General features: G+C 40.6%; 2 protein-coding genes across 2 annotated transcripts; both read left to right on the top strand.

The window, feature by feature from the left end:
• Nucleotides 1-28,658: 28,658 nt before the first annotated feature.
• Nucleotides 28,659-100,652, top strand: atp2b2 (ATPase plasma membrane Ca2+ transporting 2). The gene is given in 26 exon segments (XM_034218903.1): nucleotides 28,659-28,857; nucleotides 58,373-58,573; nucleotides 61,399-61,656; nucleotides 62,659-62,784; nucleotides 64,168-64,293; nucleotides 64,661-64,693; nucleotides 66,492-66,502; nucleotides 66,504-66,585; nucleotides 68,798-68,839; nucleotides 71,496-71,660; nucleotides 73,334-73,548; nucleotides 73,670-73,912; nucleotides 82,293-82,534; nucleotides 83,659-83,893; nucleotides 87,217-87,396; nucleotides 88,373-88,460; nucleotides 88,660-88,766; nucleotides 89,648-89,839; nucleotides 92,606-92,819; nucleotides 92,941-93,152; nucleotides 93,255-93,362; nucleotides 94,077-94,229; nucleotides 94,231-94,260; nucleotides 100,197-100,226; nucleotides 100,228-100,405; nucleotides 100,408-100,652. Coding segments are annotated over 26 exon segments (3,771 nt in total). The 3' UTR covers nucleotides 100,509-100,652.
• A 20,703-nt stretch (nucleotides 100,653-121,355) lies between these two features.
• slc6a11b (solute carrier family 6 member 11b) lies at nucleotides 121,356-142,548 on the top strand. The gene is made up of 15 exons (XM_034218902.1): nucleotides 121,356-121,663; nucleotides 122,464-122,691; nucleotides 123,234-123,368; nucleotides 123,653-123,793; nucleotides 123,967-124,048; nucleotides 125,634-125,766; nucleotides 129,484-129,618; nucleotides 134,885-134,988; nucleotides 135,273-135,397; nucleotides 136,390-136,502; nucleotides 136,908-137,045; nucleotides 137,628-137,730; nucleotides 138,429-138,529; nucleotides 138,952-139,122; nucleotides 140,262-142,548. Exons 2-15 carry the CDS (start codon nucleotides 122,481-122,483, stop codon nucleotides 140,403-140,405), a joined length of 1,836 nt encoding a protein of 611 aa, XP_034074793.1. The 5' UTR covers nucleotides 121,356-121,663; nucleotides 122,464-122,480; the 3' UTR covers nucleotides 140,406-142,548.
• Nucleotides 142,549-144,179: the final 1,631 nt, after the last annotated feature.

Below are 144,179 nucleotides of genomic sequence, written 5' to 3'. Positions count from 1 at the left end.
AAAATGCAGCCCAGACAGTGTGTCCTCTAAAGCTCAGCATTCCCAAAGCAGCCTAATTTCTCCTCTTTACTCCATCGCTCTTCATCACACGCTTCCTGATCACCTAATCTGACTCTCTTCTCCTCCCTTGACGGGAGTTAGGAGCTAATCTTGCTTTTTACTGTTTTGTTGACTCTGTATTCTGTTGCTCACCAACAAAGCTTGGCCTTATTGAGTCTTTTTAGACTTTAATTTGAAGTAATCGAGAATCAAATTGGCAGAATGCAGATAGATAAGGGATTTTTAAAAAAAAAGGGTGAAAATAGATTGTATATTACATTATATTGCATTTAGCTGACGCTTTTATCCAAAGCGACTTACAATAAGTACATTCGACCAGCAAGACACAACCTTGAAGAAAACAGAATCATATAAGTACATCAGGTTTCATAGAGCCAAACATTTCAAGTGCTACTCCACTGGCTTTAGGTAAGCCAGTCCTTTATTAGTATAAAAGTGCTTCGTTAATAGTTCTAACGCTCGAAGTGGAGTCGAAAGAGATGAGTTTTCAGTTTGCACCGGAAGATGTGCAAGCTATCTGCCGTCCTGATGTCAATGGGGAGCTCATTCCACCATCTTGGAGCCAGGACAGCAAACCCACGTGTTTTCGCCGATGGGAACTTGGGTCCCCCTCGCAGCGAGGGCGCAACGAGTCGTTTGGCTGATGCAGAGCGTAGTGCACGCGCTGGGGTGTACGGTTTAACCATGTCCTGGATGTAGGAAGGGCCAGATCCATTCGCAGCATGGTAAGCAAGAACCAGTGTCTTGAAGTGGATTCTAGCAGTTACCGGAAGCCAGTGAAGGGAGCGGAGGAGCGGAGTGGTGTGGGAGAATTTAGGAAGGTTGAAGACCAGACGAGCCGCTGCATTCTGGATGAGCTGCAGAGGTCGGATGGCACATGCAGGTAGACCAGCCAGGAGGGAGTTGCAGTAGTCCAGGCATGAGATGACGAGAGCCTGTACCAGAACCTGAGTCGCTTTCTGAGTCAGCTGGGGACGTATCTTCCTGATGTTGTAAAGCGTGTATCTGCAGCAACGGGTTGTAGCAGCGATGTTTGCAGTGAAGGACAGGTTGTTATCTAGGGTCACACCCAGATTCCTTGCAGTCTGAGTCGGGGAAACAACTGAGGTGCCGATGTTGATTGTTAGGTCAAGAGAGGGACAATCTTTTCCCGGGAGGAAGAGCAGCTCAGTCTTGTCAAGGTTGAGCTTGAGGTGGTGAGCAGACATCCACTGAGAGATGTCAGCTAGACAAGCAGAGATGCGTGCGACGACCTGGGTCTCTGAGCGGGGAAAGGACAGAATTAATTGGGTGTCATCAGCGTAGCAGTGGTAAGAAAAACCATGCGGGCTAATGACTGATCCGAGCGAGTTTGTGTACAGGGAGAAGAGGAGGGGACCAAGAACAGCGCCCTGAGGGACCCCCGTAGTTAATTGACAAGGGTCGGACTCAGACCCTCTCCAAGTCACCCTGTAGGTACGGTCTTTCAGGTATGAGGTGAGGAGGGAAAGTGCAGAGCCTGAAACTCCAAGTTTTTGGAGAGTGCGAAGGAGGATCTGATGATTCACCGTGTGTGAAGACGCTATATTAGGACACCGTCTTAAACTGCAGCCTTAAACCAGGAGTAAAGTATGCAAGACTCATCCTGAGAACCGCCATCTGAATAGAAATGGCTTAAAACTGAGTGATACATGTTATGACTTCAAAGGATTTGGTCTCTATCTGATTACTTCCTTGAGGGTGTCATTCAATATTAGTATCTCTCTCTTGATTTCGATTAGCATGTTACATTTGTTAGTGTTTGATTCAACAAAATACACCTCTTTTTAAGAGAAAACATATCATGTGGTTCATTGCAAACTGTAAAGTGATTCTTGCCAGCGATAACTTTTTGTGAAACTAAATCGATGTTTTTATTATTTCTAGCTTCACTGTTGTGTCCTCTTATGGATATCAAAGTATATTCACAACAAAATAGCAGAAATCAGCTGAAAATATTTTGGAAATATAACTTTTTTTAAATAAAAGCATGCTGATACTCACAGGCATGTTGAAATGTTTTTGATAATCCACCATAACAGCACCTTTCTCCATTGCTCATATGAATACATGTGACAGTATAAATGGCTTTTTAATCGTTTTGCCTTTTTTGAGGAAAAATGAAAATCACTCTAATGCAAGAGACTTATTCAGTAAAATACAATACAGATTGAAGATGTTTTGTTGGTAGTAACTTAATAGTCCAATTTATTTATTTTTACAAGCACAGGTTGTAGGCTAAAAGTGGTGTGTGTGTGTGTGTGTGTGTGTGTGTGTGTGTGTGTGTGTGTGTGTGTGTGTGTGTGTGTGTGTGGTGTGTGTGTGTGTGTGTGTGTGTGTGGTGTGTGTGTGTGTGTGTGTGTGGTGTGTGTGTGTGTGTGTGTGTGTGTGTGTGTGTGTGTGTGTGTGTGTGTGTGTGTGTGTGTGGTGTGTGTGTGTGTGTGTGTGTGTGTGTGTGTGTGTGTGTGTGTGTGTTAGCATTATTCTCAGTGCCAGACAGATCAGTTGCATAGCAACAAGAACTTTTTTAGGGCAGGAATTCTATCACCAGAGGAATGTGTCGATGCAAAAATGGAAAGTGAGAGATGCATAGGCTTACTGAACAGATCCCTATATCCAAGTTATAAGAGAGATGGAATATTGTTGATATAACTAAAATCATAAAATTCCTGCACTACAAGTAGTTGAGGTAATATTAAGCAGTTGAACACTGTTGCATAAAGCTATTGCAGTAACTCATTGACATTTATAAAGGATTATATGTAAATATAGTCTCATTATTTAACTCTAATACCGCCCTCTATTATTTTTCTTACATATCCACAGTGCTCGCTGGAACATATGTTTAGTTTGAATGTTAACAACAGTCGGTAGAAGACAGAGACACTTTCAAACTTTGAGAGAGCACGGAGAGGTTAGCTGAAGCGTACTACAACAGAAGTAACATCAAGTCTTTCAGTGGTAATTACTAGAGAACATTTGACCATGGGATCACAGCCGTGAAGCCAAATCCAGCCAGAGGCTTTAAAGGCTAATGTATTTCCAAGAACTCAAGGCTATAGGAAGAGGTCCTTTCACACTAAATGGTTTAAAATAAATGTTGAATTAGTTATTTAGTTTGTTCTCTTTATTGGATTGATTGGTTGTGATTCAACCACAAGATAGCACTATAATGTGTTAGCAGACACAGTGCAGGGTGCCGGAATGATGTCATTATTATATTTGATGCCTGTCAATGTTTTAATATGAATAACCCATTTTCTGTTTTAATAATGCAATAATTGAATTGTATGATAAGTAATTTCATTTGAATTAATGTTCTTATATAATTGCATCCATTTTTGCAATGATTTCCCCCCCCCAAAAAAGATTGACAATTCAACATAGTATACCTTGGTGGAGGGCCCAAATACATACTGTAGCTTGGTCGACAGACATATATTTTTTCAATGTTTGTTATAAGAAGAGAGTGCATGCTTTTCTATGCGGCCGCTTCGGTGAAAAGCACTGGTTTTCAACACTGTAGAAATTTGAGGAGAAGCTCTGAAGTGATGTTGCCACTTCACATGACACATTGTCAAGAAATCTCTCTCGTCAGTGGGGGTGCTGCACAGAAGCCTTCATTGAAATGTCTACTTTTTACATTGTTACCTCTACACCAGAGCTGTAGTCAAAGGCTATGAGTCATACAATTTATATTTGAAATAAATCAATGTTTATGGATATGATGGCAAATGTGCATATCTTGGTAGAATTTAAAAGGCAGAATATTGACTTTGTATTGGCAGACAGGATGCATTAGTGGGCTCTTAAAACAAACTATGAAAACATTTTTGACTTGTTTCTTATTCCGTACTCATTCAAAATTGCCCATTGCTTTTAGTTGAACATAAATTAGTCCTATTAAGTATGTCTGGCCAAAATGAAATTTAACTTAAACTGCACAAGCCATTTTCATTGAAGCATGCCAATGATGAAGATAGCAAGAGAAACTAGAGAATGCAATTCCTGAAGAAATTGCTAGTGGGAATGCTTTATGCTGAAAAGCTGATGCTGAATTGCTATGCTGAAATGTAATGTGTAAGAAGAAAGTGAAGAATTTAGATTGAAATTATACATGAACACTGGGGGCTTGAATGTGTGATGAGAGAAGAAAATAAAGTAAAATGGCTAGGAAAAGCAGCAGAATATTTGAGCTGCAAACTTTTGAACTAACTTGATGGCGAATGATCTGTCGCCATGCCAACGGCATTTTATGACATCCCATAATACGCTTAGGTGCGTTGATGGCTGCATCGTTACCAAATCTGTGAAGTTTTGGTCCGTTTGGAGCATTTTCACTGAAGTTATGAGAAAACCGTGTTTCATGGTGAGCCTTGTGTTACCATGGCAACGGCATTTGAAGAAATCTCAAAACTCTCACGTAGATGTCTTCACGGCTGGACTGTTGGCACATGTGAAGTTTGAGCACTTTTTGAACAGTTTCATAGGAGTTATAGCGACATCGTGTTTTACGGCGAGGGATGCGTTTCCATGGAAACGGCATATGGTGAGATCTCAGATTTGGCGTAGAGCTGTTGAGGCATCGACCGGTGATATACAATTGAAGATTGGGGGACGATTGGACCGTGTCCATTGGACTAACAGCGACATCATGTTTCATGGCGAGTGGTCTGTCGCCATGGCAACGACATTTGATGACACCCCATAATACGCTTAGATGCGTTGATGGCTGCATCGTTACCAAACCTGTGAAGTTTGGGCCGTTTGGAGCATTTTCACTGAAGTTATGAGAAAACCTTGTTTCATGGCGAGCATTGTGTTGCCATGGCAACGGCATTTGAATAAATCTCAACTGTCCCGTAGATGTCTTCACGGCTAGACTGTTAGCACACATGTGAAATTTGAGCACTTTTTGAACATTTTCATAGGAGTTAATGTATAGCGACATCGTCTTTTATGGCGATCCATGGAAACGGCATATGATGACACCCCATAATTGACGTAGAGCTGTTGAGGGCAGGACCATTATCTGAAGTCTGCTGCTCTGAGCATGTCAGTTGGAGTTATGATATCATCGTGTTCCATGACACAGGTGTTTATATTTGAGCTAACGAGGTGTCCAGAGATCAAAGGTTTCCATTGTTCTGAATGAGAGATAAACCTCTTACATGTGAACGTTTTGTTGAAGAACCGTAACAGATATCGGTGAAATTTCAAAGGGTGAAGCATCTCAAGGACCTTGAGTATCTGAAGTGTGCTTTTTGTGTACTTTCGGGTCAATAATGTGGCCTTTTTGGCAGATTAACTAAAGGTGTGCAGGCTTTAATGGAGACATGTTGAAAGTTGTTGTCACTTCATGCCCTCAAGAGGCATTTTGTTTAATTATTTTCCTTAATTATTTGTCATTTTTCAAGCTACGAGATGTTTTCCTACGTTTGTCATGAAAAATTATGTCTCAGGAATGTAGGGTTTGGGAATTATGGTAATTAAAAAGAAATATGAAGGCACATTTCAAGATTTCTTACACTCTAGCTGTGACATCACGCACTCTAGTTAATGTTAAAATCTGAAGAAGGCCTCTGTACCAAGGTCTGAACAATGTTTAATATCTCTAAAAGTAAGAATCAGATTTAAAAGTTGTGTTACACGAATAATGTCAGAAAGATGTGTTAACAGCATTCCGACTAAAAAACTGTGTGCATTGCTGGCAGCAGAGTTCCATACTGAGGGTCATTTGGCATTATCTTCACCGGCCATCAGTCATTTGAAGAGTGGCACTATATCATTTTGATATATTGAACACTGTTATGTGACTGCAAAATTGATGAATCATAAGTTTCAAAGTTTTTAAAAACTTGTGTACAGCTTTAGGTACCATTATTTCACTATTACACAGGCTCACCACATTACTGATACAGCAGTAGAATCTAGTTGACCCCACTTTACAATTGGTGGAGGGACTATAGATTAGCTTGTCTTGTCAGTCAAACACGGAGCTGACAAACTTTAAGAAACCTCTGGGAATAATGCATGTCATTTCTGACATTCTCTAAGTTACACGGATTGGCTTTAGGGGGCACTGCAATATTTGTTAAATTGTCTTTGTCGGGCTCAGTATATCCCTTGCTGCTGATCAGATTACAATTACTATTCTTTTTAATAATAAATAATCACAATAATTATCTGTCATTAATCATGATTGATCTATTGACATTTGATTATATGTGACCTGCTCTATCGAAATCAGTCGCATTGACCCGAAGACACATTTTGAGTTGTATACACTGTTGGAAAGAGGATATTCCTAGCTTTCTAATGATATCAGGATTGTTTTTGTACTCCAAATATTAAGCGAAATATGTCACATTATATAATGACTGTCACCGAGTCATCATTTTGAGAAAAAGGCCTTTAAAGTTTCCTCTTCTCTGGAATCCATCGATCTGATTGATTATTATATATTTTTTATATTATTTTCGTTTGGATTACTGGTCTGGGGGAAGCTCGCGAGTATGTGTGTATACTGTATACGTGTGTGTGTGTAATTTTGCGTTTGTGTCTATTGTATTTTTTCCCCAGGGAAAACACTCACGAGAAACACCGGCTGTGACGTTAAGTTACTCCGTTCTCCGCTTGTAATTATGCCGAAGCTTCAAAGTTGTATTTATCATCTGAATTTGCCGAAACAAGTTTAATATTCTGAAAGCCAAGACTTTGTTTATTTAAAATCAGATGAAAACAAACTGTAACGGACCCTGCCGTGTTATCTATGATTACTATACGCTTACATTCATAATTTCAGCCGGAGGGAGGGGGGCGGCGCTGCGGAAGAGCAGATTGTGAGTGAGAGGTGCCTCTTCTTCCCTTTACAAGCTTCAAAAATGTATTTATCGTGTGATTTTAGAAATACAATTATTGACAAACCAGAAGGCTGATGTTTGGCAGACTATTTGACTAAGATGCAGACATTTTTGACTGTAAGGTTATATTGGCATAGGCACAAAATGGACAACAAGCAAAAGACAATAGACAGCACTATTGGACAGGCATCGATGGAGGTGTGGAACTTGTCTTTTCCATGCGCTCGCATCATCTGTCTCCAGCTTTTTTCCCACTCAAGGTCAGAGACAGTCTGCGTTGCCTCTGTCAGCACTCTTTTCTTCTCTTCTCTTATTTCCCTCTGCCTCCCTGTCTATGCGGTCCTGTCCTGCGGTGAAGGGAGCTGGCAATCGTTCAATGTAAATCATTGGCTCTCATTAATTGGCTGTTTTAACAAAAGAACATGGTCCTTGAAAAGTTTCCTCCACTTTAAAACAAATACTTTTAGATGAGTTTGAAGTGTGAAGGTAAAGTGAGCACAGTGAGTTTTCCTGTTTATTATATTGAACTGTGATGTTGAGGCATTTGTTGCACTCCGTCTGTACAGAACACTCATTCAAACCTCCTCATTGTCACACTGGGTATCATTTGGACACTGTAGAGATGAATTAAAACATGCTCTTCCCTATTTAAACAAACTGGTGTCAGGTAAATAATGGCTTCTGACTTTGATGCATTGGTGATTCAACATTGACCTGGTTCTAAACTCACTGAAGATAAGGCTGTCTTTTTTTACAGTTATCAAAGTGAAGCCAAAATGTATCTCAGTAGTTGAAACTAACAATTGGACCCAGGTCTAGGTCTATGGATGCTCAAAATGACAACGCTAACCTGTAGCTATAATGTTTACCATGTCCACTAAATGAGTTGAGCATGACTTACTTAAACTCAAATATTGGACTAATATTGCGGGTGGTTAGACATTTTTCACGGTAGGCATATATGCCTATCTAACTACCTAACTATAGTTTTTAGAATTTCCTTGTGTTTGCTTGAATTGACTTGGCTTTGGGTTTATCTTGCCTTCAATGAAGTGACTTTACCGGCTCATATTTGCTTTATTGATCTTTCTTACCTCCAGCAAAGCTGACATTCCTTTAAAGCAATATTGACTGATAATAATGTGTGGTGTCCACTGCCCTTCCTCCCACTTTAGTCAAACGCATCCTTACTTGGCAACTATTCTTGTGAGAGAAATCTTTATCTGACAATGTGTTTCAACAAGAAAATGATGCAATAACTCCTTATATGGAAAATAATGTATAAAAGCTTTGCAACAAAAGGTTTGTACCATTGCCTTCCGTCTTGCTCGGAAGACTATTGTGTTCAATTGTGAATGAACTATTCCATTACAATTGTCTGTATCCATTCAATTGCATGTTCCAGTCTTTCTATAAACTATGTGGAATTGTCCAGTTTTAAGACATGCAAGACTGATTAATCCTCTGGCACAGCTTAATCTGCACACCTCACCCCAACAAGGCATTCAGGGGGGAAATAACTGGATATTTGGCTATTTAGCATAGAGTGTATGTGGGGTAAAAAAGGAAAATAGATAAATGAAAAGGGAAAAAAATGAGGAAGCTTGGGGAGATGAATGGCTTTGGACACCAGGCTTTTCTCATCTTTACCTCACTGAATGCACTACAAGCTGAACAGATTTTACAAGCAGGCAGCTTTGTTAGATTATCAGTACAACAATGTGTGTGTCTTTTTAAAAGAATTATCTCTGCTCCCAGGGGTCAGCCAATCAGGAACAAAGACCCCTTCAGCAAGGTGATGGGTTTTCCATGCAGGATTGGGGGGACTGTAACTAGACTTCCATCTACTGTTGGTGAAGGGATGGTTTGGAAAAATAGAATAGAAATCTTGCAGATCTCCACAGTATTAGCATCGTAAGAGCTCTATCTGGCCATAGTTATGAGAAAAACATTTGTATTGTTATTATTATTATTAATTCATTATCTTAGCAAAAACATGTGACCAATGAAAACATGTATTATGTATATTTGAATAAGGGATGGAAAATTAAAGAAAAGGAATATGTTTTAAAGTGGACCTATTATGCTATGCAGTATATTGGAAAAATATATTGTAGGGCCATACCTATACAAAACATGTTATTTTAAAAGTTATTTGCTTAAAATACCAAACAGTTCACCCATTGTAGCCATGCCTCATACTGCTCATACCCCTCTTTTGCAGCCTTGTTAGAGAAACGACGGAGCTAATGCCTAATCAGAATTCTACCGGAGATAAAGTAAAATTCTGCTGTGATTAAACGCCATCCTGTTCTAAACCACTTCAAATATTATTCCTGAAACAGTATGGAGCTCAAATGCTTTTTCTCTTGCGGGTTTATCACAAGGTGAGTTCCTTTTTTTATTTCCTGCTTTTTTAACACATGTGCTCTCCAGTACAGACAGGTTAGCTCTGAGTGTTAGCGAGGCTTGCTAATGTAAACAAAGACGAGATTACGTCCAAAACACGTCAGGCATTGTTTCTGATAGCAATTTTCTGTGGGTCCGCTGACGATTTGACGTCAGATCGGCAGCTAATCTGTATCCGCTCGTTGTACACCCGTTTTTAAAAGATTTTAAGAGGGTACGGAGGAAAAGAGAGAGGGTTTTATTTTTTGACGCTGCGTGAGTTCCACGACATCACAAAGTGCATTTTGCATGATAGGTCCCCTTTAAGTTAATGCCAGGTATACATAGAGAGACAGTTATTTGTTCCCACCTTCTATGTAAAACCTTAAGTGTGCTATTGGTGGAAAGTAAATTATGAACATGAGGAGTAGGAAAAGAAGCTGTGTTAGACCTTCATGTCTCACCGGAGTCGTAGTCCTCCACCCACACAAACAATTACCTCTCACCAGACTCTTTACAACTTTCTAAAACCCCTGTGTTTGCACTTGTGTTTAGATGTTAAAAACAGACCATGTGGTCATTCATTAATATTCCACCACCCTCACAACTGCTGAGCCACTGCAGCCCTCTGCAGTTTCTGCACTGCCATTCAGCCTGAACCTTTTATTCACATTTAACCCAGAAGGAACATAATACAATGTGCTCTCACTAAATTCAGCAAAGTAAGGACTATTGCATTTATGCAGCATTCCATTAGCATGTTGATGGTGGAGTAATGGCTGCCAGAGAATCTGAGAACTCTATCTATTCATGCTGCTAGAGTGGCCCAAGCAAATATTTGAAACATTTTATTTCAAGTAAATTCACTGAGCTCGTACTAATAGTTGACCAGGACTCCGGAGCATGTTGCCGTCATCATCTGAAAACTAATGTCTAAGGACAACTGTGAATACATTTTGCCTCATCAATACTGTTTGTTTTTGTCCCAACTAGTTGTGTTATTAATACACATGTAAACAAAACTATCTTTTCATATCTTATTCATGCGTTTTTAAGCTTAATCATTGGAGTCAATACAAGGCATTTTGCTGCTGTTGAAACCAGTTTGAGGAGATGAATTAACAGTAAAGCACAGCAAGAAACATGGTGAACAAAGTGAAAGAAGAACCAGGGCTACATTAAGTGGCTGAACAGTCAAATTCTAAATTCATCTTTCTCTCAAAACTTTTTATTATACAGGAGGGGTACAGAATCTGTGAATTGGGATGGAGTGAGTTTGCTGCAGTTTTTTGTACTCGTCATTTTCTGTAATGTCCTCTGCCTTGCCTTGCCTCTGAGTTTTGGTATGCAGTCATTTTAGCTGAAGAGAATTTGACGGCGTTCACCTAAAATGTCGGACAATTTTATCTCTGTGTGCCGGCTGTGTGTGTGGGAGTGTGTATGTGGATGTAGGTGTCTGAGATCAGGTTTGTGTGTGTGTTTCCATTAGTCGTACGGCTTATGGCTGGCCTTGGAGAGTTAAATGAAGCTCTCCATCACTCTTGGAACAAGAACTGAGAGAAGGGGAAGGGACACAGCAGGATAGAGAGAGGTATCTGAGAGGAGAACATGGGATGGGATGATCAGGCTCTCCTAGTAATGTATTACCCGCCATGCTGGTTGTGATTGTATGAGTCACAGAATGATCACCCAGATATTAAATACGCAGATTTTGTTTTGAGGTGTTCTCTCTTCTTGTGTTAAACAGTGGGAAGATTGAGGAGACTTCCATACTTGTGTGGGATGATAGTATGAATATTTACTTATAATATTGTATTATTTATGTTCTATCAGCGTCATGATCTGGAGTAGTGTTGAAATAATTAGTCAAATTGTTCATTTTTCTAGAAAAAAAAATCTGCCCCTTCCTTCAGACTTCCTTACAGAGCCCCTCCTCCAACACACACAAACGTGCACATGACCAATGAGGGCACGAGATAAGTTTGTGCACGAGATTGAAGGCTGACAGGCAGACAGGCCATCCAGTTATTTTAGCCAGGCCGGCTCAGATGATTGGTCGTGCTTCCTCAGATGACATTTTTGTATGTATTTATTGTCAAAGCATTTCATGTATTCATTGCTATCGGGATGTTAAGAGCATTCCATGGAATATAACAAAAAGCAGTGGTGAACCGTGTCTATCACAACTGGACCTTCTGTAGACACACACACCCCCCGCCGAAATCAAATCAACGTAATACTGTAATATTACAGATCAACAACACAGATACGATTCTCATTTATTCATTTTATATACATTTTATTTCATTTTATTTATATAATTAAATTGATATTTTGTTTGTTTTATCTGAGTGTTCCAGGGTATTCTCTGAATACCTTGAAGGCCCTGACGGTTCGCCACTGACAAAAAGTGTTTCTGAAGTGAATTACCTACCCTACCTTTAATTGATTGTATACATTTTTCTGCATGTCGACCTTCTCAAATATACAGATGTGTTTTGTAATGTGTTGTTTTTTCAGATATTTAGTTTACCAAGCAGTTTGAAGACATCACATCAATTTCGTGATGACATTTTTAAAATTATTATTTAAGCAACTAATTGATGAATCAGTATGATACATGTTGACTTAATCAACAATAATATTGATCATTATCTCTTACCTGGAATTTGACTGGTGGTACTTAAGTAGGGTATGATAGTGTAGCACCTAAACAGAAGCTGGTTGTGGAACACAAATCAGACTTACTGTACGTCACTATGCAGGTTGGAGAACGGCAGCAAAGAAACAAATATGATTGGATTTGTGATTTACATATTGAAGATGCAATAAATCATATGCAGAATACGTAGCTTGCATCCGGATTTTAGGTAGGGGAGTTTCTTGGTGATGAAGATAGTATTTATTAGCTTTATGGTTTGAGGGAAAAATGCATATCATTTCTCATTTACATGAAGCGAATTACAAGCATGTTTACAGTATGTATGCTGTCAGTTAAAGTTCTCAGAAATAAATTGGTACGGGCAGATCAGTTCTGAGATGCGTACTGTTATCTCACTGATGTCCCTGTTTGCTGAGTTTGATCTTATTCGGGATATCCTTGTACTGTATAGATGATTCATTTCCCTGGTCTTTGATCTGTGAGAAGTTTTTACTTGTTTTCTCACCATCTGTCAGCCACTATGTTCTGTTGAATAACACATATTTAGATCCAGGATAAAACCAGGATACATCTAGTACTTATGGTACTATAAACACCTTTCTTGGGTTTAACACCAGCATAAGATGTTTACACGTGAAACCAGTACTTTCCAAATAACAGATTTAAACCAGGATATCACAATTGTCCTACACATTGTCGTGTTTTTTTAAATTTTTTTTAAAATTTGCCGATTATTTGTTCTGCAAGATTCTCTATTGTTCATTCATGGGTCACCATTGATTCGTCTTCATTTGTGAAACAAGGCTCCAGACTCTTGACACACAGTTGTCAAATTGGCAATGGGCGTAAGTTCAATCTTCATAACTGTCAGATATAATTGCTTCAAGAAAGTACAGACTTGCATGCATGCCAGTAATATATTAGATAAGAAGGAGTGTGTGAGATGGTGACCTCTCATAGAGAAAGGTTATAGACCTTTGGGAGTCATCTCATTAACCACATGCTTGTAGGCGTTCCCGCCTACAGTCTATGGTTCCCGCACACAGACACACTGCATGGTTTTATTTTACTGCAGCACTCAGGAGATGGTCTAAGGCTTCTGCAATTAATAAGGCTAATGGTTATTGGCTGGTGGCTAGTAACCAGGATATGAGATGCCTGATTGACCCGGGGTAAACATGGCACTTACTGGGTTAACAGATCCCTTCAGGAAGGAAAGTGTGTGTGTGTGTGTGTGTGTGTGTGTGTGTGTGTGTGTGTGTGTGTGTGTGTGTGTGTGTGTGTGTGTGTGTGTGTGTGTGTGTGTGTGTGTGTGTGTGTGTGTGTGTGTGTGTGTGTGTGTGTGTGTGTGTGTGTGTGTGTGTGTGTGTGTGTGTGTGTGTGTGTGTGTGTGTGTGTGTGTGTGTGTGTGTGTGTGTGTGTGTGTGTGTGTGTGAAGCTGAATTGTGTATTATTGAGATATCTAAAAACAATGAGAAATCTTTGGCCATGTACTTTTTGTAGCAAGGCTGTGCAGCAGTATCTACCTGAGTGACATATTTAACAAACTATCTTTTAACAATTCCAAGAATACTTTTACATTTGACCTCAAATAGGAACTCCACAAGGGGAATGTCATGATGTGATATGATGCGTGTGGGTGGAGCAGGATGCTGATATTGGCTGGGTGGTCCTGGCGGTGCCGGACAGGTACCCCCGGCTCCCTGTCATGGTGTTGTCCTCTCATGCTCTTTCTCCCAGGTTTTGGTGCACTGCAGCCCTGAATTCTCTCAGACGTGCTGCATTGATATGCAGGGCCCGTTTCTGATCCCCATCTCCCCCTCTCTTTCTCTCTCTCCCTCTCTCTCTTTCTTTCTTTCTTTCCCTGCCCCGTCAAAGATAAATGGTCTCAACAGTTGTTCTTTAAATATGTTATGGTCCACATCCCACCATATGAACTAATATACTCAAAGTTAGTACAACGTTATCCAGTCACCTACAAACACCTGTACTTCTATTCTATACTATTATTTACTATTGCACCTGCATTCACCTGCTTTGCTGCAGCGACTATGCTGGATTCAAGGTGTTGATTTGATGATTCATCTCCTCTCACAGTTTGACTACAATACAAAATGTGCGCAGTGTCCTTAATAAGACCAGTTTACAATCAATTACAAAATGTAAATACCACAATGCAAGCATCCAAAAAACGACATCAACAGCAGACAATCTTTGAATACAACATTCTAGAAAGCTGCTTGGTCTCAGAATAATCTTAGCCAGAATGCGATGTTTGCAGTACCTTGTTGAGCAAGCATTCCCGTTAGCTTGACATTAACCATGACAGCATCCAGTCTTTCTTCAACCATCCCCGTAGCTTCTCTTTGTTGCAAACTTTTTTGCCTCAAAACTTGACAGATAAACAGGATGTACTCCTTCTCAATGGAACAACTGTCAGCAGCAGCAGTGCTCCTGTACAACGTGCACAAAATAAGACCTGTACAATACTGTAGGTATGTCAGCACATGCTGTGTATTGTATCAGCTGTCCCAGCCCTGCCTGAATGTGCAAAGCTCTCTTTAGCCTGTATTCATTCCTGGTGGGAATAACCTAGTGGTGGGGGGGGAATGCTGTTAGTAATGCTGGTGCTGTCTAACATCTGATATTTACATGATACACCTGTGACACACAAAGATTGAACACAGTGACGTAAAAAATAGCAGAACAGAGAAAAAACAGGAAACAAATAAGAGAGAGGGGGGGGCAGTTTATCACTGTAATGCTCTCGCTCCCCCCCCCCCCTCTCCCAGCAAGCTTTGACAGGATGAGATGTGGTATAGTGACGTGACGGCAACATGACACAAAGCTGTTATCCTCTCCTGTTGAGCCTGGCTTGCTGGATAGCCAGATGACTGACTGGGGCAGCAGGTGTGTTTCTACGAGTGTGTGTTTGTGTGTGTGCGTGGATGAGCCAGACACACATGCACAGTCACACGGAAGCATTATGTCCTGCAGCCATCATGTCCACTGTGGTGAGCTGTGTGCAAGTTTGCATGTGTTGAAGGGGTATCCCGAACTGCAGAAGACAAGAATGAGCCTGACAATGATCCATGTCCTTGAAAGTTACCTTCCCCTCCTCTTCCCTCTTTTGTATCTAAGCTTTTTACTCTCATGCACTTTCTCCTTCTTTACCTCAACATCTGTCACTCTTGTTTCTTTCATCTTGTTTTGCTCTATTGGGTTTTCTTCTACATCATATATATATGATGTAGAAGAAAGGGGACAAAGGGGGAAATATATATATATATTTCCATTTTGTCTCTCTTTTTCCTCCAGTCATTTCTGAAATGAGGTTGCGTGCATGTCTACAGAGGACCTCCTGCTCTGCTTCTAAGAGCAAAATGTCACTAAGAGAGAGCCACAGAAAAAGGAGATGTGGAGAATATTTGTCCTCTAGATTCACTGCTAGCCTTCCATCTTTGTCTATCCTTCCAATAATTCATCTCCATCTATACATCTCAATCCCTCCATCATGTTAACAACATCTACCCACACACACACACACACACACACACACACACACACACACACACACACACACACACACACACACACACACACACACACACACACACACACACACACACACACACACACACACACACACACACACACACACACACACACACACACATACACCACACACACACACACATACACACACATACACCACACACACACACACACACACACACACACACACACACACACACACACATACACCACACACACACACACACACACACACATACACACATACACACCACACACACACACATACACACACACACACACACACACACACACACACACCCCTGCTGCCTGCCGACATGGTACAGGCTGTGCATTGAGACAGCCCCAGCTGAGGCAGTAGCAGTGAGTGTGCAGCTTAGAGAGTCTCCACACACACACGCTCACCTACACTGACTCACACACATACACACACACACATACTGCACACAGCTGTGTTGGTTCGTCCACTGCTACATGTGCCATTGCAATATCAGTCTTAAGTGGGAGGATTTTCCCGTTACGGTGATGGTGGTTATAAGCTTGCTGCTATGTAAGTATACAGTATTCCTTGTTGTCAGAAAATGTGAATGAATGAACATCTTATCTGCATTTTTTGTTAGCTTTTGATTTTGTTTTCGTCAATCACCTGCCTGTGATGTGTGAATATTGTGGGTATGCAGAACATGGATACTATTGAAGCCCTGTATCGGAAGGCAAGGTATTTAGGCAGCAGGTGATGTGTAAGAGAGGGAGAGGAGGGACGAGGATGGCAAAAACTGTCTCCTGCAGAACTGATTCATGTTCAGAGGTCTGTTCGATCTGTGTTCCTCTATATTTTCCTATGAAATAAACAGAGCTCTATGTTCTCATATCTTTATGCACACACAGTAGTTTGTATATCATGCATGTTGCGTTGGTCCATTCTGTCATCCTCTTGCCTTGTAGTTTCTCTAGATGAAGATATTTTATTACACACCTCTTCACTCACTCGGGCATCTGTTGGCTGCATGCAGTCTGCAGTCTCTCTTCTCTGTCACACTTACTGACTGGTTCTGTCATAGCAGCAGGCTTTGCTGCCGTAACTGATCATGTGTGCTTGCTGGCTAGCTGTCTTCACTGCATTAGCTAACTGACTATTTGGCATGGTGACTGAATTAATGGGGAACATTATCACCTCTCCTCCTTGATCTGTTGGCTGTCTATGTTTCTGGATGTGTGGCTCTGGGGCAGATCACTGTCGGTGGTCTTTCTCTGGCTGTTCAGTTGACTGTTTTCTTGCTTGTTTAAACAACTGACTGATCATCACACCTACTGACAGACAGGGTCACTGGGAGGTTGTCTGGTTGGCTGACTTGTCAGTCAGCTCAGTACACAGCTAGTTCACCAACAAAAAAAAAGACTCAGAGGAATGTCAGTACAGCTGGGCAGTCAGTCAAACAACCAGTCAACCATTTGCGCAGCTATCAAGTTGTTCAGTCATTTATGCATCTTTCAGTCAGCAAGTCAGTCAAGCACACTGTTTGACAGGCTGTCATAGGAAATGGATTTCACCTCTATTGGTGCTGGGATGACTGTGTGACCTCAAACATCAACTCACTGCACCAAGACAGCCAGGCAGCTCAGTCCTCTTTCTGTCCCGTTCTCCTTCAGTCTTTCTCTCAGTCTTTCTCTTTATGTCCCGTTGGACACACAACACATACAGGAGAGACGTTCATGAAGAACAAGTATAAACCAGCTGTCTCATTGTAAATATAAAGCTACACATTTGAGACCATTATACAGTAGGATAGCAGTAGCTACGGCTGGGCGATTAAAAGTCCAGAGAATTATTACATTATAGAGGGAAAAAAGCTGTAGATATAAAGCATATATATTAATGCAGAGTTATCAGATTCAAAAAATAGTTTTTGATATTTCCTCTTATAAATTCACATCAGATTTAAATATTTGATTGATTGATCACAACCTTTCAGTGTAAGATTTGATCACAATATGATTCCATTGAAACACAATCATATTGTAGCCCAACCATAGTAGTAACACAGCAAGCATGCTGTGACATATAACACTTCTTTTAACTCACGAGTAGATCATATAGTTTGGAAATGCCAAGGTTCCTTTTTCAATGGAAAGGCACGGATACAAACATTTCTTAATTCTACTGAATTTCATCGTGATGCTTCAAATGTGTCATTTGTTAAAGAGAGCAACAGATGTGTACACGAAAATCAAACAGCCTTCAGACAAAATCCATACCTCGCTCTGCTCTGTCATATCTCATCTGGACGAGAGCGCCGCAGTGCCTTACATTCTGCTGTGTCATCATCCTCTCTGTGTAGCATAGCGACAAACACAAGCAGACTTGACAGGAGCTTTTTCACATAATGTCATATACTTGAGTTAAGGACAAATACATTATAATGCTTTAATATAAAGATGGCTAATTTCGGTAATGTTAGCTTGTCTACCAGTAAAATCATTCTTAGAAAACTGAGGGAAGAAAAGAAAAGAGGGGAGTATAGGTAGCAACAGAGAGGATGTCATGCTATTTGAGGAAGTTTAAATTCAATTATTTCTCCTTATTTAATTGTGTTGAGGTTGGCTTACATTGTTCATTACAAGTACAGACTATAAAGCAGAAATGTTTGGCTTTACATTTACTACACTATAAATATAGTCATCTAAATGTTTAGTTTGTGCATTTTTCTAATTTATCTTCTTGCTTGCTTTTCAAAGTTTTATCTCCAGTCTTAAAACTAGATTTATTGTAGAATTCCTCATAAAAAGATATTCCATTAAGGCAGCGTCCAACCTGTCAATCATTGTGTTCTTGTGTGTTCCCTGGCAAATGCTCGAGGATGTGTTTAAGAAAGAAACACTTTCTCTCTCTTGTTTTCACGTTAGAAAATGAAATTGAATGATCAAATCAAGAGAAAGGAGCAATAGTTGGGCGTTAAATGGAAAAAAACGTTATATCAGCTTGTTGCATGTCATCACCAGCTCACACTGATGATGTGTGACATGACATTTTAAAGCCAATCTGGTACTTCCGTGATAACGTAGGTGTGGTACACTCTGCCCTAGTTAGTACTCAAAATAAAATGGCAGTATAAAAACATACATTTCTAGCAGGTGTTCGTAGGTTCTTCTTGAACTATGTGTGCTGCTCCAACATATGCTAATAGTGTTATCATGTGTAGAATATAAAACACATTTGTATCATTAAGATTAAGCCTGTTTTCACGTTTCCTCTTGATATCATGGGCATAAAGACTCAAAAGACTTTTGTTACACATACATTTTTTCTCTGCTTTTCCCTCTCCTCCTATTTCTGTCTTAAGTCCCCTTCTAGCACACTTAGCCTGCATGTGTTGAATTTAATTAGACCAATAACTCCCTCATGAGTTCTACAGGTTCATCTGGAGCAAGGAGAGGGCCACCGCAGTCTCTCTTTTTTCTTTCTATCTTTCAGTGACCTTGCAGCAAGTTACAGAGAGAGAGTGTGTATGTGTGTGTGTTGCATGTGTATTTGTAAAGCAGGAGGTGAGTGAACTTGCAAAGTGAATACATGAATATAATGTATGTATACATGAATGCACATTTTGGATTTCACTTATAATACAGTCAAAATGGGATAGATCTTTTCTGCTGGTCTTATGATGTTTTGTAAACCTTCTATTTGTTGTCTTCTACTGCCTGCATATTGCATCCAATATCACACCATTGAAGTCCTTTCTTATCTCCCTGTAGACAGCTGAATTCCCAGCAAGAATGACAATATGAACACACACACTCTTCATATTTCTGGTCTATCTTTCTGGGCCTTATGCCTGTTGGCCATTTTATAGTGAACACCAATACCAGTCCTTTTTCTCCCTGTGCCTGAACCAATGGTTGTTTTCCCAAAACAAAAGCCCAAATGCATCAGACAGCAGCAATATGTTTTATTTGAGGATTTAAAGCTGTATTCACTTGCTTTCTAGTTCCTCTGAGTCCATCAAACATTTGACTTTTACAATTTGATGGCAAGTCCTGAAGTCTAGTTGTAATAACATTAAATGTATCAAATCCAAATGGAGACCAGCTGGCAGTATTCAAGGAGTCAGAAATGTGTGTTGGTGTTTATATGTTGTAGCTGCACGCTTATTTAGATGAGTTTTGCGACTCAAGTATTAGTATTCCCCATATTCAGTTTGTCATCACATTTATGATCTGCTATACCTCAAGTTTCTGTGTTTTCATTGTTTGCTTGTGTGTGACAACAAGGCAACGTGTATCATCTAGTCTATTCAGTCACTATTATTTGGGTGTTCTGTACCCGTTTTAGCCTCATAGTAACAGTGCATAACTCTTCCATGTAAAAATGTATATACTTTATTTCATTGTTTTTGAAATGACAAAGCAATTGAGTGCCTTTCTCTTTACCCCATATGTCATTTGACCATGCATGCCCACTTAGTTGCACCGGATGGACCCCTGTAAGAAGCTGTATCATGCCTTTTGATCCCCGGGTGTGTCCAGACACAGATTAAGCAGCTTGTCATGCTGAAGAGCAACAGAGTGCTTTCATGAGAAAAGGCTAGGAACAGATGAGTAATCTGAGGTCATCATCCTGACCCACATGGCAACAAATGGAAAAACACAAGGCTGAGACTAATTTAGTTTATAAAAACTGGGTTTAATTTTTGTTGACACAGACATTTTCTCTAACAGTTTATTAATATACATCGAAACAATCTTGATAAATATGACCTATTTGTCTAAATAAATCCTCTCCACACGACAAACACTATCATTATCGTTACAATGAATAATCCTAAGCCTCTTGACCTCAGGATGTGGCCTGAAAACACATGTATAATGTACTGTATGTCAAATATGCCGGCTGGTGCATGCCAGTAGTCTTGTGTACTGTATGATTGTGCCGATGTCTTTTTCTGCGACATTCACCAAAGTGAGATTATTGCTGAATTTCTCCCCTCTTCTTTCATCAATATCTATGTGGATAATGTTGGATGAATAACATTTTCACAGCTGCCCAACACACCATGAAAAAAAACACTTTTCATTTAATACATTCATGCGTAGTCCAACATTTAGTGGCATTAGTGATACAGAAAGTATGTCCGGACTGCACATGTGTCTGCAAAGCCTTAGGTATAGCGTCACTGAAATGTACAAGGTTAAATGAATAGTCTCTGCCTCATTCAAACTTAAAGCATTTAACCTCGAAAGTGATGATGAGTAAGTGTATTTTGCTGCCCCTTAGTTAGTTAGTTCTCTACAGAGGCAAAACCTCCGCCTGCAGAAGCACCAGAGCATCCTATATTAACAAACTCTAAATCACTATTTATTATTAGATCATTATATTCAAACAACAATTGAGTTAACTAGTTTTTCGTTAATAACGACTTTCATGCTACATGTATTTGTTACATTTCAATATGCCTGGCAATAAAATGCCAGTATGTATTTGGTTAGAGTTGTTAATGTGCATCCACACAGCTGCTCCAGGCAGGATTTCACTCTCCATCTCCATATCTCCCTGCACAGCCTGACAGTGCTGCTTAGGCTGTATAATGCCGTGTGCTCACTAGGAACACCCGGGGCGAGGTATGCAGGTGGCCATGGCATGAATACAGCAGAATTCCTAACAACAGTAACAAGGAAAGTTGTTGAAAGACTGAAGCAATGTTAATAAAAAGATAGTCCATTGGAGAGACAGTGTTTCTGTACACTGCAGACAATCTAAAGAAGCAGGTGGAACTGACGAGAGAGAGATGGAGTCATCCACTGTAGCACACCTTGACATATTTTTGTGGCAATGTGTGTCCTCCCCTTTTCCGGGGAATTGTTCATAGATATGAAATGCTGGGTCCGTTATGGCTCCTTTATTTGCACCAAAGGCTCGTATCTCTCTGTGCCTCCTCCTCTAACCCAGTCATCTCAGAACCATAGTATATAATTACCTGTTCTCACTTTCTTGCCTCTCAATCTCACTGTGCAGTGACACACAGTAACCCTGCGGCTGTCGGGGTTGCCTGGCCAACTGCTTCTCCTCAAAACCCCCTCACAATCTATAAGCCGACATAGCACACACATGTAAACGGACGTATGTATTTGTACGTATCTCTTCCCATTTTCCCTTCTCTCTGACTCATCCATCTCTCTCCCTTTTTGCTCTCCACTTTTTCTTCTCCTACGCCTGATATGTGTCAGAGCTGCAGTCCTTTTTTCCCGAGCTCCTTTATTGGTTTCCAAAATAACCTTTTTCTTCGATAGACTCTGTCTGCTGCCCTTAGTTAGCGTGACAGCTGCTTTCAACTCAATTAAACAGCACTGATGGGGGCTGAAAGAAGGCTCTCCGTGTGGTTGTTATACAGTAACCATGCACCTCAGAGACAATTTCAGTTAACGCGGCTTTCTCTTCTCGTGCGTGTGCTTTTGGGTAATGCAATGCAGCTGCTGTCCAACGCTTGCTTGCGCGTGTTTGGGGATTCCCAAATCATTGTGTAACAGCTTCTGCTGCTAAGCTGACGCACTGAGTTCATTTCAGATCCCAAGCAGCACTGAAACGTATACAGTTTGTATGTACCCTAACACACTGTTATTACATCGAGTAGACTTTAACTTTAGTGATCTCTGCCTTAGCATTAGTACACCAAAAAAACAATCAACTATGTAACAGACACAGAATCAGCAAGTCCCTTCTTTTGTATATGTTGTAGCCTACAAAGAGTAAAAGCACTATAAGGAAATCAGAATGTAATACAGCCCCATCCCAAAGCATTGCTCTAAATCCCACCTATGTGGAGATTTGTTGTCAATGAGCTGCTAATTTGCCATAAATAAATTAAATTAAGCTGGTCGTGTATCGATTGACATCGTGTTCATGTCATTTGTTCCCTCCAATATAGAAACCTTCATATCAAGATACAAACACATCCTTTAATATTTACAGACATGCAGGTGTGCAGAGCAGGTCAGTGAATTCTCCTGCACATCTTCTTATTGCAGGCAGGGGGCGCTGTGTGCCAGCGCTGCTGCTGCGGCTGCTGCTGCAGTGGGCACAGCTCCTACCTCAGCTCTGCTCACTGTGCTCAAGGACATTTTGACACAGGCAGAATGCGCATGGCTTCTCTGTGGAGGACAGCAAACTATCCACTGCTTGTCAGACCAGGAACTTCGCCTCAAAGGGAATGCAGCAATTACTGTAGAGCATGATTCATCATTAAGACTTGTTCTTTATAATTACATCGGAACAGAACAGAGAGCCAGCAGACAGCTCACTGGGCAATACATGGAGAGATGAACATGAACGGGTGATGCTAAAATAGAATACCCAATATTATGTTGCACATACTGTGTGAAGTTGAACAAGCCTTAGTTGAAGATCAATTATGAAGAAGAGACTGTGATGATGATGATGAGACAATTACATTTTTTTACATAACATTTTAAAATACAATATAGCGTCAAAAGTGAACCTTAAGCTGAATGCCCTAAAATAAAATCTTCAATCTTGACAAACCTCAAATAGCATTTGGAAATGTAAACTAAAAGCAGGTAGTTGTAGCTGCCATCGATGATGCACTTAAGGAAATACAGTGCCCACGCAACAACACCTTCAAGTACAGAAAGGTTGCTAAGTAACATTCTAGCACATTTTCCTTTAGTTTAATATGAAGTAACTTAGAATTGACCATTTAAATTAAAAAAGCAATCATTTGAATGCTTGATAAATAGTTTCATTTATTGTTGAATAACAACGTTGCTCAAAACAAAAATGCAATGTAATAAAAACAAAAAGATAACTTGTAACCACAAAAACACTACAACTAGTTCTACTCAATCATATGCCATAAGTCATTGTGTGTGTAACTGCATTAACTGTAGCCCTTTCTGTGTCCCAGCTTGACTAGATCCCTGTTCTTTCAGCAGTTTGGTTCATAAGGAAGACCCTGTACAGTTTGTGGTCAGATGGTCTTAGCATCTGGCTGTGGAGCTTCACAATTTAATGTGGTTCCCATCTGGTGTTCAAGTTCATAAAGCGCAATTAAGTGTTCTTGCACTTAAGATAAAAAGCTGTTAATTATTGCAAAATCTACACTTTATCCTTGAGTCTTTGATCATATGTTACTCATTACTCACTGTCAAGCCATGGGGAGCAGGCCAGCAATTATGCAGGCAGACTGGCACGTAGGCAGGGAGGTAGACAGAAGAATATCACAGCAGGGAGGTGTTTCAGTCAGCTTCAGATAGACGGGTAAGCAGCGTACAGATTGATGGGACAATGTACAGACAGACGATACAAAGAAGATTGGGAGTGGTGGTGGTAATGGAAATATTCGAGACAGAATGTTTTTGCAAGATGCGAACAAAATCACAAAACACTCCATATCCGCAACACTTGAAGAGAAAGTTGCTCACCCTTTGATGTTTGCATTATTCAACAGTGAGGAAGAACCATTTTGACACACTGCCTTCATCATGGTTTTAACCATGAATGCATATGAAACGCCAACAAAAGCTCTACTTACAGCTGACCTCCTTTTTTCAAAGAAAATAGAAAATCAATTATTTGTGGAAATACCTTATATGCATGTAAGTGTGTCTGTGTGCTTACATTATATAACATACATTATATAAAACGGAGAACATTGTTTTCCTCGAAGTTACTCAGCTCAGGCTTCAGCAGTGAAGCCTCTGTCTTACCTTTCCCTTTGCTATCCTTTCCCTCCTCTCTTCTTCCCATTATTCTGTGTATAACCCTTCCTCCATCTCTCAACATTCTCCCTCCCTTTAAAAATGATCTCCTCATTTCCCTCCCTCCCACATCTAGGTCTTCACACTCTTGCGCATGTCATTGTAAATCAAAGATAGGCAGCTGCACACCAGCAGAATATAACACCACCACCAGTCACTTCCATCACCAACATGCTAACATGAAGCTGGAAACACACTGCCTTACAGAACAGAACAGTTGTTGCAGCTTGGACATTCTGCAGTCAAATAATCATGTAATACTGCATTCCTACACACAATTTAAACGTCTTTCACACAAGACACATATTGTAACAGATGGAAGAATGACATGCAGTAAAGGTGGTCAGCTTGACATAAACAGTATGCATCACACTGTGTCGCTGGTTGACGTTGCTTCAGTTTGAAGCCTTTTTGATATTGGACAGTACATGGGACAGGATTGACGTTTTTGGAATAATGGTAATTTTGTCTTTTGTGATCATCAGCATTATTGGTTGTCTGGGCTTATGTGCCATGCCAGCTCAAACATTTAACAGCCATAACCGTCAAGGCGGTAGGTTTTTAATCTACAGCGCCCCGTGCCCTGCTGGTTTCCATTTTGCCCAGTATCTGACTAATTAATGGAGAAACTGCGGGAGACAATTTAGTAGGAAAGAAATAACTGCATTACTCTTTTTCCGTAGATATAGATAGTAGAGGTATTTAAGCAGTATGACTGGTGATGGATTACCTGTGTGATAGTTTCCCCCCTCAGCCATTTGATATAACAATACATACACACCGATACACACACATCATTTTCCCGTATAGCATTTGTTTTCTTTTATTTGACTGCTTGAGAGGATCTAGCCAGCACAGATGTCTGCATTGGCATAAATAGAGTAGCGACAATATGGATTGAACCTTTTTTGTCAGGTGATTGAGGGGGCAACATAAATGTTGGCGAAAAATCTCGATCAGAGAAAGATGCAGTCGGGCCACCTGCAGTTCTTTTATGTTTAATGAAATAAAGACTATTCAATACCCAACATTTCTAGAAAGAGTAAGGTCCTTTTGCCTTGGTTGGAAACGCTTTACAGAAATGTTTAACAGGTTTATTAGGACGCACCTGTCCAGGTGACATTGCCAATGCTGTGTAACTTTGTCACTTCAGCGAGGGCAGGAGCTCATTAACACACTGGACTGGTTCCTGTGGAGTTACAGATGTGTACTCACGTGTTGGCAGGATGTCACGCCAACCTGCTGTGACAAGGTCGGCGCCCCACTGTTCCGAGCGCTCTATTGTGTCGGATACTAGTCCCATCTTTGTCATTGTACTTGATATGTGCGTCTGGACACCTTGCTGACTGTGTCAGTCGGGCCACATCAAGCAGCGTGCCAACAGGACCAATAACCTGAGAGCGCTCACCGCCTCAGTGTTGCTGAGATTTATGTGCTGCTAAGTTGATTCCTATTGCTACTTCCAAGAAGGCATCAAAGGGCGAAGACAGCGTAATGTGCTACCCTGTCTTGTATTTCATTGTGCCTACCAATCCAGTATCAACCTGTATTCTAGCTTCTAGGAATTTGTATACAAGGAAAGCTCTCCTAGCGGTGGCGGACATACATAATATATGTGTTACCTGACAATTGTACTACAGGCAAACAACAAGGTAACATCTTTTTAAAAACACAACACTGACTGGGTAGCTCCATTATCTTTGCTGTAGTGAAAAGAATACAAAAGATTTCCCAGAGTGCACTGGCGGTAACAAGGAACATGTTTAAGCTTAACAATAGGAAATCACAACAATGCAGCGTCTTGCTTCTGCTGGTTACACTTTAACTGAAACTGTACATACACATAGTATTTTTAAGATTCAGATTCTGTTTCATAAAGCAGGCATTTCACATAGTGAACACTGTTGTGTGATGAGAAGCAGAGCATGAGCAGATTGTACAATAAAACATTAATGACCAAATCCCTCATTATACGATCAACTGTTTTTTAAATTAGTGCAGCGACCTGCCGTGTTTTAAGTGCTGTTATTTTGACGCATTTTAAGAATATACCTATAGTCCTTAGATGACCCTCACTGTACTAATGCATTATTACTCTTTGGAGAACAAAAAGAAGAATTAGTTGCAGCATTAATACTGTACATTACAGATTATGAAAAGACGGCATCGCCAGACAGTTTGTGTGCTTTATTGATTTACTGTAGCCTTCAGCATAATGCAATACAGTGGTGACTTGATTCCAGGTCTCCTCTGAGTGACTGGGAATTGATGTAGATCAGTCAGAGGTTTACTGGTCACTGGTGTCATTGACTGAAGATGGAGGCCCACATACTGGTGATAATCAATTGTGTATTGATGGTGTGGGTCTAAGGACATTGTGAGACACTGATGACTTAAAGGAAAAGGGTGGTATTATACTATATTTCCATATTAGCAACCAATCTGATAGAAACAGTCACTTTTACTAGAACACGTCGCATATTTATGCCAGAACCTCAGACAATTGGCTGAAGCATCAGGTTTGAATTCTTATATGCTGCACAATCAGGACCAATTGTTGTCTTTATTTGTATCCTCATTAAAAACAACTTGGCACACCATGTCAAACAGGACAAACTGCACCTTAAAGACCATCATTTGTGAAGATTTGTCTGAACCAATCCCTTAACATGAATACATATTGCTTGTACTGCTGATTCCTCTGTGCCATAGACTTCTTACATATAAAAAACACAACAATGATGGTCAGCATTACACACTGTATAGTGACATGTCGCTTAATGTATTACCATGAACAGTGGCACTGTTATTTATTGTCCTGGTGCTGAAAACTCACTACAGCACCAATTGTTTCTTCAACCATGGCTGCTTAAGTAACTTTCTCTTAACTTTAGTGTAGTTCATAATGCATGATCTGTTTTAAATATGTACATCTTCAGTAAGAATAAATGATGGGGTGCCACAGACAGGGTAAGGAAGAAAAATAGTTTAGGATGATGGATCAATTGACTGTTTGTATTGGTCATTTCAAGTGTTAGCCAGCCTCTTTCTATGAATGTATTCCACAATAGTGCTATGCTTGCAGGTGATGTCAAATGCTCACAGACTTTGACTTATCTTAATCCATTAAATTACAGTGTAGCACCTTAACACAGTAAAAGTCTCTTCTCTGAGCCGAGTGCTGTTCTGAGCCAGAGGGCAGGAGACATGGAGTGAAATCATTAATGTAAGGTATTAAAAGACAACTGGCAGAGAGAAAGGGATCACTGAGATTGAGGGACTGCATAGGAGAGGTCACTCGCTCTGAGAGAATGAGGAAAACTTGAGGTGAGATAGCAGCAACAGCTCAGCCCATCCTCCCTGTGACAGCGCAGCGTTACGTGCTGCCTCTCCGCTTTGTCGTCAGAGCAGCCCCAGCCTCCCGCAAGCGCACAACTCCTCTCCGCTCTGCACCAGAACGGAGCATCCTCCTCTCTCCGCCCTCCTCTCTCTCTCCCTCTCTCTCTCTCTCTGTCTCTCCTTCTCTCTTTCTCTCTAGCAGTCGGTGTGTCCTCACAATGAGTTTAGCATCACCAGTAGCAGCAGTAGATAGAGACATCAGAGCCACAGTCACTGCAGCAGCCAGGAGAGGCTGTCCTTCAGCCGTGCACCATCTACTGCTGCAGACACCCCTGCTCTGAGAACGCACCGCTCATTCTTGTGCTCTCTTTCTGTTTCTCTCCCTCCTCCTTCTCCTCCCTCACCTTCTGTCCTCTTTGAATTCATCTCTCGAATTCACCCCTCTCTCTCTTCTTCTCTCTCTCTGTAGCAGTGATGGGGAAGACCACCATGTAGAGACAGAGAGGCAGTGGAGGTAACAGCAGAAAAGCAAGAATGGGAAGCCACACATGGAGCGGGTCTGGACTGCAGCCGTGGTGAGCCTGAGACCGACAGGACTTGCAACCGGCAACGTTTCCCTTCTCAGGACCTGACCACTGGGGCTGTCCAACACTCACCTGGATGCTCCTCACTTGTGTTCCGTCATCCCCTCCTCTCCTCGTTCTCTGCTGCTCTTTCTCCTCTTCAGTTTCTTCTCTTTGATGGTTTTTGGTGGGAAGATATCTGACAGTCTCTCTGAAAAAGAGAAGCTGCTTATCGATTGATCCCCTCGGATTCCCCCTCCTTTTTTAATCTCTCTACCTGCCTCCTTTACCTTAGTGACATTCTAATTTCCCTTTTTTTTGTTTTTGATGCCTGCCTCATACCTATTTTGGATTTTGTTTGGATGAGACTGAGCTCATCTCTCTTTTTAATTGACCTATAAGCAATAACAAACACTTATCTAACTGACTTGATTAGCTGTCATCATGGGGGACATGTCGAACAGCGATTTTTATGCCAAGAACCAAATAAATGAGGGCAACCATGAGGCGGGCTTCGGTTGCTCGGTCATGGAGCTGCGCTCCTTGATGGAAATGCGGGGCCCTGAGGCGGTGGTCAAGCTCCAGGACGACTACACCGGCACAGAGGGGCTGTGCAAACGACTGAAAACCTCACCCACAGAAGGTAAGACCCATTGCTTGTCTCTGTATGTGCTTTGGTGTGCATGTGAACGTGTGTGCACTGGTGTGTATCATATGACGGATCTCATATGGATGTGTTCTGCTGTATGTTGAGCCAGTCTCAAGATTGGTGTTAGATATTAACTGTTGGTTTGTGTGGGGATCCTTATCTATTCGGTGCACCTTCTTCATAGGATCAATGGTATAAGCTGAGAAACATTGTAAGGCATCTTAAGAAATGTACAGTGTGACAGTATTATGCATCAAAATCTCTCTGGACAGTTAAGCACCCCTCTTAAGTCTTCTGCCTCCATACAAGTCCCCCCTCCCTGCCACCCACTACATCCTCCCTTGTCATTCTTCCATCCCATCAGCCAATCAGCCAGAGCCTTATTAAGGAGCAGGTTTCTGGGTCTACATGTTAGAGGTTTTGGCCACGTGGGATGTGCTTTGGCGTCTGAAATGATGCACTTAGTGTGAAAGCAGTAATACATATATAGGAAACATGTAAAGCACCTGTCTCCTATTATTTCACCTTCATATTTAACCCTTTAGTTATATTTTAACACACTTGATTAATCCCTTAACATGTATTTTCTGACTTACCCACCTGACCCAGGTAATGATATACTTATTGTTATTGCAATGCATATATACTGTTAAATGACCTGACCTTTACTTGATTTACATATTGCATAAATTAATTTTCTGTTGCTTAGTACAGCAAGCATACACAAACCAGACCTCTCTAATGGATTCATCTGCATATTAAATATTTAGATCCCTGTTATATTCATCCACTCACCGTCCCTGTTGTAGGGATCAATGATTAATATTCATGTAGTGTTCACCTGTGTGACATCAGAGGTAACCTGTAACATAATAGGTTGATAGCCGGAGAGGATTGTGTTCTCTGGTCTTCTCATCCAATAGAACCACTTCTGGGTCAGTCGGTTGTAATGCCTACAGCAAGACCACGGCAGAGTACATTTACAAAATGTTCGTGTCACAAGAGTTGAATAAAGATCGATCGAATTGGGCTGAAAAGAAAAATGATGATGAACATTGTCTCAGATGCCGTGCCTATTGCTAGTCACCATTTGCAACACCATTGTGAAAGAATGCCTGCAGTGATATAGCAATAGAGAAAGGAAACTGAATTTGAAGTAGCAATGAAAATGATCATAACAGACACAATTATAATTTCATTATCCCATTCACATGTGCATCCTGATTAGATACACAAACATTAAGTTGTATTAGTGCGCTTAAAACTAATTCAGGATCACAGCCTGTAGACTTGCAATAAAACTAAAATGAAAGTAATTAAACTTGTATAGAAACATGAATTATTCAAAACACTGCAATTGCAAATGTGTGTTAGATAATAATTTGATGTTGGAATATAGTGGATTCGCAAGAATTCATTGTGTTTCTGTTGCAGTCCTCCGTGTCGACCAATGAGGAGCTTCCATTGAATAGTTTGACACGATGTTGCTACTGCAAACAAGCACAATGCTCCTCTTGTCTCCTCCATGATTATAATTATTTATTGTTAAGATAAATACTATTATCGTTCATTGAAACGTTCACTTAGTTGAAACCGAGTAATGGTATCTGGTGTTGCTATTTGCATTCGCGACCCCAGGTGTTCATGCTGAGTGGATCCCCTTGTGGGTGAATGGTTGCTCCACAGAACATATGTTACCTTCGAAATACGATCGTGGTAATTTTCCTTGAAGGTATTCTGTATTGCTTGCTGTCATCATGTGTGTTGTGTGAGTGGGTATGTGTCCCAGCGAGATGAGGTTGATGGTATGAGGCCCTGTACATGGTTGATCGAATAGCCCTTATAGTGTAGCCTATGCAAGCCCTCTCTCATGATACTAACATGAAAATCTATAGTCCAATATGCAGCATATATATGTGTAATGACTCTGGAAGTACAACTATGCACCCAGTTAAGAGGTTTCACTCTCAATCACATGCATTTAGATCGAATGGGCACCAGGCTACTGCTACACTCGGGCACAGTCAATGAATGGAAATACAATGAATTATAAACTGCTATAAAGCTCACACGGCACACATTATGCAAAGAACATAACGCATGCAATGCAATAGCTATATTTGGGAAAACATATTAACGTTTTTAACAATCTATACGTTTTTAACAATCTATATGTGTGGACGTTAAAGAAGCTTCCTTTAAGACATTTCTTTGAGCATTATTTTGTCAATCAATCATTTTTAAAGGTTTAATGACCCCTTTGGATACATCATTTTCCAAACCCATAGTTTTGCACATGAATTGAGGTTGAACACAAACATCCCCTTGTTCTTTATATCGGCACCCAGCGTGTAGTTACCTATGTGTTGCCTTGTAGGTGACTGCGGGGTGAAGAAGCTAGGGTTTTCCTCAGGCATCAAGCGGGTGAACATCACTCAGAGGCCAGATGGGATGTAAGGCAATTGCTTAGTTTACGAGAAAAGGCCTGCTTCTCCCGAGAAAGAAGAAAAAGTACTCCCCCTTGAACTATTTTCTTTACTGTAGACATTCCAGAGCTGCAGTACAACGAAGCTGTCCTCCAGGGTTGGGAGGATGGAGAGGTGCTTCGGGCATCGATAGTCTTTGATGTGGTGAGAAAGGGAGGGCAGGGGTTCTGAGCGAAACCCGTACAGGGTCTGAGCTATGGGTCTGAGAAGAAAATACGTGTGGAGCCACATTATATACAAGCAGTCTGTATATCTCACTGTAAAACTGTGTAACGCCTTTAAAATAGCTATATCACATTTGGGTAATCCGTAATTGAAAAAAAATGCATCACCAATAATTTGCTCTAAGCTTAATATGATACAACTCAGATATTAATTCCTTACATTTATTATAGCGCTTTTCCAGATGCTCAAAGCGCTTTACAAATACACATTACACACATGTAACGGTCATGTACTGTCGACAGTACCCACAGGAGCGAATTCGGGTGAAGTGTCTTGCCCAAGGACTCAACGGCCTGACGCAGTAGCGGGTTTCGAACTGGAGTTCACCAACGCCACCCTTGATCTGATTATCAACACACAGCCCACTGCGCCACTCTGTCCCATATTGTATTTTGTGGCTATATAAAGTAGGCTACACTAAGCCTAATAGTATTATAACTTAAGCCTAATAGTATTGTAATCTAAAGCAGAACACCCACCAGCATGCCTACACATTCGGCCTGATATCACCTTTTTTATAATTTCAAGTTTGCTATAAACATTCCATTAGTTTGACTTTAAACAAAGTCACATGTTCAGCTCATCTTCCCTTTGGAGGATGATTTGCCTCCCACCACACACACTTCACCTCCATCACCTACAAATCTTACTCGACATCACATCCCACCCAACCTACAGATATCCTATCAGCAGCTTTTTGGTTAGGTTCTTACAAATATCACAAGTGCAGCAAAACGATATGGAGCATGTCATGATCTTCAACCTAATATAAGAATGTTTACCTTATGTTTACATGTAATCTGTATCAAGATTTCAATATGAATTGTTGTCCATGCCAGGTTAATAATATAGACACCAACACCTTATGTCTCCCATTCACCTTTGTTATCTTCTTCCACACCCTCCAACAGGCTCCTAAAATAGAAGTCCCTTATTTGTGTCTGTAGACAATAGCAGGTTTGTCTGGCTTTTCGATGTGCATGAGACTCCAACCGTTTCATAATTACAGAAGAAGAAACAACGACTGTAAGAAATATCTAGACAATACAATGTTTAAACAACTGAAACTTTCATGGTGCTTTTTTGGACTCTCATGTGGCTAATGGCACAAAGGATGGAAATGTTAAACTTCGTAGAAACCAATACTGGCTGTACCCTTCTCCATAGCAACAGCATTTGGGGATAATGGGTATTATTGTATTTAGAAAGTAGAGAAAAAAGATTAAGCAACAATGTCAAAATGATTCAAACTCTCTCTCTCTCTCTCTCTCTCCTCTCTCTCCTCTCTCTCTCTCTCTATCTCTCTCTCTCTTCTCTCTCTCTCTCTCTCTCTCTCTCTTCTCTCATCTCTCTCTCTCTCTCTCTCTCTCTCTCTCTCTCTCTCTCTCTCTCTCTCTCTCTCTCTCTCTCTCTCTCTCTCTCTCTCTCTCTCACCCACCCACCACACCAAATCTCTCTCTCCTCTGCTCCCATTTCTATTTCAGTGTGCTGGTCGGTCACTGGTTTCCCAGTGGGCCGGTGTACAGCGTAGCCGAAATAGTCCTGCTCTACATCTATAACCTTCATCATCTCTCTCACTTCTTTTGTTTAGTTTGTAACAATGTAGTAGTGCTGGCAAAGTAGCACACCAGTTCTAAATAATGTTGTCCTTAAAATATGAACTCAATAAAACACCAGAAAGGCAGCAGATTTATTTTTGACAGTTATTCATATTTATCTTTGAAAACGTACTTAAGGGACAATTATTTTGCCATTGAGCATTGCCAAGTGTGCTTGCAGAAATGTCGGAGTCTCTTTATTGGAGACAGTTGTGTTCATCGCAGGTCCCTGAGGGGAATACACCGGCTGTGTGTGGCAGTATTGATGATGATACACGCTGTGGGTATTTCCCATGGGAGAGAATGTTGGTGGTTCTTTTGATAACATTTAGCTCACTGAGGTTGACCACTTGTTTATCCGAATGAGACTCGATACCACACGCACGAACGTACACAAGGACACCAATGTAAAGATGTTTTGTGTGTGGTAGGCAACAATGAAAAGACGAAAATTGGAGGTGAAGCAAGACAAAGATATAAGATGGGACAAATGAAGGATAGTCAAAAAGAATAAAATGTACACCTACGTAGTATCTTTCTTTTGTTCTATTCTGCTGTTACCTCCTCTTGCTGATACAGCTGTCCATCTCTTTAATACACAGCACTGTTATGTCCCTCTTTAATATGAAGACAGTGTTGTGCCTTCTCCACTTTCTTTCCTCCTCCCACATATCTCACCCGCTATGTGCTGTACCGCTCCCATGATGAAGCCTTTATGAATTCTATACATAACTCAGGAAACAGTTAGCCCCCCTCATCTGTCATCCACCTCTTCTAACCTTCTCCCTCTCCCTCTCTGTGACTGCAGTTTGGTTTAAACACCTCTCTCATTTCATCGCCTTTCTTTCTCATTTCTCTTCATTCACACCCACCTCCTCCCTGTGTTCCGTCTATTCTTTTTATATCCCTCCCTTGAAATAAAGTCCACATTTCAGTCTGTGTGCTGTGCTGCCACATTTCTGCACCTTCTCCTCTTCTTATCTCAGCCCGGTCGTCGGGCCCGGTCTCATTCCCAGGGCGCCAAATACAGGCGCTTCGTCATGTGACTGATACCCACTTATGATGCACCAGGCTTAAAAGGAACTTCAATATAAATACATCTGTGGTAATACTAGATGCTCAACATCAACAACAATTGCTCCAGAAGTAAAACCCCTGTTTCTTTCCCTTATTACAAAAACAAAACTCTATGTTAAGATACCTTAGGTAAACAAAACAATTATTTTATTCCAAACCACAACCTTTTATTAAATCTTAGCCAGTGGATCTAATATACCCAAGTATAACATTCAAATTCACAGCTTGTCTGAGGCGATTGTAGTGGAGTGTCATATATTTCCGCGCAGGGCTGCCCAGCGTGTTAAGAAGTGTCGCCTAAGGGTCCTGACCAAGTGTCTCGATGTGACAGGTCGGAAATGAGACCAGCTTGGCTGTTCCTTCTCTTCCTCTTCTTCATTCTTCTTATCTATTGGTCCATGATCGCTTTTTTCTCCTTACTCCCTTTCTCCTCCTCCCTCCTCCCTCCGTCCATCCCTCACTGCCTGATGATCATCCTTATCACGTCCTCCACGAGCGTGTTCCCCTCTGATGCAGTCTATTTAATCTCTGTCCCACAAGGGATCTCTCTCATGGAGTCTCTTTAATAAGGACCATTTCTCCGGCTCTGCAGCTCCTGCTCCTCCTCTGTTTCTCTACTCTCTGCCCTGCCCCATCCTCCCCTCCCCTAATGACTCTGTAAAAGGAATGGAAGAGGTAGAAAGAGAGAGGATAGAATAGGAGGAAGTAAAGACAAGAGAGAGCTGGCTCTCAGAGGACAGATTATAAGTGATATACAGCCATTTTGCTCAGCGAGGGAGCAACACTTCACCGTAGGCAGACGCACACACAAACACACAATAAAATACATGCCACTACTCACGCAGGTGTTCTGCAGTGTAGTGGCGGTGACCTTGAGGCACTGCTCAAACAGTATTGTGGCACAGTGGTTAATCACGCTGTAATTGCACTCTAAATGCAATACTAAGAAGATTCACCGCGGGAAAGACGATGTTCTTTAGCTTCTACATTTTATTGATTGTTGCAACAATTGTATTGATACTTCTAGATCAGTTATTAGCACTAAAATGAGAGGCACTTGCATTTTGTGTGGCCAGGAGGTACACACAAATGTCAGATTGGGATCTCTGGTTAACTTGATCTCTAAACCTGCAATCTATAGGACGGATCTATGACGTAGCATCTAGCCGTTTTTACCTGTATTTATGCCACCCCCTGTTTTTATGGTTTGCAGTGAATACCCAACAACGTGTGGTAAATCTTTTAAAGTTAAACAAACAACTCTTTTTTAGTCTATGTCACAGAAATAGTAAGCTATGTTGAGAAAAAAATGATTCAGTGTTTTCTACGTCACTAAGTTTGTTACATAACGACGTCAACGTTTCTGCACAGCGGCCTCCTGGGTGAAATGATTTGGTTTAATGACCAATTTATCCAACCCAACCTCCCATCTAAGCAGACCTGTTGGCTCTCTGCCATCTGACTTCCTCATTTGTTGCAAAATGACTACTGTCAACTCCGGATACTGTGAAAAATATCAGTTTACAGATGTTTTACTGCACTCACATTTGAACCTGAAAGCTTGATCAGTTATTGTAAAGCAAAACAACTAGTTTTTTGAAATTATTGCTGCAGATGTTATGTATTTCTAAAATAAATGACAGTTTCGCCAACCTTAGAACCCAAAAACATATTTTGTGCATGCACAAACTAAGAAAGATGCAAGGCCATCTGATAAAGCTTTTGTATGCCGCATTTGAAATGCAACATAATACGAAAAGGAGAGCAGATAAAGGTAGAACAAAATAATAACGTGAACAATTTCGCTGCGAGGTGTTTTAAAGTGCAATCACTTTTCAAATGCTTGGGCTTTTATATAAGGGTATGCTTACTGTCTATAGACACACACGCTGTGGGCTGGTTTCCCATACAGGGATTAAACAAGGTCTTGCATGAAACTAAATATATTTCCATGAGATGTCACCTGAAAAACATCCCTTCTGTAAAGCAAGCATCATTTCTGTTGTGTACATTATAATCTGAAAGCTTTCCCTCTTTTTATCAACAGTGGTTCAATTCAAGTTCCCTTAAGATTCATTTACAATAGATGAGAACAAGCCGAGCTAAAGTTGAGTTTTAGGTGCTGAAATGGTTTCCAATGCAAAAAAAAATGTTGTTAATATTGTCGCTAACATGGACGTTATATGCCATTATATGAGGGTGGGACAAGTCCCCCCCACTTTTTGAAATGATTAGTTTAAATCCCCCCACGTCTAACATGTGGAAAGTCCGTGAATCGGTCTATCAACTCGCCGCACTTTGTAGAGCGCTGTGTCAGTGCTTCACTATCAAATCCATTCCACTTGCTTATTGAGAGAATGCCCAAATCAATGAAACTCTGTACCATGTTTTCACTGCTACTTTGTACCAAGGCAGATTCTCACATAGCGCGCGCATGTTCAAGGAGTGTTGTCATAGTTGGACAGCTCAGATCTGTTGTATGAAGCGATGCCGGTAGCGGAGGTAAGGCACACACACACAAGTGTTCAGGACATTGTTAATACAGCGAAAATCAAAGCTGACGATCTCTTGGTTTGATATCTTTTCTCCTTTTTCCTTTCTTTACTACTGGATGAAATTACAAAATGTACCCATCATTTTCCTCATGCTAGTATAGCCACATAAAAGTATCAAACCACCTGTTAAAATGCACCAGAATACAGGAAATCTATTTTTTTTCGTGGGGGAGGACCACCACACCCCCCATTAAAAATGTCCCCCCCACATTCAGGATGCCCATGGTTGCTAATATTCTGTGCAGCACATAAAGTATATTTATTTATGTTTCTATCTTGTTTTCGAACACATTGGTCTAAACAAATCAAGCAGCAATAATTGGCTGGACATGGCCGGCAGTGAAGTCAGCTGTCCCAAGAGATGCCTGACTGAATTAAGATGACAGATGCCAAAAACCAGACCATGTTGGCCTGCTCCCAAGGAGCCTGGCTCTGACTCAGAACAGTATACACTACGTCTGCCTGTGTACAGATAGAAACTCAGGTGGCATGACTGGAAATGTAAAAAATATGTGTGGTAGTTAGTCTCAAAACGGACTGTAAAGCAATCCGTGGCTGAATAAAACATGTGCTCAATCAACTTTAATGTGTTTATGTAAAATAAGCATCCACCTACAGCAAGAAAACATTTCAACTGTTAATTGTAAAAATCCTTAAGCTACAATTTCAATCATATCCGAACAAATATCAAGCTATCGCTTAAAGCTACCCTACTGGAAGGGATTTCCAATGGATGTGAACGTTTTGTTATTTTATTATGATCTAATATTGTATCAATGGCATTTTTTAAGAATAAAGGCACACTGTTGAATGCTGCAGTTTAGTAATTGAAACACTTGGTGATGTAAAGCTAATGCATCCTTATCAGGGACGTCAAATAATCTCCCTTCATATAAGTTAAGTAAACATTTATTTCCCTATTTAAATTGTAATCGACACCACTTCCTTTGGTTTTTCTGTCTACATTAACTATGCGTGTAAAGGTAGGGTAGGAGAGGTGCTGTTGAACCTGTGACCCCCCCTCATTCTACCACCAGGCAATCACAGCAAACAATTAACTGAGCTCCTGCTCCCCTGGAAAGTCCATCCTAAGCAAAGCTAATTGCTCTAAAATACAGTGCCGAAAGCTGCCAATGTCTCAGCTCGCTGTCATATATCTACATTCGGCTGAACTGGCTGCTGCAAGCCAAGAGTATGGATAGCTCGTTGACAGGCGTGTTGATGCTTTCAGCTGAATATGCAGAGTCCCGAGCTACAACCGGCTTGTTTCTCTCCATGTCAGCTCTTTTTCCTGAGTTGACCTCTCTGTTCTCTCTTCTCCCGCTGTGGGGCAGAACGAGGGTGGAACCACTGCTGCCAAAACAGACTGACAGCTTTTCCCTCTCAAGGGCACATAAACAGATACAGTCTTGGACCAGATCCAGCCTTGCCTTGCTCAAGGGCATGGAGCAGATATCCTTTAACTTTGTTGGCCCATTATGTGGAGAATAATCCATTCCATCCAAGCAGCAATATGAATACTGTTGCTCTCAGTATTTTACCTTTTCTTTTTAAATACCCGCCTTGCTCATGAGCATAAATGAATGAGAAAATAAAGCTGTTTTGCCAGGGGGAATATGGGTACTGCCACATATATAGTCACTCTCACCCAAGGGATCAAGATCAAACACCAACACTGCCGAATGTGCAAACACATCATTTCAGCTTCTACAGTTCCCCTTTTGTTAACTTGCAATTCTATCCAGTGAAAACTTATAGTCCAACACCTTTTGGATTGAACAGAACCTTCATTTAGAAACTGCTTACATAACCTATGATCAAACTTTAAAAGGTTTTTTCATCCTGTACTTAAGGACACTTAAGTGTTGATTGAAATTACATTTATTATGAGGAAAATACATGCATTCAAAGTTTTATTTTAGTCTTTACGGGACGGAAATATTACCCTGCCAATTCTAACCTTACATTAGTGGCATGTGGAAAAATCAATTGTGTTGAATACCGTGAGTACATCTGTTCCATGTCAGGAATATTAAAGGAGATGCATCCATTTGTGCAGCAGATGGAACTTTTTGGATGCGGTTTCATTGGCTCAGTCACATTACAGTTTAATCAAAGTGCTACTGCATAAGCCAGCAGAGATCAATACTTCAGTTCTTCAGTGTTAGTGTTTTTAAACTCCTATTGCAAGAATGTATTGGATTATTAAATATATTTCATATAAATTATAATATTGGATCATGCCAAATTTGAATTACAATTATTGTGTATTATTAGTAGTTTATATTCAAATGAATCACGAGTATCATTCCTATTATCTATTATTTCCTCTCAACACTGTATTCGCCCTGCAGTTCCAAGAAGATGGTTAATGAGGGGCACATGCGAGTGTGTAGATCTTACCGGTCATGACTATTTCATGACTCTCTCTGGTAGTTTGAATTTTAATAGCTGTCCCTATTGTGTCCAGAGCTTATCTGAGCCTCTGGGCGAAACCAGAGACTGACACCCAGATGGGAGACAGCAGATAGAGCGCAGTCACTCCACCTTTCAGCTTCTTGACCCTGAACACTCTCCCTTTTCAATGCCACAGGGAAAGGGCTGCTGAGCTGTGTGTGTGACTGTGCGTCCACTGTGTGTGTGTGCGCTTTGTAGCCGTCTGTGGGCATGAGAGGATAATACTACACAGGGGCGTCGCCTGGACCTGAAAACATTCGGGGCTTAGCCCACAGTGGCGGCGGCCGCGGTGCTACAGTGGAATTTTCTACTGCAACACTCCCCACACACAGTACATCTGCGACTGTTACAATGAAGGATCGATAATCAGCTCATGGCATATAGGCAGGGGTAAAGTGCTATATTTTATGAGTAGGGGGGTCCGGGGGGATGCTCCCCCGGGAAGATTTTTTTTTTTTAAATATTGAAGATAAAACCATCAATCTGGTGCACTTTGAGAGCAACATTAAGAGATCTATGGATACATCTCTCAACACCCAGATGAAACAGAACTGTAAACAGATTTTCTTTTTCTTTATGGATATTTTACAAATCACTCCCCTTTTAAACTCTATTCTTGTTTTACTGCCATATAGACTATAATGATCATATGAAGGTGTGCTGCGGAAATAATCTTTTGAATAATTTGTGACCAAACCATTTGAGACCCACTGAGATAACGGCGCATTGACACCAGCCTTTTATAGTCCTGTTGAATCTAACCCTGGTGCGTTTAGCCGCTTGGTGCGGTTCATTTGGGTCGGTGTGAACGCAGTCCGAGACCTCTGAAGTGAACTAAACAACCGGACTCTGGTCCGCTAAAATAGGTGGTCTCGGAGCGCTTGCTTGCGAACTCTGGAGCGGTTCATTGCTGGTGTGAACGCAGGCCAGGCGACGCCACTGATACTACAGCTTCAAATTTGCAATGTTGATCAAAGCCACAGAGCCAAAATGACTTGCAGGGTTATTTGAGATAGCATTATTCAAATCTTAGTAGGTTTTCCTTAAAAGCCATTACCGTCAACCATGTGGAATTATTTTCAGATTTAGTAAATGAGAATATAGAGTAATGTTTAGCTCGCTCTTATGGAAGCTCTCAACATTGTTGTGCAGTTAAAAATGCAACAGTTCCTATATAAATATGCTTACTGCAGACTTACACATCAAAGGAATAGGGACCAGTTATGTTTCCTTAATATATGCAGGAAAGCGAGAACGTAAAAAAAGGACAAGACGGCTGTTTAAAAGGCTACTGGATAGCAACAGCTCTTATTCTTTCATCACAGTGTCTACAAGTTTAATAATTGTAAGATTTCATAACAAATATCATCAACAGATACATTAAGCCTTAAGCCTATAAAGAATTAAATGTAGGTGTTGCAACGGCACACACACAGAAATAAATACAACTACATAGAGAGAAGTAAAACAATTGGAATTGACTGATATTTTGTTTACTCGACAATTATCTGAACATAGATTGATAAAAGATACCAGTGATCATTACCGGGTTGATGCAATAATGATTGATTGAATAAATGGTTGATCTCTCTTGAATTACAAGATGAAAGACACTGACCCTGTTGCTCTTTGTCCTTTTATCATCAAGCAGTTGTGTAAACATGCTGGCATACTCTTACTATTGCTTTCTCTGCCACACACACACAGATCTATAATTACAATGTTGCTCAGATGGTCCAACCGATACAATACAGGACTTATACAATCGTTTTTTTTAGATAAACGCACCAGGTATGACACAAAACCATTGATGCCTAATGTGACCTGAATCTCACATGCATAGCTTTTTAGGATTAGGACCATATGCACTGAAGCTTTCATCCTACATGTGTGACTGTCAGCTAAAACATTTTATCAAAGAAGTGTAAATGAATCCTTTGGGTATTTACATTCTGTGATAAGAGCAGCATACACCAACCCACATCTAAGGTTTCTTTTTGTTTCTTTGTCTGGTGTAACATTACATAATCAGCCTTTTTTCACAACATTATAAAATAAAAGTGCAAGAATTATCGTCATAGAAACTAAAAAGCATGTGTACTTGGTTCAGAAGGAAATAGCTTGTACAAATGAATGTGGGATGCATTATTTAGTCTTTTATGCAAAAGCTGTGCAAGACTCCCCCGCAACATCTATGGACATATATACTGTAAAGTAGGAATAATAAGTAATAATCAGTTTGTGTGTGTGGTGTGTGTGTGTGTGTGTGTGTGTGTGTGTGTGTGTGTGTGTGTGTGTGTGTGTGTGTGTGTGTGTGTGTGTGTGTGTGTGTGGTGTGTGTGTGTGTGTGTGTGTGTGTGTGTGTGTGTGTGTGTGTGTGTGTGTGTGTGTGTGTGTGTGTGTGTGTGTGTGTGTGTGTGTGTGTGTGTGTGTGTGTGAAAAAGAGAGCTGTGAGCTGTGTTCTCTCACTCCACTCTGCCATTTCTCGCATGAGTCAGACTCATAGAGCACAGTGCGTGACAGCAAAAATCACCCACTTGTACAGCTGCCCCCACAGACTCACATAAATACATGCACACACACACGCACACACACACACACATCTGCATTCTTTTTTTTCGGCAATGCAACATACATTTCATTTTGGTTGTCGGCAGACCGTTTGAAAACTGTGTCGGCCTTTAAAAGGAAAACACACAAAAAACAAAATATATGTTCAGTGGTTTCTTTGTCTTCATAAAGAAATACCTATAACACTGTTTTTCATGTATTAAGTATTCAGCTGAAAACAAGCATGATAATCTTTGAAGATGAATGCCCCATTCAAAGGTTTGGCTACCAGCTCCTTTAAAGCTCACTAATTAAAGGCACAATAAGTGTCCTTGTCAATCATCAAGAAGTGTGTGGTGGTGTCCTTATCTCTTCTTTTCAGTTTTTGAGCTATTGATGTGGTACCGTTACCATGTTGAGCCCAAAGAAAGGGGGAACTCTGATTGTTGTTTATACAAATTGCAACAGACAAATCAAACTCATTGGGCACTTTCACACCAAGTACTTTTCCCAGGAATAGTTCCCGGAACTTTTCCCCAGAACTTTTATTTCCTGGAACTATCTAGTAAATCGCGTTCACACCGGAATAAGTCCCAGAGGGAGCCGCTGATGTCACCTCTTCTTCTTCTGCTTTGGGTTTACTGGCAGGCCGCAAAGAACTTCACGGCGTATACTGCCACCCGAAGTCCCCGGCCGGAAGCCCCCGGAGTTGGGGACTGGCTTCCGAGTAAATCGCCAAAACGCCGACACCTCCTCATCACTTCACCGTTCCCATGTTTTCTTTTGTGTTGCCATAAGTTAGTCTCTCTCCGTTGGTGCGCTGGGCTAAAGCTAATAATGCTAATGCGAGCAAATAAAATGGCGTTTTGCCTGAGTAAAATAAGGAAATCTGCGGATAGATTATCTTGTAGCACAGTTCATCTACAACAGGGGTGGGCAAACTTTTGGCTAGGGGGCCACTATGAGTTTTATTATTTTTATTATAATTATTATTATTTGACAGACGGGCCGGGCCAGTAGCAGAACGGTGAAAAAATATTTAGCTGTCCACTTCTCATTATACACTCGGCACTCAATGTTGACTTTTCTTTTCTTTGGTCCACTCATTGTTACAGATGCAGGTTCAAAGGTGAATTATTGCGTCATTGCGTCATCGTTTGCGTCATGATGTAACCGTTTACATGCCTTCTTATGACCCACACAGCGTTTTACGTCGCTGATTTTCTCCACAACACCGCTCACAACAACATCAATAGAGGATTGCGTCGGGTAGTTTTTAATTATACGAAGCCAGATTAAATTAAAGAACTACTTCTCCAACCTTATACCTTTCTCCAGAGTGCCGTGGTGCATTGTTTATTAATGTGGTTCAGCTGCATTACCGCCCGCTGCAGTGCTGCTCGTCTACCGGAGTTTATTCTCCCGTTAACTCCCGGCAGCGGCCGCTGTAAAGTTTTCATTGTCTGACTGTCACACAAGCAGCTGATAAATATCCCCCATCCCCATAAGTGAATGTGTTTTAGTCTGAAAGCTGTTTGGCATCACAACGATGTTATGAAAGTTTCTCTGGCATTCTACAGGTGATGTTAGCTAATCTGACTATCTTGACTTGTTGCTATCATATTGTGGCATAAGCCGTTTTCTACACGCATATTTTACCGGCGTAGTTTTCGTTATGATTTTACTTGTCCACATGATGTAGCCCATGTATTGATTCCATCCGATAGTTGCAATAATACAAAACAAAAGGAAAACGTCTGCCTCTTCACAATGGTCAATAACAGTGAACGGATGGTTATTAAAGTAAGGTAAAATAAACAGAATCACACAAAGCCTGTTAGTGTTGCCTGACTTTATATAAGTGTTTTTATAAGTGTGTGGTCGCGTTCTAGTCACTTTGCTCAGCGCTACTGCTTGTTACAACTTGTATTCGCCGGGTTGCCGGGCCAGCTGAGAGAATAGACCAGACTCCAGCAAAGGTAAATTGTGTCTAGAGTGCGCCATCTAGTGGGATAAACTGAAATGCCGGTTATTGCAGGAAAAAGGCAAAATGAATGCGGTCTTTACTATAATTTGGACAATTTTTTTACCAATATTCGCGGGCCGGATTCAAAAGCCCAACGGGCCGTATATGGCCCGCGGGCCTTAGTTTGCCCATGCCTGATCTACAATATGATACTGGGCTGCAAAAACCCACCATAATAGGTTGTAGTATGGTGTCACACGCATATGAACATACACACATAGAGTACACTATAAGGGAAAGACATGGTGTCAGAAATTACTCAGTGTCACTTTCCAGTCCATTACCTTTCAGATGGGGCTCTCTGTAGGGGAATGAACAATAGATCTATTTGTTTTCGTGTGACCCTGCATCTCCACATGAAAAGAGAAAATGTATTTTCTCATCTGTTTACATACAGTGCAGTATTATCTGCTCGCCTGTTTTGCTTCACTGAAGACATGTCAAATCAACTCGTCCTCTCAGAGAGATCCTGCCTCCTGACATGCCCTTGTGCGCTCTCAATCCTCGTGGTTGTGAAGTGTCAGAGAATCAGAGCGTGCAAAACCACATAGTGATCTGAGCAAAGAGACTGATCATTTGATAAATAAAGAAAACACCAAATAAGAAAGTGCTAAAACAAAACTTAAAGAAACCCTCCCTAAACACAAGACACCTCTTGACGGCTGTTTCAAACTCTGCACTCACATCAGTCCCCTGATGTTTCCCCCCCAAGACATCAAGCCCAATTGCATTTAAGTGTGAAAAAGGACTTGTTTCTCTAATTAGGTCTTCATTCAGCATTGGGTGGAACTGCTGGGTGTGGCCCCCTTCCGAGGAATCGGTTGTTCAAATGTCATATTTCCGACTATTGTCTTACAATGAAGATTAGATGAAATAATAATAATAATGCATTTTATTTATATAGCGCTTTTCACAACTCAAAGACGCTTTACAGTATGAGGGAGGGTAGACAAACAAGGACAGGCAAACAAGTAAGTATAGTAAAATAAAAAGGCAGTCAAGAGGAAGTTGATTGAGAGGAGGGGGGGCTTATGGGTAGACAGAGTTGAAAAGATGTGTTTTGAGGCGGGACTGAAAGACTGTGAGGGACTCAGTCACGGAGATCTTTGGGGAGGGAATTCCAGAGCCTAGGAGCTGCCACTGAGAAGGCTCTGTCCCCAAAGCTGCAGAGTGTGGATGTGGGAATGGATAGGAGTCCGGCTGCGGTGGATCTGAGGGACCGTGGGGGTTGATAAGGAGTGAGAAGGTTTGTGAGATAAGGGGGGGCCAGATGGTGGAGTGCTTTGTAGGTGAGGACCATAATTTTGTAGTTGATGCGATGGGAGACAGGAAGCCAGTGGAGGTCTTTGAGGACTGGGGTGATGTGATGCCATGATTTGGTATGCGTGAGGAGACGTGCAGCTGCATTTTGAACCCGTTGGAGTCTGTTGAGGGATGTAGTGCTGATGCCGTAAAGAAGTGAGTTGCAGTAGTCAAGGCGGGAGGAAATGGAGGCATGGATTAGTCGTTCGGCTGCGGGGCGGGTGAGAGAGGGTAGGATTTTTGCAATATTGCGGAGGTGGAAAAATTAGGTTTTGACTGTTTAGCGGATGTGAGGTTCGAGGGAGAGGGTGGGGTCAAAGATTACGCCAAGGTTGCGTGCCTGATTGGAGGGGGAAACAATGGTGCCATCGATGGTGAGTGTTATGTTAGTCACCTTGCTGAAGGTGGATTTGGAGCCGATTAGGAGGAGTTCTGTTTTGTTTCTGTTCAGTTTGAGGAGGTTATGTTGCATCCAAGTTTTAATAGCTGTCAGACAGGAATCGATGTGGGTAAGGGGTGGGTTATGGAGGGATTTGGTGCTGAGCAGTGGTGTAGTGGGGATTTTTTTACTGGGGGGACGCTATTTTAATTAGGTCATCCCAAACAATGCCACACAAGTGCGCATGCGCGCAGTGCACTCACAAAATGGGCAGACTGGTCCACAGAAACTACCGGTATGCTTAGTCCTACTTTAGTTACTGTACTGCAAAAAGCAGACGGCGCTGCGCTCAACACACACACAGACTCAAAACCATGGACACACTGGCACATAAGTTTATGTTTATAGGCCTAAATTGCATAAGCTACAGTATTGCAACTAAGCAGACAGTGCTGCTTCTCTCTCTATCTCTCTCTCTCCACTTTCAAAATCTATTTAAAACTCATAACAAACAAACAAAATGTCCAAAGTTGTCCTGAAATTAACTTATTAAATAAACAAAACGAAAAATATAGCCATACTTATGCAAACAACATTGAATCTGGACTTGACATTATTCTGATTAGGCCTAGCCTACATTGCAAATAAGCAGACAGCGCTGCTTTTCACACACACACACACACACACACACACACACACACACACACACACACACACACACACACACACACACACACACACACACACCTTGGGTTTTGAAGACTGATAAATCCTAAATGGATGAACAAACTTTGCAGCCCAGTTTCCCAGCTTTGCAGTCTATCCACGGGTAAGCCTCTTGTTTCCTCCGCCACATCTCCTCCGTCCACACCTCTGGGAAAGGTGAGCTTGAGCTAGCTAGGGGAACGTTGCTAGCGCAGCTAACGTGCACGTTAGCTAGCATTATCCACGTCTTTAGGCGGCTCTTCTGATGATGTATTACTAGCAGCTTCACTTGTAGCTTCGGTGCTGCTAGCCTCTTTCTTCTTGTGAATTATATTATTTTTAGAAAAGAAGTCAAGTAAAACATGTTAGCCTGCCATTATAGAGCTTTTTCGTTAGTGTTCTTGAGGGAAGGAGCTGCCGCAAAATCGGCGAGCTGGCTCGCCGTGGGTGTGTCAGTGACCGTGGGGTCACGAGCGTGATGATGAATCATACTTTTTTAATGAAATCGTTTTTATTTTTTATTATAATTACTGTGAAATGTATTATGTTTTCGTCATTATTACAACAAATACACACTTGCAACTGATAACACTGGCAATGATTTTATATTTATTAGAAAAAAGATCATGCTCCAAATAAGTGGGGGTACGGCGTACCCCCGCGTCCAACGCCCACTACACCACTGGTGCTGAGGTAGATCTGAGTGTCATCAGCATAGCAGTGGAAGTCCAGGTTGAAGTGGAAATGCGTCTTCATCCTATTCTCTGATCCACTGGATTTTCTTTAGACCTCGATTACCTTGGAAACTCAATTCAAAGCAAATGTTTATGTGGCATTGTCATTACAAGACATTTAACTCTGGTTTCAGTTTGTTCCTACTCCTCTTACATAGAATGCTATGCACAGCGTGTCCACCTTAAAAGGTCTTTCCAACTTAAGTGAGCCTGGGCTAAAGTTGTTGCAGCTAACCACCATCACTTTAGTACAGTAATGGCGCGTTTCCACTGCAGCGGGTAGCTCGCTTTAAGCGTGCCGTGCGGGGCCCGTTTTTGGTTGCGTTTCCACTTGGCCTAGTACCGGCTAGCGGGTCCTAATTCACAGTTTTTCTGGCCCCATAAAATCGTGGATCTAGGGCCAGGAACAACCAGGCTGAGTCGGGCTGAGTATGCTAAACTAGAGAGAGAATCGCTGGCAAGGGGGCTACAACTACAACAAGATGAACATATTTGACCGTGATTTAATTGTAATACACGTTTCAAAATGATGCCGAATTAACAACATACTGATACCGGTTAGTAAAAACCATATAATGCTTTGACAAGTCTGCAGACTGACGGCAGGTGAAAAACCCTTTTAAAATGCGTGTTTTCTAAATGGAGCTTGGCTAAGCTAACGTTATATATGCTCCGACCGTCCACACTCACAACAACGATACAGACATAAATAAACCAGCGACTATATTCGCCATGACACAGGCAGTCTGTGGTTTGTACTTGTTTAACTTTTGTCTAGTTTCTGAACAGATATGAAGAGTTGTGAGCTCTGAGTGCTAAGAGCTAACGGCTGTGTTGTTTTTCTGGGGCTCTCATTGAAGATGACGTCACGGCTCCGCCTACACTGCGTTACTATAGTAACTACCCCTGTTCCTAAACTGTAATGGAAGCGCAGCATTAAAGTGAGCCGGGCCTAATAAGGCCTAACCAAACCGAGCGAGGCCGAGCGAGGCCTGCAGTGGAAACGCGCCATAAGTGGCAAGTCAATGGACCTTAGCTTAGGTCTTGTTCACCAACATCTAGCCTAACATTTGCTCCCACTGTGCTGCTATGCTAACAGATAGATCGCTAGTTCTCTATCTCATCCATACATTCACTATCACCCTGTACACAAGTCTTACCTAATTACTTTATATATAGATGGAAGACATCACAACCCAAACGGAAAAAGTAAACCAAAACATTGTGACGGCCCCCTGGTGGCCAGCTGCAGTATTGGTCCGAAACCTTCCCCCTCCATGTTAGCGGATAGCACATGGCCCAAACTAAAGGGTCACTGCACACTACAAATGTCTTTCCAAAATATGGTTTCTTTCCTTTTCCATTGTTCTTCTCATGCTGATGTATTTTCAAGTGTTGCTCTTTCTTTGATACATTCGGATCTTAATAGTTATTTAATGCTATAAGGTAAGGGATGTCATGATTGACAACTTTGATTGACAGCTGCTTTGATTGTACAGGAGAGTTGATTGTATTTTTCTTTGTATGTCATTTACTTACACATATCATTAAATAAGTACATTCATTTCTTAATGTGATCCTTAAGATATTTTGTACGATATACGCACAGTAACAATCCTCCAGTGGCGAACCGTGTCTATCACAACTGGACCTTCTGTAGACACACACACCCCCCGCCGCTGCCCCTCCCCCCTCCGCGGCATTATAATGTCCGTCTTTTCACTGAATTGTCGTCTTGAAAAGGGTACTCACAACAATTCTGCAACAACTTCATCTTCACCTGTTGCACTTGTCATTTCAACATTAGAAACAATAAAACGTTATTAATTGCTTCGTCGCATTCATCTAGATCAGGGGTGGCCAACCCGCGGCTCTCGAGCCGCATGCGGCTCTTTGCCTAGTTTCATGCGGCTCTTCAGTTCATATCGAATTTTACGTGTGAGTTTGGGGGAGAGACACTGACTCCTGACTAGTGTTGCACGGTGTACCGATACTTGAAAGGTACCGCGATACCCTGCCGTTAAAAACGTTACGATTCCTCCGTTTCATTAGTATCGGTACTTTAAGAATGACGGGGAAAAGTACTCCGGTGAGAAAGCGCCGTTTTAATAAGAGCTGTGTGTGTTCAGCGCTCTGCTTCCACTCCCTGCACTGCAGCCGTGCCTGCAGTCCCGCCCCTCTCAAGCACGCTCTAAGTGCCTCCCCTCTCTCGTGCACGCGCTAGCTGCCAGAGCATGTGAGAAAACGAGAAGCATGGATGGCTGCAAGTGGGAGTGCAACTGCCGCTGCGCCTCGGCTTGTTGACAAAAGACGCCAGAAGCGAAATTTGGAAGTATTTTAGCTATATCTCTGACAGTGAGGGCAAGCCTACGGACACCACGAGGCCTGTCTGTAAGACATTTATTAATTGTATTTAATACGAATTCTTGTCATTTATTTTATTTATTGTTCTCATTGTTTAAAAGTTTGTGTTATGGTTCTGGTGTGAAATAAAGCACAATAATTACATTTAAGACTGTTTCCCTTTTTTTAAGAAAATATCGAAAAAGAATCGGAATCGCAATTCTTGACTTGGTATCAAAACCAAAATGTTGGTATCGTGACAACACTAGCTACTCCTGACAGTTAAACCTGATATTTAGTAGGTCTGTTAAGTATTGAATGCTGATAATTCTGACGTAATTTGGCCGGTCAAAGTTGTTTGGGCTCGGATAAAATCGCTCCGTTACTTTCGTCCCGTGTTATGTATGTTGTGTGTCAGTATGAGAGGATGACAGCGCGTATAATTTTGATGTGGCCCAAGAGCCAATCACAATAATACCTGCGATGCAGTGAACCAATCACCTTTGAGGGGGGGGGGGAAACCTATCGTTGATTAAACATTATCCAGTGTTTCCCCTACCATTGTCTTGGAGGGGCGCTGCGCCCCGCCAACGGAGCCCCGCGCCCCCCCTGAAATTCAAGGTGTTTAAAAAAAATATATATATATAATTTTTTTTTTTTAAATATATATATAACACCAAATTGCAAATAATCTATAACTACTGTCACTTTTCACATTGAACATGTGCTCTTTTATTAAATAAACTAAACGCTTTCATTTTAAGTTGTGAGTTTAGTGTTTTTGACCCTAAGAAACACTGATGCAATAATCAATAACAATAATCCACAGCTCCTCTCTCTGCTCCAGAGGATTTAAAAAAAATATATCCCAATGCCACAAAAATGCATCAGTGACGTGGTTGAAATCTTGTCTCCAGAAAACAAAAAACTGAAACAAGCGATATCAGTGACTGTGTGTTTGATGTGGCTCTTTGAAGTAACATAGAAAAAATGTGGCTCTTAACCTCTGACTGGTTGGCCACCCCTGATCTAGATCCTCTGTCTCGAGCCAGTTAACTAGCGGGCCTTCTAGAGCAGTGGTTCTCAACTGGTCAGGCCTCGGGACCCACTTTTTACTTGGTCAATAAATCGCGACCCAACATTTTGAAGCACTCAAATCTATTCAACAAAAAATCGTGCTGTAATATATACGCTTTTCAGCATACAATATTAGTTAAAGTGAAGTACAGTGCATATATCCCTTCACAGAACTAAAGTATGCTTTTAAAAAAGGTTTATAAGTTGATGGAATCAAAGCTGAACTGTATAAAAAGGCACACATGCTGAAAACCCATCTCCAGAAGGGGGGTCTGGGGGGATTCTCCCCCAGGAGATTTTTAGAAATACTAACATAAACTACGCATTCTGGTACACTCTGAGACGAAAATAAATAAATCTATTACTACCCGACATATTAATAATATTTTATGCCATTGTTTGTTTTTCACTTAGTTCTGACAGCTTGCTGCTCCTCACAGAGAGAAGAGCAAAGAGGAGATAGTCTGTGTGAATTACTTTACATTGTGGGTAAGGGTAGATAGCCCCCATTGTTCTGTGACCTGTCAATCATCAAACCGGGGGTCATATTTCATTATTTGTTCATTTTTATCTGAAGTTATACCCATGGATGTATAAAGAATAGTTCTACCCCAAAGTTATTCTCCGTGGGGACTTCCGGCAACAATCTTGATTCTGATTGGCCAGAAGACTCAAAAAAACATCAGCAAAGATGTTTTATTGAGAAGATGATCACTACGTGACTACTGGTCTCCGGTACTTCCAGTCCAATGCCTACTGCATGCACAGCGTTAGAAAATTGGGCCTTCAAAATAAAAGTTAGATTTTTCCCCCCCCAAAAAAAAAAAAAAATTCAACATTTTTTTTTTCCTCACTCACACATCCGCAACCCACTGGAAACGGGTCCGCGACCCACTTTTGGGTCGCGACCCACTTTTGGGTCCCGACCCACCAGTTGAGAACCACTGTTCTAGAGTACTCTGGAACCGAGGGGAACTCTGAAAGAATACGCCCATTGGCTACAAATCAATATATGATTGGTTGATCAAACTGTCAGTCCAAAGGTACGCTCTCATTCAGTGCAACGGCCAGGGCATTCTATCAAGGATGTAGAATACCTTGGTTGAAGGATATTCTACCCAGAGACCCAGAACAAGATCTGATTGGTTGCTTTCTTACACAAAACCACTGAAATGCGTAGTGCATGGTCCGAGAAGGACAAACAAATCAACGTAACACTGTAATATTACAGATCAACAACACAGATACGATTCTCATTTATTCATTTTATATACATTTTATTACATTTTATTTATATAATTAAATCGATTTTTTGTTTGTTTTATCTGAGTGTTCCAGGGTATTCTCTGAATACCTTGAAGGCCCTGACGGTTCGCCACTGCAATCCTCTCTTTATGGCATAAAATGGTTTCATAATTATGGAGGTCATTCTCAAGGACACTGTGACACATTTCTCCATCACTCCATCTTCTAATAAGAGCATGATAATTATCTACCTTTTAGCCGCTGATGGGTTATTATTCATAGTTACTCTACATCCAGCCCACTTTTTTTCTCTCACTCTCTTGTGCTCTGAGTCACACTTCAACCACTCTGTCTTCTCTCTTCATTCCCCCTCTGTTACACGTTGAAGCTATTGATTTGCTGCAGAAAAAGGCATCAATATTTTTGCGTCGTTATGATGATGATGACAGACAAGCAGGGAGATGTTGAACCAAACGGTGCGGGGGCAGATACTGCTGGGTCCAAGTCAGGCATATAAGAGCATTGTCCAATCCATTATATACATTTATTTTATTTTATATTATTTGTTTGCCGCTCCACTCCACAAGCTTATCTTGAAAGGACATTTAGAGGTCATCTCGCCATTTAATTCTTGTCTTTGTTGAAACGTGCAGTACATCCCTCTGAACAGACACACACATGCACATGCATGCTCTTGAACACAGAACACACACTTACTTACATATGCACACATTCTCCGAGGTTCAGAGTTGCGGGTATTTCCACTCAACGAGTGGGTTGCATAGTGTTTCCATGGAGATCTATTTTTAGCCGCACAAAAAAAGGACCAACTGTTAAAATATGCCATCATGTTCCCTGACTGAAAAAGATCCCATTTCCTCTCCTGCAGAAAGAATGGCTTAAAGTTTGAGTTTTTCCCAGTCTATGAAACTAGGATGCTAGGTAGGTGTCATTTGTCAAAGCAGAACCCTGCTGTGTTTAGAAGATCAGTGCATTAGCAGACATGCACACAGGAAGAGGAGAGACATTTTAGATTTGATGGTCATTGAATTTAAATACAATCTGTAAACCCTTGGTCGCATATAATGTTTCTGAAGTCTTTTAGTGCAACTTATAATTCTGATAGTGTTATAAATGTGATTCTGTTTTTCCACTTTAGACCTTTCACATCCTACTCTCAAATAAGCAGGAGAGGGAAAGAGGCTTTCATCGATTAAGAAAAGAGTCCTAAGTTGAACCCTAAGTCTAATCATTGTATTTTTAATGACATAGTATCTTATCATGATTACATTAGTGTTGTGCCTATGCCAGACTTTATGGTCAGGTTTCTAAATTGATCTTAGAGTAGAGAGGCTCATTACAGAGTCACAGAAGTAAAGGCAGCTCTGCAGCTTCTCTGCCCTGCTCCCAGGCAGCCAGAGAAGCCCATATTGATTAATTATGCTGCAGTCATGTCCTTTTCATGATTAATACCATACTTCTATTTCTGTAGCTATGTAGCGATGTGATGCACAGTCAAGTATGACCAAATGGGTTTTATTATTAAGAATGCCTGCTTAATTAGCTAGTATTCAGTGTAAGTGACTGAAACTGAGTGATTTGGTGGAATGCAACCAAAACCATAAACAAGATTCAAACTATCATGCATTTCTGGTACGATAAATGGCTTTGTTTAATCTGCTGAGTCACCAGCATGCCCACTATTTATTGTAAGTCAATAAGCTGACAATCTTAAAAATACTTCAAACTAATGACGATAGGGCATCATCTCTTATTTTAGTTTATATACTCTAGGTCGACTTTCCAAAAACTATTCAAAAATAACTTCATATAGAAAATGACCCGCTAAACAGCAACAAGAGTGCATTGTTTCTTATTCCCCTTTATTCTTTATGTACATCTCGTATAAAGTGTGTTCGGGCTCCATTACTTGCTGATGGACTGTAGCACACAGACTCCTTAGCAATCACCCTTCATCCTGTGTGAGGTTGTTGTGACTCATCTGTGTATCACCACTGCTCCTCTGCCCTCTCACTGCCTCCTCAAAATCTCCTGCCAGAGCAGTTAGGTGGGCTGACAGTATTTAGCCTACAATGTTTCATAATCTGGCAAATGAATCTTAAGCAGCGTTGCAATCAGCTATCCAGGAAGGAATGATAATATAGCAGAGGATTTTGCAGGAAGCAATGAGTATTTAATGATTAAGGAGATTGATTACAGCATAGCTTACATCTCAAGGGCGTTTAAGGAGTTGAAGCATTTAACAAGGCTAGATGTCATGCTGAACTGATGCACCACCAACACTCAGAGGAGCCTGAGATGTGTTCACTGCGGTGGATATTGCATTTAACTGTGTGTGCGTGAATCTAACCAACTGGAACTTGTTAAAGCCCGATTATATGACCTCTCGTTTTACCGTGTAATAGTGCAAGCAACTGCCGACATGCTTATCCAGCCTTATTACACACACACACACACACACACAGACACACACACACACACACACACACACACACACACACACACACACACACACACACACACACTCAAAGCATGTGCAGGCAGTCACGACTCACAGAGCCGTACACACACACACATGCATGGACACACAGACATGCTTGTATGTGATGTGAGGCAGGGTGCTGTGGAGATCAATGGGATAGCATGCTAGGTCCTCTCGCAGAGACAATTAAAAGAGAATGGATAATGAGGCTATTTATAGACTGATCTATTTGTAACCAGGGCATTCTCCTACGTAGGAGCTGGGAGTTGTTCACTTTTCTGCATGCCCTCTTTCTCTCCTTCCCCTCTCAGTTGCTCCAGCTCCCTTATTCAAGCAAGGGAATGTAAACTCTTTACTCTCCTGCTTTTCACACGACCACTCTGTCATTCCCTTTTTTGCTCTTTCTCCGACATGGGATGCATATTGAACATCAGTTATTCTCTGCATGTAATAAATGGGCTCACAGTCATTTGCATTCACATGTGAAGAAACAGTGTCATGCAGCAGTGATGTTATCAGGTGCGATCCAGGGCCACTCCTGGGAGACCCAGTGACGCACCATGCATGACATAATGCTGGGGTAATGTCTGTGGTTGTGAGAGAGAGCGACACAGACACTGTGGATACACACACTGTGAATACACACACTGTGTGCGCTCAGCTACCAGATAATGGTACTGCACTAAAAGAGCAGCCAGAGAATATGTGAATAGCACACATTTGCATTGTTGTTAGCAGGCTGCAAATATATTTTTTAAGGTTTGATTTAGTTAAAAGTTCAGAGGAGTTTCTGTATAAATATCATTATTGTACAAATATTAATATTCGGGATGCTCCGATCGATCGATATCGGCCGATATTCACTCTCTGCCGATCGATCGGTGCTCTCTATAAAGGCCGATCGTGAGAGCCGATCACATGACGTAAAATACATGAGACTTTTCTCTGTGCGCGGCAAAACAAGCTCGCCAAAATGGCTTCACCAGTCTGGCAGTATTTTAAGGTGTCCGAAAATGACAATAAAATAGCGGTATGCAACGTGTGTGAAGCAGAAATCCTGCAGCTCCACCCGCTGTGACGGACCGGTGAGCGGAGCAAAACACTCACTAAGAGTTAGACCTAACACACTTAGCTATTTTATCTACCTCTGGAACAAGCTAAACTAGTTATAAATATATTGATTCTTCACTGTCAGGTCACTCATTACTGGATCAGTGAGCTGCATGAGACCATACTGACAGGCTGTCAGGAGAGAGGGAGAGGAAAAGAGAGCTAGTTATGTTGGTTGTTGTTTGTGGAAGCGCCAGTGAATGAGCCCCATTAACTGAGTTTTAAACATCACTTTCAATCAAGATCCCCATAGGCCCCGCCCACTCGATCGGATCGGCGATCGGTATCGGCCGATACTGATTCCGGCGATCGGCCTCAAAATTGTCGATCGGAGCATCCCTAATTAATATGAAATACAATGACTTTGTAATGTACAAAAGTGAAAAAGTGTTTTGACTGATCATCATGAAACCTAAACCTCTGAGATTATGAATCACATATGACTATATTCTGAGATGTTATAGATGAAATGTTTCATCGGTCAATGAAAAACTAAATCGGTAATAATTAGTGGTGCACGATAATTATCGGCCCGATATTAGGAATTATGACGTCATCCCGATAAACCCGATAACAGTATTAATAGCCCCGATAATATACAATATATTTTTTGGGTAAAAAAAAGAAAAAGATACTGCGGTGTGGGTGGATTGGGATGAGGGGCGCTTGTTTTTCACTCGGCTCCTCCCGTTTTGCCAGTACTGTGGTATTAGTGGTTTAGGAAGAGGGGAGTTTTTCACAAATCCAGCGCTCCCTAACTCATGCCTGGCTGTGACGTAAATGGTGTGCGGCCGTGAAGCCAGGACAGTAAACAAACATGTCTTCGGTAGTATGGGACTATTTCAAAGTTTCAGAGTTAGATAGTTCGCTTGCTATTTGTATTAACAAATGCAATGCAGAAGTTCCATGAGGAGGGAAAAAGGCAACGAGCTATAATACTTCCAACCTGATTAGTCACCTGAAACACCGCCATCGCTACGATGGTGTGTTAAAAGCGTACGAAGACGCCTGCGCTGCTAAACTAGTGGTGAATCCAAAGCCAGCTGCAAAGGCACCGGGGCTTTTACTGTACCTATCGACGAGGCTTTTGAAAAAGGCAAGAACTTTATTTGGGAAAATAAATATGGTCACTTTGAAGAGTCAAAACTGTTCTTGGCTTTGTTTTGTTCATAGTAGTAATGCTCATGTCATTTGCTCACTACTAGTCTTTTTTTTACCACCAGGTGTGCAAAAACTACAGGTACATTTAATATATATATATTAGGGCTGTCAAGTTAACGCGTTAATAACGCGTTAACGCAAAAAAAAATTAACGCCACTAATTATTTTAACGCGATTAACGCATGTGTATTTTTTGTCCTCGGCCGCCCCGTAGTTTCAGAGCGCATCGAGTTTAAAATACCATCTACAAGCTGATGCTGACAGCCCCGCTCCTGCTACCCGCTTGTGGCAGACCACACTTCCACGCTCACCGGCAGGCACCGACTGGCCATCTGGAGGACCGGGAGGGTGTGTGTATGTGTGGCTCGAGCGAGCGAGAGAGAGACCTTAGGTGCATTGTTGTTGTTAGCATCTGGTGCTAGCTAGCTGCGCTAACGGATATGGAGCTGTTTAAATGAAAACAGAGGAGCGACATTTCGCCACAACTGCGCCGAGCACTTGACTTTATGCAGGAAGCCAGACAGTGGGACATTGTACGAAAAGTCAGCACACTCAGCACGGATAGTGCGCAACATGATTGCAGCGTCCAGGCAGATCCCGTTCGAGCGTATGTCTTGAGTTGCACATAGCTCCAACGATCCATCACACACACACACACACACACACACACACACACACACACACACACACACACACACACACACACACACACACACACACACACACACACACACACACACACACACACACACACACACAACACACACACAATTTGTATTGTATGAGAGAGGTTCCAGGTTGAATTGAGGCGAATATTTGTAATGTTCAGAGGTTGTTGTGTTTAATATTCATGAGAATATTTGTCATTGTTCAAATGATAATAAACATTAGCATAAAGCATATTTGTCCACTCATATGTTGATAAGAGTATTAAAAACTTGAAAAATATTCGTCTAAGGTACATTTAGAACAGATACAAAATGTGCGATTAATCGCGATTAACTATTTTAATCGACTGACAGCCCTAATATATATATTATATTATTATCGGTTATCGGTCTTGAGAAGCAGGAAGTTATCGGTAACCAATATCGTGCATCCCTAGTAATAATCAATACTATTTTGCAGCTTTGAAAATGTGATTGAATATATGAAAATGTGTCAATATGAAGAACAGAAGTAGAGTAGTACATATTTAACATAACATTTGTAATATTCACAGAACATATTCTTCTATGATTCTTATTCATCCACATTGAAAGCTTACATAATGCATAATTAAAACAAGTCAAATCAAAGATAATTGCATGCAAGCTTCTCAATTCATTGGTGTTAATGGTATTTGGATAACAAAGTTGAACGATCTCTTGCCAAAGCATTCCCTCTGATGTAACAGACCCTTTCGCCATATTATTTCAGCTACTGCACGAGCATTATTTTCTTGACAGCATTCTAAATGTAAAATGTCCCTCAGGCAATGAAGGTTTTTCAGATAAAAGAGCCAGAGATATTTATGTGCAATAGTTCATGGAGTATGAGGATGTGGATGAGGTCAAGGCCCTGATCTGCTGAGCAGAATGATATAAGGAACGCAGAGTCCAGGCCCATCATGTTGCAAACTGGAAATGACAGATGGTGTGTGTGTGCTGTAAGAGCAAAAATTATAAAAGAAAGGCAGAGAGAAAAAAAGATCCATTTCAAAGCTTAATACAAAACTATACAAAATCTAAAAATGTTCAGAAAGACGGCAATTATATCCGCAGTTTTTAGCTTTGCAGTTAAACTGATATTTATTTGCGTTTGGATAAAAATGGCTATTATATATATTGTTTTATTCTAATGTAAAATAAATGCAGATTGCTGTAGTGTTAACCCTTAATATGTACAACATTAAATTCGCCTGTTAGAACATCCGACACACTTTGATGATAATTGATCAACACATCTCTAACTCCTTCTCCCTCTCTCTGTCTAAGGTCTCGCAGGTGACCAAACTGACCTGGACAAGAGGAAAGAAATCTATGGTAAAAACGTGATACCTCCAAAGAAGCCAAAAACCTTCCTGCAGCTGGTATGGGAGGCCCTGCAGGACGTCACCCTCATCATCCTGGAGATTGCTGCCCTGATCTCCCTGGGACTCTCCTTCTACCACCCCCCCGGAGACAGCAGCGGAGAATGTGAGTTTAGTGACTTTAAAGGTCCCCTATTATACTGTTTTTCATCCATATATTATAGGTCTCAGTTATATACAAAACATGTCTCTGAAGTGTTTGGCTCCAAATACCAAACAGATCGTGCATTGCAGCATCCCATAAACCCCTCTGTTTCAGCCCTGTTTCAAAAGTGCTGTTACTTTAGATGAAAATAAGGAGCCCCTCCCCTCTGAGAGATATTTGGTTAAAAAGAACACAATGGTGCTATAGGAGGAGATGCAGGTGATAAGGAGGAGATTCAGGTGATACCTTGGTTGGTGATTGGCTAATGGTTACACAAGCCAATAATTCGTTATGACATCATAAAGTGGCCAAAATCTGATCAGCTCATTTTCAGTTTTTATTTAAATGAATCGGGACAAAAAGTGAGCGAATATTTTTTCCTGAATCGTTCAGAATCTCTTTACTCAGAGGGGACACATGTTTATGCATAAAAGACGTGACAAAGTGGATTTTGCACAATAGGTGACCTTTAAATTCTGTCTTGTCATTTGTTTGGAGGTCTTTAGATTAGCACAAACACACACACTTCTACAGGCACTCACTTCCCCACACACTTTTTAATTGCTGATGTAGGTCGTACTTTTTGACCTGCCTCATGAGATCAAGCTTGCTCGTGAGTGTGCGTGCACAATATGAACGTGTTAAATGTGTGCACGAGAGGTACCGGGAAGGTTAATGAAGCGTTGAGTAGAGAAATAACCTTGAGCTCCCTGAGCTCATACATCAGCACTGTGAGCCGTGAAACAGGAAATGAAGACAGAGATCATAACGAGGTGCTGAGTCAGCAACATCACTCATTGCTCAAAGCATTATCACAGTAATGGAATTCAGTTAGCCTGCCAAAGGGACCAGTCATCATTTTAAGGGTTTTAAAGTGTTATGAAGGTAGAAATACCAGAGAAAGAAGAAAAGGTAACCGTCTCACTTGCATGGGTAGTTAATCAAATCATTGTTTAGTTAATAACATGTTTTAGTTGGTTGGTTAGGATTAAGTCAGGGTTAATGAGAGAGACAATTATTTATTCAGTCAGCCAAAAACTCCAGTCATAAAATGATTGGTAATTTGATCGCACCTTTCTGTTCATTTGATTATTTTCTTTGCATATTTTGAGCAGCATTGCTTTATGAGTGAGCTCTCCAAATAAAGCAGATTTTCCTACTGTGATAGCATTGCAATCATGCAAGATGGAGTCATGAAACTACATGGTTTGAACTTTGAAGATGAGATCAAATTGAAGGCTGAATTGGCCCTGGGTGCAAAGGGGTAGGATGTGCCCCCCCCATCCTGATATATGTAAAAAGAAAATATCCCACTCATTAATGCTTTAAGGATTTGTTTATTTATAGGTCAAAACAAGCTCAACAGTCCAAAAATCGAAGGTGGTGGGATGACTTAATTCTCATTTACATATGAAACAGCCTGGCTGCAGTTGAATGAGGATGCTCTTAATTGCGTCTTGTATCAAAGACGCAACGTGAATCTAAACAAATCCTTGAGAAAGAAAATACCGTAAGTAGACTCAGATTCCAATATGGTTGTGCCTATAGTCAGTCATATATAAACTTACATCCCACCCAGTTGTGAATGTTTTTCCATCGCTGCACTAGCTATTATATGTCCTGCTTTGGGCTTAAATGTTGCCCAGTTGTGTCACTTCAGCACCATGGACAGCTGCAAATGTGCTGCATAGTTGTGTGTCTTTCCATGAGAGATACAAGAAAACAGTTTGTGCACACATGTACGTGTTTATATTGTTCATAAAAAGCTTTTTTAACAATCTTTTTTGTCTTCACAAGATAGTAAAATGACTTCACTTATCACATCAATGCCAACCTTACGTTGCATAATCTTTATGGAGAAGGTGAACTAACCAGTAGCTATTTTTTTTCTGACACTGTACAAACTAGAGAAAAAAAAAGTGCAATTAAATACATTCAATGAACAATACTTAGTCATTTACATTAAATGTTAATATTTTTTAGATAACAATATAATTATTATATGTCCTAGAAATGTCTCCCTTTGTGCGCAACCTACATGAATGTATGAGTACATGTGTGCAGTGCTACTGGCGGTCTAACATGTGTCGGCGTGTGCAGTAAATCCACTACATGAACATATTGATTGGAATCCCTTTGTAGTGCAACAGAAAGCCCAAATTACTTCTTTGAGTCTAGTTCTTGCTTGATTCAGATCCTTCATTATGTAATGCCTAAAATATGGGGGCTTTATGTTCTTTTGTGAGCTGCAATTTCTGTACAGTCCAAAGCAAATCACCCCACTGAGGGCCTTTGAAGTCAGCTAGTCACGAGTGTAGCCACTATAGCGCCCAGAGTATTACAGGAAGCAGCACGGGGATGACTGGGAATAAGCCTTGTTTCATTCCCAAATATACCCAAGAGCACAGCCAGTAGACTGCAGGGCATTCATAGGAAGTGGAGCATACAAATGGCCAGTCTAGGAGAAGTGAATTCTCTAAAGATTTTATAATATTTTGTTTCTGAAATTGTCTTTTTATATGACATACATTGTACACAGGCAAAGAGTTCGCACTCACTCTCTCCAGTGTGATTTTCGATTACACCGGTTGAGTGTCTTTCTTTATAAAGTGTTCATACTATACACATAAAGGAGCTTACAGTACATACCTTAGCTTACAGTACATACCTTAGTATGAAATCAGACTCAGTGTCATCAGAACACATTCTAAAAAGACACAGAAAATAGTATAACACCTTTATAATTTTTACTCTTTTGCTCTTCTTTCCATCCTACCCTTGTGCAGTCTGTGGCGCGGGTGCAGCTGGGGTGGAGGACGAGGGCGAGGCGGACGCCGGCTGGATCGAGGGCGCCGCCATCCTGTTGTCTGTGGTGTGTGTGGTGCTGGTGACAGCTTTCAACGACTGGTCGAAAGAGAAGCAGTTCCGTGGGCTGCAGAACCGCATCGAGCAGGAGCAGAAGTTCCAGGTGGTCCGCGGCAGCCAGGTCATACAGCTGCCCGTGTCAGACATAGTGGTGGGGGACATCGCTCAGATCAAATACGGTAGGTGTGAGGAAGTTGTCAAACTGTACACGTATGTGTGTCAGGGTCCCCGCCGATCCTTAAAAAGTCTTAAAAGTCTTACATTTATTTGTCGGTATTCAAGGTCTAAAAAGGTCTGGAATTTTAGGAGGGGAGGTATTACATGTTATCTGGTGCAGAATGAATGAGTGTGCAGGGGGGACATTGGTTTCCATTGGTCTACTGCTATACAATTCTTTTTTTGTTAATGCGAAGGCAGTCATGTCAGGTAATGTGTACTGAATACTTCCCGTTATTCAAATGCAATAAAACTCAGTAACGGTTTATACTGTTGTCTAGTTCATCGATTTTTTTGTATTGGTATTATTTTTTCTTAAAAGTCATTAAATGTGTACTTAGAAAATGTGCAGATACCCTGGTTTGTGTTATATGAAGAAGCTAATGCATTTTGAAAGTTGTGTAAGCTCAAATGCCAACCACTTCTTGATGCATATTCATAGTTTATAGATCTTTAAACAGGATTAATAAAAGGTTGGTACATTTCAGAATACCAAACATGAGCTGCAAGAGGCTTCTGTGGTCACAAAGCTCCCTCCCCCAAAGCAAATACTATCAAACGGCTGCGACTGTTTTGATTCTGCTGCAAAGTGCGGCAGATTTCTACTGTGGCTTTCATTGAAACACTGATTAAAGTGAACTAAAATGGACCAACGTTTTTAGTACATTTTGATAACTTTGGTGTGCCTGGACGTGCCCACCGACTTTATCCATTGGCTAGTCTTTTGTTCTGTGCAAAGTCAATTTTGTGGTTCAGTGGCAATTTTGTGGTCCCCCTCTACTTCCAGAGAGGGGGATTACAATTATAAAGTCCACTTTAACAATTACATAGATTTATGCAACAGTGTTTAAATGTTGAGGAATGAGTTGTGTTGTGAATGTGTTTTTCTTAACTTACTTTAGTGTGTAAGGCAGTATCTATAAATGACAGAAAATCTAGCAACTCTGCTGTTTCCATGATTACAGGTGATCTGCTTCCTGCTGATGGCGTGTTGATCCAGGGCAATGACCTGAAGATTGATGAGTCATCACTGACCGGAGAGTCCGACCACGTCAAGAAGAACGCAGACAAAGACCCCATGCTGCTGTCTGGTATGTTGTCACTGCTCTCAGTAGAGATGGATGAGTCTGTTCTGCACGCCAAGGCCATGTCTGCTGCATGTAATGTGGGACGTTTGAAGGACAAAGGGACAGGAGGAGACTCAACTCACACCGTTTTTTAAATCTTTAATGTTATTGTATTCAAAACATAGAAAGCAGTTTGGAATTATTGAATCCTTCAAAAAAACCTTCAATGGCAATTTGACAATATGTCACCATGCACATAACATCAGAAAATACAGTAGGTAGATTTTTTAGACCTACTAGCCAAATGTCACAGTATTTTATTTTCATCTACTGCATTACATAACTGACATAATTAAAAATACTAAATGGTATCATAATAATCAGGGCTTTTTACAATGACTACATGCAACTGTGTAATGTGGCATATAACAAGAAGGCTTCACACATTTTTCTAGTTTATTGAAGGAGTAGATTTAGTCTTCAAGCACACAGTCACAGTCATGGCATTACCTCGGACTAAAGACAATAGGTTCTTAATTATAATCTAATTATAAAGGCAACAGAAGACACTGGTGACGCCCTGGAGGCTTTATTTCATCTATGTCCCCTCTGTATTGGTTCGCTGCAGCAGGGACACCAGAATCTGCAGCTGTTGAATTTCTGAAGAATCTCACTGATAACAGAAACATGCGTTAATCTGATCTCACATCTTAGAACTTTTCCCGTGGATAATTAGCTGTGTGCCTTTTGTTGCCTCCTTTAATTAGCCTAATATTCACCCACATGGACTTTCTCTCCCAAAGGTTAATAATGTTCTCCGTGTGTATACTTGTGTATACTACACAAGCACAGAAGTCTACTACACGCTTTTCCATCGGGCACTTCTTAAAACTGTTTTTGGCTCTCTACTCCAGCACATTTACAATAAGACTTTGTGTAAGAATTGAGAATAATTTGCTGTATGAATGAGAATTAAGAATAAAATGCTGTCCTTTGGTTTTAACGATTTAATGTTTGATATAGTGACGGTGATATATAATTAAATGTTCTAGATCAACCATGTGAGTCACACTTATGTGTTTTAAATTGTATGTAGCATACCAACCAATAACAACTTTTATACTGTTCAAAAAATAATTAATAGAATAATTGGTCAAATAAGGAAATTAACAATTATTATATTTAGTGTAGTTATATTTTACTTCATTCTATTTAAAAGAAGTGTCAATAGTTTTAGCGATTAAGTAACCAAATCATTCATTCAATGTATTCCTCTAGTATCTTTACCGTAGTGCAAACAAATGCACGCATTCATTCCGGGTTATAAAAGAATTGCGTAAGTTATCACAAACGCATTTAATCTTGTTGTAACATCCTACCATTACACCCTACTGCACTTTCTTCCAGGCACCCATGTGATGGAGGGATCAGGGCGCATGGTGGTGACGGCTGTGGGGGTCAACTCTCAGACTGGAATCATCATGACCCTGCTGGGGGCCGGCCCAGAGGAGGAGGAGAAGAAAGAAAAGAAAGGTCAGATCATTAAATAATCATTTTCTACAAATGCAAGATGTGTCTGCACTTGCTTCAGAAGTATTACGGTCATTTGTAAGTGTGGCTCAGATATGCACCCTTGAAAAACCTGTCCTTATGTCCTGAAAGTGTAAGAGTGTACGATGAATGCATAATATATATAAGGGTTATTAACAATAAGCTCATATGTACACCTGTTGAACTGTTCTGAACTGTATAAGCCTGTTGTAGGTATTTGGGCAGCACCTGAATGGATGTAAGCACTGTATGATATTAGCATGTTGTGGTACACTTGTGAGCTGCAGTATCCAGGTTCTGTGGGTTCAGGTGCATTGTTGTACTCACTCTCTTATCCTTCACCTCAAAGGAGGGGCAGTGGAAGACGGACACCAGAATACAGGTAGAGTATCACCTTTGTCTGACCCCTGGGAGTGGTACTTTATCCTTTTGCTCTCTAACCCTTAATGATCCCCAATGAACCGCCGTTATTCTACACCCCTTTCCTGTAGCCGAGCACCCTTTCCCCTGTGTAATTCCCCTCTTATAAAGAGAAGCTGCATCCTCACAACACTGCATCTTCTCAAGTGTTGACAGATGACACATTTCACAATGCATAATCCTCTCCCCATATAACAGACACTGCACTCATCAAACTAACTAGCTAGCATTCAACAGCAGTCCTGTTTCAAAGACCTATTGAATGCCACGAGTAAACAAAGGCTGTCAGACTAATCTCATTTCTGCATTACAGAACAATGGCATGAGAGCGACAGCCTTGCAGGTGTACAGCACATGTACCAGCAGTAGAGTGGAGTGCACAGTAAAAGCTTTTGAAAGATGTAGTGTGCATGGATAGCTGACTTAATGTTTTGAGGCATTTTGCTTTAGTGCTGTCTCAGAATTGGTGTAGAAGTAACAATAAAACATGTCTTATCCTGAAGATAATACTTGGATCTGAAAACATCACATGTTCTTCCTTCGACCTATAGTTGCATTTTGTTCCTAAATGTTCATCAATCTGATATGATAGTCTAAGCTCATTGAACTATCTAAATTCACTTTGAATTGACCTTTTACGTTAACACATCCTGGATCCTTGATTTAAAGATGCAGACTTTACATCATGCACTTTATATATGGCGTAATAACTTTTACAGTTGTATTAAGACTCTCTAAATATGACTTAATCAGCCTAGAGTAGCATTATGATGCAGGTGGATTATGTGACAACATCATGCTCATGATTGCATCAGTACTTTGTACTGAAATCCATAAGTTGCTGTGTCATTTTAGAAAGCAAATGTTTTTTCAGTAAGCTTATCAATGAATAAGGGAGAATAAACATTCATGCTACTGTAAGTCATAGTTTTTTGTTAACAATTAAAACAATGATCAACCTTCAATTGGATTTCATTCTTCCAGTCGTCATCGTTAATGTGACTGTTGTCAAAAGACATAAAAACATCTATGCAAGATCCATTTCAGGTTTAAAAAAAAATACTATATATACAGTAGGAGGGTCAAAATGTGGAAACTAACATTTAACACTACTCAAATGCATCAGTTCAGTCCCTAACTGGTTGGGACATGTGTTATTACCTTGCAAATACGCTGGCCTTTTATTTTCATTTTTGACAGTTTATTTACAGAGTGGCTATGCAACACTTTTCTGTTCACAATATGATTTTGTGATGCTAAAAGATACTACATGAATAACATGGTTTAAAGGAACTTTACATACAATTAACACAAACAACTACAACACCAGTATTTCAATAATGGTAAAGCTATTGTATATTGACAGAATTATAAGATATTCAGTGTATTGAAACATCTTTTTTTCATATTTTTAGGCTCTGGTTTTACATGTTACTATATCTTTTTTCTATACATGTTATGTGAAATGTCATGTTTCATGTCTGTCTAATGTTACACTTTTTTGTTCTATTGGCATACCTTGAAATGACATAACATACATATACTAACATAAATAATAGACACATTAAACATGTTTAAACTACGCTGATCACATCACCAGACGTTAGTATACACATACATACTATAAGCTGAGACTCTTAAATGTGCTATAACCATGTTATTTCTGTTCATTGTCTTGTGTGTGCACATGCGCGCGTGTGTGTGTGTGTGGGCGCGTGTGTTTTGGTTCATTCTGTTCGGCCTTCATTGTTACTGGCTAGACTGCTCCCACCCCCCCCATCCACCCCATCGCAACTATAGCCACGGATGGGGCTGCAGGCATTAATGCCCCTGGCAGTGCCAGCCTAATTAATGGTAGGTTGACAAAACCTCTGACCTCTTTCTGTTGTGACCTTTGACCCCTCCTACCGTCTCCATTCTGAAACTGCCTCCTATCACGGGTGGTCATCTTCTTCTCTACCTTTTGTTTCAGTTGTGTTGGACCCTTTTGTATCCATGTTGTCAATGCACGTACTTTTGTAGTTGTAGAAAGTAGTTTTGTGTTTCTTTTTCTTCTCTTTATGCTATTTTTTGTCTTGTAGGCCATTTAGCGTATATTCATTAAACCTCTCTTGGAAGAATGACTTTTTTCTAATGAAAACTGAATCAAATGAAACACATAAGGTCTTTGTGATTCTAAGTAGTGAAATCTGGTTGAGCCTTTTTTTCAAGATAGGGGTGTTGTTAAGTACATGTTGTTACCATCAGACAGAGCCAGGTAATCTTTGCAGTGTTTGCTGTCCACATGCTAAGCTAACAAGCTGCTGGTGGAACTGCCATATTTATTGGACATTCAGATTTTTCTAATCTAACAAAAGTTTCCTGAAATTGTTGAATGACTCTTAAAATGGTGTTGACCTTTTTTTAGAAGTTTAGTTTATACATTTTCATATTAATCCAGATTTCTGACAATATACAATAGGGCCATCTTCTATATTTGGGTGTCCTTTGGGATCACTTAGTGCAAGTCCTCTGTTTTCAGGTTAGCTTGACAAGATGCAAAAGCTTAACGATATGTATTGTTCCACTGGGTTATCTATCATCTTTGTCTCCTTGGAAAGATTCCACAAAATGTGTGTTCCCGAAGCAGGAGGGGGGTGATTTGCACTTTAATGGTGACCTCGTGCTGTCCTGGGCGGGAATGGAGCGATTTGTCGTCTTAGCTATATTGTGATTCAAGGGAACTTGCTAGTGTGGAATCGCAGGTGAAACGAGCCATTTATACTTCACAAACATGCTGTGGATTCTGAAATATCTGGTGTTCAAACACTATCTAAGTCATTTTCTCTTTCACACATTTGAGCAAAAAAAAAGCATTTACAGACAGATGTTGTGAAACAAATGCAAATCTCTATAATTATAGCCTGGGTGGATAATGTGATCAAAAGTGCTGCATAAAATAAATGCTTTCTTTATTATTTTGTCTTTTATTGTAAGCACTGTGTGTTAATTTTGTTTAAAGGCACAAGACAATAGTAATTATTCTTCATTCGTTTGATATATTCTGTGTGTAGTTATTGAATCTGTAATTCTACTAGCAAGTTGATTCTGCATTTTGAAACCGTAGCGTGTGCTTCAAACGCATTTAAATTAAGTATACACTAAGTTTGCTCCTTGTGTAAGCAGAATCCAACAACAGCATAATAATTCAGCATCTCTGAACTTAGATTTCGATTTTCCTCCTGTTGTTCTTATGTAACATGCCATGTGGGAGGCTTTTCCTTCTGGCTCTCTCTCTCTCTCTCCCTCTCTTTTCGTATTTCTCCTACCTCCTGTCTGCTTCACTCTTAAGCGTTCGATCTTGCATGAGCTCTCTGAACTTTCCTCTTATGCATGCTGTCTCTTGTGTTTGTGTGTGTGTGTGTGTGTGTGTGTGTGTGTGTGTGTGTGTGTGTGTGTGTGTGTGTGTGTGTGTGTGTGTGTGTGTGTGTGTGTGTGTGTGTGTGTGTGTTTGTCCTGTACACTCCCCCACTGTCAGTGTTCAGTGTAATGCTGTATCTACTGTATTTCTTGAAATCTAATTTGATACCCTAGCTATTTGACTCGTATTGGTGATAATTTGTGCTCATAGTGTGATTATGTCCTTCAGGACAATATTTTAAACGAAGAATCCTGCAGAAAGTGTACAGTTAATGTTCTGAATGATATGTCATACACAATATATTTTGATGTTAAACATGTTTTTCAGTAATGCCCATTAAGCATTTTTTGTTATATTCTTATGCAATCTAATCAAATATTTTGAAATGTAATGTTCTCGACATAAGACAAGAAAGAATTCTGCACACTATGGTTTTTCTCTGTGGCCCCTTTCCAAGAGAGGTACTGTAGATTCTGCTTGCATTACATATCGTACAAATCAAAAGCCTTCTTATGTGACACAGAGACGTTTTATTAAAAGTCATTTCCCTGTCTCCTTGTTTGTGATTTTTGTTTTTTTACTGTGTGTGCTGCCTGTGGTGATGATTTGTTGACATGTCTGCCTTGGTTATTTTTGTTGTTATTGTCTTGTATGTCTCCATCATAGGTAAAATGCAAGATGGCAATATGGAGAGCAACCAGATTAAAGGTAACCAGACCATATCTTTCACTCTCTCCTCCCCTGCCTTCTCTCTTACTCTTTTACTCATATTTTCCTTTCTATGACATGTGGTGTAAGCTCTGGGTCAAATGCAGGTGACAAAATCCCACATTGCTTTGTTTATTCCCGCCTTTATTATATCCTGCACTTTTAATACTTGATGTCTCAAGTTGTTTAGTCTTTCTCTGATTAATGTCAGTGCTTGACCCAGGTTTCACCTGCAGTCATGTTTGGTAAGAAAATCCCTCCCTTCACTCTGTCTGTCACTGGTGTGTTGTTTTGTTGTTGTTGTTCTTGTTGTGTTGTTGACTTGTCTTGTTCTGTGTGAGAAAACATAAAACTGTCCCTCAACTACTTCCTCGCTCAGGGTTCCTTCTTCGAACCAAACCCTCTCTAAACTTTCCTCTCGAGTACTCGAGTATTATATCACACCCTGGTTTACCTTTTCCAATGTTTCTTGAAATGTTCCCCACATTCGGATGTATATGTTCTGTCATTAAAGGGATCAACTATTTGTTTACGGTGTCCTCCGGGGCTTTAGCTGCAGCAATGTTTGTTTCAAATATTGTTTATCTATCAATTTAGTTTGTGAAAAATGATGCTCATCCCAATATCTTAGTGTTTCTTACAAGCTATAAAAGATAGAACAAGGAGCACATTTACACATTCAAAACATGTTTGATTTTTAAACAAATAAATAAACTGTCCTGTCTGAATCAACCAATTGATTAATTACATACCACAGTAAAAAGACTAATATTGTTTCTGACATTTAAATATTCAAACTTGGAAATAATTGACAACCTTTCCACTAATAATGTATCTACAAGTCTATTTACTAAGTTGAAGCATTCATTTAATGTCTAAACGTGTTTTGTCTTTCAAAAGAAAAGCGTGTAGCGATTTAATAAGCACAGATTGAGCAAGTCAAAGTGTCCCCAAAGGGAAGGGTAAATGATGACTTTCCACACCTTGGTAGGCTATGATGAGTCGGATAAACACACTTACTGTTTTGCAGTGGCGAACCGTGATCCTTAAGATATTTTGTACGATATTCTGCCTTTGTACGCACAGTAACAATCCTACAGTGGCGAACCGTGTCTATCACAACTGGACCTTATGTAGACACACACACCCCCCGCGGCCGCCCCTCCCCCCCTCCGCGGCATTATAATGTCCGTCTTTTCACTGAATTGTCGTCTTGAAAAGGGTACTCACAACAATTCCGCAACAACTTCATCTTCACCTGTTGCACTTGTCATTTCAACGTTAGAAACAATAAAACGGCATGAATTGCTTCGTCGCATTCATCTAGATCCTCTGTCTCGAGCCAGTTAACTAGCGGGCCTTCTAGAGTACTCTGGAACCGAGGGAAACTCTGAAAGAATACGCCCATTGGCTACAAATCAATATATGATTGGTTGATCAAACTGTCAGTCCAAACGTACGCTCTCATTCAGTGCAACGGCCAGGGCATTCGATCAAGGATGTAGAATACATTGGTTGAAGGATATTCTACCCAGAGACCCAGAACAAGATCTGGTTGCTTTCTTTTCTAACACAAAACCACTGAAATGCGTAGTGCATGGTCCGAGAAGGACAAACAAATCAACGTAACACTGTAATATTACAGATCAACAACACAGATACAATTCTCATTTATTCATTTTATATACATTTTATTTATATAATTAAGTGTTGAGTGTTCCAGGGTATTCTCTGAATACCTTGAAGGCCCTGACGGTTCGCCACTGCTGTTTTGTATCATTAGCCTTGGGAAAACTATAAGCAAAACCAGAGAATGTCTTTTGGGTGATCATCATTCCCTGCCTCACAGTGATTGAAAAACGGGGCTGATCTTTGGTAAGAGATACATAAGGAAGGACTGAACTGTATGTGTGTGAGAGGGGGAGATAGATGAAGACAACAGAACATAGGAAACCTTGTTTCTGCCAAACAATAATTGGTTCTTTCAGTACATAGTAGGTAGAATATGATGTCATCTCAAAGTGTGAAGATGTGGACACTGGATTTGGACCTTTTGACTGGTAGAGGCAGTTTTATTGAATTGTCTTTATATTGTTTATTCTGCTGAGAGTTGACATGTTATACACTTTAGCTTATTGTGATTTATTTGTGTGTAAAATGTGCTTCAGTATTTATAAGGTTTATTTTTCCTCACGCTTTCCACATGATAAGCAGGCTTCAAATCTTTGAACATGGCCATGGATTACAACCACTGAATTATTCATGACTTACTGTAAATATGTGTATTTGATGAAAAATAGCATGAACGCTAAGAAACGCAGTGATTCCCTTTTCTACACCAAAAGAAGACCTACATTTTCATGCTTTCTAGTTGTTATTCTTTATATAGAAACACGGTTCACAACCTTTTTGAGTTAACCAAGAAGACACTGCAGGGACAAACAAACAATTCTTATTATGGTATGGTAAAGCTTAATATATCCCAATTATTTCCCATTGTGTCATGGGATGTCATATGGTATCTTCCTGGTTTTATATCCAAACTATCTCTGCTGTATAACCTGGGTTTGAAGCCTAGCCCCCTGGTTGCCCCATTCCCTCGGTCTAATCTACATCTCTAACGCTGCTTCTGTCTGTTTCTTTGTGGTGTTTACAGTCAAGAAGCAGGATGGAGCCGCTGCCATGGAGATGCAGCCTCTAAAGAGTGCTGAAGGTGGAGAGTCCGAGGAGAAAGAGAAGAAGAAGCATACCGGTTCGAAGAAAGAGAAGTCTGTGCTCCAAGGGAAGCTGACCAAACTGGCTGTCCAGATCGGCAAAGCAGGTACAAGTCCATCGCCTTGTCAGGCCGTTAAATCAGGGACAACAAGGCGCTGAGCCGTCATCCTGTCAGTCAAACAAGGTCGTGCACTGACTTCTTGTCTACCTAAAAGCAATCAAATGAGTTGAGAAGAATGCAAAAGTGTCTGAATTTTGGAAGTGTAGAAGAGTCTGTTCCCTTTTATTTTTCTAAATGACCTTCCATCTAGGGACATGCTGAATCATTGTAATGGGAACATCTGAGATTGCATTATGCCTTTTCCCTTCTGCATTTTCTGCAATCCAGCAAGCATTTTTTAGTAACAGATGCCCACATGCCATGTACTGTATGCCCACATTGTGGGTGTCCTCGCAGCAGCAACAAAGTAGGATTACTGTTTAACAAATAAGAGAAATTAGTATCACATACCTAAATTGCAACATGCAAAAAATGCAGGGTTTTCTGTACCGTGCTTGGGTATTTTTCCTTAGATAAATCCGTAATAGGTGATTAGCAAGTTAAACTGCCAAGGCTCTCTTCGAGAGGCTTATTTTGTTGTTGGGTTTATCATTTCTTGAGAAGCCCTTAAAGAAGTCCCTGTTATTACAGTGGGCTGTTATACAGACTGTTGGTGTAGTAGGGGATGGATTGAGGAGAGCGTGTCAGAACAATTAACTACTGTTACTGGACTAGCACACAAGCAGCAGTTGGATCATATGGCCTTCCACTCTCACTCTGTGTGCCTATTTTTTTAATTATATATTAATGCAGCTTCACTGCTCTCAATAGACTCCTAATAATAAACCTTACCAAACTGGTACATTGTCATGAGGAATGATGAAGAAATGTAGATAGAGGGATAAGTGGTTATGGTAGGGGTCTCTCCAATATTGTCCCTTGTTGACTAGACCAAAAAGGAGTATACACAGAGTCATAGCACCACCTAGCTAAAATGATTCCATGTGTATACAACAGTCCTGCATTACAATTGACTTGACTCTTTACCATTTTTTTAATAAAACTTGAGCTTATTTAGCCCCTAAATTAATATAGTGTTGACTAATCGAAATTGACTAATTTCTTTGTTTAATGTAGGCGTGTCAGTTAGCTATCCAAGTGTGCCAGCTAGGGCTGCTCGATTATGGCAAAAATCATAATCTCGATTATTTGGGTCAGTAATTGATATCACGATTATTAAAAACGATTATCCATTTACTTTGAAAACATCAATTTATTGGAAAAAAAAATGTGAACAGTATGTTTTTAACAGTTAACCCTGAACTTTAAGTATAATTCAACTGAAAAACCAATACAAAAAAAAAGTAATAATAATAAAAAAAATAATCGTTTTATTTCGATTACATTGTTTTTGTAATCGTTGCAAGCCATAATCGTAATTGCGATTAAAATACGATTAATTGAGCAGCCCTAGTGCCAGCATGCACAAAACCGTGACTGATTTTTTCGCTCATGGCATTATGGTGTGTCAGTAGTATGCTCTAAGTTTTAAACCCTCTTGGCCCGACTGGAACCTTTTAAGGGTTTTTCCCATAGGGTTGGGGTTTCGTATAGGAGGTGATCTGTTTTTCCTCCTTATACCAAAACATGTACGTTTCAGGAGGATTTAAGAATCTCCTCACTAATGAATTTCTACACATGAATCACATAAAGTGACTTCACTTCATCCTTTTTTTCAGGTTTGCTCATGTCAGCCGTCACAGTCATCATCCTGGTCCTGTACTTTGCCATTGACAACTTTGTGCTGCAGAAGCTGCCTTGGTTGCCAGAGTGCACTCCCATTTATGTCCAGTTCTTTGTCAAGTTCTTCATCATCGGTGTGACTGTGTTGGTGGTGGCCGTGCCGGAGGGGCTGCCGCTGGCTGTCACCATCTCCCTGGCCTACTCCGTTAAGGTGGGCAAGAATTACACTTAGAGAGTAAGAGAAAAGACAAACAGTGCAAATGGTACTGCCTTAATATTTGAAAGCTGTTTAAATGTTCACATTATGATCATCATGTTGTTAACTCCTGCAGAAAATGATGAAAGACAACAATCTGGTGCGTCACCTGGATGCATGTGAAACCATGGGCAATGCGACGACCATTTGCTCCGACAAAACGGGCACGCTGACCACCAACCGCATGACGGTGGTGCAGTGTTACATCGGGGATGTGCACTACAAAGAAGTACCAGATCCCGCAGCTCTGCCAACCAAATCAATGGACATACTGATCAATTCCATCTCCCTCAACAGTGCCTACACCACCAAGATACTGGTAAGCAACATGTAACGTAAGCCTTTGTAAAAGATTCTTCCGAGTATTTTGCTCTCTAGGTTGAGCGTGTATGGCAAGTTAGGACATAATATTACTGCGTCTGTACCTTATATATACAGTCTATGGTCTGTACACACAAAATGGTAACACAGTATTCCATATGGAATTTGAAACACCATAACACCACTTTTATGGTGCATCCTTGTAGCACTTTTCTCTAACTTTATACTCAGGAAGCTGCATGATGTCAGCGCCCTCTGTGTGAGTGGTGAAACCATATGATAAGAGAAGCCCTGAGACAGTTCTGCAGTGTGTTCTGCGTGGGAGCAGGCAGACTGTGTCCTTGGCTGCTGCTTTACATTCATCAGGAACTCACTCAACTTGTCACCTTGAGAACATTTGTGTAATGTTGTCTCATCTGATATTCTGAGCATAGCAGACTGTAATTGAATCAGATCTGTCTAAGTGCTGGAGATGCCTGCCTAAGATTGTTTTCTTAAATGCAATAAGAGATGGATGTACAGTATAGATGGACGGATAGATACAGTATGTTTCTAAACTCACCTGAACGCATTCACACAAACACACACATTTCTGCCTGTCTGTGTGTCACTATCCTTGTAAACCCCTTTAGAGTCGATTCAATGATAGCCGACCAACTTACAAATGCCCTAATTTAACTTGCATAGGGAATGAGCTGAGCATGCGGGACATCTGCGATAGAAGGATCACACAGATTTCACTTCATACCCCTCAAGGCACGATCACAGCCTCGGTGTAAACAGAGTGTTGATCATCCTTTTTTAAGATGGAGAGCTACACATTTCTGCCTACTCTAGCTTTAACACTGGTAGCTATGAAGCACAGTATATACCTTAAACTCTGGTGTAGACGAACAAGTTGCATCATTTTGTGTCGTTCAGGATTGAAAACTAAAATGTTTGTCTACTCACAGAGCCCCTATTTAAATATATAAATCATTGACACATTGTTAAGCCCTACTTTTGTTTAACAAACAGAACCTTTTGCATGAACATTTCTTTACACAGAGAATGTTATTTTAAATGATTTATTGTCAAAGCCATGTATAATCTGACCACAAACCACATATGCTTCCGTTTCTATCTTCAGTCAATATACAAAGTCCTTTACATTAACTTTGATAATATATTTTGGAAATATCAATATTTGGAAAACTACTTTTCTTGAATTGATCAATATAAAAAGGCTATTTTTTTTCATCACAACATGGATGCAGCGCAAATGCATTATCTTCCAGTGTCCGCCCTCTGCATTGGATCTTCTCCAAAATGTAATGGGTTCTTGCTCGGCCGATGATACAGTATACCCTTCCGGACAGTTTTATTTTTGTAGTCAAACTGAGCCAAAAACATAACCTCTGTAATAAGGCACATGATATTTACTGACAGTATTTTTGCATCTATTTGAAAGTGACGACACAAGATGAAAATGGTAGCCAAGAGAAACGATCCGGCAACACATTACTGTCTAGGCCTATTATATAAAAAAAGAATCGAAAGTCATTGAATGTTTGCTATCGCTACACGAATGTTTTGTTGATGGGACTATAAGGGTTGCCTAGGCTGCCTTTACACACAGCAATTCTTCACCATGATGTGCTACAATAACAAGATGTTATCCATATAAAAACCTTTGAGGAACGCTTTGCAGCATTACATCACACCTCCATAGCTGCTTAGCTCAACAGAATCAAGGCCGACGTGGCGGATTAAATGGCACATTCAGTCTGTTTCATAACCTCTTCATTCATAAAAGTGACATTTTGGGGTGAATTTTATTTAACAAAAGCATCTTCTGTTCTAGATACCCAACTGACAACATTGCTTATACATAGATCTACATCTCTTCATTCATGCATGCATACATACACATAACCAAAGAACACACATACATTATTTTATGGTAGTATTGAAGACAAAATCTAGCCCATAAATAGTACAGAACATGTCAGCATTTATTTATTGAGAGCTCTTTCTGGAAGGAAATACAAGAAACAAGAGAGCAAGATAGATAAGGACAGAGATAATTAAGGAATGAACTAATAAAGCCAGATGCAAAAGGGAACATATCTGAAGAATATTTAGTACATCTCCCTTCTCCTTCCCCCTGCCACCCCCACTCCCTCAGCACCTCTCCAGCTCTGCAGTACGCTGGCTGGTGTGTTCTTATATAAGAGGCCAATCCTGTGGGATGCCAGGATGGCTATGGAAGTCTTTGATGGCCACCACAAAGACACAAAGGCAAAAAGGCAGGCTTTGATATCCGTATCAGTCCCCCTACTGCCTCTCTAGCTGTATAATACAGCCAATGGTATGGCTCTGCTTCTTCTGTCAGCACATCGCAACTCTAAGTGGAGAAGCCTCGTCCTTGAGGGAGAAATTCACAGACATTTACACAATGAATCCATGCACACATAAAGTATAACCACTCATACAGTACACGCACAAGCTCCTATATACTGTATTCATGGAAACATCCATTTATTGTATATTCTGAAAGAGGATGCGTGCACACATGCATACAAATTAGCACACCAGTTCGCCTGGGATGTGTCTTGCAGACAAGTCAAGCGAGCTACTGAGCAATTTGTGAACACCATTCAGTGACGTCAATATACATTTTCACCGTAAGAGGATATGCATCACCGCCAGTGGCAAGAGCTATACAGACAAAATCCCCATTGATTTAGTCATACTTTGATTCTTCTGTTTCTCTCTCAACTTTCAGTTCACTTTCATAGGTTTTACATTTTGTATGATACATATTATATGGGTCTATAAAAACCCTGTTTGATGAAATGAACTTAATCTAATGAATAACTTTATTGACATGTAGGTTTTGGTTAAAGAATGTTAAATATTTAAGAGCAATGCCATTATAAAATATGTCAACAGACATTGAAAACTTGATTTGAAAACCTCAATCGAAGCTTCAAAGGTACAGTAAACAGACATTTTCAGATGCAAACACTGCCACACATCTGTCCTATCAGGCATACCCACACTGTAGGAGGCACTCAGCTCACAGGTGTATTCTCTTGCAGCACAGTGTCATGTGTTGAGCATGGCTGTGACTGTCCTTGGAGCTCAATCTCATGTGGCTTCAACCACCTGTTCAGGTCATTATTCAGGGACAAGAGGGGTGGATGATACACACACATGCACACAGTTAATGCAAACACACACACACACACACACACACACACACACACACACACAGATGGCTTCAATTGTGAGGTATATGTACAAAGGGACATTTACAGTAGCTCATGAAGATAAGCAAACAGATTCATCAGAATGTGTTGATGTTGAACAGGGATTATAGTGACATTTCAGTTCACTTTAAATGGGGAAAAAAACGTCATATGTCGCTCCACAATGGGCAATGTTCTGCCTGTAATTAAATGCACTGCCTCATTTTTGTTTGGTAGTGAGTAGTGGGGTCCTACTATAATTGGCTCACAGTGCTTTTGTCATCTGGACGTTGCGTGCTTGTTTACACAGTATGGAGGAGAGATGAGAGTATCTCGGATGTCTTTGGCTTGAAGCACCCAGTGTCCCCATGGAATAGTTTTGGACACAGAGACAGAGATTCAGTGGAGGAAGCAGAGACATCTTCAGCTGAGTTATGTCCTTCTCTTGTTCTCTCTTTCTGTGTTCAGCACTTGCTTACAGACGTGACAGTGTTGCTGAGATGGCAGTGAAAGAGAGGTCGTCATCACATTAGAATGACAATGCTTTGATGTGTCAGAGGCACCAAGCTTAATGGGCTCCCTGCGTTTCCCTCACACATGACATGATAGATTCAGTTACTGTGTTTCCATTTTTTTCTAGACCAGTGTATATTAAATACAAGGTAGTAAAACAATATGAACTGGCTTCAGTATTAAAGCCTTCTTTATTTGCTTGTAAAGCGTCTTTGAGCACAGAGAAAAGCAGTATAGTATCTCCAAGGCTTGTTTTACCATTATCAGTTAAACCCATAGTGACTGCACCTCCTAGAATTCCCCTAAATGGACTGACTTTCAAAAATATATTTGTGAAATTGATCATCAAGGCACAGTCAAAGCTACAGGCATAGTATTCTAAGATTAAAATAAAGTTGTACAAGAAAGGATATGCGATTCATGCCTTTTCGCATAGTTTTTTTCCGACTACTACTATCCCTACGGTAGAAGGGCAAATAAAGGACAGGAAGAGAAACAAGGGGAAAATAAATCAAAGCAACTGGAAGGGAGGAGCCAAGCAAGGATATGTGCAAAAATAGGATGAAAGAAGATAGGAAAAGTATTCAGGAAGAGATGAGAGAAACCACACTTGCGTGACGATTGTCCTCATCATGGACTACAGGGCTGTATTGCTGCCCTGCAGCATGCTTCCAGGCCTTAGCCCAGTTGGCTGGTACAGTCATGTGGAGAGCTAGAATATCACCCACTCCTACATACAAGAGGGATCGAGGAGGAAGGTGGAGGCGTGGGGGGGGGGGTCCGCCTTGTAGGATACTGTAGAGACTGGTAGTACGGAAAAGGGGTAAGTCATCCATAAAGAGGAAGAATGGTAAGGATTTAAGGGGATGAGAGAAGGGAATACAAGATATAAAGTATAGGGACAGAAGGATGAACACTGAGTAGTAAAAGGGTGGGGTTGAGTGTGAAGAGAAGAACAAGAAAATGGAAGATCAGGGGAAGGAACAGGAACAGGAGGGATGGATTAAGGAGAGCCCCAGGTGGAAGAGGAAGTAAAGTTGCCAGCTCTCCCCTTGGCATATGTCCTTGCCTGCGGGAGCACCCAAGGACCAGAGAGAGGGCAGCTGGTCCTCCGCCACGTCCAGGCCGGGAAGTGCCAAACATAGCTCCGTTATGCCAACGTTAGGCATCCCATGCCAGACACTGCTTTTGTGCGTAGGAACTCACGTCAGGCTATACCTTTGTGGAATTTCAGAGCATTAAGGGCAGCGTTATGTCGGCCATTTATTTATTTCCTTCTGCCAGCAACAATGAGTCGAGAACTTATAATAAACAAGTGGAATTACTGAGGACCCCTTGAACAGATTACGCTCCTTAAAGTGAAAAGTTATGACTTCAAGGCAAATTATTCTTATTTCATGCATTGTTCCAATACAATGTGTTTTGCATGTAAGTGAGTTTGCTATCTAAACGGACACTTATCATCATCAGAGTAAAGAATAAAAGTAATCAAAGTAAGGAAGAAAAAATCATACAAAGTGAAAACATGATGCCAAACGAGCATCTTTTAATATGCAATATAAGGCCAACACCTCTTATATACCCCAACTTCATGCTTACATAATCATTTCAAACTGACCTACAGCCTGCATGGTTTTCAGCTGGTTATTCAGTCATTTAGTTTGATGTTTTCCTGTTGCTGGGAGCCTATTCTCCAAACACTTAGTGGACAGTGCAGATGACAACATTTGTTTCATCCCCTCATCAGCCAATGACAGGCAGTGTTTTCCTGATGTAATCAGTGGTCATTAGGAAAAGGCATTCATTCCGTTATTTACCGCAAACTGGGTATAAAGTATTTATACTCTTGTCTGTATGTGAGACACACAGCTGGACATTACCCAGATATGTCTAATTACCAGGTGAACAAGGGACAGTGCACTGATTGTGTTTTAATGATTAATGAGATTTTAGATGACTTTCCTCTCTAACCCTCTTCTGTTTAACCTCTGGCTCACATCAGCTGTAGTTAAAGGCACATGTATAATGTGCCTGAGCCCGAATGGATCGATGTTTCTCGTCTCCAAAGAAAATGTTGTTTCAATATATTGAGCTGCTTGAGTAAACATTGAAAGCAGACATATCACTTACTAGGGAGATGAAGTTAGTGATATTCAGTCAAATCTTCACAGATGCTCAGAGTCCTTCAAACATATTGGCTTCAATTTACAAAAAAATGTAACTTAAGAAACACAGAAAAGTGAAACCTTGACATTGTTTATCTTATTAGCTACAAAACAAATGTGCCTCAAAGGATTTTACAACCTTAACATTATCGTGTAAGACACTTTCTTTTGACCCTCGGTTCAATTAATAGATTGCAGTTACTGTAGGTTACAATTTCTTATTGAAATGAATTATATTGAAATCTTTGCCAGGCACATAAACATTTTATTAACATTCTCTATCAAAACTTGTTAGCAGCTGGACAAGAGTGTCCATTCAATGGAAAGTGTGAGAATACACAAAAATCCATGAGGTAATTCATGTTATTAACTACACTGTCAATACATCATTTTCTCAATACTTTTCCCAAGTGCCACGTGAATAAAAAAAGGAAGAAAGTCAAATGAAAAACCTTGAAAATGTCAAGCTATTCTTTTAAATCTAATCTTGGTTGGAGGCTTGTTGAGAGGCAGAACAGAAGGAACTGCAGTCAATCTATTTTGGGGCAAATAGCACAGACTGAAGGTGCTTGCTTAGCAGCAAGTCAGACGCATTATGTTCAAAGTGCTTTAGACATTCTGCGTAGGTGTGTACGTGTAGGTGTGTGTATGTGTTAGAGAAGGAATGAGTACCTGACATGCTGTTCTTTAGCTCTGAGCATAGCTGCGTACTGTAGTCACTATATAGCACAACCTCAGAGAGACTAGGTTTCAGCTCCGTCCGGCTAGTAGGGATCCGAATGAACATAAAGGACTTTGTTCTAAAATACTGATGAACAATCACCCTTATTAGCTGTTGTTCACTTTTACAATTCATTTGATTCATGTCTATTCAGTTATGTCATGTCAATTCATTTGATTCATGTCTATTCAGTTATGTCATGTCTATTCATTTGATTAATGTTGCAAAATGTGTGTTCTTTTCCTTTTAGGCTGGAAAAAACGAATTCATCAAACAGTTTTAACAGAAAATAACCTTTATGAACTATTTTCATTTTCAAGCACAAGTTCTAGCCGTGACTGGTTTCTGGAGGAGGTTAACACATTGCTATTAGTTTTTTCCCATTAGCAGAAATAGAGAACATCTAAAAACAAAACGAAGAGTTCTTTATAAATTCTTCATTACTTCTGTGTTACTTGACAAATTGCAGTACAAAATGGAGTGAAGTGCGAGAAATACTAATAAATATGGGACTGGGGGAAGATGAAAAGGGAGACATAGAAAGATTGGAGGACATGTGTGAAGTGAGATGAGTGAAAATCCTGTAAGAGAATCTGAGCCAAAGAGTAAGAAGTGTTGGGAGAGAGCACCCTCTCTTTTCCCAAGTCTCTCCTCACAAGTATGTTTTGCCCAGTGTTACCATGGCAACGATGAGTCTTCCACACGCTGACCACACTCACACACACTTGCACACATAGTGTGTGAAGGGAAATTGCACACACACACACACACCCACACACACGCTGTAGCACCTGAACAGCCACGTGCACAGATAATGCAAACATCACCTACAGTAAAAGCTTCTATAGTCGGCTCGTGAGAAATGGCTCCGCTGATCCACTGTGCAATATATTCCTGCTATACAGAGTCAACGCATGAATTTATCATCAGCATAAGATTGATTATTACATTCATGTTTTTCAATCAAAAATGACACATATTCTCTTGTTCCCTAATTCTCCTTGATTTCTACGATAGTATATTAAGGAAATGCAAAGAACAAGAGAATGTGTCATTTTTGATTGAAAAACCTTAATGTAATAATCAATCCTATGCTGATATAGGGTTTCTAACTGTGAGTTAAACAAAACAAGCAATCTGAGGATTTCTCTTTGGTTCTGTGATGACAGTATGATAGGAAGAGTATTGATCAGAACAAAATGTTTATTAAAAAAACATTTCACATGCTGCTTTATCTATTGTTCACACAATCCATGTAGTCATCTTTAAATGGTGATACTGCCATGTTTACTGAACCAGTCAAAATTTGAAATATTCAATTACAGATTGCAATGGGTTGAGCCATATGCCTGAAATAAGTAAATCCACATCTGACTCCATCTTACTCATCTACCGCCCTCCCACACATAGCAACCCTTCACCTGCTAGCTGTTTAATTATCACTAGCAGCTATTTCAAGCCTTACATTGGTTGCACTGCGCAAAAGAAAAGAGAATTTCGTTGATTGAATAGATCACTGAACAAACAGTATAGAATTTGCCAGAAAACACATCAAAATATTGATGGAATTCAATCATAATGATATGCATGGAAGTCCACAACTCATGGCTAAAACAATCATAAAATACATTATAATCATCAAATGGTATAATAATATGTGTAATACAACCACTGGTAGAAAATAATATTTATTACAGCTAATATTTGGCTACATTTTAATTAAACATCCGAAAATCTTCCCTCTAGCCCCCAGATAAGGAAGGCGGTCTGCCGAAGCAGGTTGGCAACAAGACAGAGTGCGGCCTGCTGGGATTTCTCTTGGACCTGAAGCGGGATTACCAGCCAATCAGAAACCAGATCCCAGAGGAGAAGCTTTACAAAGTCTACACCTTCAACTCTGTCAGGAAGTCCATGAGCACTGTCATCAAATTGCCTGATGGGAGCTTCCGCATGTACAGCAAGGGAGCCTCTGAGATCGTCCTCAAAAAGTGAGTCTGGTTTTGTGTTTAAATGACATTATTCTGATATAAATAGTTGCACATAAACTTGTTCTACAGTAATATGCTGTAATAGTATTACAACAAGTGATGATCTTTTCAATGTTGTTACCAAGTGTACAGCTAATCCATTTGGAGTGCATAATATACTAATGGCATGCACATGCTCTAGGCATTGAGAATGGGCTGAGTTTCCACTAGAAGGTCACACAATTCTGATATTTTACAGAACACAACGATTACAGTACAGTAACAAATGAGAGGCAGTTATTAAGCTTCCTGCACAAACTAAAGGAAGTAGCATACATTGTCCTTTGAGCATGATTGATATAAAAAAAAACATTACATTTTAATAGATTGCATTTAAACTAAGGATTGGAAATATGTTACATACATTACATACATACATCGAGGGGTTATATAAAAAACATGTGTGTCCCAAATGCCAAAAGTCCTAAAATAACTTTGGAGCAAATCACAGTTAATTTGCTAATGACATACCAGAAATCCTTTATTCATTCCCGCTGTGGGACAAATAAAGGATTTCCGATTCCGATTATAGCAGGTGAATTTAATCCTTAATAATTTGGGAATTGCCTTTATTGCTTCCTAGCCGAGCAGAAGATAAATATATTAATAATCCTCCTCCTATTTTTCAATTAAATATCGAGCAGCCGGTTCATTTAGCCTAGCATAAAGTGGTGAATGGAAGTTTCACACTTTGGTTTTTGGATTAAACAAGTCAGATATAACGCAGTAATTAGTTGGCTTTAGAGTACCTGGTACTGTAGGTGGATTTTGTCAAAGCAAGGCTAGCTGTTGCTTTATGCTAAGCTAACCTGGTTGTAGCTTAGTATTGAAAGCACAGATATGAAAAGACAATAAACATCTACTCATGTGCTTCTTGGAAATAAAGCTAAACCATTCCTTTGAGTTGTCATATTTGTCTAAATGTGTGATGATCATTTAGACCAAAAGGTTTTCTTGTTCTTTCAAACTCACAGTGCATAGGCCATTATGATTTACGTATGTTGGGTCATTTTGACATCATTCTTCCAAAGTTACAGAACAGAATTGAATCCAACCTCAACTGTTAACGCCAACCTTAATTACAGATGCAGCCATATCCTGAGCGAGGTAGGGGAGGTGAGGGTCTTCCGTCCACGGGACAAGGACGAGATGGTGAAGAAGGTGATTGAGCCCATGGCGTGTGACGGCCTGAGGACCATCTGTGTGGCGTACCGTGACTTCTCCAGTGACCCCGAGCCCGACTGGGAAGATGAGAACAGCATCCTGAATGACCTCACCGCCATCTGTGTTGTTGGGATAGAGGACCCTGTCAGGCCAGAGGTAGGAGGCTGTGAGATGTTTGGGTGACATACTGAAACATTTCATATTGATCTTAATCTACAAACATGGTTATTGTAAGTTATTATGGGCAGTGAGTGCAATATCCGAGTGTGCACAAGCTAGATAGGCAGGAAAGTGAATGACATGATTAGACAGGGTTATCAAAATCTTGCAACAGAAACTTGACTTTTTTCTTGCAGAGGATTATTTCTAATTACTTTTTAAATATTCTGCTCTGTTGAAGGCAAACAAAAACACTATTTAAATAAGTGATGCATTAATAATTCATTCAAATCTTATACTGATGAATTGCACTTGAAGGAAAGGAGTAATATCCTTGGGAGAATATGGGATGGAAAGAATGTTCAGCGAGAAACTGACCTCACTTGACAGCTCCTGTGCAGGTACAGGGAAGCAGGAAGCTAACTGACTACTGCATTATTCAACTTCTTCCATCCCCCACCTCTCATCCAACCTCCCTCCAACACGTTTTTCTGTTTCCAACTCTCTCTGAATCGTACGCTTTGACTTGCACTCTTTCTCTTCACTCTCTCCGCACCTACCTTAAGCATCTTAACAGATTTAGATCAAATAAATGCAAAAAGAAGACCATCATCCTCAAAATGAACAAGCAAACATTATAATACACAACAATAAAAACTAGCGAGAAGCGCTTTTTGCATTACAGTGTTATATAAGGTAAGATGAGTGGAGATAAATATAAAATACACCATTTTATGATGAAAATAATCAATAAAAAACCTGAATATTGCAGATTGGAACTCCAATAATGCAGATGTCTGCAAATGATGCAACATCTGATATGTATTTATTCACACCTTATGTGTTAATATACTCCCTTGCATTGCACCAAGCCTGGCAGTTTGCAGCTTTTCATTTCTTCTTCAACTTTGAATCCAACATTTGTAATAACTGATGTGGAAAAGCATCGCACTGCTCGCTCCCTTGACATCTTTCCAGGTCTCTGAGTAAGACTGGCTAATATTGGAAAAGAGAGGATTTACGTTTTGCTACAAAGGTCACACAGAGTGGTAAACATGTTTTTGTTTATTAGTGTTTCGAATGCGATGTTATTTTTAATAAAAAGCTGCTCTATAGGTTTGCCCCCAGAGAAATTAGAGGGGAGAGAAGAAAGAGAAGAGGGAAAGATGTAGCCCAGGAAAGATAAACCGATTCTAAATCAGATTCATGTCAGACAGATGTCGGTCTGCAGGAGACGGGTAAGTGGAGGAACGGAGGAAAGGGAAACCAAATCCATATTCGAGACACGAGAGGCTTGTTTTTCAGTTTCACCTACTAGCCTCCCCCATCGGGCCAGATTGTATTTTTAATAAGCCTCCTCTTTCGGATCACCAGTCAACTAGAGCAGTGGGAATCCAAAGAAAAAAGAGTGAAACAGACAGCAGGGGTGACAGATAGGCAGACGGGAACTTGATAGCTTGATAACAATGACTTGGTGAGAGCAGAGAAGGCAGAGCTTAATAACTTGCTCCACTTGCCACAATATTTACTGCGAGATCTGAATTGAAAACTGACTTCTAACGGATGAATGGAGCTTCTTCTTATTGTTATTTTTGTAAATGCACTATTTAAATACTGATTATAATAAGCCTATGGGATTATTTGTGAGCAATATTGTTTTCATTTCTGGAAAAAATCAACTCTCTTGACTCATGGGAAAACTAGAAAAAGTTACCAAATTAATTATTTCATAAATTGGTTAAATCAGAAACACAACCCTGCTCACTTCAAAAAGCTATTTTGTCTGTTGTGACCAGTAGCGTATGACCTATGTAGGCAGACTTTAGGGAAATGCTGCTTTGTAATTCACATTACTGACTCAACTATACATTTTCTCCACTTATAATATATTTGAGTTGTTATACTACATATAGCAGCTGTAGAGCAACGGTTATTAGCTTTAAACAACAAGAAGATGTGTCTATTGTGTAAGGCACAGGGGTTAGTAAACATAACGTTCATATTTTCCATATCTTCTTTGACTCACACGAGACGGTAAGTTTAGCAATGTTTAGTCTAGCTAGCTAATGGGCATAGTATTTGTGATGGACAGGAGAATTTGGTGCAGCTTCCAGAGTATCCGACTCAGGCTACACTGATTACAGCGTCAGCCAGGAGAGCATCGAGCCCCGAGGGGAGCAGAGTCTGAGGAGGGTCAGCTGGAGGCAGGGGCAGAGAGACGCCCAGAGAGACGCCCAGAGATGTCCTGAACGAAGCAAAATGAACAGAAAAAAGAATATACAAGCAGAGGACAGTCTTGATGATTGAGAGGGATTATCGTTGTATGAATCTATAATATTTCTTTCACAAAAACCCTAACTTTTGTGCCTTAGAAGCTACATGTATAGTTAATGAGCCGTACATTATAATTATGAGATTTATTTTGTTTAACTTCCTGCTCAGTAAAGACCTTCCCTCCTCCACTGTATACATTAACTTTCTATTATGCTGTCTTTAAACTAACACATCTACGAGCAGCTTGATTTGGCTGTTTATTATGCCAACAGATTTACACATTGCATTGGAGGATTCATTTGGTCTTCACTCTTTTGTTGCCCTTTTCATGTGTGTGATTGTGAGCACAACAATGCTCCAATGGCTAATGTGTGTATGTGCTACAGTATATGCCCAAAGGAGGAAAAGATAGGTTGAGTCCCGGGCCTGTGTGCACGTGCACATGGATGTGAGTTGCTGTTACTGTATGTGCACACGTTTGTTTGACTGTGTGTGGGTTTGAGTGCAGCGCTCGCCCACACTGACCTTTGTCAGGAAGAAGATGTTTCTGAATGAATACTCTGCTTTTGCTTGCTGGTTATATCACAGATCAATCTGCTACATACAGTCACTTCTTCCACTCTATTAGTTTGAAGGGAAAAGAGAGATTCCATTCATATGTCATGTGTCATATATTATATTCATTTAACATTTGACAAAGTTAATGTTATGTTACTACTGAGGAATCAGAATTCTGATCAAATAAAACCAATTTTTGTTGTTGTCTATTTGAGGTTAAGTAAAAAAGATAGCTGTATTGTTTCAGCTGATATGCTCTTAAAACTACTATAATCCATATGTGAAAGTGACAATGAATGATTACGTGAATGTGAAAGGGGTTCATCAAAGTGTCTAAGAGAAACACCTTTACTGTTTGTGATTTAGTAATCCTCTCGTACAGTTGGGCTGTTTGCGATACAGCAGGCAGCTGTAATGTAGCCCTAAAGACTTTATATTGCCTTTCTAGCACCAAATGGCAGAGCTATGAAATATGTCTTCCTCTTTAGGTGCCTGATGCTATCTTGAAGTGCCAGCAGGCAGGCATCACAGTTCGCATGGTGACAGGAGACAACATAAACACAGCCAGGGCCATAGCCATCAAGTGTGGAATCATCCACCCCGGAGAGGACTTCATCTGCATCGATGGCAAGGAGTTCAACAGGAGGATCCGCAATGAGAAAGGAGAGGTACAGTAGCTACTTACGACTCGACAAATCTCCCTTTACATTTCAGTTAGTGTGGCTTAAGAATACAAAGTTCCAGCGTTTAATATGCGAATGTAGTAAGGCAGGGGTGTCAAACTCAAGGCCCGTGGGCCAAAACCGTCCCGCGACCTCATTTTACATGGCCCGCAAGAGCTTGCAAAGAATACAATTAGTGTAATTGTTGAATATTTGCTTTCAATTATTTGCCCTAGACTTCTGCTTTCAGGCGTAGTTATTTATGAAGTTATTACCAGAACTGATAATAATCCAATGCAGAGCCAATAATATAATATATATATATATACATTATTTAATATATATTATATAGTTATATATGTATATTTATATTATCTTAAAGTTACAACCGGCCCTTTGAGTGCAACCAGAATGCTAATGTGGCCCACGATGAAATTGAGTTTGACACCCCTGTAGTGAGGTATCACACACACATCTTAACGACAAAGCAGACAAATCTCAAATGTCTGGCCACGTCAAAAAGAACATGCTAAGTTTCAGCCTAGTGGCTTCCATCAGATCATGAAAGGAAATTAAAGTAATGTCCTTTTGTGTAGAGGAGTTAAAAGTGATTGGTTTTAAAGGTCACTTGGTAATTAAATTCTTAAGGTCCCTTTGACTCTGACGATTACAAAATGACTAAAAACAGGTGAAATATTCACTACGTTTCGAAGTAAATGACCATGTTACCTTTTTAACCTCTTATGTAGAACAGATATGACTCCCATTTTCTTTCCAGCCCTGATGAAGGCCATCAGGTCAAAACATAACCTTGTTTCTTTTGACGTGGCCAGACAAACTTGGTGGTATCTGTGTCTGACTTTTTACCTTTGGGTATTCAACGCTGGTACAGAAACCACTGTGAGAGAGGCTGAGCTAAGAACAAGAAAGATTCCCCTCAAACTACCTGACCTTTTATTTTTCTGTGTGTGTGCGTTCCCAGGTGGAGCAGGAGCGCATTGACAAGGTGTGGCCTAAACTCCGAGTTCTGGCCAGATCTTCCCCAACCGACAAACACACACTCGTCAAAGGTGAACTGGTTGCACTATTTCATATTCATTACTGTTGATAGAAATAAAACTCATCTCAACATTTTCTAAATACAATTGTCTCTCCGAAGCAGTAAATAACTGAAATTATTCGTCTAAGAATATTGTTGATCATGTGGGGTTATTTGTATTGAGTTACAATGTATTGAGTTATAATGTATGTGCACTGTGTGTTTCAAAGGCATTATTGACAGTACCTTAGGAGACCAGAGACAGGTGGTGGCTGTGACAGGAGACGGGACCAATGATGGACCTGCACTAAAGAAAGCTGATGTCGGCTTCGCTATGGTGAGCAAACCCTATTTTCTCTTTTGCTGCCCTTTGAGATTGATCTCAGTCAACATCTGCAGATATCTTTTGTAGGGTTCCTCTCAGGCCCTCTGCCTCTAGCTGTATAGATTAGGAGCTCCCCCTGGTGGATTTCTGAACTCATTCAATTCCTCTGCAATACATACCATAATACGTTTTTGCTACTTCTGCAACGACTTAAAAAACAAAATTCAAACAAACTAAGTCTTTTACTCTTGTAACTCTCAGCTTTATATGTATTTGTCATGCAGCTGTTGTACTGTTTCATCTGTTTCTGTTGTCTCCCTAATTAAATAATTTGGCTCCTCCACATCCATTTCCTGCTTGATTCAATAATGAAGACAGTGATTTCCGTACTTTTGTTCATGCTTGTTCAGCTGAGCTCAAGTTCTTCTTCATTGTCGCCACCTGTCTTGCTTGAAATATAACTATTTAAGTGAATTTTAACTGTTTAAACTCTTAATTGATTTGGTAATCTGATTCATGATAAATCTGAGGAGTCTCAGTTGTAAGGTATAGACCACTCTTACATGCTAACTCACTAACATTTCCTCATATGTGGCATTATTTTGATCACCACTATGAACACTGTTGAGGTGCTGAGCCCTGATACTCGTCCTGTAACTCACCAGAGATGACAGAATATCAAGGAGGGTGCCCTTGATATGGAGCCTACCAACACACCAACGCCTTCATTAGTCTGCATCATCATCATTATTCATCATTAGAGCTGACTTGTGTCTTCAGTCCAGTTTTCTCCAGTGGCTACAAAGATCTCTTTCAATGTTCCTGTGGTTTTTGATAATGCAGTATGATGCAATAGATACTAGTTCTGACTGCTCCTTTTCTGCTCTCCTCAGGGTATCGCTGGTACAGATGTGGCCAAGGAGGCGTCAGATATCATTCTGACTGATGACAACTTCAGCAGTATCGTGAAAGCAGTAATGTGGGGCCGCAACGTCTACGACAGCATCTCCAAGTTCCTTCAGTTCCAGCTCACTGTCAACGTCGTGGCCGTCATAGTGGCTTTCACCGGCGCCTGCATCACACAGGTCAGCGGCGTGTGCAGTCACTGGCACAAACAGTTGGCTGGTTACCATTGGCAACAATTCAAACACATTGGCAACCAATGATTTGGCTGTATTTCGTATACCAGGAATTGAGGGTGAACATATTTGTGTTATCAGTCAGATAACACAAATTGTGTAAGGTATCACTTAAACACAAACAAAGAATGTGTTTGGACGTCTGGCGTCTCAGGGTTATTGAGTGGTTCTTCCTTCATGTCATATTTGAATTAATACAAATTACTAGGGGTGTAACGGTTCACAGAAGTCACGGTTCGGTTCGTACCTCGGTTTGGGGGTCACGGTTCGGTACGTGTTCGGTACAACAAGGAAAAGCAAAAAAAAGTCCCAAATGCATAATTTTTTTTGCTGTTATTTATTTTTAACAGTCGTGCAAGTTTTGGTATGAAAATAAGAAACTCTAACATTTGGAATCATTAACTGTATTACACAGTTAAAAACAAACCACAAACAGTAACACACACACACTCAGATGGCCATATTATTTATATTGGCTGATGTCAAACAAAAAGGTTAAATAATCTGTACAACTAAAAAGAATGTCTTGAAAATGTTAAAATAAATAATAAGAAAGTGTTTCAATCACAATCAATAAAAGGCAATACAGAACTGTATAACATCTCCTGATGTCAAAATATTAAATAAATACAATGATAAATATAAAACAACAATACAATCTGTACCTTTAGGAGCAATGTCTAACATGTGTAATTAACTTGTGAGTGTGTGAGGCCATTATGCCTAAATAAAGGTACTCAAGCTTTACTCTATTTTCAAGTTGTTCTTCAAAAAGATGAGTTTGTCTACATTGTCAATAGTGAGGGCAGATCTGTTGGCGGTAACTATGTCACCTGCCGTCGAGAAAACCCTCTCGCTGGGGACTGAGACTGACTCGGATGTGATTGAGCATGTTTGACGTGTTACCACTAGCATACCGCACCGCTGTCGAACAATGCCGACACACCGTCGACACACCGTCCTCCTCCGATTCACAACTCGCACCCCATCATTGTTGTAGTCCACAGGGAACCCAAAATGTTCCCACACACCTGATTTAAAAGAAGTAGGTGGGTCTTCTAGCTCCTGTGTGTTGTGTGAACTCGCCATATTAGCTACTAACTGTTCTTCTTCATGTATTGTGTTCGTTTTGTTGTGTTTTGTTCTTGTTCTTCATTTGTTATTTACGGGCGGCTGGCTTTTAGGCGCAATACCGCCCCCTGGATTATATAGTGTAATACTGCCCTAGTGACAGACTTTTTTCCCACTCGTAAAAAAAGGCGTATTCGCCGTGTAACTGCATGTGCCGAACCGTGACGTCCGAACCGTGACGGTACGGGACGAATACGGATACCGTTACACACCTACAAATTACATATAAATGCATAATCCAGGTCGTCGCACGCATCTCTGCTTGTATAGCTGACATCTCTCAGTGGATGTCTGCTCATCACCTCAAGCTCAACCTTGACAAGACTGAGCTGCTCTTCCTTCCGGGAAAAGATTGTCCCACTCTTGACCTAACGATCAACATCGGCACCTCAGTTGTTTCCCCGACTCAGACTGCAAGGAATCTGGGTGTGACCCTAGATAACAAACTATCCTTCACTGCAAACATCGCTGCTACAACCCGTTGCTGCAGATACACGCTTTACAACATCAGGAAGATACGTCCCCAGCTGACACAGAAAGCGACTCAGGTTCTGGTCCAGGCTCTCGTCATCTCACGCCTAGACTACTGCAACTCCCTCCTGGCTGGTCTACCTGCATGTGCCATCCGACCTCTGCAGCTCACCCAGAATGCAGCGGCTCGTCTGGTCTTCAACCTTCCTAAATTTTCCCACACCACTCCGCTCCTCCGCTCCCTTCACTGGCTTCCGGTAACTGCTAGAATCCACTTCAAGACACTGGTACTTGCTTACCATGCTGCGAATGGATCTGGCCCTTCCTACATCCAGGACATGGTTAAACCGTACACCCCAGCGCGTGCACTACGCTCTGCATCAGCCAAACGACTCGCTGCACCCTCGCTGCGAGGGGGACCCAAGTTCCCATCAGCAAAAACACGTGGGTTTGCTATCCTGGCTCCAAGATGGTGGAATGAGCTCCCCATTGACATCAGGACGGCAGATAGCTTGCACATCTTCCGGCGCAAACTGAAAACTCATCTCTTTCGACTCCACTTCGAGCGTTAGAACTATTAACGAAGCACTTATATACTAATAAAGGACTGGCTTATCTAAAGCCAGTTGAGTAGCACTTGAAATGTTTGGCTCTATGAAACCTGATGTACTTATATGATTCTGTTTTCTTCAAGGTTGTGTCTTCCTGGTCGAATGTACTTATTGTAAGTCGCTTTGGATAAAAGCGTCAGCTAAATGCAATGTAATGTAATGTAATGTAATAATCACTTTTAATCTAAGGTGACTAAAATTGCAACAGTGTTTTCAGGTTCTTCAACCCAAAGCTGATATTTCTTAAAGTCAGTGTTTGGTCTCTGTTGTGTGGGCACGTGATTGGGTTTTACTTGCCTAACTAGTCTACTCTTTAATCCAAAAGCTTTTGAGTGCAATCCTTAAGCAAATATCTAGTCAAACAACCGAGGTAATGAAATACGAGTGTGTAAAGACAGTAAATGAGTTCCAACAGAAGTATTGGTTATGAATGACTTCTCACCCCTGGGAGTATTGAATTCATTGTTTTTTAATTGCAATTGACCTTGTATTTCCGCAGGACTCCCCCCTGAAGGCTGTGCAGATGTTGTGGGTGAACCTGATCATGGACACCTTTGCCTCCTTGGCCCTGGCCACAGAGCCTCCCACCGAGTCTCTGCTGAAGAGGAAGCCGTACGGTCGCAACAAGCCTCTCATCTCCAGCACCATGACAAAGAACATCCTGGGACACGGAGTCTTTCAGCTCATCATCATCTTCACGCTGCTATTTGCTGGTACGGACTGCAAGTTTGCTCTGCAATACAACAGGAGTTCTGCACCTTAATGATGTGACGTAAAAAGGCTCAGATGTAAAGTCCTCATAGTAATTGTCTTGTTATCCCCTCCCCCTTGTAGGTGAGAAGATCTTTGACATTGACAGCGGGCGTAATGCTCCTCTCCACTCTCCTCCATCTGAGCACTACACCATCATCTTCAACACCTTCGTCATGATGCAGCTCTTTAACGAGATAAATGCCCGCAAAATCCACGGAGAGAGGAACGTCTTCGATGGTATCTTCAGGAACCCCATCTTCTGCACTATTGTATTTGGCACCTTTGCTGCGCAGGTACGCAGATGCAAATGATTTGACTTCATTATTATTTTTTAAAAGTTGGTTACCGGTTGAAGTAAGATGAAACTCTTTTTTCTCTTCGCTTGCTTTGTGTAGATTGTGATTGTGCAGTTTGGAGGGAAGCCATTCAGCTGTCAGCCTCTGAACCTGGAGAAGTGGATGTGGTGTATTTTCCTCGGGCTGGGAGAGCTTGTTTGGGGACAGGTAACATGCAAACTCCTCTGTTTTATGTCTCTCTTTCTTCACTTCACCACTGCCTGTGGTTGTTCTTTGCTTTTGTCCTAGTTTTGCTTTATTTACACTTTCCATGCAATCTCTACAGCAGGGCTATTCAATTAGTTTGGAATGGGGGCTGGTTGATGAAAATGATCCAAAGCAAGGGGCCGGGAAAAAGATGGCTTGAAATATGAGCAATCATATTAAGAGCTTCAGATACAGTAAATACTACAACAGCATAGTGGAGTGCATATATTGTGTTTAATTCAATCAAACAACATAGCCCCAAGGCCTTTATAGATCTAACTGGCAAGTCCAGAACTCAGTAGGCCTACATGTGAAGCTAATTTAACCATCAACATCATTTCATTTCATTTAGGTGAAATTATCTAATCATTCACGCAGGGATTGTCACTACAGTAGCTAGTAGGTGGGTTTGAAACCCGAGCCCTCCCAAGTTTTCAGGTAATGTCCCCTCTATCTCTCAATGTAACACCCTCTCTGGAATAAAGGCACTCTGGCCCAAAAAAAAATCTTTAAAAAGAAAATTCATTAAAAAATAAATAAAGTAGATTACTTTTTAACATTATACTCAAAGGGCCAGTAAATATCACCCGCGGGCCGGCCCGCCAATTGAATAGCCCTGCTCTACTGTATGCTTTTCCCCTTTTTAACCCAGTCTTTGGACTTTCTCCTGGCTAGGTGATAGCCAGCGTCCCCAACAGCAAGTTGCGCTTCCTGCGGAGGGCAGGCCAGTTAACTCGGAAAGATGATTTACCAGAGGAGGACACGAACGAAGATAATGACGAGATTGACCATGCGGAGAGGGAGCTGAGGAGAGGACAGATCCTCTGGTTTCAGAGGACTCAACCGCATTCAGACTCAGGTGAGGACACAAGTTCAATCCCTGCGTTGTTTCACTTCACAGAGAGTCTTTACTGGATTGATTCTGCTTGAAAGAAATAACATTTACATCATTGAAATTCTACTCTAATCAGTCGTATCATTAGTTAACTACTTGTTTTGCAATTATATTTCAGATGTGATTTATTTCCTGACATAGCTTTCTGATAACTTGTTGTCTGTCTTTGTCATACAATTCAACATTTAAGACACCACCTCAGAGGCTCAGAAGACTATGTGATATGTTCTTCACCTTAGTCAGTAACAGCCTTAAAGTCATTGTATCACAAGCTGGTTTATTTAGGTACATGAAGACGCAGCCGTCTCTCGCTGGACTGAGGCGACCGGCTGTGTGGAAGATGGACGGTCAAACCTCAGGAGTTAAATACAACCAGACAAGTCACTACTCTGTGACCCCTCTGCACACCGTTATCACTGTGATTGACAAGACAGTTCTGCTTGTGTGTTGGACTTGATTTCATTTCACTGATGTGTCACTACTGGTCCAGGGTGAAGCTATCCACGCGACAGGATACTGTGCACTGCAGACAGGGTTTTGGAACAGTAGAGATACACTTTCTCAGTACTTAAGGTTCAAATCAACTCAAATCTGTATACAGGCTGTATGCTATAAACATGCAAATTATGATGACTCGTATTTTGTGAGTTGAATTACCCTGGATAATCCACACAATATTCTATCAGTGGTCTTCATAGGTTTTCTTTCTCAGTACAATGTAGTTCTATTAAAAACAGTGAGGTCCATGGATTATTTTTGGAGCACACTAGGACAATGTTTTTGAAGAGACACTGAATTTATCAATTGATTAGACACAACTTTGACTCACTAGATCTGCCCAAATAGAGGATTACAATCTAAAAACGATTTTGAAAACTCATTTAACTCCATAGTATTTGGTTGAAGGCATTATATCTTAAGATGAGGTAAGAAAGATGTAATTAAGGTTGTTTTAACTGTTCAAATTCAACATTGTGTTGAGGGGATGCTACACCCTGACCTTTAGCTGTGTCCCCCCCCCCCCCCATCGTGTTATGTTTGAGACACTGTCAAAGTCACTCAGCCAGTCAACCTGTGTTGCCATTTGGTCTCTGTCACTATGAGCAGCCATTTGTCCTCTTCTGTCCCGCTCTCCTCCCACAGATTGACGTAGGTCAACACCTTCAAGAGTGGCACGTCCTTTCAGGGGGCGGGGGGCCCTGAGACGCCAGTCGTCCACCACCAGCCAGACCCAGGATGTAACCAATGTTTCTAGTCCTAGTCACGTGTCCCTTGTCCAATGCCCTTTCCTCTCCTACAAGCACTACTGCTGCTACTGCTCCTTCCACTACTGGCCGTGAGTCAGATCTCTGTCAGTCTGCTTCTCTTCTCTCTTTGCTTCAGAGGTGCCATCATGTCATGAACAAAGGGGGTTTTTTTCTGCACAATTTCTGCCTTTTTATCCTAAAATAGATGACCATGACAGTATCCATTTGGGTTTGGCATCTCTGAAGGTTTTGTCTTCCTTTTTTTTCCTTCTTGCTATCTGCTTATTTCATTTCCGTTCTCTCTTCTGTCTTTTTGCTGTTCATACTCAAGTTCAAATTTCATCTTAAAATCTCCTCCCGTGCTTTGGTGTACTGTCGTCTCATTGGGTGAATGTGTGTTTGTTTCTCAGAGTGCTAGGAGCGCAGGACTAAGGGTGATACCCACGGCGTGACATTTCAGGTTGTGAGTTTGTCTCCCTCTGCTCATTCACCATCCACCATCCCATCCTACAATCATTCCATGTGTATGTCTTGACGGACATTAATGTGAACTTATTCCAATCAACTCACCAAGGGACTGGGTAAACATTCAAGTATAAGTCGCCATGTTGTCTGGTTTTATCTGTGAGTTTGCTAGTGATGGGGCAAATCACTCTGAATTGAGCTGAAGCAATTTTGTAGGTGCTATTTCATGTATTCTCTAGTTGACTCTGTATTGACAGGAAACAATAATGGAAGCTACGCAAGACTTTCTAAAAAAACGAGATTTTCTTTTAAATGACATTTTAGGGGCACAACTCAAATCTACAGTATCAGTGACTATGCCTGCTTAATATATTGTAAATAGTCTGTAGTGCCCTGGTGGTTTGTACACACACACACACACACACACACACACCACACACACACACACACACACACCACACACACACACCACACACACACACACACACACACACACACACACACACACACACACACCCACAACACACACACACACACACTGTGTGTTGTCTCTAATCTACTTGACAAAAAACTGATGTAAAACGTGGACATGGTTTGAGAATCACCAGAAAGCAGCGCTGCACCAATAATTCATCCCGTCTTGTAGCTTCAAACTGTCGGTGTAGTTTTCTGTCATGTTGCCATAGTTACCGACATCGATCCTCTGCAGCAACAGCGACGTAAATCTTACCACCCCCCCTCCTTTTCTGACACCCCATCAGTGTTACTTGTCAGACATCCTGTCACATGCACTCATCCCGACAGGCTCCTCTTATTCTTTGGTTTTGCTGTTTTGTCTCCTTATTCCCTGCTCTGCCACATATTTAGGGCAGCAGTGCTAACATATTACAGTACATACAGTATTTGTGTACATTTGCATAGACTAACATGAAATCTGTTAACTGTTATTTTTTCATTTCGGCCTAAAATATATATCTGTAAATACGTACATTATGTTTCTGCATTTTTTTCATCAAAAATAACGTAACTATTGTTTTTTCTCTCAATTTAACAATTAGTGGAAGCATTTCACTGACATTTCAACATTTCAGTATTTCCACGGGTTTTAAATGTTCCCGTAGTAAAAAATATGTTTGTATTGCTTAAGCTTTTTTTTCATCCTTCTAAAAACAAGATCTTATCCATGTAGAATAATCAGACACAATGACGTGATACACCTTATTTAGCTTTTGTATACATCCCAGCTGCCATGAGTAATTGCCCTGTATAAAAGCATCAAATAATATCTTACAGTACAGATACTGCTGTCAATCCTCACCAGTGTTGGGCAAGTTACTTCCAAAATGTAATATATTACATATTACTTATTACTCTCTTTTGAAAGTAATAAGTTACATTACAATATTACTGTCTCTGAAATGTAATGAGTTACACTACTTTAGTTACTTTTGAGTTACTTTCACCAAAATAACCTCAAAAGAATGGCTAGTTATTTTAAATGCTAAAATGTGGTTTAGTGCAGCTCATTATACATCCAGTGAAGGGCGATGTGGTTTAGCATAACAACTGTGTAGGCCCTTAAGGCTACTAACAACTTGTATTACACGGCTTAGTTGAATACTCGATTCTGATTGTAACTTCTTAACATGTGACACATTGTTAATACAGTACAGACCACTGTCAAGGACTATAATGAAGGTTGCTAAGGAGGATCCAGAAAGAGAAAGGAAAAGAGGTTAAAAGACAGAGCGCTGGACGTCAGATAAATCACCAGAAGAAGGCAGAGAGGAAGTAAACACTAACAGGACACGGAATGGGCTCTGTATTTTGTTTAGTATGGCCGTGTACAGGCCCGGTTCCAGAACAAAATGACTCAGGGTGCCTCTGAGATTACAGGGGGCGCCGCAGTAGTATGTTTACATGAGCAATAGTGGCCGGCAACAGCAATGAAAAATAGCATTGATGATCCCCAATGAACAGATTATGGCATTTGTTATGTTTTGAAACCAAGCAACTGAGAACATTTCAAGTGAGTTAAAAGTGCAATCCTGAAATATTTCATATAGTCCAAAGTGGACAATGGTAAGGAAAAGCACAAAAGCTTCAAAGCTGTACTGATAAAAGAAATGAGAACATATTGTAAATTAAGGCAAATATTATTTGAACCAGCTCATGGTTTGTAATGGCAAACATTGAAAAGCAAAAGTATTATTAAAACCATATCACTTTGGTCCCATCATATATTCTGGGAAGAGAATATTTACTGCGCTTGAAAACTGGATCACATCATCATGTGAGGTTGACTTTGTGACCTGGAGAACATTTCAGCTGCAACATCAGCTCGTTGATAAGCTTGGGATATGAGATAGTGTTGTAGCCATTCGTGGTGAAGGCATCTGTGCTATTGTATGCATTATTTTTGACCCAACATTTCTCCAGGCATGGCAGAATATGGCACTATTTTCACATGAATATTCTAGCCCTTGTCTATTTGTATAGCACGAGCTGCAAAATGACCACCTAACCCCACTGTACAGGCGGGTACTTGTTTAGATATACCTGGGCAGGCTCTGTTTTGCCGTGGTATCCTGGCACCTGCGGGCCGCAGAGGGGCGGCGTAGTTTCGGGCGACGAAGACTGCTGCTCCGGGGGCGAGTCAGGCGGGAGTAAGCTAGTGTCCACAACGGAGGGTAACGTGATGTCCCCATCTGACCTGTTGCTACGGTCTGCAGTAGATGCAGTGTTGCTGGCGTTTAGTGATGGTTGCTTTAACCATTTTCGTATAAATGATTATCCACAGATGTGTGTCACTGCTGTGGAAGCACTTTGGAAATGATGCACGCGCAGCGGAGCAGGTCACGCGCACCTGACACAATTTGTTGTTTGTATTTTTCGCTCCGTTCTCTTTTTTGAATAGAGGGTGCATAACATTCAACTGCCCCGAAGATCCCGACGCAAAGCCTGAAGGGTAAACACCAGGTTTACTAATATACCCGCACAATTTGTCTGATGTCCCGAATGTCTCGCTATGTTAGTATATTCTTAAAAAACAAAACACCATTTAATTTCGGGTTAAAATGTGTTTGTAACTGCGTTACTGGGCATTGTAACGGGTAATATATTACCCACATTTTCATAAGTAATGCGTTACATTACTTCGTTACAGCAAAAAGTAATATATTACTGTAACTCCGTTACTTTTGTAACGCGTTACACCCAACACTGATCCTCACTGAAGGTTCTCGTACAGTAGTGGGTTAGGGCCTATACTTGAGTGTTTACTTAGATGTGCATGGAGTTGAAAGCTGTCACACCTCTGACAGTTACCTTATTATTTTCATCACCCACTTCCATATGTTTTGTGTCAGCAGTCTGTGTGCTGGTGTCCACATTCCTGTTGTCTTGTTGCATGTTGTTTGAGTTTATTACTTCCTGTGGTCATAATATCCTAACCTGCTGTGTTCGCTCTAAATGCCACTGTTTTATTCATTTTTTTGGGCGTGTCGTTTGTTGTGAGTTTAACTGTAATGCTCGTGTTGAAGCAACTCCTCATGCAGAGCTTGCCTCTCCATTGCCCTGTTTGGGACCATGCTTACCCACCCTGTGCTTTCTGTGTGTGTCCCATTCAGAGTCTGTGGATATTTTACCAGACGTTGCTCTGGTACCTAACAGAAGTTTTTAAAGCACCTGATTTGGATCTCTCAGATCTCACTTCCTTCCTTCTTACTGACCTCGTCCACCAGATTTCTTCAACCTTGCATGTGACATTCTCCTTAAATGTTTTCTGTGAGCATTCCATTTATTACGTGGCTTGTTTCTAGGTATACAGCACATTGGACTAAAGCGTATACTTACAACGAGCGTTTGTGTTGCTTTGGTATTCGTTTTTCTTGAAATGTATGATTTTGTTATTTTTTATGATTGTTTTCCTCACGGCTTTTCTAGTGCACGCCAAAATTGAGTGATTTGTGAACTGTGGTCATCTTGTGAAAGCAGAACACAGACTGAAGTTACTTTCCCTCCTTCTTTACCTATTTATCCTCAACTGAGAGGTCCGCTCCTTCCCCTCTGTCCCTTCTCTCCTCCTCCTCTCTCCTCATCCCGAGGGTCCCACCCTTCCATTGTGTTTATTGCATCATTTCTCATTGGTTTTCTTCTTTGTCCTCCCTTTTTCTTTTTTTACAACAGATCCGCGTTGTGAATGCATTCCGTAGCTCCCCTCTATGAAGGCCTGGAAAAACCAGACTCCAGATCATCCATCCACAACTTCATGACACACCCCGAGTTTAGGATAGAAGACTCCACGCCCAACCTCCCCCTCATCGACGACACGGACGATGACTCCGCTCGGAGGAGGGGGAAGTACTCCAGCCAGCCCTCGTCCCCCAACAAGAATAACACGCCATCGACAGTGGCATCAACCTCACCATCGACACCAGTAGATCAGCCGCCTCCTCCGGCCCCGCCACCCCTCTTCACAGCCTGGAGACCAGCCTCTAACCCCCTTCCTGACCTCCGCTCTGACCTCTCAAGTCCTTTCCTTGCAGTCTGGGGGAAAACTCCTCCAATACCTGCCACATCTTTAATCTGCAACCCCAAAAATCTCCCCTGTCCAGTCCACCAAAACCCATTTACTCCCCTACACAGGACACATCCTGTGGCAGATTCTCCTTCTCCCCCCCCCCCTTTTAACCTTGAGCTCTTAAAGTTCTCCTCTCCGCTCCTCTCGAAAAGGGGGAACACGAAAGTAATATGACGGTGAAAATAAAGTTATCATACAATCAAAAAAGCGCAAAAAAGCCATGTGTACCATGGCGGAGGGGGGGGGGGGGGGGGTGGTGTTTATGATTATATGAGTGTTAGCATGTACTGAATAAAAGGGGTGCCGCTGACTGCACATATGTATGAAGTGTGTCTTTAGTGGCACCGGGAGGAAGACGATGAGGAGGGAGACACTGCTGAGGAGCAAAAACACAAAACAGGACGGACTCTAAACTCCCCTCTCCTCATCAATAACATTGTCAATACTGATAATAGTTTAAATTAAATTGAGAAACATTGTTATTATATGATTCCGATTATTATTGTTATTATATATTGTTGCTCCTGCATGAAGTACATTGCCCAAGTTTTATTTAAAGGGTTTTAATTTTATTGGAGTTCTTTGGTTCTGATGGGCTAGTCCTCCGCGGCGGACTGCTATTTTAAAGACGGCTTCTCCGAGCTCCTGGCCTGCGAAGCCCCCTCCTCTGTGTGGCATGAACATGTACCCGACTGTAAAAATGTGTTTCATCCATAAAACAGAAATGTGTTACGAGGTGGTAGGGCTCAACTTGCACAGTAGTTTTGCACCTGTCGGAAAGGGAGGAACGCAAGATAATAATGATGATGATAGCATTTATGGGATATATTCTATAAATATAATACATATAAATATATTTAGAGAGAGTTTATCTTTGTTGTCGGCATGTTGCCTTGTTCCTGCTTCAGTGGCTCAAATACTTTGAACTTATTTATGTCTTAAAGAGAATGTAATTTGTTTACAACCTCGTAGAGATAAAGTTCCTGGTTCTAGAAGGAGAGGCGGAGCTGAAGCTCAGAAGGACCAGAGCTGTTGTTGATGTGTGTATTACTGAAAAACCATGTGCTGGAATTGCCTGCTATCTTTTCAATTATTTGTAGATATTTTTAGAGGATTAACAAACAAAAAGAAGAACCAAAATATATTGGGATACGTAGTCAATGTGGAACTTATTAGTATTACTCTATATGATTGTTGGGATCAAGTAGGAGTGGCTTTGCCTTTCTAAACGGAGGCCTCCTTTTTGTGACAGAGGGGGAATATTTCATTCTTTTTTTCACTTCTCTTTTTTTTATTGTGTTTTCTTTTCTGTGCTTCAGCGCTGGCCTGGGGTTCAGGGCTCGAGTCAAAGGCTGATATCAGGACCTTTACAGTGAACTGTCTTCTAGATAAACCTGCTTGTTCAAAGGACTTGATGTTTTAAAATATGTGTGACCATCAAAAAGGCTGCAATCGAGTCATATTAGAAAGCTGCAGAGTTATATTGGGCTTATCTATGCCGCATGGAAATCCGACTTTTTTGTTTTTGTTAAAATTTGGAATATATTGTATTGTTTATTTGTTTATTAATTATGATTTATTTCCATTTCCTCTAGCAGTGTGCACACGCAGCTCCACAAAGCTGTTGGCATTTTTAACATCTATAAAAGAAAAAAAAGGAAAACTGACACACACAAAAAAACTAACTTACAACAAACATGGAATGTTGCTTTGACTCTTTTATATATATAAAAAAAGACGATCCTTTTCTGCACTATCTGGTTATGAATGAAATCTTCTGTGGTGTAATTCTAGATGTGCTTTTGTGTGTTTTAACCAAGCTTGTCTTCCTGCCGTCACAGAATATACAGTACTCTAGCATCTCAACTGTACTCACTAGTTGTAAACTATTTATTGTGCTTTGACCAATCAGACATTACAGAGAGAAGTTACATACAGAAGACACATTTACCATTCTTATTGCACTCCGAAGGACAAGGCCACTTAACTAACCTGTACTATTGTTATTTCTAATACTAACCCAAGTCATTGGCAAGCATGACGTGAAAGGCTCATTATGCAACTTGAGAAAATAGACGATTTTTCTACTTAAAATAAATCCTATACAGTACTTCAGTATATACAATCATTTATCGGAAAATCCTTTTTTTCCCTTTTTTCTATCCTCCTCTGTCATTTCCAAGTCGATCCGTCCATCTGGAGAGGTGCACAAGCTTTACCAGTCAGCTCAGGCGTGTTGAAAAATAACATGGACCATTTAAATAAACTGTCTTCTTTAAGTTGGGGGAAAAACATCTGTATATTCTGCTTAGAAGCTGTTGATTTATTTTGTTTCCTTTCCAATGTTTTAACTTGACAATTTATTTGTTTATTTGTCTGTAAAAAATGTAAAACAATAAACAAAACAAAAAAACAGCAACAACAGCATTTTCAATAAAAAAAAAAAGAAAGACTAAAGCCAACATTCTCCAACCACTTTTACATCCAGGAGGACATTCAGCTTTCAGAGGATGCAAAGACGACACGTTTCAAAATAATCTTTGTAAATACAGCAATGAGTCCACTGAGGACAGAAACTCCATGCGGACTGGTGTGAAAACAGGAACTCTTCCCGACTACATCTACCATCATGCACCACAACTCAAGTCATACTGCCGACACAGCTGTTTGGCTGTATGTAATCAATCGCTGCTCCTGTCAGAAACACTTCAAAACATCATGATTACATTGAGTGAAAACACATGTAACAGCCAATAATTATGTTGAAGATGACATTGGCGATGATGATTAAGGTTGATGATGATTAAGGTTGATGATGATGATATCAATGATACTTCTTGCAATATACTCTCACCTGCCTCGATGTATTTAGCAGCATGCAGTTTGTGGAACAAAGAAAAAGAGAAATGCCATAACTTGTTGGCATACTTTATGGGTAAGTGATTTAAGTGTTCATCTTGTTTTTATGATATTTTTTTTAATCTATACAATAATTGTAAATAAAGAAACTCAATGTCCTTTGTTCATTTAATACTATGCAAAAAGTCATGCTTTTCTGATTGTTACCCACCCTTAATCCTAGAGTGTGTTGCTGGAATGTTTGTGGTCTCAAAAGTCAGTAAAAAAATGTGATGTCAATTATTTTCTAGCTTGAGGAAAAAGTTAAATGATGATGAAAATGATTATTATGATACCATGAGGACGTTGACAACAATGGTGGTGACAGTGATGATGATGATGATGATGATGATGAACTGTGACTCTTGCTGCTTGACTGTCCCATTTACCACACTCCTGACAGGAGCGCAAGTGAAAACCATAATAAAAAGAAAAATCATTTAATAAATCTCCCAGAGCAGCATGACCCAGCATGGTGTGTCCTGGCCCTGTGTCACATGTCCTGTTCTGATTCGTTGTGGCTTCACCTCTCGGTGTCCACTTTGATTGTGTTTCCATTTCATTGTTGTGTTTATAAAAGGTTATGCTTATAGAAGATGTTTGGGGCTTTTCCGTGGGAGTTTAACACATCCACATGCCTTAAAACATCCGCCGCCTGCAGCATGCCAAAGTGTTTTAATGGGAACGGAGGGGAGGGTTGGTGTTTAAGATTAGCAGGTTTCATTTATACCATGGTCACCTTCTTAGTTTAGAACATTCTAACATGTTAACATTGGCACTACTGTAAACTCAAAATACAGTAGAGGTCGATGGGCATTCGTTTTGCAGATTAAAAAACACATTTGCAGGTATTTGCTCATAAACCAAAGTGTTGCATTCATTTATTTTTTCCCCTGAGATGGCTTTAGATATAAAGTCGGCCATTTGTGTGTTTTTTTTAAATTCCCTCTAATCTTTTCACAATCAAATTCTGACCTGTTCCGTCATTTAATGATTGAGGGTATTTTAATGAGTCTGATTCATTATGCAACCACTTTCCTTAAAGCTATATATATATGTTTTAAATATGTTACCTTTATAGTATTGCCCATATCACTGTAGTGGTTATATTTAATGTTGTAATTATCACACTCATCGCTACACATTACTCTTCTGTGGTGTCTGAAGAACATCACAGCACTGACTTAATCTTCTTTAGGTTTAATTTAAAATGCCAGTGTCAGTATCATTTTAGACTCGGGTTGTGGACAGGCCCAACCCGTCTGCCCATGAGAGAGGGATCAATGTGTGGCCAGCATGTGCCAAACATACAATTACTGAACATCAGAGTGATGGCTTGTTGTATAATAGAAAGGTCATAGAAGACGTTTAATCTAAATGTCTGTGTCCACTGGGGGGGCAGTATTTCACTGGAGACAACTGAAGACACCATTGTTCCCCGGTCAGCCATGTAAAGTGTCTCGTAGTGGGCATCAATGTTCTAAATATATAAGTAGCAGTGGACATCCTGAATATTATATTTTGAACATCATCGTTCAACACCTTAAGTGGAAAGACTTAAAAATGTGTTTATTAAGTAGGCTAACTATCTATTGCTACAATGGAAGGTCAGCCTACAGTATGGCCCACTGATGAAAGCCCATGCTTTTTCAAACTGGGTATCTGCTGAAATTATTGAGAAGAATCTTGAGGAATTGGTACCGCCAAAGAGAACGAAATAGTGTTCTTCAAGAACCTCAAGGTGTTCCATCCTACTGTGTGATACGTTTATTGCCAATTTAACTTTTTTATTTATAAAGAACATCAATTTCTGTCAGTGTGCCAGTGTTAGCCATATCATATGGCTAATCATCAGCTGCAGTCCCTAAACAGTCAGGTGAGTCAAACCCAGGCAGCGAAGTTTCAGTGCAGTGACATAGTTTGTCATTTTAAAGAGGGTCACTACTTGATGAAGATCAAGGTTGCAGTTTTCAATAATTTAGATGAAAAGCTCACTGCTGACTTTTTGGTAGTTTTTAAACACAATATGATTGTAGCAAGCCAAGTACCCAATGAAGACCTATTTACCGGATGTCTTTACATGAATCAAGTCAGCTAGAAGTAATTTAAAAGTCAGTAGACGATAAACCAATTCCAGGTTGTTCCATAGCCATTTGAATGCAATTAGCAGGATGTGTGCACCTCGCCATTTTCCTACAATTTGTGCACATGAAATAGTTCGATCCATAGAAATGATTTCAAGTAATAATTAGGAAATAACATAAAACCATAAAGCATTACATGCATACACATGTTTAATTCATGTAATGTGGATGAACCTGATCCTTAAACTAGACAAGAGGTTTAGGAGCAGACATATACCTACATATATTAAATGCAATGCTACTCTCACAGATCTTACCATAGGAACACTTTCTCATTGAATACTGTCTTAAAGGTTTAGTTTGAGGAGAGGAACAGGAATTAAAATCCAGAGAATTAAGTTCATCAGCAATAACCATGCGTTAGCATTAGCCTGGTAGTGTGTCTAATAGCATCAGCATGCGCAGCAGTGCCCGTTGGGGTGGCGCAGGCGGTGAATATAGAGTGGGCTCCCACAGTTGGAAGATTAGCGCCCGAATGCATTCAAGTCCATGTGCGAGGGCCGATTTCCAGGAAGAATAGCCCTTTATTGGGCCCCAAGTTGAATCCTGCTGCTTCCCTTTGGCCCAAAAGAAGGCTTCAGTAACTGACAGTCCTTTACAATCAGCCAACACTGGTGGAGGTTTTGGGGCTCTCGTTCTTTTTTTCACTCTTTTTCTCCAAAAGGATTGATTTTGAAATTACTCTTTCTCAGCCCAGTGTGTGTATGGGTTGGTATATTTGTGTGCATTCGTCCGTATATGTAGTTTTGTGTGTGTGTGTGTGTGTGTGTGTGTGTGTGTGTATGTGTGTGTGTGTGTGTGTGTGTGTGTGTGTGTGTGTGTGTGTCTTCCCCTCACACGCACAGAGAGGGACACGCACACGTTTGAATGCCAGTCTTGGCAATTGTCTTAATGGGATAAGGGGAGACTATGGTTCCTGTTGGGGGGATGGGACTGTGGGAATGACATGGGGAAAACACACACACACACACACACACGTTGCATTCATGGCAATAACAGCTATGATATCTGTTGATTCAAAGCAATTGGGATGTGGTGACTTGTTATCTCCCAAAACACAACTCAGGGCTGTAAATACTCTGAACACTAGCAAAAAAAAGACAACTTTCCGCAAGGTTGAGACTTATTGTTGCACAATAAAACGCAACCATAATCAAAATAAGTAAGACTCATGCTCAGCTTGTTTAAAGTATTTATTGTTTTCAACTTTGAGATCATTTTAATGATGTTGGTTATTTCACTCAATGCAAAACTCTGGGCCATTTAGGGAGAATGAAAAAAGTGTCATTGTAGATTACTGACCAGGGTTTGGTTGGGGTGTTGTAATAAAGAGCTGTGACCAGCAGGGGTCATCTGTGGTATAATATTCATAAAGGCCATCATAAGCAATCTTGCTATAGTTGCTCAGCTTTTCCCAACCCTTTTGCAACACTTTAACCTTATCTACTTGTAACCTCTTGACATACTGTATAGCAGGAAGATCAAATAGGTCATTTTTGCAAAACTGCAACCAGCAAATATCTTTTAATTGTAACTGAACGATGAATTCAATATCAGGATTATCTACAATTTGTTACACATCTATCACCTTATTGATAAATTAACTAATTAGTTAAGAATCACTAGTTGTGTCACACTTATGACTATAAATAATTAATGAAAAATAAGTAAGACTGTGGATTGAAATTATAACCTCTTGGGCTTCGATGACACATGATTTAAACAGTGTAAATGAAATATTCAGTTTTTAGCGAGAAGATGCACACTTAACACATGTACACAAAGTGATACACCATAGACTAACACACACATGTTGGCTTGCATGCATTTACGCCCAGAGACACAGACCACCCTCCATCCTCTGGTGACAGCAGATGGACAGTTTGTGATTACTATCTCACCTTTAAACCTCACAGGTATGATCGCCCCCATTCACCCGCTCATCGTGTCGATACTGAGATGTCAGCCAGCGATAAGTGAAATGACAAATTCAGAGGGAGACGTTGGGGTGTCATACAGTATATCTCAGACATTTGATGATCTGAGGAGGGGGAGGGGGATGGAAGACAGAGAGAGAGTCAGAGAGAGACCAGCAGCAGTCATTATTTGTATGACATATCCAGTTTGTTTTCAACACCCATGATCCATTGCACTCCAGGATGTACTAATAGCTCTTGCATCCAAAGGCTGTCTGTCAGGTGAGCACGGAGACAGATAGGACTAAGAATAGCTGAATGTACAATTGCACATCAGGTTAAATATTATCAGTCTCCTATGAGAAGTCTGCGGGGTTTGAATGAAATTAAATGATTACCTTGGTGCTCGTCGAGCCAGTTACCACGAGAGAAAAATGAGAGCAATCAGTTCTCACACTTTTGTCTGCATTTGGCATTTCTGTGAGGGAAATTAACTCAGGATTTATTTCAGCCCCAAATTCCTTTCAGAAAAGTGTTAAAATGTTAACTTTTTGTGACTGAGTGTCAATTTTAGGGGTCCCCTAAACTCATTTATTTTACACCCCCAGCCCACCTCACCAATCCATGTACATCTGACTTTATTATGTTTCCTTTCCCTCAATGCTCAGAGGCTGTTTTGTGTTATGGCTTTAGTAAAGTTCATTCAGTCAACATGTCTTCCAAAATATGTTGTGGTCATTCACTTTTCTTTAAATGAAAGATTTGTTGAATTATTAATGAGAGTGAGGCTCTTCAGCCGTGCTATCGTTTCCACAAGACTGTACTTAGACACAGTGGGGCAGCTCAAAACGATGTTATAATCCATTATTAGTGGAGATCAGAAATGACAGAAAATGAGGGATAAACAGATGTAACCAACATGTCCACCCCACAACCGACACAATTTAAATGTTTACCTTACTGAATGAAAGTTTAGGAATACAGTATGTGATAACAATTCATCCTGTGGTATACACTGTAAATGCAGTCAACAGATTTCATGGCAACCCATCCAAAACGTGTTGATACATTTGACTTAAAATCACAATGTGACATTAGAGAAAACATTGGGATCAACAACTTAATGAGATATATCCCCTGAGGACGATGAATGCTCATGACAATTCATTGGATCTTTGAGATATTTCAGTCTGGAACAATGTTGTGGACCCAATGACCACCATCCCAATGGTCTTGGTTCTGCTTAATCCATTCAATCCATCAATTGTCCTGATGTCAGTCTGTCAGAGAAACACTATACCCAAAAAATCAAGACACACCACCACTTACAAACACAACGGCATCAACGCTAGTTTGGCTTTGCCCACATTTGACCCTGAACAGAAGTCAGACAGAAGTGTGGGAGCACCTCTGGGATCTGCAGTGCTTTTACATTTTTAATGTGCAGCGGTATGATTTTTTTTGCTGTGCTTTCACCGTCTGCCACATCCAGAAGGAATGTTCAATCATTGTGAACTTTCAATTATTGGAGTCAGATACGTAACACTTTGTCAACTGAACAGAATAACAGAGCAATCTGGTTAAGTTAACTGCTTGACTCACTCTTGAGCAAATAACAATATCCCAGCAGCATTTATTAAGGACTTCAGGGTTTGTTCAGTATTGAGTACTCAGTGATGTGACACAATATTGTGATACAATACAATACAATTGTAATCATGGATGTTGCCCCTCGTTTCTGTTATGTGATTGTGATGTGCTATATGTGACATGTACTGTATATAGTAACGTGTGTTGTTTATTGTTCTCTTTTATCCTCACACCGGTATCTACTTGTCTTTCCTCCTTTTTATTTTATTTTATATATTTTCTTATAACTAATGCTGTTGATATATTGTAATTTTAAGGGTGTCTATTACCATCTGGCCGGGGACAACAGCTGGAAATTAGCCATGTCGGCTAAAGCTGCACCATTTACTGTTTTTGTGACAGTTCATCGATGGGGACTGTCCACGACACTATAAATAAATAAACTAAACTAAACTAAATATGCGGACGATACCGTTATGTACTGTACTGTGCAGGTCCCTCCATTAAGGAGGCTGTTGTTAAATTACAGGCTGTTTTTAACATTATACAGACTCAGCTCTCTGAGCTTAAGTTTCTTTTAAATGTTGATAAAACCAAGGTAATGCTCTTTTCTAAAGCTAAAAAGACTACAGAAACTGCTTTGGATATTGTTACTATGCAAGGACAAGTACTCAGAGTGGTTACCTGTTATAAATACCTAGGTATCTGGCTTGATGATTGTCTTACTTTTAAACTTCATGTCAATAACCTGCTTAAAAAGCTGAGGGTTAGACTAGGTTTCTTTTTCAGAAACAAGTCCTGTTTCTCTTTTGAAGCCAGGAAAAGGCTAGTCACTGTGACCTTTTTACCTGTGCTGGACTATGGTGATTTGATTTATATGAATGCACCTGCCCATTGCCTGGTCAAGTTAGATGCCGCCTATCAAGTGCTCTGAGATTTGTTACTAACTGTAAAGCACTTACTCCTCACTATACCCTGTATGCCAAGGCAGGTCTGCCTTCACTAACTGTACAGAGGCTCAGTCATTGGTACATGTTCATTTACAAAGCCATGTTGGGTAAACTACCTTCTTACAATATATCTGCTCTCTGATCTCTCCACGAATTGAAAGTACGTATTGCCTGAGATCTCATGATGTTGTATTATTAAATGTGCCAAGTGCTAGGACTGTCTTAGGGAAGAAAGCTTTTAGTTGTGCAGCTCCACTAAATTGGAACAGTCTGCAAACATGTTTAAACTGAGCACTTTGGTTCCCCTGCATCATTTTAAAACTCAGCTGTTTGATACTCATGGTACCTGTCACTGTAAATAGAGTTTGTAAACTGTACATTATGTTGTATGTCATCCTTATTGTTGTTCTGTTGTTTTTATGTTACATGTGTAACTAATGTCCTGCAGGTCACTCTTGAAAAAGAGATCTTTTGATCTCAAGGGGTTAAATAAAGGCTACAAACAAACAAACAAACAATATGTTTTTCAATACATTAACAAAATTGTCATTATTAGAGAAAATTCACAGCAGGAGATGTAGCATCAAAAATAAATGTTATACGTTTCTATGTAGTTAATATTAAACCCCTATAAAATATTTCAAACTGGTATCACCTCTAGTACCTTCGCAAAGGAAGTTGGGTGTGTGCATGTTTTTCTGTAATTAAGTAACGGCCCACTATTCATAACAACTGGTGTGCAGATTAGGCCAAGGAACAAATGTTTTGGGTGATTAACACCGTACACAATTGAACAATTTCCAAACTCTGAACACTGGGGACATCTGAGGAGCACAAAAACGCAGCATTGCATTTATTTGCGATTCATGTGCAATATGTCCATTTATTTGCATTATTCATTCTCAACTCTCCTTCCCTTCTCCAGCTGCTTTTAATCAGGCGTCAAATTATGATTATGGGCGTTCAATCTTTGAGTCAACCAATTAGATTTTGCCACAATCTTCATCAGCCAATCATAGTGCTGCTGTCCCACTTTAAATCTGTTACCATCTCTCCGCTGTTTCCCTCTTCCACCCACCCCATTCACCTCCAATAGATATCCAATGCCCAGGTTGAGCTCATCAGAAGTCAAATCCAGGTTTTCATCATTCTCTTCTTCTCCTCATCACCAGTGTGTAGACCCCATGGGGGGTTCCCTATTGTACCTACAGCGCCCTAGAATATTCATACATTGAGTGTAATCACTTCTTAGATTATGCACATTTACCATCATCTTTTGCACATCTCACTAAATATTATTACCCTCAGAAATAAGTTTGTCCTGAACTATAGTGTTGTGCAGAATCCACTCCTAAACTGCAGTTGTGTCTGTGTTGCTGCTTTGCATGCTGGTACGCTAGCACTAGTCTCTAATAGTTTTAATATTCAGCATACTGATATTAGTCTTCTCAGCTCTGTTGGCATGTGTTGGTGTTGCTGGCAGGTCTCACTCACTACTGGGTGGCCTGGTTGGTAGCTACTCAACGCTCCACTCTTGCCAAGCAGAGAAGCTATTGGACTCAGAAAGGTGAGGTCAATGTGTGTGTGAGTGTGTGTTTGTCTGTGTCAGTGCATGGCCACATGTGTTTGTGACTCAAGCTTAATTATCACAGATCATACTATTATCTGATACTTTCACATCATTGTTGTGAATGTAAATACTATCTTTTATGTGACACCAGACTAAAAAGAAACGCTGAATTCAATGGACTGAATGGAGGAAGTGGATTGGCTGCAGCTAGTGTGTTGAACCTGTGTTTGGGATCTGTTGCGCTGGGCTCTTTTGTCTTGCATTTCCCCTAACCTCTTTTCTCTTCACTTTCCCTCGCAGTTTCTTTTTGTTGTTGGTGAAAATTGTGCATCAATGCAGTCTCAGGCTTTCACAGTGAAGTGACCCGTGTTTAAATGTTGGAGGGGCATTTTGTTGAATTGCTCAAACAAATTGCTGTCGATATGAAGATGTGGGGGTGGTGTCTCTATTGGGGTGCAGGTTTATACGCACGGGAAAGCATGAGCATTGCATGGCAATGAATATGGCTGAAGTCATAGCTTTTGTCAGTCCATTTTTTTGTTCTTCCTATGGATGGGCTCGGTTCCAAACATGTCAAACATATCAAAAGCAGATCAGGAAATTACTTCCATTCTAAAATCCTCCTATTGAATAACGTTTAGAGCTCAATCCAGAAGACAGGGTTACTCAATGAGCTGACTGAGGGTGTTTGGCCAAGTTCTCTGTCAACCAATCACTTTAACTGAGTGACTTTCAGTTTCAGCACACATACACATACACTTAATACAATTGAACAGACCTTTTAACAGTGCTTACTGCTAATTACAAAAGTGCATAGGGCCCCCACAAATCCTTTAAAAATAAATAAATAAAGTTGTTGGTAAACATAAATGTAATGTCCCCCGACCAGGCTCCCCTCAATGGAAAAGTATGCCAAGCCAATCAACACCTCTCTCTGAGATAATAGCCAATGACACAATGGGTAACACAGATGGACAACTTTAACTGAATTAAAACCAAACTAACTAAGCCTAACGTAACGTCCACACGGTTCCGTTGCGTGCTTCAATGGAGACGCTTCCCATTCACTTTGAATGGGGTGACGTCAAGCTTTGCCGAACTGCATTGTGGTTCCGCCGTGTCGCTTTGCCTCCGTTGCTCGCGCTGAAAGTTGAGAAAAGTTCAACTTTTCAAGCGCAGACGGAAGATCCAGACCATCAAATAGTATGCCAGTACAAGCGCTAGCTAATCAAACCGTGTGCTTGTGTGTCCGGGGCGGGAGATTAATATGATTGGTTGTTGGTTGCGCACTAGACACACCCACCGGCAAGCTTCAACGCGACAGAACCGTGTGGGCGTACCATAACGTAACGTCCACACGGTTCCGTTGCGTGCTTCAACGGAAACGCTTCCCATTCACTTTGAATGGGGTGGCGTCATGCTTTGCCAAACTGTATTGTGGTTCCGTCATGTCGCTTTGCCTCCGTTGCTCGCTTCGAAAGTTGAGAAAAGTTCAACTTTTCAAGCGCAGACGGAAGATCCAGCCAATCAAATAATATGCCAGTACAAGCGCTAGCTAATCAAACCGTGTGCTTGTGTGTCCGGGGCGGGAGATTAATGTGATTGCTTATTAGTCGCGCGCCAGACACGCCCACCGGCAAGCTTCAATGTCAATTGTAATCCCTGTACATTTTGCTGTATGATGTCCTTTTGTTGTTCTGTTGTTTATGTCTTCTTGTGGAACCTACTGCTGCAGGTCTCCCTTGAAAAAGAGATCATTGATCTCAATGGGATTTTACCTGGATAAATAAAGGTTTTGAATTGAATTGAATTGAATGCGACGGAACCGTGTGGACATACTGTAGTGGCGAAGTCCCTCCCCTTCCGGTGGACCTCCATGGGACCTTATTTCGAAAAAATTATGTATTGAAGTCAATGGAGAGAGAAAGATTATCTTTTGATCCCGTTTGAATTGTGCCACGAATTACACATATGATATGTGTCAATTTAAAAGATAATTTTGCAACAACAAAAAAAGTGTCATAAAACTGTGAAGAACACATTTGTTTGTGTGAAACGCTCAATGAACTACATCTCTGGTCTCGCAGAACAACACACGTCACCAAGATGGCCGTCACTACTGTCTTGTCAACAAAACGATTGACTACCCTCACTATCACCACAATGAAACACGTCCAGAAGAATGTCATGCAAAGCTGCCTGCCTGCCTTCCTTTGATTCTCTCTGAACTGCCTGATCTTTTTAATGTTTAATGTCAACCATTTGTGCAGAAGATACGTCCCCAGCTGACTCAGAAAGCGACTCAGGTTCTGGTCCAGGCTCTCGTCATCTCACGCCTAGACTACTGCAACTCCCTCCTGGCTGGTCTACCTGCATATGCCATCCGACCTCTGCAGCTCACCCAGAATGCAGCGGCTCGTCTGGTTTTCAATCTTCCTAAATTCTCCCACACCACTCCGCTCCTCCGCTCCCTTCACTGGCTTCCGGTAACTGCTAGAATCCACTTCAAGACACTGGTACTTGCTTACCGTGCTGCGAATGGATCTGGCCCTTCCTACATCCAGGACATGGTTAAACCGTACACCCCAGCGCGTGCACTACGCTCTGCATCAGCCAAACGACTCGTTGCGCCCTCGCTGCGAGGGGGACCCAAGTTCCCATCGGCGAAAACACGTGGGTTTGCTATCCTGGCTCCAAGATGGTGGAATGAGCTCCCCATTGACATCAGGACGGCAGATAGCTTGCACATCTTCCGGCGCAAACTGAAAACTCATCTCTTTCGACTCCACTTCGAGCGTTAGAACGATTAACGAAGCACTTATATACTAATAAAGGACTGGCTTACCTAAAGCCAGTTGAGTAGCACTTGAAATGTTTGGCTCTATGAAACCTGATATACTTATATGATTCTGTTTTCTTCAAGGTTGTGTCTTCCTGGTCGAATGTACTTATTGTAAGTCGCTTTGGACAAAAGCGTCAGCTAAATGCAATGTAATGTAATGTAATGTGCAGATAGCATGAAGTAGAAAAGATCGGCGATCGCCGATGCTAGCGTTAGCATTTCTCCCCCGGGCTTAAATTATGTATTATAAAATGATCACACCGGTGCAGTACTCTTCAAAGGGTTCACAAAATATGACTACTACTCTTACTGTTTAACATTTTGAGTTACTTAATGTTACTTCATATTAAGGCTAATAAAAATGACAAGGCTGTAATGCTAACTAACATGCTAGCTACTAGCTAGGTAGCTAACTTGATCCAGCCACTCCTGGTCCTTTCATCAGACAGGAAGCGAAAGAACGAGCAAGACCCATTGCTGGTATGATAACAACCTGGTACTAAGCACACAGGCATTGATTGATTGATTGAAAAGTTTATTAACAGCTTGTATATTGGGTACAGTACAGTACAGCTCAAAACATACAATTGTTAAGGGGATGCAGACCAGAGAAAGACTTTCGTCTTGTTTACATCAGGGTCCCCCATTTCCAATTCATCATGTCATTTAAGACATATAAGACATATTTGACATACAGATGGCTTATTTACAATTTGCATACAGGTGTTTTTTTTTACATACAGATTGCTTGTTTACAATTTTCCTTTTAGATTTCGTTCTAATACATCCTAACCGGACATTTAAGACATACCAAGTCTACAGATAAACAGTTAGTAACAGAGTCTAAAATGCGAGTATATACATAGATGGGGGGGGGGGGGGGGGGGGGGGGGGGGGGAGCTGTCCATTGAACGACAGGCATCTTGTTAAAGTGATCCTATCTTAGCCAGCGCCATACAGATAGATGATATCTATATGGCGCTGATCTTAGCTATCTCTTAGCGGAGGAAAACAATTGTGACATCACTTACGCGACTCTGGGATTTGTAGTCTTTCTAGTTGCGTATTTTTCATAGTCTTATATTTCAACAGTTTTACGACAAACTGTGACTTTTTTGACATGGAAATTATTTTTTAAGATTGACAAACATCATGTGTAATTCATGGCACAATTTAAACGGGATCGAAAGATAAGTTTTCTCTCTCCATTGACTTCAATACATTATTTTTCCGAAATAAGGTCCCATGGACTAGAAGTAGATGGGCGTGACTTCGCCACTCTATACCGTGTCCGTTTCTCCATCGCGAGGATGCTGGCTTGGTAGTCGCATACTTCCAAGTCACTTCCTTTAGAAACGAAGCAAGTATGCTTCCAAGCCACGGCTTCGGAAAACGAAAAAGAATGGATCAGGCTAACAAGTGTGCCACTCTCTCTATCGGTTTCAACATAGACTGTACCGAAAATAAATACCTCACGATGTCTATCTAATTATGAACTTGCTTTACTTTCACGGAACACATTTTTGGTGATAACAAACAAATGTAACAAAGTAACATATTTACCATCACATGTTCTACGCCACTACATACTTACATTTAAATGTGTGCTGCGTCGGTTCAGCCCATAGACTGTATATATAAAGGTTCAGCCATTCTCCGCAAGGGTTTTTGAAATTGGTCCGTGCGCAAAGCATTGTGGGGATTTTAAGGACGCGAAGTCTACCTATGTGCAGCCTCGAAATTTCCCCCAAACCAAGGACGCGGCCTCGGTGGAATTCCAAGTATGCTGGAGATTGGAACAGTCCTTCGGCGGCACTCGATGACGTAGCATCCTTGAAATATTGGCTTGGAAGCCAGTATCCTCGAGATTGAGAAATGGCCCGTAAATCCCCCCCCATGACATGGCATCACATGATTTAAGAAACCTCAGCTCTCAAGACACTCCTTTTGCTCAACCAGGAAGTACCTCCCCCAAGAACCACAATAACAAAAAGACAACCTCAACTGCCTGTGTAACTCTGCAGTGCTAAACCATGTGATCTTCATCCAGAAATGTAAGGTTACAAATATATTACCTCATTCTAAATCAAATAAACTGATAATTGTTTTGGTGTTGTTTTTGAAAATGAGCCTGTAAGTAAATACACACTCAACTGCAATGCAAGTAAAATAATGCACATATTACAGTTATAACACCGGACATGCAGATCATCTGTGGATAAAACCAGCATTTAGCGCATACTGTAGGTTGCTCGGAAATGTAGCACTTTCAGTTTAACCACTCTATCAGTTGTATTTAGGGTTTATACTTCAATTGTTTCAGTATTTAAGATGTTATAACATGTTCAGCAGCAACCCCTACAAGTTAAATTATGTATTTTGTATTTTACATATGTCAAGGTTCCCTTCATAATAGCAGAATTCATTATGTCACACGTACTGTACTACTGTCACATGAGGATCTTAACATTACAACTATTAAAAGATATTCTGTGTAAAGCATAGACTGTGTATAAAGGTGTAAAGCCTGTTCTGGTGAGTAATAGGTGTTTCATTAAAAATTCGCTATAGTCTACTAAATATGTCCAAAGAAGCAGATTTATACATTTTATCACAGTGTGTGAAGCAGGTAGGACCCAAATGCAGAATAAAGTGACAATTCCTTTATTTCAAGGCTAGGTGATAACGACAAAACAGAACACTCACCGACGAACAAGTCATGACAAAAGACGAACCGACAAAGACAGACAGAAAAACCAGAACTTAAATACACACAAGACTAATCACAGAAACAAGACACAGGTGAGGAGGGAGGAGAAAACACAGGGACACCAGGTGAACACAATCGGGTAAATTAGACACACCAGGGAAACTAACGACCGGGAACCACAGACAGACTTAAACAAGACACAACGCAGACAGAAACAGGCAAGACAGGAAGTGAAGACCTTTCAACATAAAACAAGACAAAACCCCATAAAGACAGATCGTGACAGTACCCCCCCCCCCCCTCAAGGGACGGATCCCAGATGTCCCAAAAAAACCCCACAAAAGTCCAAAACCTCAAGCAGGATGGGTGGAGGGGGTCCGGAGGAGGGACGTATCACTAGGCCACCAGGGTGGGTGGAGGGGGTCAGGAGGACGGGACTGAGCTGACCGCCCAGAGGCACAGCAGAGGACCAGGAAGGGATCTCGGGCGGACGGCCCGGGGGCAAAGCAGAGTTCAAAAAGGGGGATTCGGGCGGACGGCCCGGGGATAAGGCAGAGTCTAAGGTGGGGGACTCGGGCGGCCGAGCATGAGGGTGAAGGCAGCGGCAGGAAGAGTCAGGGGGCCGGGCTCGAGGACGAGGGCAGCGACAGGAAGAGTCAGGGGGCCGGGATCGCGGGCGAAGACCACGGCTCACAGAGGGCCGGGCTCGAGGGCGAAGACCGCGGCTCTCAGGGGGCCGGGCTCGAGGGCGAAGACCAGAGAGCTCCGGAGGCCGGGCAGGAACCAGAGCTGGTGGGACAGGCCTCGGCAGGATCCCCCACGGAAGAGGACCAGGACACGGGATTGGCAGGACCCCCGGCGAGACAGAGGATGGCGGGGCCTCCAACGGAACAGGACAAGGGGTTGGTAGGACCCCCGGAAGGAGAGTAGACCTCCATAAGCCTGACGAGTTCCGGAATACGACTCCTGGACAGGAGCAGGAACTGGGGCAGAAGCACGGGTTGACTTCAGGCGGAACCCACCAAGGCGTATGGTGCCAGGTTGGGAATTGGGAGACAGGGAGCTAGCATGCCGGGAATCACATGCTTGAAGGAAGTCCAAAATCCATTCAGGTAAAAACTCAAAACATGGTTTCTCTGCTGCCAACCGGAGCGCCTCTACCAGAACGGCCCTCTTCTGCCGAACACTGGACGCTCCCTTCCACCAATCGAAGCAGCAAGCCAGATAGAAGGTTAAATGCTGTAATTCAACCTCCCATGGATCATCTGCTGGGTCCATTTTGTGGTCGGTTCGTTCTGTCACGGTGTGTGAAGCAGGTAGGACCCAAATGCAGAATAAAGTGACAATTCCTTTATTTCAAGGCTAGGTGATAACAACGACAAAACAGAACACTCACCGACGAACAAGTCATGACAAAAGACGAACCGACAAAGACAGACAGAAAAACCAGAACTTAAATACACACAAGACTAATCACAGAAACAAGACACAGGTGAGGAGGGAGGAGAAAACACAGGGACACCAGGTGAACACAATCGGGTAAATTAGACACACCAGGGAAACTAACGACCGGGAACCACAGACAGATTTAAACAAGACACAACGCAGACAGAAACAGGCAAGACAGGAAGTGAAGACCTTTCAACATAAAACATGAAACAAGACAAGACAAAACACCATAAAGACAGATCGTGACACATTTGATCTGTTAAGTCTGTTACAAATATGTTTTTCAGTTCTTGCTAATGTTGAATATAAGCACTGACAAACTGCTCAGAAGCCAACAATCAAAATCAATGCATAGTGTTGCTAAAGTTGTTGTTACACTTTGTTGCAAAATGAAGGAGAAACAGAACTTTTACGTAAAAAAGAGCAACTGCATTGTTCCATGTACATCCACTTAAGCAAAATAAATGTGTACTGTATAGAGTGATTGGTCAAATGATGTGTTTCTCTCTTTACTGTCTTTCTGCTTATTTGTAAAGTATTTACTTATTTTTCTCTCTCAATCACAGCACCTTGTAAAAGACTGATGACATGATGTATCCTAGTAACAAGTTGTGTTTGTTTTTCCTAACTGGACAGAAAAGTAACTCTGTTCATCCCGGGTCTAACAACCAATGGCACAAGTTTGTGGTCCCATAGGAGCAAAGGGCCAACCCTTTTGAAGCATCTTGCTTGTACTGGAGTCGGCAGGCCAGACGGATAATGATTAAAGAGAATGACCTGGAGACATCTTGTCAACACACCATCCAGTGTCGGAGTGAAAGGTTTCTCTATTTCTAACAAGACAGTGTCTCTCCCATAGTAGTTCAGAACTCACATTCAATCTCCCTTAATAATTAAGCCCCAAAGCCCCCCTTGGCGGGGGCTTCATTTTTTTTTCACAATACTGTGTCTCAGGGGATCTTAATATTTAAGAACCTATTAATGTGTTATACCAGATTAACGGGAATAATCTCAGCTAACTGACGATACAAACCATTTTTACCAAAACAAAGAAGCATCTAAATGACCCCTGAGCGAAAAATGATAACGCACTTTGGCACAGAACTCAAGATAAAAGATACCCTTATTACTTATCGTAGCTGCACATACAAGATATCCGATTAAAGCTGAGGTTCCACAGATTATTTAGGTATATATATCATCACTGAGTGATCCGAACTCGCGACAGGGGAAGCAAACACAGACATCACAACACGTACCTTTACGTAGCTTTTACGGGAGATCGTCTCACCGTAGCTGTCAATCTGATCAAAAGACTTGTTCAATGGCATTAAAACGAGAAAAAACGCGGCTGAATCGGTTAATCCATAGGTTGATAATTTTTGTTTGTTGGACGGACACAATAATTTACATTTTTTTACTGTGTTCAATCTGAATTTACTTTAAAATAAAAACATCTATATTGATTCTGACACTTCTACATCCAACTCACAGGTGTAACCTTGCTTTGAGAAAAAAGATTATTAATTTAACCCTTTTAGAAGGGAAGATATGTTCATTTGTTGTTGTTTCCTCTCTGATAATGTTGTACAGGGCAACATAAATAGAGGACTTGACTGCCCGAAAAAGCACAGTGAGTGTTTGCCAGCCGCTTTGGGTGGCCGTACTTTTTATGCAGGGCACTTCCTTTAAGCTTCTAATGACGTGTGACCCTTGCGTGAAGAGATCCTTAGAGACTAGGTCAGGCTTTTTGGAGTCAGGGAGTTCCTAGTGCACCGAGCATATCACGCCCGGAGACCAGGCAATCTACTTGTGTAAGTACAAACCGCACAAACCCTATAAACTCATTTTTAAGACATAACTAAAACTTGTTTTTTTGTCAAATTAATAAAATGTGGTGGTTTGACGTATCAGATAATTTATGATGATTCTAATCTGTAACCCTATATTTTCCAATGCTGATGTATCAAGCTCTAATACAGACTTGATATTAAAAATAAAATAAATGCTTTACAGTAGGCCTACATGTAATTATTTTTTACATATTGTTATTGAGTAATCATGGAAAAAAATTCATGATTTTTTAAGATCAAGTTTTAAATGTAAACCCTAGCTGCCTCTTGCACAATGCTACCTCAAGATTAGTAAAGCTGACTTGAAGTTAAGGTAAACATGTAGAGGAAATGTCCAGTTTGTTTTAACATGGGTCTCTTCCTCATCATTTCAGAAATTCTAACAATGGGTCATGCTAACTTGTCATTGCCATTATGGAACTCGAAATTAGCTATTTAAGCTAGGTGTTTGGTGCTCTACTTGCCAACTTGCAAGCTAACCAAACTAGCTGCATCTGCAAACACCAGTGTCTCTGGCTGGTTGCATTTAAATCTACAGCTTTAAGGTAGGCTATATAGACATGATATGAAGGTATAATTGCAGGCTATATAATTTACCCTTTTTGCTTTTATCATCTCTAGGCGACTAAGCCTGGCCTATGCCACATGTAAACCAGATTGGGCAGGTGTAATCATTCAAGAAACGACTTCATTGTTCAGTGTTATATTTTTTAGAGAAACTCCAAAGTTCCTGTTTAAACTTCCAACAAACACACGTTTAACTGGTGTTGTGCCCGTATCCCCATGTTACCCTGCTCCCTGGGCCGTGGTTACGCTGATGCGAGAGCTAGAGTGGTTACCACCTGGCTGTTATCCAAGTGGAGGCGCTTGAGAGTGGACCGCTTGGAGAGTGGGAGCGCAGTCGCAGGTTATCCATCGCCCGGTGCAAATATCTACCTTCACTCTGTCTGGGATCATCCTTTATATAGACGGGAGACTCAACAACACCACTTTTACTCAACGCGGATCCAGATTGTTCTCGTTTTCCTCTTTGTGTTTTTTTTCCACCGCCCTGATCAGGCTTAACCACCCTGTGTTTTTGTAAAGCCAATTGTTAGTGCGCTTCATCGCGGGAGCCAAAAGGAGCTTTGCTACTGTTCAATAGGAGACTGGTGAGTGAAGCCACTTAATGCTCATGCCTCTGACTTATATTTGAATGATCAGATATGTTTTAGTTTGTTGTGTTTTTTTTAATCGACTACAGTATAACTTTCTTACTCATGAACATACAGGTAGTGCAGTAGATATTGTTAACTGTTGATTTATTTTAAGTTGACTGTATGTCCACTAATTATGAAGTTATTGTTATGATGTATAACAATTCAATTACAGTGATATCAAGCAGTAGAGCTAGTCAGTGTTCTTAAAAGTTATTAGTTTAGTTGCAGGATGCTTAATGTTAAGTTTTCTTTGTATCTGCCCACCTACAAGCCTCCTCATTCTGGTCTGACAGCATTAATGTAAAATGTCTGTTTTCTGCTCTTCTTTATTCTATTCATGATGTTGTTACCCTTTAGTTAAATGAATAGGTAATGGGCTAGCACACTTCAAACCAAGCTGCTCGTTTAAAAAAAAAAAAAAGATATGGCTTATTAAAGAACCATGGTACATAATACAGTAAGTGAAATACATCTGACTTATTTAAGTTTGTTTGAAACTTCACATATATAAGTGTGGACTGTTCAATGGGCGTGGTTTTGTATTAATGGAAATGTTCCATTCAGATATTCCATAAAAGACACAAAGTCAGAAAAAAGTCACTTGGATCCAGGTTTTGGTTATGAGGTCACCTTTTATAATTCTTCTGTCCTTTTGTTTTCTCTCTCTCTCTCTCTCTCTCTCTCTCTCTCTCTCTCTCTCTCTCTCTCTCTCTCTCTCTCTCTCTCTCTCTCTCTCTCTCTCTCTCTCTCAGCGGGCTGCTGGAGCGTCATGACAGCTGAGAAGAGCGGGCCCGTTATAAACGGTAAACCAGAAGATGGCAGAGACCCGGAAGGGTCCAGCTCAAGTATAGAGAAGGGGCCGTACAATGAGAGGGGCCAGTGGAACAACAAGATCGAGTTTTTCCTGTCTGTCGCTGGAGAGATCATCGGGCTGGGCAACGTCTGGAGGTTTCCTTACCTCTGCTACAAGAATGGAGGAGGTAATGAAGTTTGCGTTGTCGGTTCTAAAAGGATCAACATACACTAAGTAATACAGGTGCCAGGAGAGGTTGTTGTATTATACCATTAGTAGATCTCACTTGAAGGAGGACATCAGACTGAGAGGAATGGAATGGCACATTTATGAAACAAAAACCAGCAATATCACCTCTGATTAAATACATAGGTAGGACATAATTTGGTCAGTAAAATGCAAAAGACACATTACTGAGTGAAAGAGGGCAAAGGTGTTTTAAAATATGAGGGTCTTTATTATTTCATCCATTATGCAATAATAACAGAGGTAGGTTTACTCATTAGGCACCTTTAGAAAGCACAGTATGAATCCATTCTTCATCTGAAAAAGGTCATTTTACATTAGAGTGGTATCATAGTCAGTGCTTTCATCTGAATTTTGAGAATCATTGCTTTCATAATCGATAAATGTTTCTTTTTTGGGGTTGAAGATTGTTTTGAACTATTATAATGCCATACACCTTATTCATAGTATCCATTCTCTGCATTTGCCTTTGTGTTCATAAAGGTGCGTTCTTCGTCCCATATGTCATCTTCTTTGTGTGCTGTGGTATACCCGTGTTTTTCCTGGAAACTGCCATGGGTCAGTTCACCACTGAGGGAGGCATCACCTGCTGGAGGAAAATCTGCCCACTGTTTGAGGGTGAGAAAATATATCTGTTATCGGTGTGTGCTCATGATTTAAATAATTGATCAAATTACAATACAAAGACAAAATATTTGGGGCTTAATAACTCAATTATTGCTCATTCACTATAAACACTGCTTTAAAAAATGTATTTCTTCATGATGATCATCTGTACCTGTACAAACTCCTACAGGTTGTTCTACTGTCAGTCACTGCAGCTGTGAATCCTTGCATGTTAGAGTTATTGAAATTCGCTACAGTTTTGAATATCCGCAAACTGTATGTCTTTGCGTTTTCAGGTATTGGCTATGCAACGCAGGTGATTCAAGCTTATCTAAACGTGTACTATGTAGTGATCCTTGCCTGGGCCATCTTCTACCTCTTCAACTGCTTCACCACCGAGCTGCCGTGGGCGGCCTGCGGTCACTACTGGAACACAGGTAGGAGGAGGGAACATCAGATATAAGACAACATTATCCATAACGTTGTGCATCTTTTTTATTTCAAGAGTAAAACAGATAATACGTCCTAGGATTTAATTTGCAATGCCATATCTGCATCATTACCTGCTATTCACTCTCAAATATAATAACACACCATTTTGTATCAACAGAGAACTGTGCCGACAGCTATGGAGAAAATGCCACCAACATTACAAACCCCAACTCAACCTCTCCAGTCATTGAGTTCTGGGAGTGAGTACAACTTTTGATTACATGTTCATTAGTTTTCATCTGGGTGCAAAGTGCCAATGCAAAGCATGCTGATGGCTTTCATCTCTGAAGGATTGCAGTATCAATCACAGTTTGTATAAAAACAACACAAGGAGATGCTTTGTCAGTTCAGGCACGTGTCAAGTCCTCTTTTAATGTCATTATCTACTCAAATGTTGATATCTGAGTCAAACCCCCCAACTTTCTCCTAATAATTCGTCAGCCCTTTTTTATATATTTGTGTGTCAACAGGCTCTGGTAGGCCAGCTGTCTCCAAGCTAGAGCCATGTTTGTGGCAGCGGATCAGGCCTTGTCAGTGTGTAATGCTGACCACACTTCCTGTCTCGCTGCCAGTGGCTGTGTTTACATTTCCTTTTAAAAGAAAATGTATAATTTATATATTGCTGTCAAGTAGCTAAATTAAAATTGTAATCCGTGTTTTCGTGTCAAAATCCAAATGATTTACATGATTTGTGTTTTGGTAATGAAAACATTAGATTCAAGCCAGCAACATGAACCTTACTCCCGAGAGAAGACACAGCCAAAAGACAACCACCATGTTGTTGGCACAAATAGCTGGCTCTTTGCCAAGGACTGTTATATGTTGTACTGTACAGTAATTACAGCATAAACAAACTCTCATATCAGAGCATGATGTTACACTCGTCTTATATTAATATGTAGGAGCTTGAAAATAATTAAAAAAAACAGATCAATTAGATCCCTGAAAAATAGTTTGATAGATTGATAAACACATGTTTGTATGATTTATTTCTGTACTGATGTGCAATAGTATAAAAAGTGTTTCCCTGCTGTCGCGATTTGTCAGACTGAACTGACCAAGACTTTAATGCAGACTTCCAAATCGAGGAAACATTTTAATTTTTTTTGACCTGGCCTGTGGCCGGCCACCAAGAACATGTCACGATGATCAATGGCCGGTCAGGAGCTCCGGGGGTGAACTCGGTGGCAAAGATTTGGCAGCACCATGTAGTGCTGTAGCTGTTCTCATCCTCTATCAATGCTGTTGCCTAGCTTTGCTTCAAAAGACAGGAAACTCTCTGATGAATCACCCCCGCCGACAAGCTTTGATGTCATAATCGCTGATAATGTGCCCTGTAATGTGCACCTGCACGGCACACCTGTAGGTGTATCACAGGGAAGAACTTTTCTGAATCGACCGATACTATGAGTCATACACTAAAAGCTATTGGACTCTTTTGTCTTGAAATCAACAATTACTAAATACAAATATTTGTTTCCAATTTTGTTTTTTAATCCGCAGTGCGGATCATATTTTTCTAAATCGTATCAAATTGTGGTTGCTTCCTCAATCGCCAGGCTAAATGACATTACCCTTTGTATAGAGCTAATTCAAGTTAACGTTGGTTCTTTATCATCCTTCCTCTGTGTTGTCTAACACAGTTTGCACTTAACACATTAAGAATGATATTAGAAAGTATGCAGAGGCTCTACGTGTTATGTTTACAAAGGCTTCTTCTTATGTCACACGTGCGTATGAACTAAATCAAATGGTAAGTCATCTGTGTTTTCTGTGCAAAATCAGACGCAGAGTTCTGAAAATATCAGATGGTATTGATCACATGGGGGGAATGCGCTGGGAGCTGGCCATGTGTCTGGCCCTGGCCTGGTTCATCTGCTACTTCTGCATCTGGAAGGGACCCAAGTCAACTGGCAAGGTGAGACAATGCGTAATGCACGTTTACCATGTGTGTGTTAGTGTATGTGCGGTCTGAACCCCGCAAATTGACAAAGTAGTAGCGAAGTATTACATGGTGTTCACTAGCAGGAACCACGCCACAACAGTGTGATGTTTGTAAGTTTATTGAAGTAACATGTGAATGATATGAGGGGGGTGAAGAGATGATCTGGGAGGACGAGCTCTGGTCCGTGCAGTGGGAGACTCAGAGTGGGGGTTCCGTCTCCGGCATGATCTGCATGGGCTGATTACGGGCCCCCAGACAATACCTGGGATTAAAATGTTAGTATATACAGTATATAAATATGCACCGTTTAAATATAAATGTTGACGGGCAGAGGATGTTGGGATGAAGGGATGAGGGATGGAGGGATGAAGGGATGAAGGGATGTAGGGATGAGGATGTAGGGATGAAGGGATGTAGGGATGAGGGATGTAGGGATGAGGGATGTTGGGATGAGGGATGTAGGGATGAGGGATGTTGGGATGAAGGGATGTAGGGATGAGGGATGTTGGGATGAGGGATGTTGGGATGAGGGATGGAGGGATGGGGGGATGAGGGATGTTGGGATGTAGGGATGAGGGATGAGGGATGTTGGAATGAAGGGATGTAGGGATGAGGGATGTTGGGATGAGGGATGTAGGGATGAAGGGATGTAGGGATGAGGATGTAGGGATGAGGGATGTTGGGATGAGGGATGTTGGGATGAGGGATGTAGGGATGAGGGGATGTAGGGATGAGGGATGTTGGGATGAGGGATGTTGGGATGAGGGATGTTGGGATGAGGGATGTAGGGATGAGGGATGTGGGATGAAGGGATGTAGGGATGAGGGATGTAGGATGAGGGATGTAGGATGAGGGATGTTGGGATGAAGGGATGTAGGGATGAGGGATGTTGGGATGAGGGATGTTGGGATGAAGGGATGAGGGATGGAGGGATGGGGGGATGAGGGATGTTGGGATGTAGGGATGAGGGATGTTGGGATGAAGGGATGTAGGGATGAGGGAGATGTTGGGATGAAGGGATGTTGGGATGAAGGGATGAGGGATGAGGGATGTTGGGATGAGGGATGTTGGGATGAAGGGATGAGGGATGAGGGATGAAGGGATGAGGGATCGAGGGATGGGGGGCTGTAGGGATGTTGAGGGAGGGAAGAAGGGATGGATGGATGTATCGCTCGGTGTGAGTCGGAAGGGGAACTGTATGGGTAGAAGGGAGAGGGAGGGTGGGTTGAAAGGATGGAGACAAGCAGTGGCCGGAGGTTTTGCCGGATATAAATAGGGGTGGCCGTGGTTCGAGGCGGAGTTTTAGGCGTGGCCATGCTCCTGAACCTATGTTAACAATTTAACCTAATTTATTTTGTTAACACTGCATCCAACTCATGATGGAGGGATTACTATGTGTCTGCATGCTACTATGCAGTTACTGACCATTTTCATTCAGCAGTTTTAATGTGTGTCTTGCACACTAAAACTGCCACAATCTAAAGCTCTTTCCCTCAAAACAACACTCTCACAAAGCCAAATGCATTCCCTCTGCAAATAGAGGACAACAGGGGTGTCAGCATCACCCTCTTCTACCTTTCCTCCCATCCCTCTATCCATGTTAATGTCCTCATTGAGTCCCTGCTAGCAGCCTTGAGGTTGACGTGGGGACTCTGCACCTTGGTTTGGCTGTTCTTCTCCCCTTTAGAAACTCAAATGAGTCAATGAGCCAGAATGAGTAAAGAGATAGTTTGGAGTAAAAAAAGAAAGGGAATAAATAGAGTAAAGTAAAAAAGAGGAGAGGTGTGTGAGGAAAATGGCTTCACATTGTACATGACGGGGGGGGAAAACATTGAGGTGGCAATGCCTATATCTCCCTGAAGTGTCTTTGTCTGGCTGTAAAGTAAGAGGGGAGAAGGCTTCTTCGGCTGGGCTTTAGCAGCCGGTCCAAGATTGATTCCTGTATTCACTGGAGGAGAGGAGAGCGTTCATGAGGAGCATGCAGAGTACACCCTCAGCCTCTGCCTCTTCTGCCTCTCTCTCTCACTCTCTCCTGCTATGAGAAATAAAACTACAGCTCGCCCGTTGTAAGGGGGAGGTGCTTTCTTCTCAACAGACCCTACAGTCCATTCAGTTCCGACTCTGCTAAGCTGTTTGCTTTTGTTGGTTGTGTTTGCCAGCCATTCCCACATTTAAGCCGTCCTGTTAGATTTACGGCGAGGCAGGGGCAAGTTTGACCAGTACATTTGTGGTGGCTTTAATGTTTACCCATGGTGAGCTGGATGGAGCATGTGGAGCATCAAAAGTTCATGGAGCGATTGAATATTGTCCTTTTCATCTACAGAGAGATCGAGAGAGAGAAGGCGTGAAGGTTTAGGATGTGTGATCGTTTTATTTGACAAATTAAAGGAGGGATTTGCCCGGCAGGAGACAACTTTTCCCACACTCTCCCCTGTAGGCTACTATAGGATTACCAGAGCTCGGAGAGCACAGTCTCACTAAGTCTTCAGTCTTTACTGATCAAAACTACTGTAGGATTTTTTTTTGTATATTTTATTTGGGGTTTTAAGATGAAGAATGTTTAGTATAATCAAAGCAGAATGTCGCCGTGTTATGATATATTGAGGGTAAAATTAAATGTAACTTCTCTGCAGTTCGAGTAAGGAATAACCTGCATGAAATGCTTCAAAACCTGCAACAATATGTGTGTTTTCCACTTAAAAAACGAGTTTCCATTCACGAAACTTCTGTTTGTAGTTGTACTGTGATGTGACCAGGGATGTACGTGTAATTAAAGTGAGCATGTAAGTGAGCGTTGAGGCCCGTATTTGTGAATGGTCCACTTTATCTTTGCCTGTAGTATATGCACACCCATTTCACTGTTGTGAGTGAAGTGTGTGTGTGTGTCTGAAAGAGTGTGTTTGTGTGTGTACACTCGTGCACTTCTGTGCGTGCTTCAAAGAAGAGCACATTTTCCCACACTGCCAGCATCACTCCTCTGGGCTTCTCCTGTTTAAGAGACGGGGCCAGAGGAGCCTTCTTTTCTTTTCAGTCTCCTGGCCTGGCTCTGTTCTGTCCTGTTCTGCCTCAATTGGACTTTGACTGGATTCCAGCGAGCCAGGGGATGTATGTTGCCCGCCTCTGCCTTCCAAGAGACCAGGGTCTTTGTTCAAGGGGTTTCTAAAAGTCTTGAGATGTCGGGCACAATTCTGCAAAACCTGAATAGTTAAATAAAAAAGAAGTGTTGGTTTGATGGTTAGCAAGTTCTAGCTACTGTACTGGACTGAATTAACTGTATTAGAGTTGACTCTAGTGCTGTGCATGACACCGTAATAGATGTACTGTATACTTACAAAACATGAGATGCAAAAACGAATACTAATGTACTCCTTGTTCTAAGTTCTTCTCACATATCTCTCCACTCATGTTTCTTATCCAGTCTAGATGTGTGCATTCCTTCAATGCCCTCTCACCCTACTGTCTGAGAGGTTATCTTGTTATCATTGAGCTGTCCTGTAGTTCTGGCACTTGTTTTCTTTATTGAATGGATGGATGAGGAGGTGGACATGTTGGTTATAGAAAAACATTTTTCAGCTGTGACCATCATACGCAGGTTTTTTTTGCTCTGCACAACTTCTGGCAGTGACTCAGTGTCAGCTGTGATCTGTCCATTGATACATATTTCAAATCTGTGCATGTTTACACCTGCAGGTTGTGTATGTGACAGCTACCTTTCCTTACGCCATGCTGTTGGTCCTGCTGGTCAGAGGAGTGACGCTGCCAGGAGCGTGGACGGGGATCAAGTTCTACCTCTACCCGGACATGTCCCGTCTCTCTGACCCTCAGGTAGGCCTGGACCCTCTGTATCTCTCTCAATGTATTATTAAAAAAAAGAGACCCGTTGGCTAGCTGTATACATAAAAAAAGATATATATATACTGGTGTATAACACTTTTTAGCTGCAGGTGGCGCACGTGTCAAAGTTGAATAGTAGGATAATACTGCTCTTGTCTGCTGATATAAGACATCATATTTACAGATAAGACTCTGCAGAGTGGCTGCTTTTACTTTCCCTTTTGCTGCTCTTTCTGAACTACACAAAAAAAAACATCCGGTTGTTGATGTTTTTTAATGCTGCACATCAAGTAAGCACCTAACCTTATATAAGACACGCTAAATACTGTACATAATACACACATCTTTGAAACATGACCTATACATCTACTCCCTTCTATGTTGTTATTGTTTCCTCTGTTTATCATTTAAAGCAGCAATAATGTTAATTTGATTGGTTGACTGAGTCCAATTGCACTTTGTTTAAGCTATGACTGTTTTATCTTTGAAAGAACAAACTGTTACATATATAAACGTTTTAAACTTTTGCGTAAATTCTATTACCCAGTGGCAGTTATACAACTCTGGCTTAGTAATATGGAGCCAAGATTATTATAGCAGAGCTGACACTTCATGCCTGTGATGAGATGATCAAAGGTCAAGAACATTGTGAGCTTTCAGAGGATGGAAAAGAGCAAAAGTTCAGAATTTGAGGCTAATGGAGGTGATGCATTGATGTATTACACACACACACACACACACACACACACACACACACACACACACACACACACACACACACACACACACACACACACACACACACACCACACACACACACACACACCACACACACACACACACACACACACACACACACACACACACACACACACACACACACACACACACACACACACACACACACACTGATCTGACTCCTTGACCTTGCCTGGAAAAAGCAGACAGCTTGGGTCGCTAGGCAACAGAGCTCAAGGAAATGTCAGTGGAGGGGGTGTCATGACAACATGAATGAAGAAAGATGAAGAGTTTGAGTGAAAAATAGAGAACAGATCAGAACACAGGAATACTAGATCCATGGTCCGTGTTCGATTGAGATTGTTTATTGTAGTAGATATATGGATAAATAGATACATTTGCATATTTTTTACTGGGGAAATCAAATATTAACACTGAACTATTGAAAAAAAACAATATGGAACAATTTTAAGTTCTTCTCATTGGAAAACTTTCTGACATGACTTTGGTATTGACCATTCATTTAAACGGAGATTGTCCAATCACAGCTTAATGACTGTAACTTGGCAAACCTGCAAGCTTGTTAATGATGTATGCATGGTACCCCAACACGACCAACATTGGGCATTTTACACTTTTTACAGTTTTACTATTTTTTAAAACTTAAAGACAAAATTGTCACAAAAGGATTATCTTATTTAGATGCATTTGTTAGCATGCCTGTGCAGCTAAGTAGCTTTCTTCCAGCTATCTATCATTCGGTTTCTTCTTCCTCCTTTTCGGTCAATGGTGTGTTTACAGAGATATGTTTTGTTAACAATTATTATAGATTAAGTTGTGCATACCATGAACGGAACAAATAAAAATGAAACGAAAAACGAAAAATTAAAGGTTCAAGAATGGAGCACATCACTAAGTTTACCAATGAGATAGCTTTAGCCTCACACTTACTAGGTAAATATCATGTATAAAGCCTTCAGTGCAAACTAAAGAATCAGCTAGAAACATAAAGTCGACTTGAGACAGCAGTTTACCAATTAGCTAGCTATGTTAGCTCAGCTGATAAACAGCTGATAAACTCTCCTGCTGACATTTCAGCAGGCAAAAGTAATGGTTGCAAGCTACAGAATGAGAACAAAATCAGTTTTCATCTGCCACTTATCATTGTAAGATGCAATGGATGTGATGACAAGGAACATTACAGCCCTGGAAACAATTGAGTCAGTGTGTAATTATCCTGTCAAGTAAGACCATTCTTTCTTTTTCGTTTGTACAAAGCAGCTCCTTGTGGTAGGAAACAGTGTTCAGAACATTTTGGCTTGACTTGGACTAAATGATACATTATTAAAAGACTACAAAATAAACTCTTGATAAACTGCAAGTTCACATTTATATCATTGCATTTCAATTCAGAAAAGTAAGCCTCAGTGACGATGGCAGAATGTAATTATTTTCCCAGTTGTTGTCCAGTGAGATAACTGTTGCATCTGTAAAAGTAGTAAAACTAGAAAAAGAGAAGCAGGGATACAGATAGATGGTGAACCAGTGAGACAAACAGAAACAAAAGACTCAAGCAGGCACAGAGAGACTGAAGGATGGTGATAAAGAAGTGCTGCTGTTTGGCAGAAGAAGACATTACTTCTGACACCAATGTTAAATTAGCTTCCTCAGGGACAATCAAGGCTCTGTTCTGTTCTCCAGGATGTGAGGAGTGTGTGTGGCTGCGTGTCACCCGCTCTTTCTACACCCCTAAACTCCATCATGCCTCCCCTACTCTTTTCTTTATATTACCTTTCTCCCCCTCTTGCTCACACACCAGCATGCACTTTGTATCACTTCCCTCCTATCCTTCTTTGTTTTCTTTCCATGCCCTGTACATGAAAATATATTGCTTTTAGTGTCTTTTCCCCAGCCTCTCACTAGTCAAACAAACCTTGTGATTCCCTGCTTATTCCCAGAATCAAAATGGTCTTCCCTTCGTATTCAAAAATAGCAAGGCCAAGGATATTGTTGTGCTGGTACCATAGACTGGTACCCTCCTTCCTCAAAAAACACCAACAACCAGACATCAGCAAGACAGTTATATAATACGCCTTCTTGGTAGACTTGATAAAGACTCACATGTTCAGCTTAATACCTGCCCAGCACCAAGTGAAAGCGTTTTACCAACATTTTTTGAAAAAAACATTAGACAAGAATGTTGCTACTTGACAGCAGCAACATGCACATTTGTAAAATTACAATTAAGACAGCCAGGTTCCTTTATTCTCTGTCATATTTGATCCTGTCTCTAATCGTATAATGTGTAGCTAGCTGTGTGTTTAGCATTTTGTCACATCACATTATCTACTCCTACTGTATGCAGAAAGATGCGTATGCAGAGTTTTCAAGTTCATCTGCTAAAGGAGGACAGTGTTTCTGTCTTTACTTTGAAACTAAGTTTGACACATATTACGAGCATTATGTACTTTTTGAAGTAAAGAAGAACAAGAAAACATTTGACTGTTTAGCTGAACCTAAAGAACATCCCTTGTTTACTCAATGTCGAAGGCCTGCAACATCCGTACATTGCGATATAACTTGATGAATATTCGGTACATTTAAAATTTCATTTATGAGGAAAATCTGGCTGATTCATTTCAGCCAAATATGCTGTTGCTCTTCATTTATAAATATCTAACCTTTGAATACAAAGAGTGGGACTTGAAGAGCACCGAGAGCAGTACATTTACAATACAAGACCGCTATCTTATGGACAATGTCATCGAGCTTTCACACAGTAGAAACGTTTCCTGGAGCCACAGTCTCAACATTACCAAACACAAGCTGGCCAAATTAGGCACAACATCAACAAGTGATTCTCTCTGAGCCTGGGCCTTTAACGTTTCCCTGCGCTGTGCGGCCATCAGCCGAGGGTGAACTAAAGGGAACATTAATGAACATTAGGAGAGAAAGGCCTGTTCTTCCACAGGAACAGTCCTGTGTTTGTGAGGTCACAGAAGTTACCGTGGTTACTCCCAGGAGGGAACGAAGACCGTGCGTTTGTTAATTGTTTCTCGGTAGGGAAATGAGATTAGTTACTGAATGGTGATGTGAGAGAGTTTTCAAAGAGCCATGCTGCATTAGGTTTGAATTCGCTAGCACACTAGGCTATCCAGCGGGTTTAAGGGTCCTGTGCTAAACTACAAACTAGTTTTATAATGCACATTTTACTGCTCCACTACCTCAGTGAAGAACCTTACATGTGTAAATCCACATGTTGCCCATGAATCAAAATACTGTGAATCATGTCCACATTATAATAATTGGCTAAATAGAAGGTAATTAAGCTCTTCAATTATACTTCAACGCACTTATAAAAAGTGATATTGAATTGCTTGTATTAATACAGGGAACTATCCAGAAGCTTTCAATACAGTACATGCTGGAACAAGCCAGGACCCTTAAGAGGATTAAACAGATTGAGAGATTAAGAATAGCGACCTTTAATGATCGCTGCTGCATAGAAATATACTCACAGACATTTTATCTTTGCAGCTAATTATTGACCAACAAGTCTTCATACAGTAAACGTCAAAATAGGTTGTTTGTCAGTGTCATAGTCACATGTTGTTTTGTGAGTTACATCATGTAGCAAGCTCCTTCCCCATTCAGTACCTGGAGAGGACACTGATTCTTTAAATAACCCCACACATTTTACTGTCAGGAAAACATGAACATCCGAATGTGTTGGCCAGCCCAAAAATAGTTAAAAGTATGTTTAACTTCCAACAGTTTGTAGTTGAGATTTTACAATTCAACAGTTTGTCTTTTTCTGTAGGTTTTAATAGATTCAAGTATTTGACAAATTATCACCATGCTTACATATATTTGAATTAGTCAGTCTATGCTACACAAATTAGCATAGGTTAAGTGAGTAATTAAGTTCCACAAAAATATTCTGAATACAGTACATAGGTTTGTTTATCATAACATAACCTGTTAAACTTCTAGACACAAAGCAACACAGTTGCAAATGTTGAATTTCAACCTACAAGCTACAAATACCAATCCAAAATGTACAACCAATGACAACCAATGACAATGCTAATATGTTAAAGTTATGTGCACATTGATACATTTTTAAGACTCTTCACCATTTACATTTTGCGTGTTAGCACCAGTTTACCGTTTTTAAATGTTATTTGTCAATTTGTAAAAGTTTATGCCACAAGAAACTGTTTAATTGAACATACTCTCACAATACTCTGTTAAGTATTTTGAAGGTACAAAAGTGAATGTTTAATTTAAATTATACTATGCTCATCTCTCACCAAAACAGAATAGGGAAATATGGATTTTTTGGGCAATGGCAAAAAATCAGATGCCTTTAACAGTTTCTAGACCTTTGATTTGCATATTACTTAAATATATCTTTAAAGAATAACGTTGGCTGTTGGAAAAACAGGCTTCCTGATGGCTGTTTTCACTCGTCACCAATCTGATTATTTACTGTATATCCATGCCACTTTCCCTTCAGGTATGGGTAGATGCTGGAACCCAAATCTTCTTCTCCTATGCCATCTGCTTGGGTTGTCTCACTGCTCTGGGAAGTTACAATTCCTACAACAATAACTGCTACAAGTAAGATACAATATGAATACTACACTCGTATATTGATGAATGATAATAACAGAAAGTAAAAAAATGTGTCTTTCGTATCTCTGAATAGATTTTTACTTGCCAACATAAAGCCCAGCTGGTAGAAGGTGATTGATACGGTGGATGGTCACATAATTGAATGTTTTCGTTCATCACGCAACATGTGTGTATCTGAGGAGAAATGCCTGTGTCGTCTGTAGTGTACGGTCTGGTAACGGCTCCTACAGTGAGTGTGACCTTCTCTTTCTGTCTGTCTTGCTCCTCAGGGACTGCCTCATGCTGTGTTGTTTAAACAGCGGTACCAGTTTCGTAGCAGGTTTTGCTATCTTCTCTGTGCTGGGCTTTATGGCCTACGAACAAGGTGTTCCCATCGAAGCTGTGGCAGAGTCTGGTGAGAGAATAACAATCATGTTTCTTAAAATGCAGAACTGCAATGAAGCCGTATACTACATCTGAGGCTCACTGTTGAGTAGAGAAGGCCTGTCTGAGTCTTTGTGCTGAAATGGATAAACGTTTTCATTCATATAACTCCACACTCTTCACCTAGGCTCTTAGACCACCACATTATGATGTATTCAAGTCAGTATGAATGATTTAGTGAATGTGATAGAGCGAGAGATTTGAAATGTTTGTCTCAGGGCAGGGCGAGGACATAGTTTGATGTTTTAATAATGATTTTTCTTCAAGATTCTTTCTCCAAATGTAGGTTTTGAATTAAGCACTGCATGTCACCTGTTATTTTGAACCAATCAATCTTAGTTTACAACTCTATCCGATATCATTCATGTCCTCGAAGACAGGATGCTCTCTGCTTTTATTGCTTCCCTGTACTTCCAGTATGTGTATGTGTTTTTTTTACGAGTAAAACTGATTGATAAATATCAAAAGCTTATTAACCAACACTTTGACCAGTGAAATTGTACAGGCTGCTGCATTGTTTCCTGTTGATAAATTCATTTATAGTGATAATGATACAAAAAATACTACTATAAATTATAATATAAAGCAAAAATCAAGCCCAAATAATTAAAGACATCCCCCATTAAGCACAAAAGGAAGAACTTAAACGTCTGGAGAAAGAAGGAGGAAACATTAGAAAAGTCCATAGAAAAGCAGATGTATATATTAAACACATATACATATATAATAGTAACAATAACATGATTTCAAACTGTAGGCACTGTCAAATAGATGGCTATATCTCCTACAATCCTCAGAGTTCACATACTGAAAGAAATGTGGGAGAAGCTTAAAAGAAAAGGAAATGTTTGTTCCATGCTATGGTCATTTATTTTTGGCCTCATCTTGTCTTGAATTGTTTGAAAAACTCTCTCTTGCTTTGAGGAGACTCCTGAATGTGAGTTCTTTTTTGGGGGGATGCAGGTCCTGGTCTTGCATTCATTGCATACCCCAAGGCTGTTACTATGATGCCTCTGTCTCCGCTTTGGGCCGGCCTCTTCTTCCTGATGCTCATCTTCCTCGGTCTGGACAGTCAGGTGAGAATTATGGAGAAAGTTCGCTCACATAATAAATGTAAAGGTTTATAAAGATGTGCAAGTAAAGATACATAAAGGAATAGGGGGGAGATCAAATGAATCAGTTTTTACTATGTTTATGTATTGACATTGACCTACACTTTGAAATATTTTCAGTTGGTTTGAATTCAGTGAACCCTAAATAATGCTTTGAGTCATATAGTCTTTGGAACATCAATGCTTACAATACTGATGAAAGACTTTTTGTGTGTATATATGATATGAGCTAATAACTATGATTTTGAATGTGTGTGTAGCCACTGCAGAATAACTGTTGTATTAAATGTGTGATAGTTTTGTCTAGTCATCTATCTTATAACTAATCCATGCTGTTTCCATTGAGACAATAATGTTTTTTTTTTGCAGTTCGTGTGTGTGGAGAGTTTAGTGACAGCTGTGGTGGACATGTACCCAGATACCTTCAGGAGAGGCTATCGCAGAGAGTATCTGATCCTGGGCATGTCCATAGTCTCCTTCCTCGTAGGACTTATCATGTGTATGGAAGTAAGGCTCTGTAATCACATATGAAAATCTACCTACAGTAATATAAATATAAAATAGACTGTCAAAGTTCTTTTTATCAGGTTACAAATGTCTTTATATGTAGTCGTCATCATCATCATCATCATCAATTCTCACTAGTATCATTGTCCATATTTTACTGTGTATTTTCTGTTTTGCTTTTATTTTACATTTTTTATTTTTTGTCAGCTTTAATTCACGGGAATTTCATTGGTTGGGTAGGTAGAGTGGATGATAACATCTGAGCACCACCATTGATACTGTATTAAGATGTTTGTTACAGTTTCAGGTTGAGATGACAGATATTCCAAACAATTATTCCTTTTAATATCCAAGAATGGTTTCACAATGATAGCCATTAACATCACATAACACCGTGGCCAATGAAACAAAAACAACGATAATGCTGTTATGAGGTCTCTATCTCAAATATGCTGAATGGGATAAGAGCAAATAAATGTGTGTATATACTGTGTAACTGATGTATTTTCTATGTGAGCTCACAGAGTCTGATGCTTATACAGTGGCTGTGACGGATAACTGACAGCTGTCTTGTCTTATCAGGGCGGAATGTACGTCTTCCAGCTGTTTGACTCCTACGCTGCCAGCGGGATGTGTTTGCTGTTTGTGGCCATATTTGAGTCCATATGTATCGGCTGGGTGTATGGTAAGATCACTTGAACATAACTAACAAATCATTTTTTTAATAAATTCCTTAATCTTTATTCCTACAGTCAACAACAGCCTTGTTTTTGTCAGCCGAAGCAACTGTCACACATTCGACCACAGAAAAAACAGTTTTACCCACTAACACTGTATCATGCTTTTACCCTCTTTGCTGCTATGATATTTCTTCTCTGCCCTCTGCTGGAGAATGAACTCAAACACATGCATCAGTCACAGAGTGTTATATAACGCTTACAAATCTTAAAACTGAGATATTTTAAATTATATTATGATATAAAAGCAATGTCAAAGGTTGCCATTCTGCCTTTTTATCAAGAAAATATGCAATAGTACTGTAGTGCCTTTTTCTATTTAATAGCCTCTTCTGCGACGGAATTTTTATTTCTATCATATTATGATATATAACATACAATATAATTATTGTCTAATTTCATCAGACAAATTGAAACAAACCCATTCATATCAATTAAGTAAATAGTAGTTTACATGTAGCAATGCAACATGTGTGTTTGTCTGTTTCTCTTTCCTCAAATAAACGTATGGACCACGTTGAATCCACATCTGGCCAGCAGCTCTGATTAGATGACCACGTTTCTTCCACACTGTCTAAAGACATCAATCACGTCATTATCTGTGATGACATGCAGAATCTCTGAGTGACACTTGTTTGCATTTCAGGTAGTGACAGATTCTACCTCAATATTGAGGACATGATTGGCTTCAAACCCGTCTTCTTCATCAAATGGTGTTGGATGATCCTGACCCCAGGCATCTGCGCTGTGAGTCTGACCGCACACACAAAATCAAGCACTAACAGTAGCATCGACAACACATCATAAAGACAAACTCAGTAGTGAAAAGAACAGATACTTTTTTGTGTGTGTTCAAATTAAGTTTAATCCTTTAGTTGTGTAGTTGTGTTTCCTTTGGGAGCGCGTGCCTGTTAGGATCTTCGCTCACAAAATTGCTGCTTGTAGTGTCTCAATAAACTCTCATTGCTATAGGGAATTTGGTTGTAAAGTTAATTACCCAGCAGGAAACGTAAACCACAGTCATTGAGCAAATGAATGTTCGCCTCAAACACAATTTCTATGACTTACTGTATGACCTTTTTCTCCTTTTTATATAAAACTAAACCTCATACTTTTTCAATGACATTGTATACAACAAGTACAAATTGAGTCTTTTTTGTCTTGTGCAGGGCATTTTCCTGTTCTTCCTGATTAAGTACAAACCGCTGAAGTACAACAACGTGTACACCTATCCTGACTGGGGCTATGGTATCGGCTGGTTCATGGCCATGTCCTCGATGGTCTGCATCCCTCTGGGAATGATCTGGAAGATCGCGACGACTCCTGGCACCTTTGCTGAGGTATTTATGAAAACTCACCGAAAATTCCAACATTTTCTTTCTGTAAGTAAAGCAGTAATACTCATGCCTTGTTGCATGAAGATATTTATAATGTCATAGTTAAATAAACTGTAAAATCTTTGCATTAGTTTGATTTCCAAATTCATGTTTACATTCTTCACTCTCTCATATTGCCTTTTTTCATGAAGAACATTGACAATAGTCATGTTTTCCCACGATAAGTAGCAATAATTGCAGTTTAGTCAAATAGAAAAACTTTGTTTAGTGTTTTTAACTAATCTACGAGATGATTTCCCAAAACAAAACACAGTGTGGATTACACAGGTTTGCACGCGTGACTGACATCATCAATGAGTGTGCCTTTTATGGAAAAGTAAAATAATGCAAAGCCAAGTCTGTTAAAGTGCTTGTGCAAAACAGTATATTGTTATACAACTTTATTTACAGTCAGATCTTATAATCAGAACAGCGTTAGTGAGTGTTTTACAAAAGAGATGCAACTTTTAACGCCTTTAGAATAATAAAGGAAATAACTCAAAGTAAGGTATTTCTCCCCTTTGACTTTCTCTGAGGAATTATGGCACCGTTTGGTCAAATCTCCCATCGTCGCCTGAGGAAGGATTCAAAAGCAGATAGCAGGTTTATGACGAGAGATTATCAGTATTGGCCTCTGGCTTTTGGCAGAGCTGAGGCATGATGAAAAGTACACAAATGATATCAGGGACTTGTTGATCAGGTCTTAATCAAATCTACATGGTGTACAGAGTGTAGGCCCAGGTAGTGCACAGTAGAAATCTACAGAGAAAACTGATACATTGATTTGGAAACAATACCTATATTATTTCTTGACAGCTTCATATATTTTTAAATAGTGAAATGGTATGGGTTATTCAGTTAGTTAGCCAGTTATATGGCAAGATTCATTCATTTAATGCCTGGAAGATACATACTTTGTTATTTAATTTAAATAAAGGTCGGTCCATTCATATGTTTTATTTTTTATTTTGGATGGTTATTGTTACTTTTCTTAGTTTTAAGTATGACTAGATGCACAAGCTGTAGCTGCCTTTGGCCACTATACGATATAGCATTGTTGTGGGAGATTAAAAGATATTTATCTTTCTCCATGCTCTCTGCAGAGAATGAAGAAGTTGACGACTCCCAGCCCCGACCTGAAGATGAGAGGGAAGCTCAACGCCCTCAGCCCTTACGCTGCCAACGATGCAAAACTCAAGGTTGATGCGAAAGTATCCACCATCTCAGAGAAAGAGACGCATTTCTAACCGACCGCATGACCAACCCACCAAGCTGCCTGCCGTCTTCACAATAAGACCAACACATGGAAAGTACAGCAAAAAACAACAATATCTACCGATTCACAAAACAGGAAATGTAACAAATGATTTGGAGTGTTATTTTGTTTTGTAAAAAAAACAAAGGAAAAAAGGAAAGCTATTACATGATTTGTAGTCTGTTTCTGTTTTGCACAAACTTTGTTAACACATTTGTTTTTGTTGTTTCAGTTAACACTGTGTGACTCAATCTGCTGTTTCTTTCTTTTCTAACCATTAATATTTTAAAACCAGTCAATACTGGTCACAGTTTGGGCCAACGTGCTGTGTTGTGAAAGACTTACACTGTACATGTACTGGCAAGGTGCTGTGCCTCTCTATTAGGTACGAGGTACCCACATGTGATTCTCTAGATGTAGCCGCTTGGGGACCTTTCAGCATAGTGTGTGTGTGTTAAGAGGATACTGCACTTTAGGAGGACACGTACCCTGAAGACCCCTGACAGTCATTTTGAGTTTTTAAAACTGTTGTTTATCTGAACAGCCATGACCCTGAAGGTTTTTTAGGGCTTTAGTAATTCTAATTTACATGCATTCAATACTGTTGCTATGCAACATAGCCACACATTCTGCTTACTGGCTGTAATTGAATAATATTATTAAGGTATTGATCATCACATTAGGATTTATTATGTCCTTGAGGGCTTTGCTGATTTCTATGGCACCGCTCTTTATGAATAAACCTTTCTGCTCTGTAGGGTTTATATTGAAGGGCAAATAACAAGTCAAACCTGTAAAACCATTTGCATTTTTCTTGTTTTGAGGTACAAATCTTCTCATGGCTAGAAATGGTGAGTGACTTGCAGGCTGAGTCTAAAAACACACCCTTCTCTCCTCTAGCTGCCCTCTTATAAGTCGTGGATATCTGTCATTTCACAGCAATTACGCTGAGCCTAACACAGAGTGACAGACGCTCTTCCACCCCTGCATTTTTATTTCCTGTTCCGCCTGTAAAAGAGAAGATGAACGCCCATCAGATGAGCATTTCAAAACCCATCTGTCTCCTTATCTCTCCCTCTTTTTATTCTTTCCCCTTCTCTATTTTTTCCCGCTGTCCTTCTTTCTCATCTTCATCCTCTGCTTGTCCGCCCTTTTCAATGTTTTGCCGCTTCTGTCTTTAGCTTCTCTTCTTTCGCGTCTCAGCAAAGACCCGGCCCTTGTATGAAACTGTGAAGCTGCTGAATGCTTTGTATTTCTTCTTTGACTTCAGCAATAGTCTTTCAATTGATTAGTCTCTTTGTGACCTTTTTTTTAAACCCCACTGAAAAAAATAGATATATTTTAGTTTTGCTGTCAGAGCCACTGCGGGGGTGAACACACAGTCTGTTCCTGTCATCCATTTAATTGCGGTAAGAGTCAATGAGCTGGTCTCATTGTTCAGATCAATCTCAGTCCATTGCAGTCTCATCCAATGACTTGTCCTACCTCCCCCTCTTTGCTTTGTCTGACTCTCTCACCTCCCCTTCTCTCTTCCCTGTGTCCTTTGTTTCCTGATGAAAATGCAATCAGAAGAAAGCATCTGAGGGGATGAAACTCAAATGTGTCTCTTTACAGTTTTTCAGGAGGAGGCAAAGAAAGCAGGGAAAGAAATAAGGAATTGATGAGCTGAGTAAGTGTGTGATCGAGTGAGTAAAGAGAGAATAGAGGAAGTGTTAGGAGACTGAAGCCCCTCCTGTCTAAGCTGTGACATCCTCTTAAACATGTGATTGGTCCCGCTCGTTTGGTTGCATTATGACATCTTCACCTCCTCACTGATGTTTGTGCAAGTTACTAGTTGTGTGCTTTGGATTTATAGCCTGCTGTTTAACACTGATCATGTTGATGCACATTTTTATCATCTCATTCTAAAAATCTGTGGTCTATTTCTTGACATGAATGATGTTTTAAAAGAATTGCTATATTAAAAAGTACATGATCTTTGTTTTGACTTTTGATATGTCGCTCAAATGATCATGTTATAGAATTATAATGAAAAGTGTTATTGTTCTGAACTATTCTACACACATTTTGGTATTCACAGGACATGTGAACTGTCTGCTTACCTATTTTTAAGAATAAACATACAGGAAAAGGGATTGTGAAGGCTTTGGTCTTTTTATTTAGCCTAATCTTTCATTTCAGCATCGCAGTTACCCTTAAAGGGAAAAAGATCACGCTTAGATACTGACATTTCTTTCTTAAAGTCCTTTGAAAGAGTTTCAATGCCTACGTATTATGAGACTTTATAGAAATAACAGTTTAAGATAAGATGGCAGAAGTCCAACACAGCAACGGGATAATTGACAGACACAAACATTACATAATAGGATGGGGAAAGAAATGTTGTATGCACATTAAACATAATTTGTAATACATTAAATGAGTTTAAATCTCTTGGATTTGTCAATTTCCTATATAAATTTGATTTGTAAATGTTGTACATGTAGGTTGAATGTATTTGATCACTGCAAAGGCTACATGAGAAACATTAAAACCCCTACACATCTATAATGAGCCCACATAGGTGTTTTCACATAGCCTGGTTGGATCTCTTCTCAGGACTGTGTGGGTGTTCAACACTGGGCTTCAACATATTTCTCACCTTGACAGGAGCATTTTATTTGTTATTATTACAGAGGGTTTTGTGAGATTACATAATTCCCTGCATAGCTCCACTCTACTTCACCTGAGTGGAGGAGTAATCAGCCACAGACACAGTAAGGTAAAGCACAGGTTTGAACAATAAAATAAAGGAAGCCTGAATTCAGTTTAGCTGCTTTGAGTTCTGTGTCTAGTGGTGCCTGGCTGGCTCTGTCAAGGTTGGGGAAAAATAGGACCCAAATGCAGATTGAGGAGGGAAGCGGGTTTCAAAATGAAACAAAAGGCGAGCTTTATTTACAAAAGCTGAAAAAACATGAATCCATGAACAGGTACTGTAGCATGAGGTAGCATCCAAACAAAAGGTGACGGTGACCAACATGAACGGCGACATGAAAGACAAACAATGAACCAACACTGAACACCGGAAGAGACAAGACTAAATACAGGGAGGGGTAATCACGAGACGAGAAACAGCCGGGCAGGGAAGGAGAAACACAAGGGCAACGGGTGAACACAATCAGACAATCAGACACACCAGGGAAACTAACGACAGGAAGGAAGACAAGACACAGGGAGAACAGAATTGCAAAATAAAACCATGACAAGACAGACCAAACTAAAACCGTGACATAAAACTAAGATTGTGACAGGGCTCACTGGCTCACTGTCACACTGTCATTGTTTACCAGGGAAATGTAAATAAAACCATAGCCACTGTTAATGTTGTGTAAAGAGTGGTCCAAAACGCACAGATGTGGTGAGAATGTTTAGTTAGGAATATGTCTGCTTCCTTAAAAATGATCCATATGGATTATGATTTCTAGGTACCCTTGTTACATGTCTTACCCTCCTTTCTCTTTCTTTCTTCCTCCTGTATTTCAGCATCTCTATTGTCACCACTATGTTTGTCCTCTATCAGGATTACTGTTTGAACTACAGCCTCCAGGAGTATAAGGCATACCATAATCAAATAAAAACAAATAAGGAAACTTCTTGTTCTATCCTTTTGGAGTGTTTGTAGGCCTCTGGGTGAGTTTCAGTGTGTGTGTGTTGAGCATGCTTTGTATAATGTGTGTGTGAGATGTTTGCGTGTGTGTCTGTGTGCAGTCTTGTGCATGTATCAAAC

This window comes from Gymnodraco acuticeps, unplaced genomic scaffold, assembly GCF_902827175.1.
Source record: "Gymnodraco acuticeps unplaced genomic scaffold, fGymAcu1.1, whole genome shotgun sequence".
Classification (NCBI taxonomy): Eukaryota; Metazoa; Chordata; class Actinopteri; order Perciformes; family Bathydraconidae; genus Gymnodraco; species Gymnodraco acuticeps.
Note: the sequence above shows the minus strand (reverse complement) of the source record. Positions and strands in the feature narration are given on the sequence as shown.

Bases quoted from the DNA above. Each gene is read 5' to 3' on its own strand.
- slc6a11b (XM_034218902.1), top strand. From the start codon at position 122,481: ATGACAGCTGAGAAGAGCGGGCCCGTTATAAACGGTAAACCAGAAGAT. The intron at 124,049-125,633 runs GTGAGTACAACT...GTGCAAAATCAG, and splicing joins CCAGTCATTGAGTTCTGGGA to ACGCAGAGTTCTGAAAATAT. The intron at 137,046-137,627 runs GTAAGGCTCTGT...TTGTCTTATCAG, and splicing joins GACTTATCATGTGTATGGAA to GGCGGAATGTACGTCTTCCA.